The sequence below is a fragment of the Colius striatus genome, chromosome 2 (assembly GCF_028858725.1).
Source record: "Colius striatus isolate bColStr4 chromosome 2, bColStr4.1.hap1, whole genome shotgun sequence".
NCBI classification, from domain to species: Eukaryota; Metazoa; Chordata; class Aves; order Coliiformes; family Coliidae; genus Colius; species Colius striatus.
In genome coordinates this window covers 20,903,326-21,025,221 of record NC_084760.1, presented here as the reverse complement: position 1 = coordinate 21,025,221, position 121,896 = coordinate 20,903,326, and the positions used below count along the sequence as shown (strand labels likewise).

The 121,896-nt window shown below is 37.5% G+C and overlaps 1 protein-coding gene across 1 annotated transcript; it reads left to right on the top strand.

Moving 5' to 3' along the window:
• The first annotated feature begins 530 nt into the window (after positions 1-530).
• Positions 531-106,918, top strand: PRIM2 (DNA primase subunit 2). The gene is made up of 14 exons (XM_061990217.1): positions 531-578; positions 776-946; positions 1,593-1,696; positions 1,993-2,072; positions 7,864-7,984; positions 26,467-26,562; positions 27,364-27,501; positions 63,667-63,734; positions 67,103-67,175; positions 68,614-68,799; positions 90,328-90,454; positions 91,912-91,994; positions 102,592-102,660; positions 106,375-106,918. The coding sequence occupies exons 2-14, from the start codon at positions 793-795 to the stop codon at positions 106,600-106,602; spliced, it is 1,527 nt and encodes a 508-aa protein (XP_061846201.1). The 5' UTR covers positions 531-578; positions 776-792; the 3' UTR covers positions 106,603-106,918.
• Positions 106,919-121,896: the final 14,978 nt, after the last annotated feature.

The following is a 121,896-nucleotide window of genomic DNA, read 5'->3' as shown; positions in this document are numbered from 1 at the left end:
AATTCGGAGTAATTAATACTTTTATTTCTAAGTTACATACACAGCATTTTATGTCCTGGAATCAACATAAACATTAAAACTATTTATTGGATATCATATTTACATGATCATTACACTTGCGTATTTCATCTCCATGGGTGTTTTGTGGGGGTTTCACAGTATTTGAAGTCTGCCTAGAGCACGCACATTGCTTGGAAATATGCGTGGCAAATTACATCTTTCACGGTGGTTTACCCATTAACTACCAGAATCCAGTTCCAACTTGGTTCTACCAAGATCCCACTGTCTAAGACCCCGTTGCTTGCATTTTGGTTTGAATCTTCTATTCATGTGCGGTTACAGTAAGTTTAGGTGTTGCTAGGATACCAACTACTGCTTTCCTTTAAGTACCACACCACAGACACGCCTCAGCGGCCGCCCGGCCGGAGCGGGAGCTGCCATGTTGGTTGGGGGCAGCGCTCCCCGCGGCCGCGCACGCTCCGCTGCTGCCAGCCAATGGCGGCGCGGGAGGCGCGGCGCGGCGGGGTGAGGCGGCAGCGCGCGGGAAGCTGCGGTGCTCGTCCGGCGCGCGGCTCCAGGTGGGGGTTTCCGCGTTACGGCGGCTGGCGCGGGCGCGGTTGCCATGGGAACAGGGGGGTGACCACTGCGGGAGGGGGCCGGGGGCAGCCCTGGGGCGGCTCGGTGGCGGGCGGGCCCTGTCCGACCCGCGGGCTCGGCGGCGGCCGCTTTTCCCGGTACGGCCTCCGTCGTGGTTAAAGGCCTGTGTCTCCCTCAGGACCGGCGGCGGCGAAGATGGAGTTCTCCAGCCGGAATCGAACGAAGCAGGCGCGGCTGGCTGGGGACCGTCGGGATCTGTACCCCCACAGCTTGCAGTTCTACCTGGAGCCTCCCGTGGAAAGTATCTCTCTGGTGGAGTTTGAGAACTTTGCTGTCGACCGCCTGAGGCGTGAGTAGCGTCCCTGGCCTCCCCTCCCTTTCCCCCTGCAAGCTGTCAGGACTGCGTGTGTTTTTGGCGGGCTTAGGTGCTCGCGTTGCCCGTTATTAATGTAAACTGGCTGCCTGCTCATGCTGAAATGAATCCTCTTTAAAGGAAACCGGGTTACTTTATGTACTTCAGAGAGCTGAGGCTGACTTAAGAATATATGTTTACTGTGTAGCAGCCAAAACTGTATAGTTTTGGGTTACACAGGTAGTTTTTATGGGCATATTTCTTTTCTAGATGTTGTGACATATCTGATATCTTGCAGTACAGTGATTCAGATTGTTTTGGCTGGGAGCAAAAGTTTTTCTGAACTAATGGAAAAGAGTTAATCCAAAGTTTCCATCACTACAGTGGAAAACAGTGTTCTTCAACTGATCCATCAATTGTCTGTCTCTCTGTCCTTGTTGACTGTATGGATCCAAAAGTTGGGCAGGCTGGTCAGGACTTATGGGCCACACCTTATCCTCCATGTTTCTTACCCCTTTGCTCCCATACCACTAAAAGCAGTTCCTATGGCCTTTCTCCAGTTGGTGTGTTTCCCAAGACATGATACAGTTAGATTTCTTTTCAATATGTTGTCTCTAATGTGAACTTTTCTTTTTTTTTCCAGTGCTCAAAGTAGTTGAAAGCCTTGGTGTGAGCTGTCTAAGAGGCAGTGAGCCATACAACACTAAGCTGGAGTCTGAGCTCCGGAAGCTTAAATTTCCCTACAGAGTAAGTAAAAAGCAAAAAAGGGAACTTTATTGCACTTTTTTTTCTTTACATCTTTCAAGAATTCTGAATAAAAGTAGAGGTGATGAAGTACCGTTCCTAAAATCTAAATACTGTCCTTTTGTCAGAGGTGTAGTTTTAAGAGTATCTATTTGTTTCCTTAGGATAGCCCCCTTCTCTTGTGTTTATCATCTTACAGATGAATATTAATTCACTGTTGAACAAAAAATATAAATTAATGGTGGATTTTTAGCCTGGGACATATTATTTATATGAAATAATAATAATGTGTTCTGTAGGCTTTGGCTGAGGATGATTATGAGGCAAGAAGAAAAGACCATATCTCTCATTTCATACTACGCCTTGCTTACTGTCAGTCGTAAGTACCTTTTGGATATTGCTCTACTCTTATTAAATGTAAATGTATACAGTTAGTACATTGCTTTATTGTAGACATTACAGGTATTTTAGAGTTGCATGGCTAAATAGAATGTTAGGCTCAGGCAGAGGTGGTTTTTTTTCTGGGAACCTGCTTTCAACTGTGATGAAAAGAGATAATTAGGATCAAAATGAAGGTTCATATTTTGTAATAATGAAAACTAGAAAGTTTATGCTTTTTTAGACATGAAATGTATATTTGAGTCTCTTCCTTTTGACATTTTTGAGATTAAAGTGCACTTGTATTAAGTGTTTGTCAGGCATTCACAGAGATTGATAATTTAATTTTAATGAACTTAACTGCTGCATATGCTTAAACTATTGATTACTGACCAAAACTCTAGGTAAATAGGCTCTATATTGTTGTCTCGAGAGAGAGCCTTGTTTCTGGCAAACTAAAAATACCGTTAGAGTTGGAGGTTTCCTCTACTGACTCTGCTTTCCTTCCAAATTCATTGCCGTGGATAGTTGCACTGCAATGTTTTTGTCACGTTAAATCTCAAGCGTAAAGTTGGTTCTGTCAAGTGCATTCCTTTTACTTCAGATGTAGTTTTTGGATGAAATTAGAGGTTTTCAGTGCTTTGTCTTTTACCAACTTTGTTACGTGTCAGTGTGAACTCCTGAGTCCTTGCCATTCCCGTCCTGTTTTTAGAATGAAAACTGGCAAGTACAAAGTGTGTAGTATTTTGAGTAGTTAAATCAATTGCACTTCAAGTTGTAGTACAGTTTGCTTTAATTAGGTGAGTGTGGTAGAATACATATTATGATACTGTGATAGCTGACGTGACTGAAGTGCTGTGCATGGATATAGATTTGTAAGCAAAAACAGGTCAGGAAGGCGAGTAGGTGGGATTGTTCTCTGAGCCAAGATATTTGATTGATAAACTAGCTATGATGCATGTACAATGAGGAACAGGTTGTGGATGTGAAGATCAATAGCAGCCTTCACTGCAATAACTCTGAGAGTATAAATTCCTGAAAGAAGAGAGCAAATTGAATAGCAGAATTACAACAGAATTTCCTTCTACCTCTCTGTATTCTGAATATATTATTTGTGGTTATGAGTAACAAATGTAATATTAGTTTATTTCTAGTGCTTATGTTTCTTGTATATATTTTTATAAATTCCCTTAGGCATACTGATCCTGCTGATTTTTACAAGACAATATCTTGCTTTAGCTATATTGTAAGTTCCTATCAAAATCTTCCAAAAGGTAGTATATTAAGTAGCCTGGGACTAAAAAGCCCCTGAAAACGTAGTTTTTCTTATTGTGCAGCTACTGCCATTTTGCATAGTCACTTTGGTTTCCATTATCCTCTTACTTTAAGCATTGAGTTATTTAGATGAGACCATTACATTTCTGTGGGAGATGAGGCACTTTGAGAGTGTTGATAGTGACACACTTGAATAAAGTTCTGCTGTTCTGGTAGGCAGAATTATCTGGTGGCAAGAATCTGATCTGAAATTCAGGACACATCTACTTTTGGTTGATCTGTGGCTTCAGGAACAATGGATTTGGGTCAGATGTGCAGAAGGCACTACAAGCCACTTAACCAAATACCTAAATTTCAGGCTTTTGCTCAGAAATGGAGTTCACTAAGCTTTATCCAGTGTGCTGAGAAGGAAGGCAAGCATATGTGAATGATGAGGACTAGCATGCTGAGGGAGAGCCTCCCTCAGTCAGAAATAACCAAATGGAGACTTTTCTAAACATTCGCTTTTGTCACTGATGTCCTATCTTCACCCCCTGCCCTCCATCTCTATAATGGCTCTGGAATCTCCTGGATTTAATGATAGATGCAAATAATTGGATTGCTGTGGGTTTTTTTTTTTCTCTGCAAGCTATCTTTTCAAAAGAGGATTCTTGTCTTTTGTATGAGAGCTCATTTAACTGCAGTGCTTGTGTAGGAAATAAATGTGAGACATGGCTCAGACTTTGTGTTTCAGAGAAGCATCTTAAGAATTAGACTATAATCAGAGCGGGGATAGACAGCTTGTTGAAGGTGGATAAAATAAATATAAGAGCAGAGATAAATATAAGCCATTTTGGGCCATAGGATCAGCAGCAATGAGCCTGACTTTGTAGTCTAGGGATCTTGTTAGGGAGGGAGGGCCTTGAATAGAGCTCCAGGGCACTCTTTAAACTATTTACAGATTTATTTTTGTGTTCCTGTTTACTTACAGATAGTTTGATACATTGTTTCATTAAAGCAGCTTGATAGTCAATTTCCATTTAAACTAGTTTTGTTCATTTCTTTGAAAAAGTGGGCTGGTAAAATGTAAAATAGCATCTTAAGCACTGTGAGATGACCCTATACCCAAGTGCTTTTCATTCTCTCTTGAACAGCAGCTATTTCAGGAATAAATATTTCTGTGCTCTAAAATGAGCATGTGCCCCAAAACATAAAATTGAAAGGCAAACAGAATATACTGTTCTCTTTTTATCATTTTAAGTCAGAAAAATTAGATTGTCACAAATCATTAGGTTAATTGCTGAAAGCTATTCAGCTAAGAGTGTTAGCAAGTGTACTTAAATAGACATAACTGCCAACTAGGTTGAATTCAGTTCCTTGTGGCCTGCCAGGCAGTTGAGCTTTCAGGCTTGTTTTCTAGAGACACAACCTTAAGTTTGCGGTTGTCCAACAGTGCCACCCAGGGGTACAAGTTTACAACAGCTTTTTTTGCATCAATCCCCACTCATTGGCTTGTTTTGTTTGACTTTACAAGATCTGAAGTGTCCAGTTCTATCATTCTTGACTGTTAAACTTTTAGTGTTGTCATCATCTCTTGACTGTCCTGCCTTCTGAGGTCCAAGATGTTAAAGCTTCTTCTCATATTGTGTTGCTAAGATATGGTATATACAGGCTTGAGTGAGCAGTTTCATCCACACCTTTCTTTCACTCCTCTCGTAATGTCACTTATGTAAGACCAGGAAATAAGATAACCTTGTTTTAACCGCTTTCATGGTGAACACAGCTCTGATGAGAATTTTGCATGCATATGGGCCACGACCATGCATTTCTGCTCTGTCACTTTATCATACCAGTTGTGAACAGTCTTGCAAGTCACAGGAGCATAATCTTCACTTACTTAAGATGGCAGAAATAAACTTGCCCCTACTCTGACAGCAAAGCTCTTCTATTTAGGAGGTTTTTGAATATGCTTTTGTGCAGTTTTCTTGGTGGTTGTTGTCTGTGTCACAAAACAAAGACAAAAGTTTTTTTATCAAACTTAGTAAGGCCTTTTTTCTACCTCCTGATGCTTTTGTTCTATGTGATAAATTAAACTTGTGTACTGAAATTGCTGCCTCCTACACCAAGTAGCATTTACTTATATGTGCTTTATATACCCATGTTCCCCTTCCTGTCTACCTTTTGAAATGTAAACTCTGAGGAATCTTCTGGTGTTGGTTGCCTAGTAAATAGAACTCTGGCCCATGCCCAGACTATTTACAAATTAACATGAAGTTGTTGGTAGCTGTATGTAATTGCAGCATGTGAGCTTCGAGTCTTGAGTTCCAGATTTAAGGGCATTTTCTTGTCTAGAATTTCTAAAGTACTTCTATGTTGGTACTTCATAACAAATATGCCAGTCTTTCCTACTGCTACTTTGGGGGCAAAGAGAATTTTATTTTTTCTTTCCCACTGAGTTCTGTTCTCTGATATGAAAGAGCCTCTTCTTTTGTATTATTTTAAGTCAGGAATCTACTGATCTGACTTAAACTGTTGAGTATTCTGCACAGAAAAATATTAAGTGGCAAAAGCACGAGGAGATGTCCCTAACGTCTGTGCTTTGACCACCTGAAACTGTTTCATCTTCAGCAGCAGCTTGGTTAGTTATTTAATGCTAGTGACACTGCTTTTCAGTTAAACTTGTTGTCTTGGTCATAATTATTATTGTTAATATGTGTCTGGAGTAACAGTGGACAACTTAAAAGTATGTTAATAAAGTAGGAAGTGTGGATTTAGAAATGATGTAAAACTTTCTGAAGACATAAGGAAAAAGTGAACACAAATTATGCCCTAAGGATGATATTCTTAGGAAAGTCATTTTTAAAATATACTCTAGATATAAACAGTAATGTAAGTCAGCATATCAGCTGGTTTGCCAGCTTTTGGAAGAATCCAGGTATGTGCATGTATTGTGTAAGAGAGAACATTAATGTTGTCTTGTTTTGGTGACTTTAGTAGCTGGGATTAGAGCCTTTGATCTGCTCTCTTGAAGGAAAGGAAGAGTAAGATACTAGCTGACCTCCAAAGTAACTGTGTATGCTTGAGGTTTTGTTTTGTTTTTTTCTCTTCATGCCCTTAGGAAAACAAGGACAGTGTAAAGTTGAAGAATTAGGAAAAGAGTAAAATTGTCACATCCTAGGATTTAGCTACCCAGAATTACAGAATGGTAGGGATTGGAAGGGACCTTTAGAGATCATCTAGTCCAAACCCTCTGCTCAAGCAGAGGAACACACAGGGATCACACAGGATCATATCCGATCGGGTCACACAGGAACATATCCAGGTGGCTCTTGAAAACCTCCAGAGAACGAGACTCCACACGCTCCCTGAGCAACTGCAGATCAGTCATAAAAGCATGAATTTCTATTTTAAGTTGCATAAATTATTAATACATCCCAAGCACTGAAACTGTCCAAAGGGTTGTACTTTACAAAGCACCTTAACAGGCTCTTTCCGTCTCGAATTATAAGTGGAGTAATAATTACTTATCTTCAAGCCATTTTTCAGGCGGAGTTTTTGTTCACAAAAACACAATCAACTCTCTTGTAATTCGGTGGTTGCCTAAGGGAAAAGCTGCTTAAATAATATAAAGAGACTATGTAATGCCACAGTATTGCTGTACTCTGTAAGTTGTCATGGCAGTGCCCCACAGCATAGTTCTCAGTGGCCAGTTTAAAAGAATGCCTTGTGACAGGAAGATAGTTACCATTTGCAGTTCTTACTTGGACATACAGGGTGGCTTTTGTTACTCCTATGTTAGTACGTACTTGCTATAGCTTTGAGTAACATGTCAATGCCTGGGAATCTGAGTGCTGGGATGAGTACTTAGAGTACTAGAGACAGGCTTTGGTGTTGATTTTTTTTTTATGCTGTCAACTGACTCCTGTCCCTGTGTTTATTCTCCTATTTGCTCTCCTGCAGTTGCTACACCCCTTTTGCTCTTTTGTCAAGTGTTAGATGTTCTATTTGTATTCTTCACAACTTCACTGTATTTTCCTTTTACCTGCTTCCAAGGTATATTTGTTTCCTCAGATAGAGCACTATTTTTATAGTGTCTGAGGTAGGGGTATGTGTGTGCCTTCAGCTGGAGGTACCTCAAAAATAAGAATTAGAAGTAGGCTTCATAATGTATTTGCCTCATTAGATTGTGATATTAACGGTAGAATGAAGAAGTATTAAATACTCAAGGACAATGTTATTTGCAGTAGGTTATTCTTTTCTAAAGCAAGAAAGTACTAGTGAGTACCATTTAAAAGAAACTAACAGTTTCGATACCTACAGAGCAGTTTTAAATTTTGAGATTGACTGTCTCTGTTCGTCCAAATCTTTGTCTCTTCACAATCTGATTGAGTGTTCCTGCCTGAAGGATTCCTGCCTCTCTTCCTTTTGTGAGCCCCATGCCAAAGTCAGCATTACATTTAATACTACATTCACTAGATTTGACATCTAGTTTATAAAAAGAGAATAATCAGAAACGTTTTTTGATTATTTCTTTGCAGTGAGGATCTCAGGCGTTGGTTTCTTCAACAAGAAATGGATCTCTTGCGATACCGCTTCCATCAACTGACTGACAATTTAAGACAGAAGTTCTTGGAACATGTTAACTTATCATTTGAAGCTGTAAGTATGTTACTGTCTGTATTTGTGTTGTGTTGCATCTACTTTTTTAAAAATTCTTGTTAAGATAGTTTTAGTGTTTCTGAATATCCAAACACTTAACTGAAAAAATGTGTGATTACAAAGATAAGTTAATGATGTTTACAAAAGCCGACAGGAAGTATTTTTGTTTCAAGATCCTGCATGGGTTCAATCTAATATATATTCTTCCAATACGATATTTGTGTGTCTAATCTGTCCAACAAAGCAAGTAACGCTCAGGCTGGAATACATTTCTTTTAAATGTGAATGATGAATTAAGTGATAATTCATCTTAAAGTTTTCAGTGCTAAGAAAGCAATGACTGTGTTTGATTCATACCCAAAGTATCTGTGCAATCCATTTGCATCAGATTACTGACTTCAGTTAGAAAATAGTTTTGGTCAGTATGTGTCTCTAGCATAAACTTTGCTCTAGAACCTTTGCAATCTGCTAGTGATGGGATTGTCAGTCTTATCCAATCCAAGCAATTCTATGATACTTTTAAGATGTTGGCTTCTTGCTATAGTATCCAAATCCATGGAGATTTTGTACATTGTACCATTTCAGAAATTGATATCTAAAAAACTATGGTTGTATGTTTGTAATTTGTATTTGTATAAATGTGATCTAAAAGTAATTTACATTTCACTTGCTTGTGCATATTATGTGAGTTACTGGAGCTATAGGCGTGTTATCAGCACTATAATTTAGTTTACAAAACAAAAAGGAAAAGCTGGTAGTAGGTATAGTAGTTTAAAATTGCCTACCATGTTGAAGGATTTATAAATAATTTTTAAAGAAATTATGTGCAATTAAATAACAGTTTTATTGTTATGTAGCCATTATACACACACATAAATCATACTATTTTTATTTAATGGACCATTTGATTTTGGCCCATTAAGTACGTGATATAGCAAATGCAGAATGTAAGTTGTGTCCAAAATTCTGTAAATGCTCTTATTCCACAGCTGTTGCTTTCTAATGAGAACTTAGGTTGAAAACTTTTATCCTTTTTGACTTAAACTCATTATAATTCTTTATCAACTCATGAAAAACCCTGAGAATACCAAGCCACTGTTGTTTTTGAGATACTTGAAGGATATTACAAAAGAGTTCCTGATATTATGTGCTGCTTCATTTGTCTGAGTGGATTGAAGGAAAATGTCTATTGCAGTTTCTATGTTAATGGATTCAATACAATTTTGCATTGTAACTATGAACTATTTGCTAGAAATGTCTAGCTTTGCCTGTAAGTCTCAGTAAACTTAAATTAATAAAGACAAATGTACAGTCATCACCACTGGAAAAAACCTTTCTCTTAAAATACTGCTTAATTAGAGGTACTTAAATATTCTAAAATACATGGCTGACATATATTGTATGTTGCTAGACTCAAAGATCTGGCACAAGTTTGTGTTGATAATGAAAGACTGCTTGTGCAGTGTTGGGAAGGAATTTTTCTAGCTAAACAATAACACATGGGCTTTCCTGGGTCTTTGAGAGACTATTAGAAATGTCATTCTTTGATTCAACAGGCCTTTCAGTGAATGGCACGTTTGTGGAGCTATATTTCCATTGCTTATTCCCCAGTCTCATATTGTGCTGTCACAGTTTCAGCATTCAGGCTTGTGAGAATAAATTAATGTTTGCAGGTTGCTGGAAATAGCTAGAAGTGTGTTTTGGTTCTGTGCTGTTGGATGTGCCTTCAATATGTCAAAATGATTCAGAAGTTATTACTTACGCCTGTTGAGGCACCAAAGCATCATTTCATTGAAAATCTACTTCCCTTCTATTTCCAACCACCCCCCCCCCCCCCGCCTCCAGTTCCAGTGGGAATTCAGGCAAAACCAAGCCCTTTTTTTCACTGTCATGTATGAAACTTTTCAGTAGTACTAAAGAATTCCATATATATCTGAAACAGGTCTAAACGATATGGTGCTATGTATGAACCACTACAAAGCAAGGCCACTCTAAAAGCAGTATTCTTTTTCTCAATGTTACATTTGAAGAATGTAGGAAGTGAATTATTCTCTTAATATTTCTCTGTTAGAAGTTACAATGTTTTAATGCCTTATGGTGCATAAAGAGAAGATGGAAGCGAAACTTTCTCCTCTACATATTAGTAAAGGGAATGGTCTTCAGGAAAAGCAATTAAGTTCTGATACTAGAATTCAGTTAGAATTACAATTAAAGATAGAAATTCTACTGTGGAATTTCAATTGTTTAAGATGTCCTAAGAAAGTTAATTTTTTTTTTAAAGAGAAGACAGGTGCCTTGCATATTTTAGATAATGGTTCTGTTCTTCAGAATTGTAGTCTGAGATAGGCCAGAGCTCCTGAAGTTCAGACCTCAGTGTATACCAGCGTAGGTGTGTCTCTAGCTAACAATTCTAAGAACTGCTGTAAAGAGTGTTTCTTAGTATTTAATAAAAGAACTGGTCTACTTTTTTGTGGGAAGGAGAAATGAGTGGATTATCTTGTACAGTTTTATCATAATTGTCTTCACTTACAGCACCAACAATGTGAACCTAGTATTGAGAATTCAGTAACTGTCGCTTCCTCCCCTTTTCATGTTTACTTACACACATGAGAAAGTAAGACATGTTTTCATACAACTTTTTTTGCAGAGCTTTTGCAGGCTACTTCCTGAGATTTTGTAAACTGTGGATTGAGAGTTTTGTTTTATAAAATCAAGAAGTCTTTAGTCCCACTCTGGGATAATACCTAAGCAACTGTTAGATCTTTCATGACTTTAGTGCCAAAGATCTTATTTAGCAGCTTTTTGGAAAGAATGAAGTTAACAACTAGAAGAAAAAAATACCAGACTTGTGGAATTTTTTATGACAGCCAACTGCACAGGGTTTGAAATGATAGTAGTTCTGATCTCATGATTAAAGAGAATTTTAATCAAAGAGCAAGAGCTTTCTGAAGCTAAAAATAGAAACTTAATGCAAATTAACGCTTTAATTTTATAATAGAATTTCTTATGTTCTGTGACTTATATTGGTGATGGAGCAAAGTACATGTGAAAGAGTGTATTAAAATAAGAAAATACTTTCTCTGGGGAGTTTTACCTGATTATAAAGCTGCCCTTTACTTTCCAAAGGAAGTCTTTTAAAGTGTTTGGATTATAAGTGATGCCTTCAGTATAATGAATTTGTGTTTGAACATGCATAGGATTATGATAACTGAAAATTTTTTACAATATTTTTAAAAATAACCTTCCCTAAATATAGTATATATTATTGAAATTTGAAACTTTTTATAAGCTCTTACTTGAAATTATTTGAAATTTTACTGTTGTGCTTCTGTTTAAAAAATGAAATGGCTTCATCTTCTGAAAGGATATAGTCAACATTTCTGACAATAACTTCAGCTTTTGCTTTTTGGCTGGAGTATGGTACGTCAATGAAACTATTTTCTTTTTGCTTTTAAGGCATTTTTTTGCAGCGTAATGAATGTCAGATTCTTAATCACATAGCGAGGGAGAAGGTGTTTTCATGATATACTGTTTTGCCAGAGATAATACAAGAATAATGAAGACTGGTGTCCGTCATAGTATCTGAGACCAACTGTCTTAACTAGTTCATTTCTATCAGCTATTTTCTAATGTATTTTTCAAACAGCTTTAAAGCTATTGGAATTGCATTAGAAATAATTTCAGCTTTGTGCTGTTCAGACACTTTAAACTTTTTTAGATATCTTTTTGAAACTTAAACCAGATTCAATTATGAAGATAATATCTATCTTAACAGTCATTTATATACACTTTTCATGAATAGCTTCCACCTCAAAACTATTAAATTGAGAACTTAATCAATTGAAACGTTAGGCTTAGTCTAGGAGTAGTGTTTGATACTTAAACTTTTACGATAATAACTTTTAGGAAATAATGTTTTGATAAAATATTGTAGGTATTTACTAGCTCATATAAAATGTAGTTCTCTTAGAGCAGTGTCAACTAATTGATAGCCAGTTGTGAGGTGTTTCTCTTGATGTTACCTGTTCTGTGGGAAAAGGGCTGTTTGAATAGCATTTGCCTTGTGTTAGTTGAAGTCCTGCAGTCTTGTAAAAAGCATCTACTTGTTCAGCTTAGAGCACTAGACTTGAATGAACATTTGCTAAACTTTTCTGTTCAGTAATTCTGCAGTTCTCTTGTTCAGTAAAGCTTTTAATCCTTATTTGACACTTGAATTTCTGAACCTGTCTGTTACCTTGTCTGTCTTGACTTTTTATTTAATACCTCATAGATGGCTTGCTGTCAGGTGTCCATTAATTTTAGGGAGCTGTGTAAAGGAGAAGAGACTGCAAGACTTGTTAATTGTCTTGCCTCAAAACTAAGCTTACTTTAAAAAAAAATAGACCACCAGGCATAGGTCCATGACTTCTTATTTTAGAGTTATGTGGTTTGTTAGCCTCTGAGTACATTCAGATGTAAGAGTTTCCTGCTTTTGATCTTTCATTGCCCTGAAAGTGCGTGCTATGTTGCCTTTCTTGACACTTTAATATGGGATATTCAATATGAGAAGATTCTGCTGTACAATTGTGTGTTTATTTTGTTTGGGTTTCTTTTGTGAACAAGAAATATTTACTAATCTGTCCAGTGTTTCTAGATTTTGCTTATTTTTAATCTATACTTTTAAAGAGTATTTTCCCCTGATAATGTTGAGTGGTTTTCTATCACAATAGGAGAGTCATGGAATGGTTCTCACAGTGTAACAAAGTTTTTGGTCTGTTCTATACTTTATGTACATGTAAAAGCCCCCAGTTTTTAGGGGACAGTGCTGTCATCATCCAGATAAATACTGAAGATTTTTATTTATGGCATGTAATTTTCATCTCTCAAGGCACATTAAATAGTCTGTGAGCAAAATCAGTCACATAGGGAGCACAGGAAATCCTTAAGCAGCACTCAAGAGAAGTAAATGCTGACATTTAAGGTGACAGAGCCCATCAAAGAGAATATGCAAACACAGGTGTGCAGTTGAGATTTACATTAATTTAGGAGATTAAAGCATTAAAATCTTACTATAAATGAGTAATTACAGCAATGATGCCTGACAGTTTCTGGCAGTAAAAGCCACTAATATAGATTTTAAAAGATGTTTAAAGAGAAAGAGAGTGAATAATTTAAATATTGTAGTCATTGGAGAAAAGATTTTGATCTCAAAGTAAGTTTCTTCAGTATGTGAAGGAATTCTATAAAGTAAATGATTTTACAGGTGATACCTGGCTTTAACTAGAAAGTAATTTTTCATTCTTCCCATAGGCTGTGGGAATCTGAGGTTTTCCTCTGTTTATGTTAGCAGTACTTGATTTTACTTCTGCTAGATTATGATACAAGACCTGTTTGAAGTCAGCTGACATTATGCTAAAGCCTCATTATTTTGCTTAACTTCATCAGTGAAATTGGTTGCCTTTGTGGTTTTCCACATGCCCTCAGTGTATGGAACCTCTCCTTCATCCCCTTATTTCTACTCCAACCTTATCACTTACATTTTTTTGTGATAATAATGCCTTTAGACCTTGTGTCCCATGAGATAAATCCTGGTTCATTGATTTGATGTTCTCATAGCCTTTTTGACATAATTAGCATAGTTACAGCTACTACCACAAATTGTTACTGAAAAACTTTAGATGTGTATGTAAATTTGAGGAAAACTGTAAGATATCTGGGTCACTCGTGTTCCTAGAAATTCCTGGATTAAGGTGTTGAGTTGTTCACATACTTGGTCTTACAGAACCTGACACTGAGGAAGTAATTAATCATGATAATGGTGATAACCCTAGTTATAAAAATAGAGCAAATTTATTCTTTCTTTCACTCTCTGTGTTGCTTGTCTTTTTCTTGCCCTTCAAGGCTGTGTGTATGTATGTCACATTGCACAGTAACTCCTGAATCTTAGGTTGGATTTTTGCATGCTTCTAAATTATGAATAGGTACTTCTAATACATTCTGCTTTTTTTAGCAGTTGTTTCATGAGTTGTTGGGAAAAGTGATGAGAATATTCTCGTTAGAGTTTTATTTATGTGTGGTTTTTTTTCTTCTAATATATAACAACTTGTGCTTTGTAGCATTAAAGGATAAATTGGGTCGAAAGTTACCTAGTCATGCTGATAGCTTAGCTTTGCTCAACACTTAGAAGTGGAATTCACTGGACTGGACTGACAACTAAGATGACAGTTACTGTAAATTAGTATTTGTAATAATGCTTCCTTAAAAGGAAACTGTACTAGCAGAGATCTGAATTGTCTTTCTTTTCATTCCTGGTTAATGTAACTTACAGGTTAATTTCTGTAGTTACTAACACTTCCTTGTCGCCATGAATATGTCTTCTTCCTCAGCTGTTGCTCTGTCCTTCTGCTTGCTAAAATGAGAGTTAACAGAACTTTCCTCTTCGTTACCTTTTCATGTAGGAATTGTCACATATCTAATTAAGACAACTGCCTCATATTCTGAGCCCTGTGACTTCTAATTCCTGGAGCAGGTCTGCCTTACTCATTTTGCTCTTCTCTCCTATTTCTTTTATCTGTCTAATCTTTCTTTTGCAAAGTAACCCTCTGTATCTTACCCATCTCATAATCTTCCACTCCTGCTTACTGTATACAATCTTGGCAGAAGCAATGCCTCATTTTAATCTTGAATTCTGGGAGATTTTTCATTAAATGCTTCAGTGAAACTGGTAATACACTCAAGCTAGTCATAATCTTTTTTCAGTATTTTAATTTTGAAGAAAATTTAACAATTCACTACCTGTCTTCAAGTAAAAGCTGTCCTGCCAATATTGTATACTTCATCACCGAATTAACCGCATGCAGCACTTTGAATGTTTGCATTTTCTTTGTCCTAACTTCAACTTCAGGTCCTTCTGGTGTTTCTCAGCCAGACCTTTATCTTCCTTTACAGAAACTACTTTCTAGTCTACTCACTCATGCTTGTCTTCTCTCACTATGTCTGAATGTGGATATTTTGATTATTTTAACTTGCCCTTTCTGTGTTCTGTTTCTGTGGTGAAGGCACTAGGGATTCACTTCAAATTTTCTTCTTTTTTGTGGGTCTGTGTTATTACTGTTACTATCATCTCAACCCTTACCTGACAGTTAAAAATACTTTTTGGCTACTAGCTCTTTGTTTTCAATTAGTTTTGTCTTTCTAATTTTCTTTGTTAGATATTCTCCTAGCTTGTTTGGTGTAGCAAAGCTGTGTGTTTCCTCTAGAATACCATTTACTTCTTGGCAGTGTCAGAAGTGTCTCCTTTGAAGCCCTCAATCTGACTTTCAGCCTTGTGTTTGCTTTGCCTTGCATAATTTTAACTGGTCAAGACCTACCTATTGTTTTTAAACATCAAATGAAAGATTTATCCTTTCAGCATTTGCAGCTGAAGGTGATAGCAGACTTAAGAGTGCTACCTCTCATTTTTAGACCCCAAACCTTTATCCTTATTTACTGTTTCATGAGTGATGAATGATGAGAGAATTGCAAGCAATGGGTTAAAAGTATTTAAAAGTTCCAGTGACTGCTTATCACAGAATGTTAAGGGTTAGAAGGGACCTTGAAAGATCATCTAGTCCAACCCCCCTGCCAGAGCAGGGCCACAAGGTCCTGAGTAGGTCACACAAGAACTCGTCCAGGTGGGTTTTGAATGAGCAGGAGACCTTATGAAATCAGCCTGAGAAGCAGTTGAGGGAGGGAGCCTATGTTTTGGTTATAAATTGTGGACAGAGCAGACAACCAACCAACTTCGAAGTAGATTCAACAAGATGACAATGCCCAAAATGAGATAATTGCTTCATTTCTACCATTCTATGATTTCTCTGTCAGGTATGTAAGGGGTGTTCTTTCATTTTTTTGGTGTGCATCATTCGGAGGAGCGATCCCTCATGCACCCAGCACTGCAATGATGACAGCTTTCTAAACTATAAACCCAGTTTTGGAGAATGCTTTCCTGTTACAGATTTGGGTAACAAAGGCCTCTGTAGGTTGGTGAAACACCACATGTTGACTTGGTTATCCAGTGGTTCCTTTCCACTTGGTTCTTGTGAAAACTTAGTCATCTTAACCAGTCAGACTTTGTTTCTCTCTGCAGAATGTTTAAGGGTCTCGCTTCTGTTTATGTGGACCAAAATCTTCTGTGGTTGCTTTCAAAACGCTGTATATTATATTCATATATTAAAAAAGAAGTGTTTCTTAGCTTCTTTGCCTTTGACTCTTTCAATAGCACTTAGAAGATGGCATTGTTTCATTTAACTTGTGCATGAAACAATCATGGATTTGCTTGCAAAGTTTCCAGCACCTCTATATTTGTGTCTCTCAGTGGTCATCATTCTGCTGCTTTACTTTCTTTAACTTATTTCCTAATGTCAAACCTAACTCCGCCTCCAGTAACATCTTGCACTCAGTTTATAGGAGATTCAGTGGAATTGGTTGGTCACTTGCTCATGAAAGTCTTGATCACTCTTATCAGAGTGACTTTAAGGGCTTTTGTCACAATATGACAATTGCTTTTTTCCCCCTCCCTTTGATACCTGTTGCACTGTCATAAAGGCAGTGAGATTGACTTGAACACAATTTGCTTTTGACAGATCCATGTAGGCTGTTACTTGTTTCCTATGTTTTTTCTTAAGTGCTATCAGGTACTTTGATTCATTGCTGTACTTTTACAGGAATTTGACTTGCTATGCTGGAAAGTGGAGTGGAATAGAATGTGGAGTGTTATCCTAAATTTATTTATTAGGAGTGTTCTTGTCATCATCTTGACTGTTCTGATTTCCTGTGACCCTTGCTTCATCTTACTTTCAACCTGTTTGTTCCTTAAAATAGACATAGTTACTCTTTTGTTACTTCACAAGAAATGAAAGTGAATAGTTACCCTATCTTTAGCTGTAGTATGAAGATGATGTATAATTGAATTTAGATTCCCTGCAATACTTCTGGTCTGTATTTATTTTTTCTGCACGCTGCAGAAAGATAAGCTTCGAAGTGTAGTATATTTCTTCTTGAATACTTTGTTCTGTGTTGCTGTTTCCTCTCCACAGAGCATAAAAAATCCTGTTTCAATTATCTTAGAACTTCTTCACCTCTGAAGGGCCTTTTGACATTTAAAAAAAATATTATGACTTTTTTATAACTAGATGCGCTTTTTTTTTTGGTAACTGTCAGTTGTTGCAAAATTAACCATAGTAATTATTTTAATAAAAGGCTTTGGATCATAGCAATGGGGAAAGAAACAGCAGATGAGAATAGTCAGTTGGGGGAGCTAATGCTCTGTAGTGCATCTGCCAGCATCTGAGAGAAAAGAATAAGCATGGCAAAATAAAAGGGCAAAATCCACTAGTGTTTGAGTTAATTTTTTTTTTTTCCACAGTAGCTCTTTGATGTTGCATCTGAAGTGCTTTTTTTAGTAGCTTTAAGTGTTAGAAATTAAACTTCTTTAATTTCCATTTTTATGATCAGAGCACTCCTATGAGAGACTTTCTGATACTACTATTATGCTTTCTTCAAAGCATTTATCTTAGTAATGGGGCAGTTGTACAAATATTTGTAGTTTAGTATCTTGGAAAAAAGTTTTATGGTTGCCTTTATTGGATATAGAAGATTTTAAAGTCAGATTAGGATTGAGAGTGAGACTAGTTTGTGTCTTTAATTAAGACAAATATAGGTGAAAGAAAGTGTCTACTCACAAAAAGGCTGTAACTGTTGTTATCCATTTTGTTATCAGGTGTATAAACCAAAATGTTCTTTTGATTTGGTTTCTGGCTTTGTGTTGCAGAGGCATCAAATAACATTTCTTCCTTTCCCACATAGGACAAGGGAAAACGCTTAAACATGGACACTGTCTAGAGCTTAATTTTACTGTGTGGAAATGTATGTCGAGCTTAAACAGTAACTTATGTCCAAGTAGGCAGCAGTTTGCATTTATGAAGGAAATAATTCTGAATTTTATCTTGATTTTCTGCTACTTGAGTTGTCCCTTTACTTGAAAACCTATGATACTTGTCTTATAGGTGACAGCAGAGGTGAGAAGTCATGCATCTCTAAGTGTGAAATAGTACCTTACTGCCAAAGTAAGCTAAAAATACATATTCTGTCACTTAGCTCCATGCTTAGAGTTGTAACAGAAATAAAATTGTGTGTGGGAAAGCTTAGGAGGAGTCTTAAGGGGTTTTTTTTAGATGCTAGAATTTGTTAAATAAGACAGCAAAACATTCATACCATTATCCCTTCAAAAGACATATCAAGTTACTAATTCTAAAGTACTTAATTTCAAAGGAAGTAATAAATTTCACAACTGAGTAATTCAAGTTTCATAAAGTACATTTAAGTGAAAGCAAGTGGCAGCTTTGTCACATAATTTATGGTTTCATTTTAAAAAATGGGTTTTTTTTTCTTTATCTGGAAAAAACTACATTGGTATCTAGGTTTATGGCTACCATCATTTACCAGCAGTTCTGGCACACCAAGGGGTCCCAGGAGACTGGAGGATGGCAAATGTGATCCTCATCTACAAGAAGGACTGGAAGGAGAATCCTGTGAACTACAGGCCTGTCAGCATAACCTCAGTGCCAGGAAAATTATGGAACAGATTATCCTGAGTGCCATCCTGAGGCACATACAGGATAGCCAGGGGTTAAGGCCCAATCAACATGGCTTTATGAAGGGCAGTTTTTGTTTGACCAGTCTGATCTTCTGTGACAAGATGACCCGTTGAATGGATGAGGGAAAGGCTGTGGATGTGGTCTTCCTGGACTTTAGTAAGGCCTTTGACACAGTCTCCCACTGCAGCTTCCTGGAGAAACTGCCTGTGCATGGCTTGGATGGAGCTACTTTGCAATGGATGGAAAACTCTGGATGGCCAGGCCCAGAGCAAGTTAAATCCAGTTGGTGGCCAATTATCACCGGTGTTCCCCACAGTTCAGTGTTGGGGCCTGTTTTGCTTAACATAATTATCAATGACCTTGATGAAGGGATTGAATGCACCCTCAGATGACACCAAGCTGGATGGGTGAGTAGACCTGCTTGAGGGCAGGAAGGCTCTTCAGAGGGATCTGAACAGGCTGGATTAATGAGCTTAGTCTGATTGTATGAGGTTTAACAAGGCCAAGTGCCAGGTCCTGCACTTGGACCACAACAACCCCATGCAATGCAACAGGCTTCTGGCAGAATAACTGGAAAGCTGCCAGGCAGAAAAAGACCTGGGGGTGTTAATTGACAGCCACCTGAGGATCAGCCAGCAGTGTGCCCAGGTGGCCAATGGCATCCTGGCTTGTATCAGAAATAATGTGACCAGCAATGCCAGGGAGGTTATCGTCCCCTTGTACTTGGCACTGGTGAAGCCTCACCTTGAATACTGTGTCCAGTTTTGGGCTCCTCACTACAAGAAGGACATTGAGATGCTGGAGTGTGTCCAGAGGTGGGCAAAGGAGCTGATGAAGGGTCTAGAGAACAAGTCTGATGAGGAGTGGCTGAGGGAGCTGGGGATGTTTAGCCTAGACAAGAGGAGAATGAAGGGACATACGATTGCTCTCTGCAACTCCTCTGAAGGGAGGGATATGGTTTAGTTTAGTGATGGGTCTGACACTCTGAGGTTAGTGGTTGGACTTGATCATAAAGATCTTTAACTGTAATGATTCTCTGATTGCATGGGGTCTTTATTTACCCTCCTCCAGTGGATCCTTGAACTATAAGCATGTTATTAGTGATGGAGAAAACTGGCATTTTGCTGCAGTAATTCTAGTTGCATATATTTATTTGCACATATGGTGTTGGTGATGTTCTATAAAATTGTGGAATTAAGTAATAAATGTGATGGAAGAATATATAGCTACTGGGGATGTCCCTTTTCACCTTCATAAACATAATAAACAACAGTTTGTAAATGATGCAAAATGCTAATTAAAACTTTTAATTTGGTAATCATCTCAGTTTGATTAGAAACAGATGCTAATTATTTGCAGAGATCTAAATGGACCACTAGAAGATAGCTTTTATTGCTTAAAATTGACTTGTCAAACTAAAGTCAAACTAAACCCCAAACTCTACAGTTACTTATGCCCCTTTAGTGCCCCACAGCACTATGATTCTTACTAAGTAGTTTTGTACTGTGCAGTTCATCATTTGTGTTAAATAGGACCTTTGGAATCTACTGTAGGGTTGAATCCTTCTGTACCGAATACTATAGGGCCACAAAGATGATTAAGGGAGTGGAGCATCTCCTGTATGATGAAAGGCTGAGGGAGCTGGGGCTCTTGAGCTTGGAGGAGACTTGAGGGATGATCTCATTCATATTTGCAAATATCTAAAGGGTTGGTGTCAGGAGGATGGAGCCAGGCTGTTCTCAGTGATGTCCAATGATAGGACAAGGGGCAACGGGTATAAGCTGGAACATGAGAGGTTCCAAAGAAATACAAGGAATAACTTCTTAAATGTGAGAGTGATGGAGCACTGGGACAGGCTGCCCAGATGGGTTGTGGAGTCTCCTTCACTGGGGAATGTTCAAAACCCACCTGGACGAGTTCCTGTGTGACCTACTCTAGATGGTCCTGCTCTGGCAGGGGGATTGGACTAGATGATCTTTTGAGGTCCCTTCCAGCCCTTGAGATTCTGTGACTATATGTGCTATTTCTAGTTTGAAGTACATTCTCATTCTGCTTTGAAAAAGTTAAGTGCTTTGAAATAAAAATTGCAAAAAAAGGCTGCAGTAAAAATGAGATGATGAATAGAAACATTCTTCCTCCTAATCTATCTGAAAACAACCAGTCAACATTTGGAATGCAGTCTGCATCCTGAGGCAGGTGTCCTTCTGTAACCCTGGATTTCTAAAGTAACAGGAAATGGCAGCTGTACCAGAAACACAGTGGAGAATAGGTATCTTCTACACCATGTTCTTCAGCTTATGATAGAAGAGCTGGGAAGGAATTATCACCCACTGCTTGGGTGATAATGTGCTCTAGCACTCGGGAGCTGACCAGATCACACTTGACTGCCATTTATCGAATGGTTTGGAAATGGTGAAAGAATAGCAAGTCCTAACCTGATCCTTTTAGATCCTCATGTGTTAGCAACTGACAGTTTTGGGTTCTGAGAAGAAACCGTAGTATAGACAAGGGGAATGGTGTCATTGAGCGTCCTCTCTTTTTCTAGAAATACTTTAGAAAATATTTTGGAGCATGTCTTGGGTTTGGCGGGGATAGGGTTAACTCTCCCCAGCCGCCGCCAGGGGGCGGGCCAGCCTAGTCAATCACATGTGACTGCACATCAGGGCAGCAGCCGGGCCCTGGCGGCGCTGCGGCCGGTGCCGGAGCTGAGGCTAAGCACGGTGAGCGGTTACACTGGCCATAACTCGTTTTTCTGTGTCCTTTGGTCATCATTGTAACTGCCTACTCTTTGTAGTATTCCATTAAATTGTCCTTATCTCAGCCCACAAAGTTCTAGAACTCTCTCTTGATTCTGCCCATCCTGCTGAGATGGGGAGGAGTGAGTAACTGGGTGGTTTGGTTATTGTTCAGCTAGGGCTAAACCACCACAGAGCATAAGGAAAGAGAGAAATGGGAAATCAACAGCATATTTCTAAAAATAATATCCATATGTTGTTGAAGAAAATAAGTTTTTTAGATAATTAAGGTATTAATTTATTTTGTAGTGGCTGAGGTTAAGAATGTTTTCGGAGTGAATTTATTCTTGCACAGCAGTGAATGCAGTAAGTTTGGAAATGTATTTTTTATTTTTAGTACAGCAGCATAAAAGCTGATAGTACAGTTTGCACAGGACGTAGTTACACTGCAAACAGAATTTACTAGCTGTTGTTTTGGATGTAAGCTTCATAAAATGGTCTTATAAGACTGTGATTGAATCTAGAGAAACATTTGTTAACAAGTTTCTGTAAAATTGAGTCTGACATTGACATCCTTATTTGTAAATGGAAGAAAATCTGTTGGCCTATTTCTCATAAGGATGTTTCTTAGCTCTTTGCTTCTACAGGTCTAGTATTATGTGTGTGGTGATGTTTCTAGAGTAATCTGCAGTAGTTATTTTGTTTAGCTTTACTGAACAAAATGTTTGTTAGGAATGCTGAAAACTGGACCTGTGGCCAAAATGAAATTGATATCTCTTAAGAAACATCTGTATCAGATTTGTGAACAACAGATCTGCGAGTCTCTGGAATTTTCTATTTAAGGCTTATCATGCTTTTAATTGATAGGACAGCTGGAGATGGTGTCCTTTCACAGTCAGATTGGTCTTCCTTAAGAATATAAATTTAAAGTGTATTTAGACAGTTAAGGATATATAGGTAAATACTTTCATATTCTAGATTTAGCTTAGTTTGTACAGTGATATGTGACAATGGAGAAGATTGACTAGGAAATGATTGTTTTGGCTGTTTCATAGTTAATAGCATGCTATTGAGAGACTGATACCATCCTTTCTTCAGAAGGGTGTTGTGCCATTTGGGCACTGGCTGCTCAGGGACTAAAAGCAAGTTTTCAGATGTTCTTAGGACACGAGTGACATGTACATGCAAATACTTAAAGCTGAGCCTTGGAAAAAGAAGTGACTGGTGGGTTGAATTCTTGTTTGTTACTGGGAGATTTAGAAACAGCAACATTAAGTAGTTGTGCATTTATAATAGTATAATATATGGCTGCACCTTTATCTCTTCATTAAAACGGAGTAGGAATATCAAATTTATTTTGAAGTTTTTGGACTGCCTCACTACTAGTGTTTGTTTAACCAAGCCTTACATATTAAATTATTCATATTTTAATCTAAATTTATGTGTCTTTGTGTTTCCAGGACAACTCTATGATTAAAAATCAATGAATAAACTGCACATAGAAAACAAGAAGTAGTGCAACTTGTCCCAAATCCTTGTTTCCTTCTCCTCTTGTGCCTTTTCTTTTTGTCTTGTTTTTTGGTTTTTTTTTTTCAGATTTTTTAATATCTCAAAAACTTATGGTGAAATGTTGAGTTGTTTGAAGCTATGGTACATGATCCATTGTCACTAGAAAGGGGCAATCATTTTCCTGGTGTTATTGTTCTTTGATTGTGCAAAGCACAGACTGACTTGGTGATAAGCAGTTGCAGGTTACTCAACTACCAACAATCTAATAAAGCCCAATTAATAAACTGTTTTCAGTGGGGTAAGTTGAATCAGTTTAGTTGGGAGAGTCAGATGAGCACCAGATGACACCCTCAGAATAATTCAGTTGATCTGAATCTTTTGATTCACTATTTCATCTGGTGAACATCATTGAGCACCGTCAAAAGTTAAGCAGTCTGTTTATCTTTCCAATCTTGATTAGAATCTTAGAAGCTAAACTTAATTGTGTCTAATTTTTTAATGATTACCGGAATGTGTTCTTGCAGGTGCCATTTTAGATAAGAAATTATTAGATGTGCAAACTACAGTGTTCTTATTAAAATAAAAAGGCAAAAATCTTACCACCTAACCTTTTCCAGCTTCCAGGAAAAATTAAGGTATAGATTTCTTGATGCTCTTTATACAGAGATACAGGCATGACCTAACTGAAACCTGAGTCTGAATTTAGACTTTAAGGAGTTTATTTTCCTTGCATTGGACCTTCAGTCAATTTTACACAATTCTATATGAAAATGGCAAAATCCTCATTGCCAATGCAAGGTTATTTTTAATGTTTTAGTCTTTAGGGATGCAAGTTTTATTTTAAAATGTGTTCTGGAGTCATCCTCCAACCTTAGTTAGGGGCTAAGGGATAACCTTGTTTCTTCTCCATTAGGTAAAAACATGAAGGCAATGTGAATTTGGTGAAAAGGCAAGGAGCAAAGTGTTCACAGGGCTGCTGAACGTTTTCCTAACCTATAAGATTTTGAGGCTGTAAGAAGTAAATTATTTAACAACTTTATAAATGTTATTTATACAATTAATACTGTTATGCAATAATATTTGTGTTGGTTTAAAAAACACAAGTTATTGATATTTTTAGTAACATTGTCCCCAGTCTTATCCAAATCTTTAGTCATGGCTCATTAATCTAATTTTCTGGAGATTTCACCAGGATCACTTTTATCCTAACAGTGTAAAATCAAAAGTCACTGGGACTTTACATCTGTACAAGATTGATCTAGTCAAATTACTAATAAAGAAAGAACTGGACAACTTGTAAATTTTGGAGTCAGTATCCTTATTTTGTATGTGTATTAAAAATAAAACCCCTTTGATATGAAATGTAATACTGAATAAAATGATTTTATTGATGAAAATGAGAATTTCTTTTTCAAAAACCAAGTAAGCAAGGAATTCTTGCCTTTCACTCTTTTCATTCTTCCTCCAGTACTGCAAGCCTGTCTGTGAAACAGTCAGTGAACTGTGTTTTAATGGCTTTCTAAAAAAAAAAAAACCCAAAAAACCACATATATCCTTGGCTTGGTTTGATTTTATTTATTTATTTTTAAATTAAATATGAGATCCTAGAAGAAATAATGCAGTTGTTATCACCACAGCTATATACAACACGCTGTATTGTTTTTATTCAAAGGCAGTTTCACCAGGGGTTTGGAATGACAGGGTGGATTAGGCCCTCTCTTAAGCAATTTCTACTGAGAAAGTGTAAAACTCTTCTATTTGAGAAATGGAAGTCACTATTCTGGAATTAAAGCTTTTCATCTGTACTAGGTGAAAGGCAGGTGAAAGCTTGCAGGCTGATGCTATGACTTGTATTTCTTGTTTAAATAAGTATAAATCTATCACCTGGGAGATCTGGAAGGGTTTTGGTAGCACTATGTGAAATGTGTATATAGTTGCAACGTGTCACTTGTGAAAAGCAGGAATATATCAAGGACTAAGAAGAATAAGGTTGTTACAGAAAGTGTGTTCTTGCAATTTACATAAACACATTTGGTTGTTTTGATACAGCTATTTTGTTAAACTGTTTTTCTTACAAGCTGATTTTCCTTCAGCATTAGATTTTCACATGCGCAGGTACAATGCTACTGTATGTTTTCTCGGTCTTCAAAGTTACATTCTTCTGCCTTGCTGGCAGCTTTATTATTATTTTTTAAACATGATTTTCCTGAGAGAGTACCATGAATTACATTCAGACGTGGACAGGGTAACCATAAGCCTTCTAGACATCTCTGCCTTGGCTATTTCATGTGCATCTGTCAAGTCACTTTCACAGAGGATTTGCTGAGCTTCTCCATGTCTGAAATTAAAGATTCTTTCCTATGACTTCAAGAAAAGTATTTTGGGGTTTTTTTTTTTCTGTTTTTCAACTGAGGGAGCCAAGTTTTGTTCAAATGCTTGTTTAACTGCATAGAAATGTCAGTCAACAAGTTAGATCTTCTGCCCCATTCAGGTAGGAAACTGAATTGCTTACGCACATCATTTCTCATGGGGAGGAAGGACGTGGGAGTGTCGTTATCTCGTGTTTGGAGTCTGGGAATGTGCTATACTTTGGTTATGTCTCTGTCCATCTGTGTTTTAGGAAAGTCTTATATGTTCCTTAAAATGTAATCGCTTTCAGTCAGGAACTAGTTCCATTATACCTTTCAGGAACATATTTTACAAATACTTGAGGCTGCTGTTGCATGTTTTTAAGTTGCTAGGTGTCATCGCTGGATTCCTAGCATGTGGAATCTGTTATATGAGTGGATTTTTAAAAAATTATTACTTTTCAGGGTTTGAGCTCTAAGCTTCATCACGATTTAAAGCAGAGCAAATTGATTTCAAATTTTGTTCTTGTTTTTTTGTTGAATAAAACCCCAAAATGATTTATTGACTAGTAAAATCATTACAATATGCTAATTTTAAATGTGACTTTTCTGCTGTATTTTTGTGCATTGTTAAATATTTTAAAAAAATTATATACACTTATGTATAAATGATATTTAGGTTTTTATATTAGGAAGTATAACATTATCCATGATTTTCCAAGACAGCAATTTTGTCTTATGTACTTGTAAGTTGTTAAATTAGAGCATTGTTGCTTGACTTAGCTATTTCAAGAATTGGAAAAGCAGATAAGATTATTTTTGTTTAGAAGTCTGGTTTTAAAAATTAGTTGAAACTGATGTTTTTAAGTCTGTCAAATTTGTAGAAGTCCTTACTAATAGCCATTGAGACATCATGTTTTGTTTTAATGCATATAATAAACCTAGAGATGAGCAGTGATTGCCATGATTGTTATTTTGAAAAGGCTGACTTTTTAAAAGTGCTTTATAGTTCTTGTGTTGATGTTTGAAATGATTACATCTAAAAATCTGCAGTACTGCTTTAGACAGAAGTTTATTTAGCATTACTGATCACCAGTGTTTTGCTAGTTTCTACTTACTTTTTAGTGATCACTTGCTGAGTATGTAATTATTTTTCTCTTGTCAACTGAAGTTATGATATATTTACAGATTAAGTTATCTATTAGCTCATGTTAATAAAAAAAGCCTTATTCTAAAATGTTTCAGCAGTTTTTAAAACAAGCTCTTAATTTTAGATTAGTGAAGACCTGAAAAATGAATTGGAAAATGAGCTACATACATCAACCCCTGGCTTCACTATGACTAAAGTAAAAGAACAAATGTTCTATAAGGTAAGTGGAAATAGCTAAGTTTCAAGAAATTTGCATTAACTTGCTCTCAGTGAAATGTGGAGTTACTAGTTTGAAGTTTACATAATGCTATTGCTAACACTTCCAAATTAACTAATGATAGTTCCTCTTCTTCATGCCAGTATAAGGGTAAAGGGAGGGACTGTGAGAATGAAGGGAGCTTTAAGGTACTGCTACTGTCTTCTGCTATCCTTTGTCTTTCACCACAAAACCAGACAAATGACTTAACTTGCTTGACTGACAGACTGTTCAGGATGGAGACGTTCTCATCTATTGCTGAAACTGAGTTTGCTGTGATTGTATTAGTCTGAATTTTTTTTTGCAAGAGAGCAAGGAGAGAGAAAAGAAATATCTAATGTAGTCCACTGATTCTTCTTTAAAGCAGGGTTGGTTAGGTTCCAGATCTGTTTCTAAGACATTTATTGTCTAGCTTACTTAAATCGAATATTTCAAGTTATGTGAAACAGAAGTCCATTTTCAAATATCAAATCAGTAACTGACACAAAGCTACATCATTGGGATAATAATCGTAGATGAAAACTTTAGCAGCTTATTCTAGCCTTGCATGACTTTTTTGAAGTAAACAATACTTTTCCACTAAAATAAAAATCAGCTCTTCCAAAGTCAACATTTTATTTAAAAATCTTTGTGTTTTGTGTTGATGGAGTTTCATTAAGACAGAAAATGCCTTAAAGCTTTACCAGTCCATCTTGAATCTTAAGGTTGCAAACATTGTTACTGCGTTATTTTGCTATTCCACAAAATGAGTTTCTTCTTTCTTAGGTTGGACTTGCAGATGCTGTGGATCTATTCAGAGCCAGAAGAGTGTTTATTAAAGATGGTTTTGCATTTGTGCCACTTAAAGACATCGATTCAATTGTTTTAAATAACTACAGAACAAAGTTATCTAAAGCACTGGCAGTAAGTCTGATTTTTACAGCTTTTCTTGCATTGTTTAGTGACATTCTTGAACAGTAGCCTTTTCAATTTTAAAATTTGTCTCCTTTTTTCTGGAGAAAACCTGAAACCCTATCCAAAGTGCTGGCAACACTGAAAGAAATGTTCATTATGAGCTGAGAGTTTATTCATTTGGAATGGAGTTTATGTAATGTGTGTTGTAAAGAAATCTCTACTAGAAGATTTTAAAATTTTCAAAATGTTTTTTTCTCTTCGTCTTAGTATTTTCTCCCCCAACAGTTTTATGTGGAACAAGTAAAATAGTGATTTGTGGGTTGTTTTTTTTGTTATTTCTTTTGTTAGTGAGAACGGAAATGAGGATAAAATGTCAGGCAAAATTAAAGTCTTTGTGATATGTATGTTGGAGGTATCATATCTAGATACAGAATTTACCATAAGTATGTGAATGTTCTTCTGTTAGTAACTCAGTGATAAATTTAGAAATTGCTATTTTTACAATATTAGTCTCTTCATAGGGTTTGGAAGTTGGTAATCACGTATAATGCACAGAATTTTAATCCTAGAAAATACAGCATTGAATATCATGAAAGTAATTTGAATTGTTTTTAAAAACTGTTTTCAAAGCCTTATATTGCTATGTCACATTAATATCAAGGTTGACCATGAGTGTTTAGTAAACAAACAGTGTGAAGTAAAAATGCGTTCCTTTAGTAAACTGACAGTGTGCTAATTATATAATTTGTTAGTTTTGAATAGAACTGTACTCTATACAATTATTTAACGTGCAGTGAAAACACTGATACTCTTATGTCAACATGTCCATTAGAACTGTGTTAATACAACTGCAACTGGAGACATCCTTATTTCAGTTGATGCATAATGTTCGTGGAGAAAGCTGGTAACACGTGTGTGGGATTTAAAAGCAAGGTATTAATTGAATAAGTGCAGTGTTGGCTCATGTGGCTAATTATGCAAGTTGTCTGTATATATTTAAAATAACTTTTGAGAAGCTTCATAGACTTCTAGAATTTGCCTGTTGTGTGAGCAGCAGCATGTTTTACAGAAGTCAATCTAAAGTTATTCTGCCCTACCAAACAGAGGCATAACTGGTCTGTGATACTTGGTGCTGAATAATTAGTGTAGCTTTCAGTGGAACAAAGCTATAATCATTAATTACATTTCAGTGAAATTATAAGAATGCACTTTTAAATAATGGATTGTACATAAGGAACCTTTAAAATCTGAAGATAACAACGATTAGGAGGATAATCGTTAATGGTTTTCCTCAGCCTTATCTGAAGAAGCACATTCCAATAGAAGTTATGATGCAGTAGTACACTTCAGTGTTGTTTGTGAGAAGTAGCTGTTTAAATACTATTTGATCTAGGCCTCAGTTATGCAAGTACAGCTGGTTTAGTAGTGCTTGATAATACTTTTGTAGCACATGAATGTTTGCATGTGTCTGCTATAAAGGAAAAATCAATTGAGAAATGTGCTGAATTTCAGGCCCTATGATAGTATAGTGGTCTTCATGACTTTGCACAGGAGTTATGCATCATGGCCAGACTTAATTAAGAAGTAATAGAGCCTTAAACAGCATCATTGATTTGTTATTTAATTTGTCTCTTAATGAATGTCTCATAACATTGCCACTTCGGTAAGCATTACTTAGGTGCAGTTTTGGGAGTATGTTTCAATGTTTTTGCAGTATCTGGATATTTATTCTTTGTTCTCAGCAGTTTCTAATGAGAAGTCTTTTTATTAGTGGTGCGATAATACAAGTTAGGCTTGAATGCTATTTTTAAAGGAAGGATTTCTATCTTCACAGAGTCATAAAATCAAGGCTAAATACTTGTATCTTTTATGGGGTAGTTTGACTTGAGCCAATACTTCTGGCTTCTACAATCTGCTATAAGCTTCTAGGGGACAAAATACCCTAAATACAGATAGTGGAAAGACAGTCTTTCAGGCTTGTAGTTTTGAGGAATCTTTCTTACAGCTTTCATTAGTGGTTCAATTCTTCAGTGCTGAAGTGGCATAGTTTTTCTGTGTGGGTACTTTGTGTGGTGCTGCTTGATTATTATGTTGCATGTTTCGCCTCTTGGAGGTTGGTTGGTGCTACTCCAAGCAGTCAGATGCCCAGGGTTTTGGAAATGATCCCTACACAGGAATTATTCTGATGAAGGCTTGCCCTGTTTTTTCCACGATGCTCTGAAGCTGTTACACTGTATGGGAATGTGTGTGCACTAAAGCTACTCTTTCTAGGTGTCCAAAGCATTGAATAACTTGGGTGATTGTCTAGCTTTATTACATCACAGGCTTATGTGCCCACTGTCCTGCATGTTACAGGCTGATTGTAGCTAGCGTTGGAGGAATATAACGAGACTGAATTCATGTGTTAGTACTGAGCTTTGGGAGAACTATAAATAATTAATAACACTGACTTTTAAAAGAAGTTTTATATTGACACTGGCACAAATTCAGTTTAGTTAGAGTTATGCTTTAATCACTTCCTAGTCAAGCCCACAAAGCAGTCAAATGTTTTGTTTTATCCTTTAAAAATAAATTTGACATCTTGACTATGTGGCTATTTCTTGAGGCTCAATAATGGGAATTAAAACTATTCAGGCCTTCTTGACAATTGCAAATGCAACTGAAGAAGTTCATTTCATGTGCAAAATCAATACTGCAAGGACCTTCTTTCTGTATTCTCTGACTCGTTCAATAGTAAATAATTTCCTTTGTACCATTAATGATGATTAAACTGTAGAAAAGCTAAACATTTTCTGTAGTTCATATAAGGTGTAATATTAGCTCTGCAATTGTTTTATAACTTAAAGCAAACTTTTATTAATATAAATTGCATTATGTTTTATTTATGAGATTTTCACTGTGTTTGCTCAAATACACAAACATTTCTGCAGTAATGCTATGCTGCATTTTGGGAGTTTATGGCCATGTATTAAGCTTAGGTTTTGAAATATTTGGCAGTGTTGGATCTCCTTTACTGAGGGTAGTTGATTTAATTTTTGGTTTCTTGAAATCAGAAGATTTGGCTTAGTGTTGCTTTTCAGACCTACAGACCTATGTCAGAACTAGGTTATAATTGCTGCTGCACGAAGGAGGATTGCTTCAGAGAAATCTGAAATGGGGCAAAAGGGGGAAAGGACAGAAGAGTCTACCAAATCATGAGCTAGGACTTTATCAGCAGTATCCTCAAATAATTGAGAAAATGACTTAATATTATATTAATCTGACTTGTTTGCATGGAGTTGCATTGAACAGGAGTTTGCCTCCACAATTCCTGCTTTGTGTGGTGAAGTGTAACAAGTGTAGGGGTGGGAAACATTTTCCACCTGCTAAAAGTGTTGCAGCATTCAGTGTGAGCTTCCCTGGAGCATGTGATCACCAGAAATGGTGTAATTTCAGAAGATAACATTTAGATGTTTTGAACTCCTTTTAGAACTCCATTTAGAACTTAAGAGTATGATACAAATACTCTTCCTATGTGATTGATCAATACATCCTTTATACAGACATTATGATTTTAGGTTGAGTTTGTAAAATGTTATTTTTGTATTAAAATAGCACTGGTGGTCTTGACTAAATCTATGTAGTGGGGTACATGTACCCCTGCACTGTCAGTGGGGACTGCAGGAGCTGTGTGAGGAGAGGCTGGGGCTGCCCTGAGCCAGACACAACCGGTCTGAGCTCCAGCCCACCCGCCATAGGGAACCTCTCAGCCCCGCAGCTGGAAGCAGGGAGGCACCTCTGTTGAAAAGTATTTAGGGGAGATCAAAACACCCAATAGAAAGAGGAGGAGGGAACACCAAGGTAAGAGGAATAGCTCTGTGATGCTGGAGCAGGTCTTCATAGCATCCATGAAGGCCCCACACTGGAGCAGGTGGAGAGTTCCTGAACGAACCACAGCCCAGAGAGAGCCCATGCTGAAGCTTTTATTTCTTTTTTTTTTTTCCTTCTGAGGGCCTGCAGCCCATGGGAGAGAGCCCATGCCAGAGCAGGGGGGGGAGTATGTGAGCAGTCAGGAGCTGCGGAGAGGAGGCGTAGTTACAGACTGACCATAACTACCTACTGAAGGAGTACAGCTTGGCTTGTGAAAGGGCTTGTTCTAATGTTTTTCTGTTTCTCATTGCCTGAATCTGTTGTAGTTGACAGTAAATTACATTAATTTTCTCCAAGTCGAGTCTGTTTTGCCTGCAGTAGTAATTGGTAAGCAATCTCCCTGTCTTTGTTGCAACATGTGAGCTTCCTCATCCTGTTTCCTCCCTATTCCATTGAGGAGTTGGGAGTGAGTGAGCAGCTGGGTGGGAATTTGGACCTTAGCTTGTAGGGAGTTAACCATGGCTGTTATTCTCATTTTCCAGTCTTCAGGCTTATAGGTCTGGATACTGACAGAAAGGTGGATTGGCACTCTGGTTACAGCTGATGCAGTCAAATTAGCTTCCTGAGCTACTCCTCTGAAGCAGATAAACTCCAGAGGTGTGGATAATAGATACTGAAAATCTTGACTCTGGGATGCCTCCATTAATGTCAGGTGTTTGCATCAACTTGATTGAATAGTTAGGTCATCTTAATCTTAACAAAGATTACAGTTCGTAAAATATTTTACCTTAAAGTTCTTGTACTTGCTGAACATGAAATTTTAAGGCTCTAAGCAAATGCTTGAGAATGTGTAAAGAATCCTGTGTACCATAAATGCTTTTATTGTGGGTTTGAAGAGTTTATTTTACAAAGACTTGTAATTATCAATGATAGCATAACTGAACTTTCCATTCGTATTCTAGTGGTATTTTTTCAGTAGATTTGTCATACTGGGATTTAAATCCAGCCTCTTTTTTTGCCATCTTGAACCTAGTGCTTGAAATAATAACTTGACTGGTCCTTGCATTATACCTCTACTGGAAAAGGTTGCTTTGTGAAAGTACTTTGTTAGAACATTGTCTGTCTAACTGTATGCATATTAAAGTATTTACTGAAATAAATCCACAAACTAGTACCATAAGAAATTGGGATTCCAGTGTTAATGTGTTCAGTCTTGATAGTGTGTATTTCTTCTTAACCCAATACCTACCCTATTTTACTTGGCAGTGTGATCTCGGTTAATGTGGTAAAACCAAATTGTTAAGTTTTAAGCACTTAGCAGAAAAGGAACACTTTGCTGCTGTTCTTGAATTCTTGGGTATTTTTTGTTTATTCCTTCCCCTATTTGGGATATAATCTTCAAAATTGTTAGAAATGTGGATAAAATAAGTTGCTTCTAGTTTTACTAGTGTTTTTAATGATTTGTCTTTATTACTTAAATATGTTATTTTGATTTATGCCGTATTTTCAAAGAACTTGCTAATTTGGGAAAAGTATCAGTATACGTGACACCACCTGAAAAACATTTTCTTGTAAAACACCTACATTTTCAAGCAGTGAAGCAGAAGGCTTTATGTAGTGACATTAATGTTGAGAAAGTATGATTGATGATGGTCTTGTCACTTGAAATTCATTTCAGGTGTTGTGTTCCTAGTGTTAACTTGAAGTAATTCACTGTAACATAAATGGATGATTTTTATAATATGCACATACAAAGTTAGTAAGGTAATAACTTTGACAGTGCAGGTTAAATGTGATTACAATGACTTTGTCCTCTGATTCGCTCAGATGAAAGTTTGCTGTGACAGTTTTTCAGAAAAGCAACTGGTCTTAATTTTTGAATAGTGTTACATTGAAAAGTCATTGTCCAAGACAGAGGTCTACTGAGTAAAATGGTGATATTTTGGGTGGGAGAAGTGAAATCAAGGGAAGTGACTGTGAGTGTATTTGTGTGTCAGAGAGGACTCAAGCCTGTATATGGAATGGTTACCTGCAAAACAGAGAAACTCATTGGACTTTTTTTATGGACCTTTTTGCCAAGGCCCGTTATTTGTCAGACTGTTGGCTATTTTCTGAAGTCCATCCTTCAGTGTCTTTTCTACCAACTGAAATACAAGTGTTCTTTTAGAGACTACATAGACTCTTAGCATTAGGTAATTATAAATAATACTAGAAGACTAAATGAAATTTGACTCTTCAGTATTTTATCTTTCTATTCTATCTACTTCTTGCATCTACTACAAAATATAGTATTTTGTGAAGTTTGCAGCATAAACAATTGCTGTGGTCTCTGCATGATCCTTTGATTGATACAGAAATACTTCCATCTTCAAATCAATGTAGTTGTTTCATGATAGTAAAATGTATGGGATTGGAAGCATGTGGAAGGCTTGTTTACCTTTTGAAATGTTCCCCAAATTTCAGAAAAAAGTAAATGGACTAGAATATACAATTTTATTTCTCTGTTCTGTGATAAATGCAATAAAGGGTGGTGGTGAGTGTAGTACCTGTTTCATATCATGTAACAAGAATTTTTTAACATGCTGGTAACAGTAATTTGGGAAGGATGCCTTGTAGTCAGTAAGAAAGAACTGTAATGGCATATGAGGTTGGTAAGTAAACAAAAGTCTATTTTGAGATGACACTGGTAGAAATTTGAGTTTTCTCCTGCTAATTTTCTTCTTTGACCTATAGACAGTTGCAAAGTGATAGCTGTTGTAGTATCTATCTGGAATTGGTTTACACTGGAGTAAATGACATACATGTTTAGTCAACTGTGTTCTGTCTTTGTCTTGGAGAAAACTGTTAAAGTTTCTGAAAGTTAACTGATAAGTGATCTACCTGAAGTTTGCTGTGGACCACCCATGGAACAGGACTCAAGTGACACAGTGAGACATCCAAACTGCCAGGAAAGATGGACCTAGTGTGTTTTGCAGCTTTCCAGTGTTTTGTTGTGAAATGAGAGTGATTTGTATGTCCAATTGTTTCCTGGGGAAACTTGATTCATATATCTCAGTAATGCCAGCTGAATCTCTTTTGTGGTAGTGGAGACTTTGATTTTCTACCCATCTGTACGTAAACAGAGGTTCATTATTGAGATCCAAGTTTCAACTACTAGTTTTATATGTGGTTCAAGAGACACAATATATCTTCCACAGGTATGTACAGTAAATCATAAACTTCCCTTGAAAGAATGTATTGAATCTTGCCTACAACATTGCAGGATTCTGTAAAGGAGCATAGATCTTAGATATGATTTGTCTAAACCAGTTCTTTCAAGTGATATAGTAGCTTTTAGAACAGAATAGTTATTCACTGAGCTTCAGAAATGGGCTCTTAAATTCATGGTCATTGAAAAGCGACACTGCTGCCTCACAGTTGAACAAAGATGGTCAAATACTGACAATTATAGCTTTTCTAAAGAACATGACACTGTTGTTCTAACTTTCAAATTGTTTGTGACTTAAACTTTGCAAGTTGTCCTGGTTTTATCTGTGTTAATTTTCTTCCTAGTAGCTGATACAGTACTGCATTTTGGATTTATGTTGAGAATAACATTGATAACATGCTGATGTTTTAGTTGTTGCCAAGTAGCACTTATCCTAAGTCAAGGACTTTTCAGTGTCTCATCTCTGCCAACAAGGAGATGTAGAAGAAGCTGGGAGGGAGCATGGCCAGGACAGGTGAGCTGAACTAGCCTCAAGGCTATTCCATACCATAGGATGTGGCACCTAGTGTATAAACTGTGAGAAGTTGACAGGGAGGGTCAGACGGCTGCTGGGGCGTTGCTCAGCGGGTGGTGAGCACCTGCACTGGGCATCACATTTTGGTGGTATTTGGTTTCTTTCCCCTTTTTTGTTGTATTTATGTTTTTGTTATTTTCCTTTTCATGACAATTATTATTGTATATTCTTATTACTCTTTTTATTATGTTTGATTTATCTCAACGCACAGGTTTTACTACTTTTTTCCCCTGATTCTCCTCCTCATTGCACCGAGAGGGCAGGAAGCAAGGGAGTGACTGCCTGGTGCTTAGCTGCTGGCTGAGGTTAAACGACAACAGTAGTGTTTATGCTAAATTTGCAGTTCTTGTAAAAAATAAATAATTTGCTTATTCTTGCATGCCTCTCTGTCTAATAACTCTGATAGCTCACTTCATTGCTTCTGGTAGACAAATTTTCTTCTATCTGAAATGTCTGGGGTACGTGTTCTTAGCTGGTTCTTTAAATTGGGCTCTTTCCCCAACTTACCCTTTCTGCTAGTCTCAAGTCTTGTGTTGAGAGAAATGTGGGGGTTTTGGATGTTTCCCCTGCCAGTTTCTTTATTACACTTTAGTGTATCTGCCTTCCTTTTGTTTTTTTCCAAATGACTTTTTTCTTGCTTTATTCCTCTTTGCTTCCAAAACAGTTTTTAGCAAGGGAGAGAAACTTTTTGAAAACTTTGCAATGTGATTCTAAAAAGTCCTTTAAGGTAAAACATACCAAATACAGATGGTCATAGGACTTCCTATGTGAGCAGTCACAAAGAAATCAGTAGGTCATGTAGCTGCTGAAAGCAATGTGTACAGTAATATCAGATGAAGCATTTAAGAAAGAACTAGTCATACAAGTTACTGAATTTACTTTGCAAATTACTTTTGAGACCTAAATTAAGCTGTAATATATTCAGTTATGGTTAGAGTTTGAATTAACGATTTCATTTAATAACAAAAAAGCCTGCATCAAATATGGAATATAGAAGGATTGAAAGAGGATGTGTTTTAATGTGTTAAATTCCAGTTTGTGGAGCAGGCAAAAAGAAATAGATTGAGTCACTAAAAGCTATGATGGCTTCCTTTCCAATTACATTAGACTTTTTTTAGGCATACATTTCTCTGTAAAATATGGAGAATAGCTCTTCTCCTAAGTAAAGCTTCACAATATCCTAGGCCAGTGAATGTACGTTGTATATATGATGTTAACACATATTTGCTGTTCTTACTAATGATAATGATCGTTTGACTACAGGGGAAGGACTAAATCCTTTTTCCAATCAGAAGGAAAAAGGGGAAACTGCTGTCAGTAGCTTAAAGTAAAAATTGAACAGCTGATAATCATGCCAGATGACACTTGATTAATGTATAGAATCTTTGTAGGGGTTGGAACACTTCTTAAAGCAAGCATAAGAACAAGGTATGTGCATATATGCATCTCAAATGCTGTTGCTAAGGCACGTTAGAAGAAATTCTACTGTAAGACTCATTTAAAAAAACCCACTGATTTTACTGATTACACAACTCAAGTGTTTTGAAGTCTTTTAAGAAAAACTGTAGCAATATGCTTTTTAAAATTGAATATTTATTTTAAAACTGATTTAAATATAGATGAAGTGAATATTTTTGGAAATGCTAGTCACTATCACTATAACTGCAGCTGATTTCTGGGTGGTCTTGTTGTATGACTTTCCATTTTACTGCACTGTCCCAAAGGGAATTTCAGCTGTTAATGTATTTCTTCCACAATTAATTGCTAACCTGCAATCTGGACGGTTTTTTGTAGTTCTTGTTAATGAAGATTGTTTGTCAGAATATTTTTTCCTGGTAATAGGAAAGCAGAGTATGTTTCAGAGGCAGTATATAGCTGAGCAGAATTTTACAATAAAAACACCCCCTTCATGTCTTATGGGCAGTCTGTACAGGCTGTCACTGAAATCACTGGAGGGCTGTCTTCCTGAAGTATTAGAAACATGATTTAATTAGTCTGCTGTCACAGTTTAGGCTCAGCCAGCAACAAAGCACCACGCAGCTGCTCTCTCATTCCTCACTCTGTCCGCTGCAGTGGGAAAGAGGAGGAAAATTGGAAGACAAAGATCTTGTGGGTTGAGATAAGGACGATGTAATAGGACAGCATAAGGATAGAAAGAATAGCAACAATAATACTAATCAAAGAGTATATGAAGTGAATGATGTGCAATGTTCACCACTTGGAACCCATGCTCAGCCCATCTCCAAGCTGCAATTCCTCCTCCCCATGGCCAGCTTCTGCAGTTAAATACAGAGCATGGCATTGTATGGTATGGAGTATCTGCATCAGCTGAAATGGCTGTGCACTCTCCCACCTTGTCAGAAATAGCTCTCTCCTAGCCATAGGTAGGAGAGCTGCAATTATAGAGCTAGGATAGTTAAACTTGGCTGAAGTAGTTTTGGGCCTATTGGTGTACTCTGCCTGGCCCACTTCCTTCTCAGTTGTGACTTCATTTTGCAGCTCTGGCTTGTGGAGAAGCAGACCTTTATTCAAACTATCACTTGTCTCCAGGAGACCATCTGGTGCCTCTGCATTGCCTGTAATCTGCTGCCAGACTCTTGCTGGTGCATCACTTTCTTTCCTACTAGTGGCCAGCAACTAACCTGCCTGAGGGAGGGTATTATTTGTTCTTGAATACTGGGATATGTTTTAAAGTTGGATAATCACAAAAATACAAAAAGTTCCACTTAAATATAAGAAAAACCTATTTCACAGTGACGGTGATGGAGCAGTGGCACAGGCTACCCAGATCCTTCCTTGGAGGTCTTCAAGACCTGCCTGGACATGTTCCTATGCGACCTGATCTAGGTTGACCTGCTTCTGCAGGGGCGTTGGACTAGATGATCTGTAAAGGTCCCTTCCAACCCCTACCATTCTATGAGTCAGTGTCTTATGCTCAACTGATTTCCACTCCCAAAACTGACTTCTTGTTAAGTTTCTCTTGGGTACTTGGCACAGATTGTGAAAGGCTTTTTTTGGTGGTTTTTTGTTTTTGTGGTTATACTTCCTGCTGGATTGTTTCTGATGATTTTATAGTTCTCTCCTAATGGTTTTTTTTCTATTAGATTGTTGAATTAGTGACCTAGGAAAAGTACTGACCTACTGATGTAAGCTAGGGAGCATACTTTCTAGTTAATTTTCCATTCCTTATTGAGGAGCAGCCTTGCATGTTCATGAGGGCTGTTCTCTATAGTATCTGCATATCCAGTCATATTGTGTGATCTATTCAGCCTGAAGAAAGGTATGAATCAAAAGTTAGATGTGCAAACATGACTTGAATTATTTTTTCTTGAGAGGTCTGGTGCTGCTGTGTTTCACCTTTACAGGTCTGCCTTAATCTGTCAGTGGTTCAAGCCTGGCTGGATTTATAAGCGCTGGAGTCCTGACAGATGACAGTAGGTTCATGTGGAGCACTTGACATTGTTATGAATGGAAATTTCTTTGTCTGAAGTGGCTTTCTTTTCTCTTGAGGTCTATAAGGAGAAGGTGGTCTTGTAGCGATCATCTGCATTATTAGGCCTTACCTGAACTGCTTTGTGTCATTCTTTGGATCTTCTGTTACTGTAAAGGAAAACCATGAGTTTTTCTCTAAATTCCACATGAGGTGTGTGTATTTGGTCATGTGTCAAGTCTGGGGATATATGTAAGTGTTTTGTATCAACTCATCTGTCTGATGATGCCTCACCTATCTGAGGGAGGAGGCACAAAAATGCTGTAATGTAGATGTTTTATGGGAAAAATGGACTTTGAAAGGCAATGATGGATGTATTCAGCATACAAGGTCAAAGGAGAGTCTCCAGCTAGAAGTGAAATTTTCAAAATCTATGGATTTGGAAAGGGCACTGAATTAGCTGTTCAGGGTCTGAGTTGCAGAAAGGCAGAAAATAAGATGAAGTATCAGGGAAAACCAGACCAATGAAGATTTAAAGGTTTAATTTACATGTAGCTTGTGAAAGATCCTTTTAGCTATACTTTTTTTTACTGTATTTATGTAAACAAATTCCTTTTTATTTAAATACAAGTATTTTTCTGTTTGCCAGGATTGATGTTTGATTTAAATAATCTGTAATCTTGAACAAATATGAGGAAGCTAAATTTTTTTTAACGTTGTCATGAGTTAAGCAAAATGACATGGTTTATTAATGACTACAGCCTTTGTTTATGTATGTACATATGAAAGAAATGGATTAAATTTGGATGTAGTGCTTAGAGCTTCTTAAGTAACAGAAAAACATCATGTTTTTTCCTGTAGTGTTCCTAGTTATATTGCCAAAATAAAGTGAAGGTTCTTGTGTTACCAGCTGCATTAGTCTCAAAATATTTGTGTTCCTTTTGATATGTAGACAGAAAAAATAAATGAAAAATTTTGCAATTTCAACATTCTCATTTGGAGTACATGAAAAAGTTGAATTGCTTCATTGAAAAGTGGGGAATAATCCCACTGATTGTCAAAGTGAATGAATGAAACTACGAATCTGTTATTCCAAATTACAAGCTTTAAAAGTAATTTTTGGAAGAGCCGAGTCTCCCAGGCACTACTGCAGAACACTAGCCATGTACACTCTTTGGTGACAGAAACCAAATATTGGTTTCTCCATAAAAATTGACGATATCTCATTGCATGAACAAGTAGATGAAGGAAATGTCATAGAAATGTAGACTGAAGAGTAAGAGCTATAAATTGTTTAGAATATATTAAATTTAAAATAAGTCTCATGTCACATACAATAAACTTTTGCCTTGCTAGATATTTTAATAAATGGAATTTCAAAGATAAATCACACTGTTTCTTTTGCAATATGTTTGTAGACTTTGCCAAGATTGTTTTTACTGAACAAATGAAAATCTTGGGGTTAATCTACTTTTAAATACTGTGTTTTCTGATGCCTTTGTATAAGAAACAAATGACATTGAAGAGGAGACATTTTGATGCAGACAGTTACTTTCTCTTTTCATCCTTACAATACTTCATCACTCATATTATAACTAGCCATTTTTAGAGTAATCAGCTCTAAATAGTGAGTCTACTTGGAATTTTAGTCCAAGCTCAATCCTCCACCCTGTTTAGATCCCGCTGAAGGGTAGCACTGAAGGTCAGTGCATTGACTGCTTTCTCCAAACATGAACCTAGTAATGACGCATTTTGTTTCCTCTAGGTAATTGGTAAAGATAATAAACAGCATAGCTCTCAGGTTAGGCACTTGAGGAGCTCCACTTGCAACTGGCCTCCAAGTAGCATGTAGGACATTAACTGCTACCCATTCAGTCTGATGACTATTCTTCAGGAGCTGCTGGTTTACTTTGTTCTTAGTAAGAAAGGCAGTCAGACTCAGTAAAGTCTTACTTAAAATGCCATTTATTGGAGGTAATATGATAAAGAGAAGATAGTACTGATAATCTTATTACATTCAGGTTCTGGTAACTTGAATTGTGGCACATTGAATGAGCCACCAACCAGGGCTCTGTAGATTCTGTCTGTGAAGGGTTACCTCATTTTGATCTTTTGAGCTCTTTATGGGATTTTCTGTTCATGGTTTCTGCATGTTTACATGAGAATTCGTTGCCACACACTAAAATCAAGATAAGGGCATGCAGGTGGTGCTGTTGCTGGTCTGAGTTGCCCACTGTTTGCTTCATTACAATTAGCCACTCATTTGTCCCGCAGCCAAGGGGATACATATAGCATAAAACCAGCCAGAAGGTCACAATCCATGCACAACATAGCACAGCCCAGTCTTGTGCTGACTCAGATTTCATGTAAAGGGAACACCTACTCCTTTGCTGTAAAATGGTCTTCTGGTTAGGAGTGCTATGGTGATCCACAAGCTTCTTACCCAGCAAGTAGTCAGCTTACTTGGACTACAGAGTTGCAGATTAGGTAAGGGGATACTGTAGATGCAGTATCAAAGTCTTGTTAAAGCCAAGGCAGATGACATCCACTGCTCTTTAGTCACAGATCTACTCATTTTGTGTCAGAAGACAGATAAGTTGGTAAAAGATAAATTAATAATAAAAAAATGATTTACCTGTGGTAAAACAATACTAACTGTTCCTGATGACCTTCTCCTTTGTGTGCCCACAAGTGCACTCCCAAGAGTACTTGCTCTGTGACTTCCTCAGGGTCTGAAGTGATGACAACCGATCTGTTGTTCCCCAGTCATCCTTGTCACTCTTGCAGATCATGGCTGCAAGACTTGCCTTCAAGTCAAGAACCTCTCCTGACTGCAGTGGCCTTTGAGCAACGACGGAGACCACATCATAATGCCACCTTGACACCCTCAGTTTCACCATCAGGTTCTATGGACTTGCATGAGAAGCGATTTCTTGGTAGATCCCTTGCTCAAAACTTTTTGACTACTTGGTAGTTCACTTCCTTGAATAATCTTTATAAGACATAGATGTCCGGAAACTGTTAATAAAGAGAAGGAAAAAATGTAGAGGGTAGACTTACTCTCTAACCTGTGTTTCTCTAATTTATAGCAGTACTCTTTGGAGCTAAAATACTTAAGATCTAATTTATTTCTGTTTACTTTTGGAAATTTGAAAAGGCAATATGTAATAATCCTTGTTTTGTTTAATGTGTCCTCTCATTGAGCAAACATAATTAAACTATGCGCTTTTAGTGTTACTTAGAAATGGCACAGCAATTATACTTCATTGACGACATAATTGGACTCAAAAGTTTTCTATATTTGCAGGATTGAAAATGTAAAGTGTTGGAAATTGCAAAATATTTTTGGGTAATTCTGCCAATTTTTTATGCTAACTTTTTACTTTTTTTTCTTTGAAGTCTTTATTCAGCTCTTCAGAGCGAGCCCTATGAAAGCATTATTTTCTTAGTTAAAGGTACTCCTTTTCTGAAAAGCAAACTCAGACAAAATACTAAAAGATAAACACTATGTATGATCCTTCTTTCTAGGTTACTACAGCTCTACATCTTATATCATACAGTTTAATTGGACATTTTGCTGACTGGAATTTGGAGTAACTTTTGTCAGTTTTGTATTTTATAAGCAGAGTCTTTGTAAGCTGTGGTGATGTTTTGAGTTCTGGTCAGCACACAGGTAATAGGGTGAGATTTGGGAGAAAATTCTGGCTTGCTGTTACATCTAGTCTCACAATCAAACTGGTAGTGTGTTTTTCTTACGGTTCTTCAGTGATAACGTGATGCTTGCTTACAATGTCCAGTTTTAACTGTCCTGAGAGTTAACAGCTGCACCTTCAGGCCTTGGCCATCAGAGGGCAGCGCCAGAGTGGTGAACGCGGTAGCCAGGAAAATTGCGCCTGAAATACAGCCTTTCTGGCTCAGTCCCATAAAGACATGGGATTGACTTCTTAATTCTGAAGAAAAATGTGTTGCGTTTGGTCTAATGCATATTGTATGTAAATTAGGTTGATTTTGTTCTCTTGGTATACACCAAATGCAAATAAGCATTTTGCTAAATGTCATTAATTGTGAGATTAATTCCTCTCTTCCTGTCAGTATGAACTGATAAGCAAAACTTAAGAAATGATAAATGTTTAAACAATCTGGTGATATCTTCACAGTAGCCTCATGAATCTGTTTGCATATGTCCTTCACACTTACCAGGCCTTTATGTATTTGCAATGTGCAGCTCATTTTGGTTTTTAATCTGGTGTAGCAGATATTACCTGATGCATTTCAAATTTTCAGTGTTCAAGGTGATGTATTGTCCATGATGTTATGGCTATGTGGTTCAATACTTGAATCACTAGACTTCATTCCCTAATGTTTAGCATCAACTAAACTGAGTATGTGACCATAAATTTCTCTTAATTATTGTTGAGACTACTTAGCACTGCATTATATTTTTTTAAGGGACAATTCCTGTTCTTGTTTTCTCTTCTTAGTGTTTTAGTTCCTAAATTAAATATAGTTCCTAAATATCATTCCTAATATAATGGTGGTGTTGTCATAGAATCATAGAATGTTAGGTGGACACTTCTTGTTCCTTTTTTTTTTTTGTAATCTGTGTTTAAAAACTTTGTGTCACCTGTAGAAGATCAATGATTCCTCCTTTCTTTCTTTCAGAATATTTATTTTTACCAAGTGATGCTGATCTCAAACAATGCTATTTGAACATTTCCATAAACCAGAGAACAGTAATATTAATCAACTGTCTACTCCTCTCTTTTAAAAACTCTGCTTCTGTTTTCATGTCTTTACAGCTTTCTAAAATTTATTATTTGGGCATTTTCTTTCATCATCCTTTCAGGCTCCCTCAAGTTTTCTGTATCCTGAAATACTACAAATGTATCACCATCAATGCACATTTGTCTGTAAGAGTCATCCTGTGTGTAGAGCGTTATTCTTGGCCTTGACCTGGTTGTATTCATCACCCCATACCTTAGCCTTACCAGTATTCTGACATTCTTGGAATGATTTGAGATCTGTGTTTGATTTTTTTTCCTGCAAGTGTAGCTTATTGGATCTCTGCAGATTCTATCTATCAGTTGGATATTTAGAGGAATGTCATGCATTCAATGGTGTATGAAGAGCACAGACTATTCCTGATGCTCTGGAGTGTCATGGTGGTACTGTTTCCAGTTGCACATTTTTATTCTTGTCAGCACAGCTATGAAATTGCATGTCAGGTTTTTTAGAAAAGATGTATTTCAGGTCGTAGCTAATACTGTAATGTTATCTCTCAATCTTTTCAAGGAGAGGATGTAACACTCATAACCCTAGTTCTGACTTGTTCATTCTTTTTTCACTGACTTGACCTCTACAGACCTCTGTCTTCAGCCCATCATGGGGGAAGGAGGAAAGGATTTTACATGTAGAGTTTGCAAAAGGTCTCTAATTTTAACTGTGTTTAACTATACTGGATCGTGTTGGGTTTTATGGGAGCTTGGGATAGCCTCGAGCTCTGTGATTTGAAAAAAATGGAGAAAGAAATTTACAAGTATTTGTCATCATCTAGTTCTCTGAAGACTAGATAATCTTTGGAGATGTTTTACTTTCTAACAGTGGTTTTGGTATTTTGATGGAGTAGAGTCTTTGTTACTTAAGTATGAATCCATCTGTATCTTTCAGAATCAACAACTGGGAGGTATTCATTATGGAGTCCAACTGGTAACCCAGTACTGCTACATCCACTGCTAAACTGTGTGCCTAAGTGCCATGTATATATGTCTTTTAAATACCTTCAGGGATGATGACTGCACCATTTCCTGAGCAGCCTGTTCCAATGCTTGACAACCTTTTTCAGTGAAAAATTAGTTTCCTAGTATCCAATCCGAACCTCCCCTGGCACAACTTGAGACCATTTTGTCTTGTCTGGTCACTTATTACTTGGGAGAAATTACTTGGGAGAAGAGACTGACCCCACCTCACTACAACCTCCTTTCAGGTAGTGGTAGGGAAGGAATCATATCTCCTTAAAGCTTTCTCTTCTCCAGACTAAACCACCTCAGTTCCCTCAGCTGTTCCTCGTCAGACTTTTTCTCCAGACCCTTCACCTTCACCAGCTTCATTGGCCATCTCTGGACACACTCTAGGACCTCAATGTCCTTGTAGTGAGAGGCCCAAAATGGAACACAGTACTCGTGGTGTGGCTACGTGTGCCGAGAACAGGGGGACATCCTTTTCCTGGCTTTGCTGACCACACTATTTCTGATACAGGCCAGGATGCCATTGACCTTCTTGGTGACCTGGGCATACTGCTGGCTCAGGTTCAGCTGACTGTATTCCATGTGAATATACATACCTGTATGTAAACATATGTTTAAATGTTCAATGTGATTGCACACTGATCACCATTGCTTGCTCTGATGCCTGGACACATATGTGAGAATAGGACATAACTATCTCCATGTAATACTCAAGATCAATATTACAAGTTTTACTTGAATTCATTTAATTTTTGTTTATTTGTCTTGTCGAAGACAATCACTGGTTCAAACACTTCACGTAGCTTCAGTCTCCTTAGCAACAGACAGAGGAGAAAACATGAGGTGCCAGGCAAACTTAAAAAAACTACAATTCTACTACAAATGTCTACAATAAGAATAAATGGACAGAATGACCTACACTGCTTATTCTTAGTAGAGCCACAGGCTTAAAAAGAAGAGTTTTGCCTAAGTGGTAACTGTGTAACTTACTGCAGAGATAACTATTAGCTACATGTGGGTCTATTACCTTCAGCTCCAAATCTGTGTTGTGTCGTGCTGTGATATTACTCTGGGAAGGGGACAAAAGTAGTCACAGATGCAATTCCAAGCTAACATAATGATTTTAACCTTAGGATTTGTGATGGTATCTCCAGTGAAGGCTGTGCATGTCTAGCACACGTGGAGATAAGCATTTTCTGCATAGTTTTTCTGTAAGCAACATTTCTTATATGGCTCAATTTTGCTGGTTTTCTTCTAAGACAAAATTCCCTCCTGCAGTTTGCAACAGTCAAGTAATAAAAGTAATACAAGAAGTACTTCCTCACTAGCAGAGATCTAGCTTTACAGATCCTAACCACGAGATGTTAGTGATACTTAGTGATAAAAGTTGTCTTTCCTGTGTTTTTCAGTTAGCTGCTTGGATTTATAAGCCTTGTTTGTGAAGTGAGTCAGAATAGCAGTGTGCTGAATATACATGCATTGTATTGAAAATACAGTTCAATTAAATCTCTTACGATGTTATGCAGCATTAGATTAGAAGACCCCACAGCAGACATCTGTTCGGAAACAGGCATCTGTTTCTGAAAAACAGGTATCTTAAGGTATTTTGAGCACCTGAGAGGATTTTTTCATGCTGCTTTTTGAGCATAGAGCTCAAAAATTTTATTTATCTGCAAGATGAAGAGAAAGATCTTTGGCATGCAAAGTGATTCTAAACCAATCCTAGAACTGCGTTGTTTAAGTTAAAGCAAAGGTACTTGGTTTTTATTCAATATATTATTAAAATATTTATTAAAAAAAATGTTAATCTAGTAAAATGAAGTAAATCTGTCAGGGCAGTCACCGAATTGACTATTAATTTAATTAAAATTGAAGATATGTGTGCATGCTGTGGTCAGACAGTCATTGTGGAGGAGACAGATTCAGTGTTCGAGTGGTGAAGTTCTGAATATGTCATTCCTAAAAGAAGATTTACCTCACTGATGAACAAAGTGAATGGTGAAAATAATTTCGACTTCTGTTTGCTTATTATACCTTTTCAAATTACCTGTCAGCCTTGGGTACTTTTTTCAAAAAGATAAGGTCTTACCTAGTGTTCTTTGTATCTGGAGCACGTGAGGAAGATTGAAAACACAAACGAAATGTCTCAAACTTAAACTGCATGGTTTTTTAATGAAGATTCCAATTTCTTTTGAGCATAATAGACTGTAATGTTAAGCTATTTTGTTGGTTTTTGTTGCTTTTATTGTTTTCCTTTTAGGTGGGGTTTTTTGTTTCTGTTTTTTGGGGGGCATTTCTTGGTTAACCATTGAGACTGTGTGAAAAACAGTTGCATTTGTATTGAAAACAGATATGAGAATTAGCAGATTCTCATTTCTGAGTATCAGATAACCTTCAAAAATTAAACACGTTATTTTAAATATCTTTTCTGTATTTTAATTCAAAAGGATCCTGAGATGACTTACCTGTTCACTTACTAGGTTTTTGAAGTGTATTGTTTGAGCTAAGCAGTGCTGTCTTATGAAGAATACCTTCCTCGTTTTTCTTATCTCTAGACTTGACTGATTAGCTTGTGTAACTTGGGTTTTATGCCCTATCTGTTTCTACCCAGAAGCTGTGACGGAATCCCATGACTTTCCTTAGATGTTCTGTTGCTTTTGATCTCTGTTGTTTGGTGCAAGATTGGCATGTCTTATTATCCAGTTGTATTACCACAGTGACACTACTCTTGAAAGATCTTGATCCAGCGGGAGGCTTGTTCACTGTTGAAAAGTGTTTCAGAGATTACCAGTTCAAAAGCCAGACATGTTCCTACAACTTCACTTAGTACTAAAAATAAAGGCTGACTGGTTTCTATCCCTGGACTTGAAGAAATGGAACTTAAATGTCACAATCACAAACTTGAACCATCACAACTTAAGTTTATGACGATGACCTGATCTATGTTTCTGCCAGTTTCAGGAAAGAAGACGCATTTATATCACTTGCAGGAGGCATAGTTTCCTGTTGCTTGTTCCGCCATGGTCTCCTAAAGGTGGTTCATGAAGACTGTTATCCTTCGTCTGATATATTTTGAAACTTGAACAAACACACTGGTACTGTGTTTGTTCAGGTATACAGTCCATGTGTACATTATCTTCTTCATCTGGAGTACTTCAGAGATGTGACATTTAGTGAAGAACAACTGCAATGGCAGTGGATGGCAGGAACAGAGCTGGAATGATTCTTTCTGAAAAGATACTGGGCCTTACATGACAGGAAACTATCTCTTGTTAAATGATACAAAATAGCTGCCCATCTTTAGTACTGCTTCACTGCTGTTAAGATTTGTGTACTTTGTGTTTATATAGAGATTATTTAGAGATTACTTAATTGACTAAGATAGTAAAAGATAATTTGATTGGTAAAATAGTAAAAAAAACACCTGGTTTAGGTTTCTATCTTATGACCTGCTCACACATCTGGGAAGAATACAGAGTCTCATCAAACAAATAATCTTTTCTTGTCAAACTGACTGGTGCCATGGACTCTCAACAGGGTACTCTAACTCATCAAGATATTTAAGTCTTGGACGGTGACCTGGCTTCTATGCACAGTGCTTCCCCCTTGGCTCAGCCTTTTGTAGTGCTGGATGTTCATGGATGTGTCACCTTCTTGTACCCAGGGCTGCTATTTTTCACTTATTTATTGTTTTCTAATTTAGATACATGGCTTAAGCTGGCAGTGGCCTTATTGGTGACGATGTCTCTTTGACCTCCGTAGCTAAAGGCCACTTGGTGTTGTTACCTTAGGTGCTATTGTCATTTGACTTTCCAGTCGACCTGTTGTAAGAATATAAAGCTGTTACGAGTTCATCTGTGCTTCTTTGTTTTTGTCCTGTGCATGCCTAAACCAGTAGAGTAAGGCAAATGTGGTCTTTTGAGCATGCTTACCCCCGTAACACTTATCTGTGTTTTCTTCATTTTCCCAGTGTGTACTGGAATAATCAAAAGAATTAGAGCTGGACAGATGTAGTCAAAGTAATATTTTCTGAGTGATACTTTCAAGCAGTCTTGGACAATATACACTTGTTTTTATCTGTCACTTATTAAAGGCAGCAGGTGCAGAAAGTTTGAAATTATCCTTCTTTTTGAGAAGAGGTTAGCATTTTGTTGTATGTATCCTCGTATTTTCACTGATTGAGTTGACCTTAGAGAGCAGGGATAATCTTTTAGACAAATGATTTCCTGTTAAACTTTGCTTTCTAAAACAATATTGTATATGGACTGTGGTGTGACTCTGATTACCCTGACATTTTATCTCTTTTGTTGTATCTTTGTACATATCTGAAAACAATTTCATTTTCTCAACCTCAGTAAGCTTATTATCCTTGTTGAGTACTCCCTACAGGCTTAGTCTCGGTGAGGTTACAAGTTAGTGTGAAAATAAACTGGTTTTCTAATCAGAATGGAGACTCGTGTTTCACTTGATTTTCACTAACCATTAGAGAAAATATTGTAAAGAGCAAAGTTGAAGTTTAAGAACTGTACTGATTTGGAGTCTGGGTTTTTATGATAGATGATGGAATATGTTGAGGGCTGTAGAAGATATGCTTAGTAAGACTTGTCATCATTGTGTTTTGGGAAATAAGAATTTAATGGATATTTTAAAAGTCACGTCTGGTTACGGTTTACTGAGAAGGTCACTGTAGCCTCTTGGATATCCAAGTATTACGCCAAACCAATCTGCAAAAGAATTAGTAAGATGACTTTCATTGATAAGTGATTATCATTATTTGGGATAGCATTTGCTATTTTTGCTATTTTTTTTGGACTATATTTAGCAATGACTTTGTTTGACCTATGTAGAAAGTTGCTTTTTATTTACTCTTATGTAGTCTTCCTCCACGGGTTGTTTTCTGTCATTAGAGCTTGCTACAACTAGTTGTGAGCAGCTTAGGTCCTTTAGGACTTTAGAATTACTCAACTGCCACGACAAAACAGATTTGATGCTAGCAGCAGGAGTTCCTTGGGTAATATAAATACTTGAACTAGTTATTACAGCCTCTGATTTTCTGTCAGTGGTAATTACATCCCCTTTTTCTCTGCTCCAGGGGTGATGATCTTCTGTACTTCAGGAGGAACCAATCTTCTGCTGTCTGTTGCCGTCAGATATTTGGCCAATAACCATTGTGCGTTTTTGTGGCTCACAATTGATTATAAACTGTGGTTTGAAGAATACTAAAGGATGTTTACTCACAAGTTTTGCCTAACAATATGTTGATCTCACTTTAGAAAACGAATACTGGATCTCTTCAAAGATTAATGCTTGGGGAGTGCCTCCCCGTAAAAACTTAGTAGTATTCATCTTTAGGAATGGGATGAATTGCCTGTATTCCTAGCTCTAGTTAGGAATGGATTTGCTAGCCTGTGTACAAGATTCTGTAAGGAAGATCGTTCTGTATACTTCTCTGTGCAATTGCCTGTTTTCTTGAAGAGTTGTTGGCTTTCAGGTCCAGGATTGAGTAGGAGACTTATTAAGAAGAGTTCATGTAGGATGAGGAGAGTTTGTGGAAGCTGAGGATATCATGTTGGAAAACAAAAATAGTTGAAAATTATATTTGTCCTATGTCCTAAAGCTCTCTCTAGGCAAAACTGAATATTAGCAATGTGTCCTTGTGGTAAAGAGTTCTCATGGGACTGTATTAGGACGAGTGTTGCTGACATGTTAACGGAGGTGATCCTTCCCTTGTGCTTGGCACTGGTGAGGCCATATCTGAAGTACTATATCCAGTTCTGCTCCACTTGAGTTCGAGAGATAGATGTACTAGAGAAGGTGCAGCAATCGACCACTAAGATGAGGAAAGAACTGGAGCATCTCTCCTGTGAGGAAAGGTTGAGTGAGCTAGGGACTGTTGAGCATGGAGAAGGTACAGGTCAGAGGGATCTGATCAATATAGATAAATATGTGAAGGTGACTGAGCACTGACATGAGATAGCCAGAGATTGTGGAGTTTTCTGCCTTGGAGCTACTCATAAACGAGCTAGATACAGTCCCCTGCTTGAGCATGGAGATTGAACCAGATGACTACTGGAAAAGGTTTCTTCCATCACCCCTAGCCCAATAGTTTTGTGGTTCTGTGATTAGGTAGAAAAGTAGTAGGAAGAGTTGTCAGAGCCATTCTATTTGAATGAGGGACTAAATCTGCTAATACTATTATACCTCGTAACTTAATGGTGATTTTTACTTTCTCAGCTTCTGTGTCATGACTCTAGTGGTTCAGACGGTCTTTGGCAGATGTGTACAGAGTTCAGCATTTGTCATTTCACAGCATCCTTGTTTGTATACAAAGTCTCTCATCTCTACCAGATGTGTTGAGGAAAGACATCTTGGTGGGATAGCCATTTTTTTTCATTAGCATGATCCATGTCTTACGTTTTATTACAATACCATTGCATGCAGGCCTAATTTAAACATGCCAGGAGAAATTTTTGTCCACAAGTTGTGCTTTTCCAACATTCAGCTCTTACTTTCTATGTGCTTTAAGATCCAAGATCTTGCCAAACTGATGAAGCAAGTTGTATCCTAATGCTTCAAGAGCTGTAACTGAGATTTTGTGTCAATCTGGACTGAGCTGTGCTGTGGTTTCTTTCTGTTGTGTTCTCTCTTCTCATCTGTGAGTGTTCATCTTTCTTACTGGTTCTGTAAAATGCAGTGCTGTTGTGGTTAACATCAGGAGTAAACTACATCTAATTGTCGAACATGGGAATTAGCCTTACATTCCACATATCCTATACAAGCATATCGGGTTAATGGCTATTCAACATTAAAAACTAGAACAAAAGACAGGACAAGTAATAAATTAAACACACAGATACGGAGACTCTGAAGAGTGGGATAATTAAGAAGATGCTGCGGACCAAAACTACCAGATAATTGGTTGATGGACCATTGAAGGAGCAGCTCAAAGCCTTGAGGGAAACAAAACTGTCATATGTCTTGTGGAAAAGAGCAAACTTATTGTAGGATATTTGAGGGGGCTTGTTGGATTGCATAAAACTTATTATGGGTCATCTAGGAGAAGAGCCAAAGGCTGGAAAAGAGAGTGTAAGAAATCTACTAATAGACTTGTGCACAAGTGCTTTATCACTGCAGTGATAAGAAAATCAATCTAACTAAACACTATTCCTAATTATTTTTCTAGGTGAGGATTTGTCTCTGTTCGCCATATGTCTGTGGTTCTAGTGAACTGCAGAGTAGCTGGTGAGTAGTCTCAGACATCGGAGAGCTAGAGGTCATAGGTCTAAAGGCAGGGTGCTGGAGAGAGCAGAGGGTTTGGGAATCAGTGACTGAGGCCTGAGCCAGCTTCCACGGGGAGAGTCAGGCCTTGAAGAGGCAGCCTCTGAGGAGGCCAGTTTGTGGGCTCATGCACACAAGATCAGCTGACACATATAAATGGGTCAGACTGTTTGTATAGGGTTCTTTATGCATATGCCATTTGTGTGTGTATGGTGTTTCTGTGTTGGTGGGCTTCTAGTGGCTAGCAGTGTGTGTATATGTGAAGGGGTAAAATGATCAGCCTTGCTGCTGGCTAGGGCTACAGCTAGGGGATGGCAGCAACCTGGCTGAGAGGAGTTGGGAAGGAGAACACCTCTGAGCCTTGAAGCCCACCAGTTTCAGCTTCACTTTATCAGCTTGCTGTGTGCATTTCTGCTTTTACTTAAAAGCACCAAGCCACAGGCCTTAACAGGAGCTCAAATGGAGGCCCCTCTGTCTAAGGCAACAACATTATGGTTTTTTAAAGGCTTGGTTTTCTGCCTCATGAACTTGAAGCTGGTGGTAAGTGTTGTAATGTCAGAGTGTACTTGTGTTCAGAAGTAAAATGTTTTTAACAGTTTCAAATGTAGATAATCAACAGTTAAAAAAAGAGAATAAGGAAAAATTGCATGTTGTTGGAGTTGGTAGTTATTTTCCTTAATGCAAATGTCCTTTCCTGCTTTGGAAAGGAAACATTTAAACATTGACCCTTACTTGTATTGGAGAAATGCTGTTCCTGCGCTGGCAAGTGTGAGTTAGGTTTCAGTAAAATATTTGAAAATTCTGGTAAGTAGGTTCAGCTTAATGCTGGTTTTTAGCAGCATGAAATTTGAGCATCTGTCATGTTTTAGCTCTATTCACTAGAGATAAGAATGTAATCACTGGTACTTGAACAAGTGTGGAGCTAGGGCTTAATACTGTTTCAAAGACTGGCAAGTTTTGATTTACTCTTAAACCCACAGAAAAGCAATATTGTAAAATACACATAACTGCATTCCAAATACCTTTATAATTTTGGAAGATGGATATTTTCTAAGTCTTAGCAACAAAACAGTTATTTCCAAACAGTACCACATGTTGAGGATAAAACACTGAAATTCAAATGTTCCCTTCTGAAGTTTAAGAGCCTGGCATCACCCAGAGACTGCTGTAATAGAGTCTTCGCCGTGTTTGTTGTTGCTAAACATGAAGTTTGGAATTCTTAAGAATTACCTAAATTTATTTGAAGTTGTATAGTAACCTTGTCAAGGAAAAAGAAAACTGAATGTGTGTAAATCTGAGAACCACATTAAACAGAGAAAATGCTTTGCAGTAGGACCCTTTTTGCTTAGATGTTAATGCCTTTACCATAACGTTTAAAGATTGACTGGAAACAGCCTTGGCAGTGTAACAACGTAACAGCTTTCTGACTCAAGATTTTTATGATACTCTACATTGTTGAATAATAGGTGAAGCCCTATAGTAGTAATTATGACTATGGAAAAAGACACTTTAATTGAGTGGATTGGATAGATATATTGACACTTGTTTGTTCTCTTTTTTGACTGCATATAGTTTTCAGCCTTGGAGAAGTTTTGCTAGTGTGGTTGTGGTTGGTTTTTAAAGCCATTTTGGAACATAGTGCTAGGCTGAAGCTTTTGATGGGAAAAACCTAGCATGGTTTCTGACAATGGCTTTGAGGGTGCTTAATGAAGCAATAATGAATCCTTCATGCTTTCTAGGTGATTGCTTCATGTGTGGTATTGGCTAGTAACTTCCACCAAATTGTGCAGAGATGTTGGTTTTCTTAATTTCCTTCTCATGAATCAAGAGGCAAGGGAGGAAAAAACTTAAAAATCAAAACATTAAAACCTTGGGGAAATCACTGCTGTCTGAGTGACCTTCTCCCCCTCCAATAATGCTGTTGATGCAAGTAAATTAAAGCAGCAACATACAGTTTAACCGAAGAACAGATTCCAGGTTACCTTGGAGTGCTGGAATCAATATTGAGACTGAGAATCTGGGAGAAAGACAGCAAAATGGAGAGGCTTCTATTCGTAAAGAATACAAAAAAAGAAACAAAAGCTCTGCATGTAGCTAACAAACAGAAAGCAGTAGAAATATCTGAAATATCTGCATAGTGAAATAGATAATTTAATTTTCCAGGTTGGCTGTGAAGACAAGTGTTTCAGCACACTAATAGTTTTAAAAATTACTAGGCATTTGGAACTAGGTAAAAAACACTGAGGACTGAATGAACGTTGAGAAAGCTGTCGGTAAAGGACAAGTCAGTGATGGAACAACTGATAAAATCATTATAGAACCTTCACTATTATGGAAAGCAGTGTTATTTAAGAGAAGATTTGGATTTTGCTGACAAGATAGTTTTCAAGTGGCTACTTCAATCTACATATAATTAGGGCCTGCATGACACTATACACTATTGAAAGAACGATGGAATTAATAATCTGTTTTGGGGGAAAAATATCTAATGAGCATCTTAGTAACTGTTGACTTCAGCTTTATGTTAGAATGCAAAAAAGTATAAGAGATGAGTTCATTTGCATACTTTCACCCTAACATGCAAGTCAAATGAGTACACATGCAAGTAATAATGATGCAAAACCTGGCAACAGTTCACTTACCAATTAAAAAAGGTTTAATTATTGAAAAATGTTGCTTTAAAAACTGAATATTAATCTTCAACACAGATGTTATTTATACCTCAATGTGAATGTGAAAGCTAGAGATTTCTAAATGGAAAAAAGAAATCAATCCCTTTCAGAAGCAAATGCCTCAGGAAAAGTCGAATTATTATTCTGAATCCATTTGACAAATGCTGAACTGAAATTAGTGGTGCTCAGTTCCTTCAAATTTCTTTAAGTTTTAGGTAAATATGTAGAATATGCTAACAAGGAAGTTCTTCACAACTGTTAATTTGTTTCTTTTGCCATGGAAGATTTGCCCTTTGGCAGCTTGAAGTAACTGACTAAATATAAAAAGACATTTTTTAATACATATAAAAATATGTGTAATTCAGAATATATTTTACAATATAATATATATTTACTTATAGCTTTTAAATTACTAGAGATAGCAGTTAAGCAACGTTGATAATAAATGCCGTTCCTACCAAACTCTTGTTTGTAGCATCCAAAAAAGTTGCAGTGCTAAGAATATAACTTGAATTTTTTTTTTTTAAAAGGTAAGTTAGCTGTTGCTTTTGATTTGCTTCCCTTAAAATACAAAAGGCCACTTTGCATTCTCTGTCTTTCTTGGGGCTGGTTTGCGTTATTGTGAAAGGCAATGTGTGTGAGAGAAGAGAGTGGTGAGGAGTTTTATTTAATTAAAAAAAAGACAAAACAAAACAAAAAACTAAACCCACAAAGCCAACTTCAACCATAATTGTATTGACACCTGTATCAACCACTAGAGATTCATGAGGGAAATATTTTCTTGTCCTTTGGAAATGTCAAACTGTTAGATTCGTACAGAGAGCCCAGCAATGCCCATCTGCATTATTTGTTTCCTTTTTTCCATACGTTTGATGGTGCAATATGAAAATAATATAAATGTTTTGTGTATTAAATTATATTTCCCCATTGGGTTGGTAATGTCAAAAACATTTTTTGTTTAAATAGTTTTGAAAAATGTTACCTTCTGTCATGTAGATTGTGTGCAAACAATGCACGTGGAATAAATGTACTATTGTTTGCTTTAGTTTTTATTGAACATTTTTAAGTGTAAGTGCTGTTGAAAGAACTTTTAGTAGCTGAAAGAGCCTTGGCAAAAATTACTTATTAATTTTGTACAACACTTGAGATTTGTAACATGCTGTGAAAGGTTAAACCCCAACTTTTTTCAAAAGAAAATTGATCAGCACTAAAATGTCAACTGTCTAGGTACAGCAGCTTACTGGTGTGCAAACACCATTCTCTTATTTCAGGTTCCCCAGCTGCATAGCATTTGCATTGTGACATTTTGTTACAACATTAGCAAGATAGCTGATGTTTCAAAATCAATCAGTTTTTGTTGATATGAGACAGCCCGCAACTTAGTTGGATGTTGAAGATGTAATTAAATTGAATTCTTGGGTTCTGGCAAGATCTATATCTTATGACTTAGTGGTGGCTGTAAAATTAGAGTTTTGAAACCCGTGGAAGGTTATCATTCTGAAACATCTTTTTAAAGAGGGGCAGATGAAAGCAATGCAAAGACTTTCTCAAAGTACAAAACCTTTCTAGACATATTTTAAGACAGATTTGTTCGTGCCTGATGCATTAAAATGCAAAATAGAAAAATAGACTTCCTTACTAGAGTGTTCACTTACTTTAGAACTGCTTTTTAGGGAATTACTAGTTGAAATTCAAGCTTTAAACTAAACAAAGTTATTTAAAGTTTTAGAATTCCTATTAATCAGCAATACTTCTATTCAGAGACAAATATATTAAGAAGCCTTTTCTGACTATTAGTTCCCCCATTTAGTCTGTTTTCTGTAACACAAGATACATTGTGACTGGTGTTCATCTCTGAGGACAATCATATTGCAATGGGAAAAAGATTATACCTGAGCAATTTATCTTTGAAGTAAGATTTTGATATATAGTAGTGTCTTCCTTTTTAGAAAATAGTATAGTCTTGATTATATGCATTAAGAAACTTGTAGTTGGACTCAGTATCATAAGAGCTGAGACTTAAAGGCCTGTTATTTACTTTAATCATGCTGGGTATATATGTGGTCATGCTGATCCTAAACACTATAAATATGTGAACAGTACTTTGTAGTGTGCCTATAATATAGTGAATATTATGACACAGTACTTAAATAGAACTAAGATGTTAACCTGTTCTGCATCTTAAAACAGAGAGAAATGTCTTTCAAATGCTTTTGTAGCATCTCCTGGATTTGTAGCATCTCTCTTGATTAAGCAGAGACTCCAAGAATAGCTAATCTAGATAGACTCTGGTGCCAATAAAAAAATGTGCATGTCTGATTTTCTTTCAAGAAAGCTGATACTCTGTAAGAGTGGTTACCTCTCGAAAACAACTTAAAATGTTGTCAGTCAAACACGTCTTTCAATAAAGTTTGTCCAATATTAAGGAGTTAGTTGGAACATAGTGCCTGGTAATATTGAATAGGTATCATAGTATCATAGAATGGTAGGAGTTGGAAGGGACCTTTAGAGATCATCTAGTCCAACCCCCCTGCAGAAGCAGGTTCACCTAGATAAGGTCGCATAGGAACATGTTCAGGCGGGTCTTGAAGACCTCCAAGGAAGGAGACTCCACAACCCCTCTGGGCAGCCTGTGCCACTGCTCCCTCACCCTCACAGTGAAATAGTTTTTTCTTATGTTTAAGTGGAACTTTTTGTGTTCCAGCTTCATCCCATTACCCCTTGTCCTGTTGCTAGCTACAATGGAAAAAAGGGATGTCCCAAGCTCCTGACACTCATTATTTAGATATTTGTAAATGTTAATAAGATCCCCTCTCATTCTTCTCTTTTCTACACTAAACAGCCCCAGTTCCTGCAGCCTTTCCTTGTTTTAAGAGAAAGATGTGAGTATGTAAAATAGTGTTCTGTTATGAGCCTAAAATGTAGTATAATTTAATTCCACAAAAGATAGTTTCCAGTTGCATACAGTTACTTCGGATATGTAACTGCTGCAGGTACTACTACAATGTTAGATTTACTCACACCTTTGTTTCCATGTGTCTTTTCCCTTTTCTCCCTCTTGCACTTGACCACTGTGCAGGCTCATACTGAGCTGAGTGATGCATTTAACGGGAGCAAATAGACTGTAGTCAGAGATATAAGTCTTCTTGTTTCAAATAGATGTACAGCATAATGACTTTTGACCATCATCTAAGGATGTAATTGTTTGAGGAGCAATGCAGTTAATATCACCTCTGTTTCCTGCCAAAGTTTGTTTGTTAGATAAGTAAGTTTTAAACTCCTCAAAACAGGCTTATTATTTAGTCTTTGATGGAGATGAATTGTTCATCTCAGGACCTGTAACAACAGATTTGAAGACTTTCAGGAGAAGCTGTGGCTTGTCTGTGTACCACAAGTGAAAGGAGTTTCCCCTTCCTCTGTCTTACTGGTGACCAGGTCAGATTCTGCTGTAGCTCAAGTCTAGCTAAGCTAAGTTTGTTTCTGGCTGATTACAGAAACATTCTTGCAAAAAGTCACTATTTTATTAAAACTTCAATCAGGATGCAGTATTAGCGGCTTTCACTGTTAAAATTAGGATAATCTTAATGCGACATTACAGAAGCATGGTGGCACAACATCACTTTGAGAAGATTCCTGTGAAGTCTGATCCATAGAACCATGTCACAAGTTAATTATTTTTTCCCTATCTGCTCCAACTTCAGTTAAAAAAATCTATCTTGTGTAAGTTTGTCAGTAAGTGTGTAATAGTGCTGTTCATACTAATCAAAAGCAGTTCTAGCAAACCATCTAGACTTTCATGCCTTTACTTTCCTCTTAGACAGCATGCCAGGGCACTGTAACCCATTGTGTTGATAACTAGTGCTTTTATGAACCATCGGATATGTATTATGTCCTTTTCTGAGCAGATAGGATCTAAGTAAATGTTTTGGAGCACCAGTGGGTAGGAAACTCCTTTTTAAGGTTTTTAAGATTAGCTAACAAAAAGCAAAGGTCAAAATTTAAGATATTTTAACAAGAAGGGCACATTCTGCAAGTGTCATATTACAAATGGAAAACATAAAAGTTACAGCTTATTCCTTAGACAGCAGTGGAGACTGAAAGAGAATCTTTCCTTAAACTTTTGAAGTCCTAACCATGATAACTTAATGTCTGACCTAAGTTGTGGGTTTTTAATCCACAGAGCATTATTAAGGAAGCTTTTTAGTGATGTGTTCAATCTGAGTGTGTTGAATTCTTGGTATTATTCATTGTTTCCTCTTCATAAAAATATTTGTTCAATTGCATTAAAGCAGTAAAGAACCATCTAAAGCTTTCACCTGGAAGGCTAAAATTGACATTCTGATATCCAATCTAATTTTGTTTTTCTTTATGTTCTCTCCTTGCTTATCAGAAGTGGGAAACAGAAGCAGAGGAAGGAACTGCCTGTAGCACTAAAGGCACTGAAGTGTATCATAGAAGCAAGTAGCTGATGGTGGGCGAACGAACTAAAGAGTACAGAGTATAGTAAAAGAGTATACTAATCCATGATTTATTCCTTTGCTTCTAAATAGAATTTTTCTATCTATACTTAATCTTTTAGCTACCAAATCCTTCATTTTTCTTTGATCAATAAATAAAATGGGAAGACACAAGAACCTGCTCAATGTAAATTTAGTCCTCATAGAAATGTCTGTAACCTGTGATGTAAGATTCAAAACATGAAAGTATTCAAAGAGAAACAAAACCTTTTATTTCTAATATCTGTGTGCATAATACTTTCTAAAATGTGCTTGCTAGTTACCTAATTGAAATCTAACCAAAGCCTGGCAACTTCAGTTATTCTATGCTGCATCAAAATCACTGTTAAAATTTGCTGTAACTGTTTTCACTAGTGCATTAATGACATTTAAATGAAGAGTTAGAGCGTGGAATGTAGGAGGGTTATTTCTAAATTCTTTAAATCAGCATATAATATAGTTGTAGAGGTATTTGATTAATCTAATGCAGCAAAGATAGAAAGATTTGGAATCAAGCAATGAAATTTTTTAAGATAAACACTTTCAATACTCTTCTGCTTATTTCATAGAATTCATAGTCATCGAATTGTTTTGGTTGGAAGAGACCTTAAGATCATTGAGTCCAACCACTAACCTCACACTGCCAAACTCACCACTAAACCATGTCCCTCAGTGCCTCATCTTCATATCTTTTAAATATCTTCAAGGGTAGTGGCTCAGCCACTTGCTGAACTTTATTGTCACAGTGTCACCTTATTTCTTGCTACAATTACGAGTGCAATTGCTTCAAGTCTACTTTTTTCTTTTTCTATGAATTTCTCTGGATAGAGAAGAGATCTTATGAACCTTTGTTGACTGATTCTCACCAAGACTTCGAAACTGTTATGCTAATGGTATAAAACATCAAGGGATAGCATTATAGAACATATAATTATCCTGTCAATGTTGTTCCCAGTAGCATTTAAAACTAGTTTTGGTACTAATTTGTTTTATTTTTAATTGCTCTAATTAAATGGAAAAGCAACTAATGTGGATGTGGTCTCTCCATTTTAAAAGCTGAAGCCCAGTAATGAAGTAGTGAAGTGTTAAAATGCCTGTCCTGGTTTCAGCTGGTGTAGAGTTCATGTTCTTCCTACTAGCTGCTACAGGACTGTGTTAGAGATTTATGCTCAGAATGTTGATAATAGAGGAATGTTTTGGTTGCTGCTGAGCAGTGCTTACACATCATCAAGGCCATTTCTTCTTCCCCTGCTCTGCCAGTGAGTAGGCTGGGGTGGTACAAGAGCAGGGAGGGAGCAGGGCCAGGAAAGCCGACCCAAACTAGCCACAGGGTTAATCGATACCACAGAGTGTCCTACCCAGTACAGAAACTGGGGGCAGTTGGTGAGGAGGGGCAGATTGCTGCTTGGGCATCGATCAGTGCATGATGAGCAACTGCCCTGAGCATCATTTGTTTTTGGTGAGGTTTTTTCTTCTTTTATTTCTGTCCTTTTTTTGGTTATATTAATTTTCATTCTTAATATATATTTTATCATTAATATTATTATATTTTGTTTCATTTTAGTTATTAAACTGTACTTATCCCAAACCACGAGTTTTACTTTATTTTCTCTCCAATTCTCCCCCATGCCACTGGCAGTGAGGCAGTGAGTTGAGTGGCTATGTGATGCTTATTTGCTGGCTGGCATTAAACCATGGCAGTGCCAACACACAGTCCTAGGATATTAAAAAGGAAAAAAAAAAGTTGAGCTTGTCAAATAATGGAGAAACAAATCACAGGCTGTGAGTGTGCCTGTGGCCAGCATGTCTTCAAACACTCCTTGGTTGTTCTAGGAGTACTGAGCAGTTGATAAGGAATTGCTCTTGGTAAAAATGTGCATTTTAGGTTCTCTAATGCATGCCCCTAAAAGGAACTTAGGTGTTTTTCCTGGTAAATTGTAGAAGGAGCCTGGAATAATTCAGTAGCCTGCCTCTGCTAAAAGTGATCTTTGCCACAGATCCCTGCATTCAGTGCTTTTCTCCTAGGCCTTCTGTGTCACTTTTCTCAATGACATCCAACTTAATACGATTTCTTTAGAAAAATGTATTAATCAAGTGGTTTGACAGGATATTGAAATTAAGACATCAACATCTAGAAAGTAAACTCTTTGTGGAAATAAAAATTATCTTTTATGTGCAGAAAACTACTGAGGGAGCAAATAGCTCACATATGATAACCTCAAGATCAAAAAATACATGCATTCCTAAAAAATTGAGACAAGTTGAGCTATGATAATGTTGCTCATAGTAGCCATGGATAAAAATGTCATTGCTTTACTGATAGCACATGGAAGTCCTTAACTTTAGACTCTGTGTCAAATGAAGCTTCTAAAGTTCATAGTATATCTTCAGTAACTTGCAGTCTCATGTACTGTCTTTGTGTTTGAATGAGGGGAAGAAAAATAAGACCAGCTCTTAGACATTAATCTGTAAGTTTTTACCCTTTTACCTATGTTACAACTTGAGGTACTGCCAAATCTTAAATAATTCTAATGAGTTGTGTAGTTTTCCAATCATAGTGTGCTTTCTCAAGTTGTTACAGTCTTCATGCCATATGCAAGTGTCCTGTTTTCCAATGTATTACCTGCCACAAATGCAGCATAATGACACTAGAGATGTGATCATTGTGTAGAGTTCAGCAGAAAAGAACGCAGCTTCTTGCTCTGCTTCTACAAGGCTGAATAAAAATATTACTAGGTTTTGTCAAAACTTCAGAATTTCCTAAAGTAGACTTTCTAGTTACTTCAAGTACATGAAGATTTTAGTCTGATTTTTTTGTTCTTGCAATGCATGTGCCTGGTGACTCTGGTACTAAAGCTAGTATGAAGTTGGACTGACATTGTCATCTCAATTTTCAGTTTATTCATTCCGTATCCTCATATTGCTAAGTATTCTTGCTCTTTTCTCAATTTTAAATGTTGTATGATTTTAATAATATAGTACTTAAGTTGCCTTAATTATCTACATCCCTCACTCCAGCTTTCATGGCCTCAGCTCAACAATGAGATGTCCACATGGTCTGCCTGTGGCTCGCTCTGTCCACACCTCTGATCATCCAGACCCTGGGACTGGACATGTCTCAAGTCTACAGTGTTTTATAGTCTCTATAAATTAAACTGGTTCTGCTCAATTGGAGTTTGGAGCTATATTCTTTAGTTTACAATATTTTGATGTCTTTAATGAATCTAAAAAATCAAATAACATATTTTTCATAGAATCATAGAATGGTAGAGGTTGGAAGGGATCTTTAGAGAATACATAGTCCCAAGACCCGTATGGAAGCAGGTCCACCTGTACAAGGATATTTTTGCTTTTTTCTAGTAATATGATCTTTGTATGGAGCACCATATAGAGGTGACGGCAAGGAATTTGCTTAATTTTTGGTTTAGAGTGATTGGAAGAAGTCTTCTGAACCTCAATTTGAATTGTCTTTGAGACTGAGAAGAGCCATATTTTGAAGCAGTGATGGTTGCAGGCCAGGACTAGCTTAACAGCTGAAATGACCCGTTCCCCTGTGCCCACTGTCCTTCTGTTCAGTAGCTGCAACTTTCACTTGACAGACTAGCTGCTTTGAACCTCTCCTCATTTAGCTGATGGTTGATATTGCTAGCTTTCGGCACAAGCTCAAAATTGGGCAACAGTCTGACTTCTGCCTAGCGGTAAAGGTTGTGAAACAGATGTGATTATCTTATAGGAAAGTATTAAAGTCCTCCATATTCACATGGTCTTCCTGTGTGCTGATGGAGTTTCGCATGGGGATTTCTTAGGGTTACAAAAAAACTCCTTGTACCCAAGCACTGAGCGCAGCTTTTCCTGGGATGTATTTGTTTGTGGGTTGTAAATAGAAACTGCAGCCTGCTAGTCAGTCCACCTTCAGTTCTTGCCTTTACTTGTGTGTTGGATTCCACAAAGGGTAACTGTACTGTTGATGCTAAAAAGTTTTCTTTAGTAATATTTTTAAAGAGTGTGTATAATTGTATGCATGATGTTTTAAGTAACTTGTAAAATACTTATGGACTTGATGGTAATTTATACAATGTGAAATATATTGAAATTTTAAAGATGTAAGAGGTAATTTTCAAAATGCAGCCTAATATGGCTGCAATAGGATCCTGAAATGCATGTTATGTTAAATGTATGGCAGCAATATCAGAACTATTATGCCTGTAACTTTGTAAGTGATTGTCAACACTTATATACTGATATGAAACAAGTTTAATACGTGTTTTTCCAGTTGTTGTCATTAGTACACCAATTAGCTAGTATTCTGCAGCACTGTGACATGTACTTGTTGATTTGTAGATTACTAAGTTTTCAGAAAAAGTTCAACCTTTGAACTAGTCATATGGAAGTTACAAGAAAAAAAAGTATGTATGTATTTAGTTCAGAACAGTAAAATTACAAAATGAAAGTTATATCCGTTTGAAAAAGTTGTGTATGCAGAAACATGCTTATGTAAAAGTCATTTAGTACTAAATATTAGGTAAATTTTTCCATACAAATGTGGCTTGTATAACATGACTTAATGGACTATATTTACATATGTTATTACTAGAAGGTCATTTAGGTAAAATATGACTTCTAGTTCAAATAAGTTGGGAAAAAAGTATACCACTTGCAACAATGTCTTGCTATTTAATTCAAATAGCATAGTAATTTTAGAAAAAATATTTTTCACTATTTAACTTTGTTAACTTGTAAATATTTCTTCTATCTTCATGTTCTGGAATGTTGTGCTTTTAGTTACTTTTAATAGGAGAAATTCTATCTTAGCCAGTGTTGTGTGAAGTTGTAGCACTGCAGAGTGATTTCTTAAATCATTCCTTGTGCTACCAATGTTTTTGAAGATAACATTTTATTAATTGGGCTTCTGTTTTCTTCTAGCTGACAGCACGATCACTGCCTTCCATACAGTCTGACGAGAGACTACAACCTCTGCTTAATCATCTCAGGTAGCATAAAGTGGAATCATAGGTGGATTAAATTAGTTGTATTAGAGTGTTTCAGCTACATATTTTTTTACAGATAAAGAAACCTTGAAAGTATCCCTTCAACTTAACAAAAGCTTTATAAATGATGTGAAACATAATTTACAGAGTTACTGTTGCTTCTAAGTAACAAGAAAATATAGCTTTTATAAAAACTTTTTTTTTAGTAAGGGCAAAATTGTTAAAGCTTCTTTATGAACCTCTGGAGATCATTTAATCTAGCCCTTGCTCAATGTACATTCAGTTAGATCAGGTTGTTTAGGTATTTATTAATTCAGTTGAATTTTTAATATCTTTAAGGACAGAAGTTTACTTAAGTATTGAAGGTCAGTGATGAAAGCTCTGTTTTTGAAGACATACAGCTTTGTGTTAAAATATTGGAAATTGTTGGATTAATTGGAAATGTAAGTGGTGAGGGCTCCATCATGACAGCACTGCACTGGAATTAGCATGTTCTTTATTTTCTGTGGTGCTCCACTGCTCAAAGTCGCTGTACACAGCACCTGATGTTTTACTTAGATTTAAAAAGAAAAAAATATTTTGACATTTTTATTACACAGAACCACAGGAATAGTAGGGGTTGGAAGGGACCTTCAGAGATCATCCAGTCCAAACCCCTGCTAAAGCAAGTTCACCTCCATCAGGTTGCATAGGAACGTATGCAGGTGGGTTTGGAAAACCTCCAGAGAAGGAGACTCCGTACCCTCCCTGGGCAACCTGTGCCAGGGCTCCCTCACCTGAACAGGAATGAATTTTTTCCTTGTATTTAAATGGAGCTTGTGCCTGTTGCCTCTTGTCCTGTCACTGGACACTATAGAAAAAAGACCTGCCTCATCCTCTTGACACCCTTCAGGTCCTTCTGAGCATTGATAAAGTCCCCCCTCAGTCTTTTCCAGGCTAAACAGCCCCAGGTCTTGCAGCCTTTCCTTGTGAGAGAGATGTTCCAGTCCCCTGATCATCTTGGTAGCCCTACATAGGAACAGTTTCATGTTTTGTTGCTTTAGTGTAAATGAGAACAGGAAAAACTAGCTTTTGTTGTGTCTCTACTTATTTACATCTGATAGGTCTTTGTTTAAGAGCAATTAATGAAAAAAAAGCAGTGCAACTGTTACATAGCTGGTTAAGGGATACTTCTGAATGCCAAAAACCTTCAGGATTTTTATTACCATACTTCTTACTGGGATTTAAAAAAAATACTCCTCAGTGGCATACCTTCCCCATTTAAAGCTAAAGTGCAATTAGGTTAGCTTTTTGTAAATTATGCGCTCTACAAGTAATTACTGAGATATATGAAATTTCTTTTGATATATGCCATCAATATTCCAGCAATCACCATCTTCTCTGTGTTGTGGTTTTTTAAAATATGGGAAAAGGAAAGGTTGCAATAACCCCCTAGTTTAACGTCAACTACTTGAAAAAGGATACTATATCCTACACTTCTGCAAAAAGGTATTTTTTTATGCATTCTTATGTTAATTCGGGTCTGTATGTTTAATGACTGGTAAGTTACTTCCATTTTGCTTATGTGAACATGGAGGGCCTACTTCCAGTGCATTTTTTCACCAAGTGAAAAAATGACACAAAGACTTCTGAGTTGCCTTTATGGAAGTTCCTTTAAAATAGACAAAATACATCAAACCTTACAACTTGAAAAAACAACTCTGTCAGTGAACAGACAGATGACCAAGCAGATCTCTGTTATTTCTTTCTGTGAGTCTGTGATTCGTTTTTGCTTCATCTTGTTGATAAGAAAGGAAAATGTTAGTTTTAGACTTTCCTCTACATTTGTTGTGTGAATTCTTACAGCAGTATTTTGTTCCTGGCATATGTCAATAGAGCTTTATCAGGGGAGCAAAAGCTTAGATAGAAACATATGAAAAGAGCATACAATTGATTGCATTGGTGCTTTTATAATATTAATTTTTCTAGACCAAAAAAAAGAGAATATTTTTAGTTAAAATGTTAAACATTTGATAAGATTGTTCTTGTGGATTTCACCTGCTCACAATAGGCTACAAGGAAATTTAAATTGCTAAAATGTTGGCAATTTAATGAATATGGAGACTTCATATCTAAATGCATGAGAAGAACACTTCTGCAATTCCTGCTTTCAAAGGAGTTTATATGGGTTTTGTGATGAAGTTACAGGATTTTAACACTGCTTAAAATCTTCACTGAGGATAATTTCAAAGGTAGACAAAAACCACTGTACAGAATTGCATCAGAGTACTATATGACTGTGCCTGTACATTAGTTGTAAGGATTTTACTTTCAGACTGGAGAAGAGGAGACTTGGGGATGATCAAATAGCAGTCTACAGCTGTTTTAAGGGCAAACATGACAGTATTGGAATTCTTGATGGAGCCAGAATATAACAGATGACACTGGTCACGTATGACAGCTTGGGATGTTCAAATTGGACATTAGGCAAAATGCCCCTGCTAAAACGAAAGGTACAGCAGGTTGCCCACAAATGTAGAATCCTGGTTCATGGAGATTTTTAAGATGTAGATGATTTTTTACTTTTCCCTACTGGTAGATGTTCATAGTGATTACTGGAAGAAAGCAGAAGTGAAGGCTACCTTCACAAAAAGTAAGGAGAAGCATTCATGGAACTGATCAGTCTCATCTAAGTTCCAGACATCTGAAGAACTTCTGGAGTGCTGTGTCCAATCCTGGGCTCTTCAATGTATATCAAGTGAGGCTGAGAGAGATGAGGTTGTTCAGCCTGGAGGACAGCATGTGTGTGAATATCATCAGCATGTATTTGTAGGTGTCTGATAAGGCAACATAAAGAAGACAGCAAGACTCTTCTCGGTGTTATCTAGTTATAGACCAAGAAGGCAATGGGCACAAACTGATATAAAGGAAATTCCACTTCAACGTAAGAAAACAATTTCTTACTGCCGGAGTGGTCAAACACTCTTAACAGATTGCTCGAAAGTTTTTAAGGAGCCTCTCTCCTTGCAGATGCTGCAAAACAAACTTGTTTAGATGCTAGGCAACCCACTGTAGTTGTTTTGAGCAAGGCTATGAACTAGACGGTCTTTAGTAGTCTCTCAACCTCTACAGTAGCATGATCCTGGGACCCAAGTTCTGAATGACCTTTCACCACTCCTTTCAGTAAAGGGAGGATGGGTTTCTTGACCATGTTCACTCTAATGTACATTTTGTAAATCTTAGTTTGTTACGTAACTGTCAAATACAGTTTTCTTGGTTCTACCTCGTAAAATAGATACAGTCCTGAATTAGTAAAACGAATTCCTACTAAATTGATAAAAATGTTTTTCAGCAGTTTCAAGTTATGCTGTACCGTTTGCTTTGTTTTTCAGCCATTCTTATGTTGGCCCAGATTACAGTGTGCAGAAGAACACTGGAAAAATTTCTCTAGAACAGATAGATGCTGTAAGTCCTCTGTGTTTGTTGAGTTTTATTCTATGTTGATAAGTAAGTTTTAAAATTAAAACAAGTACTCTACGTATAGACAATATATAAAGCCTTTATTTTTATTTTGATTTATATTTGCTTTGTGACTATTGAGAACTGCTTGAACGAAATGGCAATAAAGTTTAAAATGGAACAGAATTAACTGAAAATACATCTAATTAGGATTTAGACTGCTGCTATAATGAATTGCTTATTTTGCTGCTTGATTTTGTATACTTTCACGAATACCTAACATAATCATAAACAGAGTTTAACAAAATTTTCTTACTTAATAATTTTACAACCTATAATGTTTCATAGAATCGTAAAATGGTAGGATTTGGAAGGGACCTTTAGAGATCATCTAGTCCAACCCCCCTGCAGAAGCAGGTTCACCTAGATAAGGTCGCATAGGAACATGTTCAGGCGGGTCTTGAAGACCTCCAAGGAAGGAGACTCCACAACCCCTCTGGGCAGCCTGTGCCACTGCTCCATCACCCTCAGAGTGAAATAGCTTTTTCTTATATTTAAGTGGAACTTTTTGTGTTCCAGCTTCATCCCATTACCCTTTGTCCTGTTGCTAGCTGCTATAGAAAAAAGGGATGTCCCAACCTCCCGACATGTTTAGTTTATGATTACTACATTGCAATATTAGTCTTTACATAAAAATGTAGAAAATAGCATGGAAGAGTTTTTCAAAACAAGGAAGTAAATAAAATGGTTTGTAAAACCCCATCAGTGGTGCAGAGACAATTAAAAACACATTTCAACCCCTTTATCTGAACTTCAGAAATTGTTTGTATTTTCAATGTCCATTTTAACCATGACAGTGTTCCTTTGTTAGTAAATTCAAAGGCATGACTGATGTTGAAAAAGCAAAGCCCAAGTAAACTTGAATGGTACATTTTTTTAATCTCTGAGATCTTGCTTTATAAGGAACAGTATTCTGCAGGGGAAAAAAACCCTGCAAATCAGTTGCAATGGATTTTGCTCCTCTTTGTAGTTTCTCGAAGATGTTTAAAAAAATCCATGCCCTTGCACGACTCCCAAAACCTCTTTTAAAACAGGTCACTTTACCATTCCAGAAGCTAAAATAAGGAAGGAGCCAGAAACATTTTAACAGAAGCATGGATCTGTTTTTCCTGACAGCAATTAAGTCCATATTACTGCATAGCTGAAGGTGCTCTGGTGCTGCTGCCTTTATTACTGTGTGATTTGGATTTTGTTCTTGAAGTGGTTATTGGATTTGATGGCTTAGGGACACGCTTGTGCTATCATCAATCCCAAGGTGCTCTGCGCATGCATTTTTCTTCCAGCCATTGGCATTTTCAAGTGGAGTTAATTAATAATCACAATAAATGATTATTAACAAATTAAGTTATTAGTATGCCTTAAACACAGTTTTTTCTCATGGCAGCTTTCTGTGAAGTCATTCCCGCTGTGCATGCGCCAGCTGCACAAAGCCTTGCGTGACAGCCATCATCTCCGTCATGGAGGCCGTATGCAGTACGGGCTGTTCCTAAAAGGTATCGGGCTCACTCTGGAACAGGCACTGGAATTTTGGAAGAAAGAGTTTATCAGAGGAAAAGTGGATGCAGACAAGGTAATTCAACAAGTGAAAAATATGTAAATATGTGAATGTGAGGAAGGCACAGTAGTGTCTTTCAAATTGGAGGTATATATCTCTTTGCTTTTGATTTTATTCATTTTATTGATCATTCTCCTGAAGGGTGGGTATAAAAGGCAAGCCCCAAAGGGACTTTTTATAGATTACTAGAAAAATCTCACTTTATTATTAAATCACTAGGATACCAGTGTCCTTTATGAAATACAGGTACTATGGTACTATATGAGTAATTCACCAAGCAGGTAAGTGACCACAGCACTATCTGAAAGGCAAGGTAAGGCTTTTTTCTTGGTTAATGAAAATAAATAAATTATTGAACAGCTCTTTGTGAGATGAGCTTGCCTGAGCGAATTTTCAGCCTAAGAATAAACGAGAAAACTGAAGGTGAATGAAGTCAGAAGAATATGTTCAAGGAAATGATAAGAAAATCCCGTTGAGTACAGTGGGCAGTATTATTGGCATATTAGTCGAGACCTAACACTTGCTAATATTTTTGAGAGCATTGTGAGTGAGGAAAGTGTAACACACATGTCTTGTCCCTCTGAGGCTTGTGAGAAGATTTATGACCTGCTCCTTACTGTGAACAGCCTAGGTAGAATCAAGCAGGCTTCCTTTCTCATCCACCTCTGCCTGGCCTGTGGTATGTGTTAGAACAAAAGTTTCAGACCTTACATCAGTTTTGTTTGCACTGTGATATTTTGCATTTAATATTGTGAGATCTCGGTTTTGTAGAATACTGTGAATTCTTTTGGAGAGTTTGATAGACAGTCTTTTGTTAGCTTCTCTGGGACATGCCTATTTATACAAGATACAGGGCAAAAAGTAATGTGGGCTACAATGAATTATGTTGTGTACGTCACCTTCAAATCCCAGAAGACGGATAACCAGTCTGCAGAAATTTTGGGAAGTGGAAAGGGATTTGAAGGTATGTATAAATGAGTAACGAAACCTGTGTGAATCTAGTTCCTTATATGATTTAATGTTTTGCTAAAAAAGGAAATCCCAAATGCATTCTCTTACAAAGGTTTCAAGAAAGAATTTGAAGAGAAGTAATAAATGAAATTTTGCAGTTGAATGCTAATTGAATGTCAATTAATTAATTAGTAGCTGTATTGTACCTAATTATTCCACTTACTTGTGTTTTGACCCTAGATGTATACACATGTTTGCAACTTGGGTCCTGTTTTCAGTCACAGGGTTGTGATTTTTCTACTATATCGTCTCTCTTTATAGGTTCTACAATTAAATGGAGTTCTGTCATCCTGTGTTTAGCTTTGAAAGTTAGAAAGCATATTGTGAAGCAAGGGGTTGGGTTGTAGCTACTGCATTTTCCACAACTAGACTGTTTTTTCTATGTAATTTTCATCTTCTCAAGTTCTAGACAACCAGCTTCAAACTGGGATAATAATAAAGCTGGTTTTCATACCTATCACTGAAGTCAGTGGCCTGTGGTTTTTCACAGTTAAATGTCAGACAGTGCTTAATGTCCTGAAAACATGAAGATTAACACAACTCTTGTTGGTACTTTCTTCTTTTGACAATTTTATTTTCTGACACTTGTGCCATTGTTTTTTTTCCCTGTAGAGTGGAGATAATTACACTGTTTTGTCTTACCAGTGCAATGTTTATGCCAGTTCTCAATCCTAAGAATTCTTGGCACACAACTTCTGTCTTTAGCGGGAAAGAAATTAGGGGGAGCGTGTCAGAGGTGCACTGGAATGCCCACTGACCGGCTTAGCAAAGGCAAGTGGAAATTTCCACTAAAAAAGAACTCTTCCTGTGCTGTGAACCACTGGTGTGGACACATACCCCAAAATCATTGAAAAAAACAATAGAAATGTTTATAAGAAATGGTATTTTACCTTTAGAGGGGAATCTGTAAAGTGTATTGCAAAAGGAATGTGAAACCACACATTCAGTGGAAAAAAAATAAAATCAAGTAGTGTCTACAAAGAAAACTGATAGAGATGCTCTACTGGGGAGCAAACAATCATGTACTGGCACGTTGACAACAGAGACAAATGCAGTACACAAGATAAAACCTTTTTTTTCCTTTTGGCACTATGAAAATATTTCTGCGAACTGCTAGGCTAAGAGTGCTTAAATGGTAAATTACTGTTGTTCAGATGATAGGATCAACCGTCAAATGACAGTGGTTGTGTTACTTCTGATTGAATGGTTATGCCAGTTGGCTCCATAACCTCAGTGTTATTTTAAGGCTGATTGCTTTTTCTAGGAAATGTAATCTTACTTTCAATAGATATTAATTCTTACATATCGTCACATCCTGCTCTTGTTGCTTAAAAAAAATAACTCCCCATGCCCCTGCCTCAAATAAAGGAAACAAGAAGGTAATAACATGAAACAAGACAAATAATTACAGTACAGTTGTAAAAATGCTCTGATAGTAGAAAATAAAATCCTCTTACACCACAGATTGTTATTTGGCAGTTGTTGTTCTCAGATCTGTTTATAAGATCAGTCTGCAAATGTGAAATCGGAGACATGAAAGATCATGTGGTATTTGGAACAAAGGAAAATGTTAAATCTGGATTGTTTTGTTTAAGGCATTACTCAGTTACCTATGTAGCTAACAGTCTGGATTCAAGTTCTTTATACAGATGGATGGCTTTAAGGCAATCCATCACTTTCTGCTTGCTTTCACTACGTACGTATTTAGTATGTACGTGCTTTAGAAAGAATAGTATATATTCTTAGTGATATCTAGTGCATGGTGGTATGAAATACTCTCTTAAAGTACTCTGATTATTTACCACTTTTTAAAGAAGAAAAAGATGCTAGTTGTGCACTTTTGTGTTGAAAACTAATTCCTCTGATACTGCAGTTTGATATTGCACTGATTTTTATTATTTTTCCAGATGGTACTGAAGTGCCTCTGAAAATTATGCAAGAGTTTGGGGATTGAAAAATTTTATTTAATAAATCCTAAAAGATTATTTACAAAATTGTCCTGATGACAGAACATCTTTCTTGTCCTTGTGACCTCTTACTGAGAACGAGAGATGTCTCTGTAACCACTGCGTTCTAGGTCTCTTTCCTGGGGGATTTGGTGACATTCAGGCTATAGTGAAGTTTCACATTCTTCTTGACTTAATTTTCCAGATCATCTTAGTGCAGTTTCATACAGCTTATTGTTTTCTGTAGCAGTTGATCACAAGTGACAATCAGCAGGTAGTTAAAAAATGATTGTTCAAAAATGATGGAGAGAGGCTTAGCAATCACATCAGCCAGCTCTCTCAGCACTCTAGGATGCATCCCATCAGGACCCATGGACTTATGAGCCTTAAGCTTGGCCAACAAGTCTTTAACCTCTTCCACCCAGGGCAAATCCTCTGCTGTCCTGGCCATCCTGTTATCCTTGCCAGAATGGGCTTCCTGAGGGTCAGCCGTGGCCGTAAAGACTGAAGCAAAGAAGGCATTCAGTACTTCGGCCTTCTCTATTCTCTACATCCTCAGTCACCAGGGCACCCTCAGCATTTAGCAGCGGGCCCACATTCCCCCTGGCCATCCTTCTGCTGCTGATGTACTTGAAAAATGCCTTATTGCTGTCCTTAACATCCTTGGCTAAATGTAATTCTAGAACAGCTCTAGCCTTCCTAGCTGCACCCCTGCATGCCCTGGCAATGTTCCTATACTCTTCCCAAGAAGCCAGCCCCTGTTTCCACCTCTCATAGGTGGCTGCTTTCTGCCTGAGTTGTCCCAGCAGATCCTTGCTCATCCAGGGAGGCCTCCTACCTCATTTTCCTCCTTTCTCGCACATTGGGACACACTGATCCTGGGTTTGGAGGAAGTGGTGCTTGAAGATTGATCAGCTCTCATTGGCACTTCTGTCTTCTAGAATCATATCCCATGAGTTCTGTCCAAGCAGATCTTTGAAGAGACCAAAGTTGGCTCACCCGAAATCCAGGGTCATGGACCTGCTTTGTGTTCTGCCTCTTCCACACAGAATCTTGAACTTTGCCATCTCATGGTTGCTGCAGTTGAGATTGCCTCCAACCTTCACATCCCCTACCAGGCCCTCTCTATTCGTCAGTACCAGGTCCAGCAGCACACCCCTCCTTGGTGTTTCCTCGATAATCTGCTACAGGAAGTTGTCGTCAACAATCTGTAAGATATAAAGATAGCTGAAATTCCTCTATAAAAATTAAAATTTTATCTTTTAAAATTGTACATTAGTGGCACTGTAATGAAAATAGAGGGACAGGCTTGACTTTCCTGAGATGTACAAAGGTTACTTTAAGAAAATGTTTACTTTCTTCTAGGATACCATATATTAGCATATATTACTTATAAGATCTTTTGCCCTGAATTTGGTGGAAGTGGAAGAATATTCTATGTTAACAAAGCATTAATACAGTTAAGTATATTGCCCTTGCTTTCATTGGCTATCAGGGGGCTAGACAGTTAAGTTCTTGATCAAATTGTACTTTTTAGTTAAAATTACCATAAAATGAGATAGAATAATTTTTTTCCTTCCACCAGTGACTGTAAAAATTAGCTTCCGTAGAACCACTTACTATCTGTATTTTTTTTTTAATTGTTTGGAAATTATCATTTCATATTCCAGTTCTAGTGAGATAGAGCAAATGAATTTTAAAGATTTTGAGTGAATCATTTGCAACAAAATGACATTCTATTCACAACGTTATATATTGAATGGCCTTGCTTAATATAACTGAGCATGAAGAAAGTAAAAATATTTTCATGGTGCATTTCTAAATGTTTTTTGTATTCTACAGACACAGTTAGCTCTTGAAATTGCTTTAATATCTGGTTAAAAGTGATTTAATTGCCAGAAGAAACATGAAAATGCATTACCATTTACATGATTCATTTTGATTGTCAAACATACTATTGAATTTACATTAAACCTTTAAATGCAAGTTTGAATTAAACAGTAATGCAATTGTTACAGGGGTTTCAAGACAGCAAGTGGTCTGAGTGTATCCTAGACATGTAGGCTTAAAGTAAAAATTAATGTTTAATTTGAATTTAAACCCTAAAGGCTAAGGAGAAGGACTTTCAGATTTCACTATTCTTGAGTTCTTTTGTGTGGGTTTGGTTTGAGGTCTTATTTTTTTGGTGGATTTTGATTTTTTTTTTTTAATGTTTTATTAATATAATACTGTGTGTAATTTCTGTGAACAACCAGATTTATGCAACTGGAGTGTTTTTATGGAGCTCTGAAGTGTCTCAACCAAGATACTGGTTGTTAGTAGCTGAGTGGTCTGAACACAAAGTTAAAAATGTCCCATCTAAACTCATGTTACTTTTCAGAAATCAGCTTTATGACACTAAATCAATCATCAAGAGATCCCCTTCTTTTGTACAGTTTCCTAGAAGTTTTGTTTGTTTGTAAATTGAAGCCTGGAGGTTTAGAGATGTGCTGTTTACGTGGGACATAACTGTTTTTGAAAGTGGTATTTGTGTGAAGAGAGATGGCTGGTGAGATCAATTGCTGGCATGATCTCGGCTAAATGAGAGGATAGTCTGGAGTTCCTTTTATATTTTAATAAACGGTATGCAGAAGAGGTGTTGAGAGGGAATTTAATAACCAAAATTTATACAAGTAGACATGAGAATTAAAAGCATGACTTGAAGCTGTAAATGCATGGTTTGCAGTTGTTCCATCTGAATCACACTGAGTTAATACAGATTTCTTGTTGGTTGTAGCTGGAATAAGATTTTCTTTTCTTTCCTTTGGCTATGGTTATTAAGAAGCAGTGAGGAGTTGGACTCAAAGAACTGAAAATCCTGAGGACTTACTTTGTGGATAGCTATTACCCTGTTTGATTCCTTATGAATGGTTAGAGCCTGAAATCTTGGAATTTTTTGCGAAACTTCTGTGGTCTGGCCATGGAGTTTAGTCCAAGTAATCATAATAGCCTTCTTTAGCTGAATGGAAGTAAGCTTCGATTGCCATTAAAATTGGGTTATTTTTGACATGAACTATACTGCAGCATATATGTTAAGTCTATGCAAGGTTTGTGCTGTCATATATTATAATTCTTATTTAAAGTTGTGTTTTATAGATGGAAATTTGTGTTATGTGTTCTTCCTGTCTCATCTACATTCATTAATGCTTGCTAGCTTTCAGTTCCCTTCTCTTGTGATGCACTTGAGAATGTTCAAGTACTCAGATGACTACTGCTGGCATATTGCAGACATACTGGTCTGGATGATTTAGTTTCTTCAGTTTGTTTTGTATACCTATTGATCAAAGCCATAGGAAAGAGGTCTGTAATGGATTCTGGAAGTGAGAGGACTGAGAAAGGGGTTTACATTCCAAGAAGTGCGGTGTCTAAGGAGATGGTTTGTTGGCGGATCTGGCTGTGTTAGGTTTACAGTTGGACTCAAAGGATCTTAAAGATCTTTTCCAACCTAAATGATTCTGCGATTCTAGGATCAAAGGTTGGCAACTTCTTCGAGAATGCTGTTAAATTTTGCTAACTCATAGGCAAGAGCTGGAATAAGATTTCTCACTGACTGTATCAAATGTAGAGAATATTAGCAATGCTTGTAAACAGGTAACCCTGGCCTGTGGCTAGAGGGAAGTCACTGTCAGTGTTGTCAGTATTACTTCTGTTTAGTGTTGTGGACACAGTCATTATGGAAAGACTGCAGAAAATTAGCTCGTCTCTTTAGTGGTAGGGATAGCAGTTTCTTTGCTGATTAATTAAGCATGGTGAGATCAAACAGAACTAGTTTAAAGTTATTTACATTGGATGGTGTTTTTAATTAGGACTTAAATAGTAGTATGGAATTGCTGTCATTAAAATAACATGCTTGTGGTAGTTCTGAATGTTACTGTATGACATGATTAATAATGCTTAAGTTTTGCAAAGCAATTGATAACTATTTCTACTTTCGTGACAGACAGGAAATCCTAACTTTGCTGCAGAGCCATTTACCAGTAACATCTCCATTTTTCACAATACTCACACAAATGTGCGCAAGTTTGTGGCTATTGCTTCTCTTATTTCTTAAATAAAGAATAAAGAGATGTGCTCTGACTCTCAATGTCCATTTTACTTTTTTTGTTTTTCAAATTGGGCAACTAAGTGAAGCACATCGTAGTCTTGGTTGACATATAAGAGGTCAAATGATGAGAAATCAGATGTGGTTATAAGATTAGATTCTTTTTTTGATACATGGTAGAAATGTCTTTCTTACTTCAGCAAAATAAGATGAAAGTAATATTTTTTTTCACCATTTCTGTCCATATACAATGTATGGAATCATCATAAGGTACAGTTAACTCGTAACTTTATATAAAAATAAATGAAGTGTGTGTGTATATGCATTCACGTGTGATTTAACTCTATTCAGAGTTTTAAAAATTATGGTAAGAATAGTAATACATGGTAAATGGTAAGAATAGTAATACATGGTAAATGATGCATAATACTGTGCTACTGAAGTGAACTAACTTGGGTGGTATTTAAGTTGACAGGTAGAAAATGCACTGGCAAAGGGATGCCCCCTTCTCCACCTCAAAAATTAATGATGCTTTTTACTATCAATTAGTGGAGTTACTGGTATTTCCCAAATTAGCCAAATTCACTTTTTCCCTCGCAGTGGCAGATCCTGCATCAATTCCCTGTATCTTTTGGTAGGTGGATAATCTACAACTTCACTGTTTTCTTTCATTGTGGAGTTCTGAGCACTAGGAGGAGTAAAACCAAACTAAAACTTAACTTTTTTTTCCCTTCTACTTGTAAGGATGTGTATTACTTTGAAACAACGTTCTCTGATCTTTAAACCCAAGGTCCCTACTAGCTTATTGGTTAAGGATAGTGAAGAAAAAGTGTATTTGGGACACAATTTTGTGGATTTGAGAGAGTGATGTAGTTTTAATATGCCTTGTAGCTGATGTAGTGCATTTTAAAGTCAATCATACTTCTGTATAATTCCCTCTGAAACTTTATTTTCTCACTTTAAAGTACTTCCATTTGTTTAGCCTTTTATTTTAACTTGTTAAAAATGTGTCTGCTTTTACTTTTGATTTTCAATTTTCATCATCCAACTTAGAATGTAAGGAAAAAAATTGGATGGTCTTTCAGCCTGTGGCATGTCTTAGGCACAGAGAACTCTAGGTACATAATCTCTCTTCTGAGACATTAATTGCAGTGCTGCCATAATTTTAATGATGTTAATTGTACTAGCTACCATAAAGAGAAATAGAATTAGTTGCCATAGTTGTTACATGTTAGGCAATGAAATCTGTATTTAGTAATTTAGTAATGTATGAGTAGATTAGTGAGAAGATTCTTGCACTGACAAGAGTGAAAGAAATAAATACCTTTCCTGTATTAAAAGTAATTTAGATCAGAATCTGCTCTCCTGTGACTTGTTTTATTCCCAGCAACACACATTTTCTTTCCATACTGTAGAATTGTTATGTATAAAAATGGATGGTAAAGCCAGACCTTTAATTTTCTAAGATTCCTTTTTAAGTCTTGAACCACTTGCCAGACTTGAACTTTTCTTGTTGCTTTAGAAAGACTGTGTACTTGTCAGAAGAGGTTTTTGTTTTATTAGCCATCACAGCAGCAGTAAGTCAGTCCATGACATTTTAAGAAAAGGAATAGATCTATTTGTCTATCTGGTTGCCAGATTTCTAAGTGCAGCAATTGTGAAATATCTGAGTCTTTAGCAGGCTCTGTCGAATATCTTCTTAACTGTGTAACTCTCCCTTTGCAGCCATGTGCTGAAAAATGCTCTTTGACTGTTTACCCAAGTTTCAGACACCGGGGTTAACTGGTTTTGATATGCAAATCTGTTAATCCCTATCCTTTTATTATGTCCTGGGACAAACTGAATGATATAGCAGGTCTCTTTCAGTTGTGTTCCTGTCCTTTTTGAAAAGTTTTGATAGAATAGTTTATCAGTCTTGATACATTTGTTTTAAAGATATTTTAAAATAATTTTATATTCAGATTTCCTGTAACCATACAAATTGACTTCCGAAACAAAACGCAGAATCCTCTATACTTTGCCTTCTCTTTTCATCATGTCCGTGTAATTGTTATAGCATCATATAGCTGTCATATTCCATCTGTCTATATTCAGCCAGCAAATCATATCTAATGTTTTAGTCATGTTGAAACACAGCACGTTGTCTCAAATGTGTACTCTGCTCGTATACCACACAAGCATGATGTAAATAGAAAAATGTATTTTTGCTTTCAGAATTGTTTTAAAATTCTGCCACATGTCTTTGAAATCCATTGAATCTCCTGGTTAAAGACAGGACAGATCTTTTACACGTTATTTGTGCTACACTCATTTTATGTGTCAGAAATTTAGTATATTGATTTAGTCAATTTACTACTGGAGTATTTCAACATTATAGAGTTTACTACTTCCTTAAAAGTTAGGTTGTGATTTTTATGGAAGCATACAATGGTATTTAGCTGTGAAACTGAATTTTTCATAATGTGGTGAACTTTTCCTGTTCTCTGTGTCCCAACTTATGTCCTACTCAAGAGAAAAAACATGTCCCTCAAATACAACCCCCACCCCCTCTGTTCCCCACATCCAACTAAACTCCAATATTTTTTTCCCCTAATTTATTTACTTCATAGAGTTGGGCCTGGAGCATGAGAACTGGGGCAATACCAGTGAAACTCTGGGGAAATTTTTTTTTTAAAACGAAGTGTCATGGTTTGACATGACAGCCGTTTCTGGTGATGGGGAAGGGGCTGTAAACATGACTCCTGTAAGAAGTTGCTTGAAATTCTACCCAGCTCTGAGCCAGACCCACTTGTGGGACTGATCCAAGTAGGTGTCTCCATGATCAATTTTTAAGAAGAAGCTGGAAGAGGAGATTTCTTCCTGTTCCTTCTTGTTCTGCCCTTCTTTCTTTTCCATCTGGTGGAGGTGCAAGGAGTTGGAAGAGAGAGAGAAGCAACCATGAGGACCTCAAGGTCAGTGAGGGAAGAGAGGAGATGTGCTGGAGCAGACTCTCCTGCATTCTACAGAGAAGACTGGTGAAGCTGAGATTTGTTTGCACTTCATAAAAGAACCTGCACCAGGGGCAGTGACTATGCTCAGAGGAGACCCTGTCCTGTATGAGGGACCCTATATTCACACAATTTGTAGCTGTTGGGAAGAGCCCACGCCAGAGAAGTTTAAGGACTGTGTCCAGTGAGAGGGACCCCATATTGGAGCTTCATTGCTGACCGGGCAAAACCACTACACCGAAAAAGTTTGGGATTTTTATATTCATTACTGTAGTTAGGATTTTTCTTGTATTTTGTTATCAAAGTTATTTCCCTATTTTTTAGAAGCTTACAGCAGGCACCAAAAAACTGAGTGTATATTCTTCTGAGACAGTTCAGAGCATTCTGATAGTAGAGCTTCTTTTGTTTTTCTGTTTGTGTTTTCCTTGCACTCATCTTATAACTAAAGAGAAGCTAACAAAAGTAGAAATAAATAGTCAAAGATGGGAAAACAGTCTTGTGTACTTTAAAACAAGCTTTCTTCTATTGGTTGAATGCAGACAGACTCTTTCATACTTGCAGTCTAGAGTTCAAATATGTCTTGATTACAGTGCACTCTGTGCATAGAATAGAATATGAAAAGGTCTTTATATGTAAGCAGTTCCCCTTATTATGACAGCAATTCCTAGTACCTGATTTTCTACATTTCTGTTTTCTTTGATCATCGTCTTAAAATGTGATTTTTGTCTATTATACTGCTGATAAAGAAAAATATGTGTTTTTGCAGCAGAGTTTTTATGGAGAGAATGCCAGTGTTCTTGAGCCAAATGAAACTGTCTGGAGAGCTCCAATATCTAATTTAATCTATGTTCTAAAGGGTTGACAAACATCAAATCTCTGTGTGTGATTTTGTGTTTCAGTGCCTTGCTTTTGGTGTTCTTCTGTAACACCACCATAGAAGTTAAGTTTCAAGAGTAGAAATAAGGAATATTTATCAGTCTGAGGAAATGTATTTATTACTCAGCCTCCTTGTAGTTTTGTTTTCAGAATTGCTTGATCTTTTTCCAATGATCAATTTATCCAGACATTTTGTGCTTTTTTAAAAAATCTCTTATACTGGGGATTTGCTGGTGTCTTGAGACATTATGTGATTGAGCGTTTAATATCCTCTTCTGACACTCATCCTTGTCTAAGAGGTTTAACCACATATCAGTAAAAGGCAAGTTTATTTTTTGCCACAGCTATATCACATATCGATAACTTTGTCATTTAGATTGGTTGAAGGGATATTCTGCAGACCAGGTCACGGGATCTCTGAGTGTTGCTGCCTCTTCTGCAAATCTGAGGCTTAGGGTAAAATTTAATCTCTTGGATTTTGCTGTATCTCGTTACAGACTAGATTGGATCAGTCATAGATGTCTAATGAATGGCTGCTTTGCTGGCAGGCTGTTACTACTTGATGGTAATGGTGCCTTACCACTCGGTCTCATCAGTGAAGAAAGCCTGCCTTTGTTTTTTTAACTCACTGTGCCTCTTGCATACCTTTTGTCATCTAATGCTGAACTTGGCTTCAGATGTCATTCTGGTCAGTGCATAAATTAAGGAATAATAATCTGTAAAGGATTCCTAATATTGCTGCACTGCAGGGGGACAAGCAAGGGGGGATGCCTTAATAAATTAACAAAGTAATTCAATAGTATTGTCATGGTTTGACATGACAGCTGTTTCTGGTAAGGGGGAAGGGGCTGTAAAGATGGCTCCTGTAAGAAGTTAATCGCAACTCTCCCCAGCTCTGAGCCAGACCCACTTCTGGGGCTGAACCAATTAGACACCTCCACGATCACTTTTTAAGGAGAAGCCGAAAGAGGAGGTTCCTTCCTCCATTTTCTTTCCTTCTGCCCCTTCGTTTTCTTCTGGCTGGTGGTGGTGCAAGGAGTAGGAACAGTGAGAGAAACAACCATGCAGACTCCAAGGTCAGTGATGAAAGAGAGGAGGAGGTGTGCTGGAGCAGAGACTCCCCTGCATCCTATGGAGAGAACTGGTGAAGCTGAGATTTATTTTCATTTCTTTAAAGACCCCGCATCAGCGATAGAGACTCATTTTGCTAAAGCTGGCCCCAGTCCAGGGGCAGCGATTCACTTCATTAAAGGCCCCGAGCCAGAGACAGTGACTATGGCCGGAGGAGGCCTTGTCCCGTGTGGGGGACCCTTTATCATTATGCCCAGGAGAGACCGTGTCCCGACAGAGGGACCCTGTAACTGCAGAAACTGCAACCGTGGCAAAGAAGCCATGCCAGAGATATTCACCAAGGGCTGCGTCCTGTGTGAGGGACCCTGTATCGGCAGAAGCTGCAGTTGTTGGGAGCAACTCACACCAGAGACTGTGTTCTGGGGGAGGATCCCCATGTTAGAGCAGAGGAAGAATGCCAGGAGTCATCCTCATCTGAGCAGACAGAAGCGGCAGAGCCCATCTGTGAGAGACTGACCACATCCCCCACTCCCTGCCCCCCTGAGCTATTGAAGGGGGAGGAGGTAGAGACATCGGGAGCAGTGAGCTGGGCCTGGGAAGAAAGGAGGGATGGGGGAGGGAGATCTTAAAGCGCTGCTTGTAATTTTCTCATCATCCTACTCCCTTTTTGCTTTTATTCCATTCTGTTTCTTGTAGAATAAACTTTCCTCCTTTCTTCTCTAAGTCGAGTACTGGAGTCTGTTTTGCCTGGAACCGTAATTGGCAGCGAGCCCTCCCTACCCTTGTCTCAATCCACAACAACCTTGCTTATCTTTTTAGTCCCATTTCACTGGGGCCTCTGCCATCCTAACGAGGGTGGGCGTGAATGGGGGCACCGAGAGACTGTTGTGGTGCTGCTGTGCTAGCTGGGCCAAACCGCGACAAGTATCTAATGAGTCAAGATGAGGATCTTACTCAGGTGAACTTAGGGAATGGTATTGAAAGGGAAGAAAAATTCTGTGGTCTAAGTAGTGTAAAAAGGTGTGCAAAACCTTCCAGTCCCTGCTTCAAAGACTGCATATTTAGGAAATGTTGTGTACTTCAACCAGGTCGGAAAATATAATTCAGTGAGCACATGATGTGTTCTGCTGTGTCAGGAGATGATTGCTCTTCAGAGACAGTTCTAGACTGAGAACTTCAACTGTTGTGGTGAAATTCTGCTCAGATCTTTTGACCCTCCAGCAAATGTACCAAGTAGAACTGGAATATTGGATAATGAGCCAAGCTTTGTTGGATTAATTCCAGTGTCCTCTAGGAGTCTTTGAAATTGGGAACACCCTAGCATAGGTGAATTGCATGCTGTGCCAGCAGCAGTGCTCTTTTAAGAGCAGATCAATATGCACTGTTCCTTTGGATGCATTTGTGATGCTGTGGTTGAACACATGCCTGTTGTTTTGGTTGAACACACGCCACAGCTTTAAGATGTTGTCATGGCCTAGTAAGAATAAACCCTCTGTCAGCATGCAGTCTAACCGTTCATTTTATTACTGGTTGGTCTTAAAACCAGAGTCCATTTGGGTACATTTCAGGGTTCTTCACAAAGTGACAACATAGCTCCATGCTGACATCAGTTTTCTTTCCTATTTTTTTCCCTATCTGTTTAGGTTATTATTGCACTTGCTCTTCTAGGTTACAGTATGTACTACACTACATAGATTGTGAGCCATATGAGACTTTGCAGGGGTCCCTGGCTAGTTTTCATCCATCTTTTCTGATAATCTGCAGCATATGCTGCAGTGGTGTGCACGTAACTATGGATTTCTCCCAAGTCTGATATAGACTTCCTGAATTTCTTTTTTCCTTTGTATACATATTATTTACACTGGAATCCTAAGCTACTATGACGATCAATAGAGGTCTAGCCTATACAGTCAAAGGTGTCTAGAGAGTGATATATTTGACAAGCCTCTAAATGCCTAAGTTAGGATAAATTGAATTGCTCCCCAGGCTCTTCTGATTGAATTGACCTCCATTGACAATAATGGGAGATGTCTGGAACTGAATCTTATTCCTATACATGAACACATTTAGCTACTATTCTACTTCTGTTTAACTTTCTTAGTCTTAGTACTTTTATTGTACTGTATGCTAAATTTCTATCTACTTTGCAATCTGTTGACATTCTTGCATCTCTCAGTGATAATGCTGTGTTCTTCTTTGCCATTGAATGCTTTGGAGACTTTGTCTGCAATGTCTCATGAAATTAATAGCTCCATTAATTTACTGCTTACCTTCTGCTGAAAAATACGCTTCCAAGTTTCATCAATTAACTTCTCTGAATATTAGAAAGCGAGGAACACTGATTGAAAAACATTGGCAGAAAAATCTGAAAGGTGTTGATATGTTTTTTTTTCTAACTGAATGAGATTCCTTGTTTTAGAAATTGATTATTGGATTTTTTTTTCCCATCTTGTATTAAAATTTAAAAGACAGTTTGCTATGGTTTTTTAATATTTGTCTTGGTCCATGTACCTGTGTGAACAAATAGTGTACATAAATTGCATATTTAGCTAAGTTATTTTAAGGTAATCTTAGACTAGTGTAAATGAAAGCCTACATTGTCATGTTTTTGCCTGATTTGTCTGGGGTAGCCCAAAAACTAGCTCATCAACCCCTCAGTTTACACTCATGTGAGTATTATAGAACAAATTTGACTGATCAAAACTTTTCTAATTTTCTTGTGGTGTATGAAGCTTTCTCCAGACTAAAGCAGTTCTTGCCTCATGTGGTTTGGAAAACCTGAAATTGGAGAGGCAGAGGGGTTTTTTTGTACTTGATGTGAATCTGTCTGTAATGACTGACATACAACATATTAGAATTTTCCATCTCAATTTTAGCTGATGTCTCAGATCTGTACCTTAAGGTAGAAATCATGCTGCAGGCTGAGAATTTAGAATAAATTGAAACTTTTTGTTGTTGGCAGATAGGAAAGCATTTATTTGTGCTTCTAAATAACAGCCGTGCTTGGAAAAAGATAACCTCAAGATGAGGTTATTTTAAAGAGTGAGCTTAAAAAAAAGCCGTTGCTTGGAACAAGATAGGCCAGCTAAGCAGTGCCAACAGTAATAATTTGAGCAACTTGCCTGGGAAATGGATGACAACGTGAACCAATTATTTCAAAAGATGTGTGATAAATTTTTGAATTTGAAGCAGTTATCCAAACAGGCTCAACAATTTTAGACAGGAAATTACCCAAAGACTGTTTTTTTTTAAAAAAAAAAGATGTTAAACCATTACTTTTTTGAATTTTGCAGAGTTGGAACTAATATGGTGGTCAGCCAAGAAACTGGATGAAATGACTCCAATTTTAGTTGTTAGACTTTAAATAAATCTCCCAGTACTGTAAGGAATAGATGCATAAAAACTTGCACAAGTACGTAAAAGTAGTTAAACTGAAATATGAAGGTTTTGTGGAAGTATGAACCCGAGCATACAGGGCTTGGAAAACCTGTCAGTAAGTTGTTTTCAGTCCTAATACACATGATGAATATCAGAAATGGTAACAAAGTTTATGGAGGACTTGGTTCTTTTTCTAGATACTGATGTGAAAAGTGACATAAGGAGAGTAGCTCTTAGTGATGACAAGATACTTACTCTGCAGCGGCTGGAATGCCTTGGAAATGTCATTTGTTACTGTTCTGTTTTGAAAGTGTGTTCAGCTGTATCAAATTGATAATTGAGACATTCATGACCCATCCTTCTCTGCTTTGTTTGATGAAAGCTTTACTTCAAAGGAGAGCATATGCCTGCTAGGTAGTCTATTTGATATATAGATCCTTATTCCATATCCAAAGACCTTGTGTACATTTATATGATCAGAATTTATTCGAGATAGAGTTTCCTTAATTTCGGATCTGGACCATAGTAATCTGGTATTGGACTTCAGTTGCAAATTTATAGGTTATGCATATATTTTTTTTTATGCATTTTTCATTTATATCTTGCATAGTCCTTAATTTATTACTTGTATGTCTTTTAGTGAAGTCTGTCTGATACAGTATGTGTGTCTTAACTAACAGCTCTAAGTCAAATTCATCTGCATTAGTCTGATACTCGGATGAATATACTCCATAAAATCTTAAGTTCTTTGCTACACTCATCTATGTTCAGTGGCCTCCAGCCTCCTTGATGCTGGCTTTGGACTATTGGTTTAGTTACAATATATCAGTGCTAAGAACTTAGCTTCCTAGTAGAATTTGGTGTAAGAAAGCCACAGTGTCACCTGTTCTGAGATACCTAGAGTCATCATTAGAATTACAGGTTGGAAAAGACTTTTCAGGTCATCAAATCAAAAAGTTAACCCAGGACTGCCACATCCACCACTCAACCATGTCCCGAGTCCATTCAGTACCGCACACTGGACATGTTGGTTCGTTACAGCAAATACTGATGCATAAAATCACAAAACTGCCTACCTTTCATCAGCAGTACATTTCAGATCAGGCATAATGTCCTCCATGTCTGGAGGAAAGAAAAGTCCTCAAAAAACTTTATATCTTGGGTTATGGAGTCTCCTTTTCTGGAGACATTCAAAACCCACCTGGGTAAGTTCCTGTGTGACCTATTCTAGGTGGTCCCACTCTGGCAGAGAGGTTGGACTAGATGATCTTTTGAGGTTCCTTCCAGCCCTTGAGATTCTGTGATACTGGGAATGAAGTTAAAGCTCATCAATGACTTGCAGTCTTCTAAAACAAAATTTCACACTGCAGTAAATCCCAAGGTTTGCACATTACAACAGTGAAGTGACAAATTTGGTAGAGATGATGCTACTACTCAACAGTGTTATGATATTGCTTTGACATTGCTGTTTTATTGTGACTTTTGCAGTAAGGTTTGTTGATATTTAGCACCGGTTGTGGTGGGATGTATATGCATACCTGTTCTTTTTTTCTGTGATAATAGAACAATTTTTTGCCTTTGTGTTCTTTTCTTTCATCTCAGAGTACAAGGGAAATGTACACACTCCTTCAGCATCATTATTGTTGAGCAAATTCATATCAGACTTCCATAAAACCCTCAAAAGTTCTTAGAGGACCATCACCAAAACCATGATTTTTTTTGTAATCACTTAATTCAACTTTTGACCATTTACATTTTTTTTCCCCATAATGACCTTTTAGTAGCTTGCAGTTAAAATATACTGTAATGGTAATTTTACAGGTTTTTTAACTGTTTTTCTGGAGCGGTTTGCAACACAGCAATTTATAGGCAGTTTGAATGACCCTGTCAACACCTACGTGCATGATGTGGGCTGCATATGATTTGTTTATTTTGTTCAAGGAACTGTGAAAATCCTACCACTTACAGTTTGAGGTGATAGAAAAAATAGGGACAGTTCCCTATCTCTGCTTTCTTATTTCTGCACATTTCAAACATGTCTAACTGTACCTTGGTGCTTTCGTTGGCAAAAGGGGTTACTCTTGAGGGGGATTTTTCTTTGTGCACATCCTAGAGTAATGGTATTAGGAGAGAGTGAGTCTGATAGCCTCTTAGCCTAGAGAAGAGGAGGCTGAGAGGAAATATGATCACTCTCTACAACTACCTGAAGGGGAATTGTAGTAAGGTGGGAGTTGGTCTCTTTTCTTCAGTAACGAATGATAGAACACAAGGAAATGGATTTAAGTTGTGCCAAGGGAGTTTTAGATTGGAGCTTAGGAAGAACTTTTTCACTGAGAAGGTTATTAAGCATTGGAAAGGGCTGCCCAGGGAGGTGGTGGAGTCCCTGTCCCTAGAGATAATCAAAAGATGCACAGATGATCTACTGAAGGATATGGTTCAGTGATGGGCTTGGCAGTGTGAGGTTAGTGGTTGGACTTGATGATCTTAAAGGTCTCTTCCAACTGTAACGATGCTATAATCATTGAATTCATCCCTCAATCTACAGAGCACTGTTCTGCAGGATGTGTTTCCTGAAATGAAGTGCCACAATTCATGGTTTCTTCCCATGGAGGGTGACCACACAGCCTGTCGGATGTTGGTGCTGCTGAAATGCTGTTTCCTTGATCAATGAGAAGAAACACTCAATCGCAAGGATGAGAGAGCCCTTAATGAAGCATGTAACTGCCTGTGTGCAAACTTGTACCATGTAGCTGTGCTGCTGTGCCATCTGCCACTGTGAAAGCTACTAAGATCCAAACAGGATTCTGAGAAAGCAGTGAGAATGTATCCAACCCTTCCCAAGGCCATGTTGCATTACTATGTAGCTGTTATTTCTATTTACTGCAAGAGCTACTTCTCAGCATAAAATAATGAGTTAGGTAGTAAAAGTAATTTCTCTGGGCATTAAAGCAAGTGATGTGATAAATACAGCTCAAGATTTTCGTGTACAGAACTGTTGAAGATGGGTCTTAATTTCTGGCAAACTGAAGTAATGCCTCCTGAAGCATTCATGATTTGCTTTTCCCTTAAAAAAAAAAATCTAATGTAACTACTTGCTCAAATATCCTTTGTTAAACAAATGAGATAAAATTTCATTCATATTTTGCAAAGAAAGAGGAAGGGTTCCAGGGCTTCTGAGTGGAAGAATAGGTGGCTATAGGATCACAGACTCCGGCTTCAGTTTAACAGGCTCACTCAGAGGTTGGCAATTAAGATAAAAATATCTTTGTATTTGATGTTTACTGTTTTTGAGGAGTGTACCTGTTGCCCCATTCCTTTCGAAGTCCATGCTTACACCTCTAGCAGGTCCTCATACAATCTTACTTTTCTTTCTAATGGAGTGCTGGTAACCCCAATTCTGTTACTAGCTAGCAAAAGTAGTGCTCATTTACTGTTCAACCCACCAGTTCTTTTCTTAGCAAAGGGTTAACTAGATAAGATTCCTACATCATGGAACCTGCCCACGGCTCTGTCTCTTTTATCCCACTCTGCTCCCCACAGTCTCATCCCTAATCTTTTAAAATAAAGTCACTTTGTCATAAGCACAGTAAGGATTAATTAGTCAATGTTTGTTCAGAGCTTTGAATGTCTTAAGCTTTATTTGGAATGAGTGCTGAATATTTCTCTTCTTGATACATTGACTTGATTATGACCAGCATTTTGATAGAGAAGTTTGTCTTTTACCCTTTAAATCAGGTGCTGTTTAGGATTTTGTTTTCAGAGGCTGTGTATGTTTTTATGCACATTTATTACATTGATTTCAGCATTTGACCCTGTCTCCCACAGCATCCTGGCAGCAAAACTGAGAAAGTGTGGGCTGGATGATCAGGTAGTGAGGTGGATTGTTAACTGGTTGAAGGGAAGAAGGCAGAGAGTTGGGATCAAAAGGGCGGGGTCTAGTGGAGTCCCTCAGGGGTTTGGTGCTAGGTCCAGTATTGTTCAATACATTCATTAATGACCTTGATGAGGGAACAGATGGCACTGTCAGCAAATTTGCTGATGATACTAAACTGAAGGGAGTGGCTGACACACCAGAAGCTGTGCTGCCATTCAACGAGACCTGGAGAGGCTGGGGAGTTGAGTGGGGAGAAATCTGATGAAATTCAACAAGGGTGAGTGTAGTCTTGCATCTGGGAAAGAAGAACCCCAGGTACCAGTAGAGGTTGGGGAATGAACTGTTAAGAGAGTAGCGCAGGGGAAAGAGACCTGGGGGTCCTGGTGTGCAGCAGGATGAGCACGAGCCATCAATGTGCCCACGGTGGCCAAGAAGGCCAATGGCATCCTGGGGTGGATTAGAAGGGCTGTGGGCAGTAGATCGAGAGAGGTTCTCCTCCCCCTCTACTCTGCCCTTGTGAGACTGCATCTGGAATATTGTGTCCAGCTCTGGGCCACTCAGTTCAGGAAGGACAGGATACTGCTGGAGAGAGTTCAGTGCAGGGCCACCAAGATGATGGAATGCAGCATCTCGCTGATGATGAAGGACTGAGGGAGCTGGGGCTCTTCAGCTTGGAGGAGACTGATGGGTGATCTCATTAATGTTTACAAGTACATAAAAGGTGGGTGTCAGGAGGATGGAGCCAGGCTCTTCTCAATTATGTCCAATGATAGGACAAGGGGCAACAGGTATAAGCTGGAACACAAGAGGTTCCAGAAGAAATACAAGGAAGAATTTCTTCAGTGTAAGGGTGAGGGAACACTGGCACAGGCTGCCCAGATGGGTTGTTGAGTCTCTTTCTATGGCGGCATTCAAAACCCACCTGGATGAGTTCCTGTGTGACCTACTCTAGGAGGTCATACTCTGACAGAGGGATTGGACTAGTTGATGGTTTGAGGTCCCTTCTAGCCCTTCAGATTTTGTGTGTCTGTGATATGTGTATTTTGTTACAGATTTTTAATTATCTGCATTTTTCAAAACCATAGTATTTTACATGAAGAGAAATACACATACTTTTGTATCTTATTTTAGACATGTTTTAGCAAGTCAAGGTATTTCATAGGTATATGAGTATACCACAGACCAAACAGACAATTACTTGTAGAAATTATATTCTTGAAGTAGAAGTGTTACCAGTTGTATGCTTGAATGATTTTTCTCTGTACATTATACTTCTTTGTCTTTTATTAGTAAAGTACCAGAGTAAAAAATAATTTTGAAGTGTTTTTGAGAAGAACACATGAATTCTTTTGGGACTTGTTTATATTCAGGTACAGAACTTAAGGTTAATGCTAGAATTTTGAATTGAGCAAGAGCAGTATTGGTCTGTCATGTATTGTTGTGGTTTGAAGATGTGTAATTCTAAATATGATGCTTAATTATTTTATCTCATTTGAGTTTTTTGCTATTAGAAGTATGGTATTTGAACAAACGATCCTTGATGTGTTATAGTAGCTAGTGCAACTTAATGGAATTCTTACATTAGATTATCTGATTCTACTATGGATTTTGTGTCACCGGTTGCCACGTACAAAATGATATGAACTTATGTCATTGAATGTTCTTTGCAGGACTTACCAAAAATGATATATTGATACCACTGTTCTCCGCCAAGATAAATGTTTGTTTACATCTGTATTACTTCAGATGTCATTTTATTAGAGGAGTTGGTAGTCTTATCAGTCGACAAGAGAGCTTTGCTAAAATCTTTCTCTTTTATACAAGTAAGGTAAAATCCATCTTAGAATCTGATGAATTGAACTTTCGTGCTGAAACAAAGTATAGGTGAAGCATTATGCTTTGGGAGAACAAGAATGTGAATCTGAGTAAAGAAATCAATGTTTCTATTTTTTTCCCTGAGAAAGCAATCAGTTTATGGATATTTATGTAGATTTTAAATTACTGGTTTTTCTCTGTCTACTAACATCATGGGGTTCAAAAATTTGATCTTTATCTTTAAAGCAATTAACACATCAGCTGAAAAGACCTTAAATTAGTACAGTGGCACACTTCTGTGATGTGTCTGCAAAACACATATTTGTGCACATACAGATCTATGTGAGATAAAAATCAAAGTTAGCAGCAAGCAGCTCAATTTTCAGTTTTCACAGTTTGAGTATATTTGGAAGATTTATTATGTTACCCAGTATTTCTATTTGCAGAGCAAATAGAATCATTGGCACAATATCTTAAGCATTTATTATTATTTTTTAAATGTAGTTTGACAAAGGATATGCTTACAGTATCCGCCACAACTATGGAAAGGAAGGAAAGCGAGTTGATTATACCCCATACAGCTGCATGAAGATCATCATGTCCAATCCACCAAGTCAAGGGGATTATCATGGTGAGTTAAAAAAGTTTAAATACAGTGACAACCCTTGGCTAGGGTTATTGCCTCCTGTAGTCTATTGAATAATATATTTAATTTCAAGGCTAGAGTGGTCTTGCACTGTTTTGTTTTGATTGCTCTTGATACGGTTTTACATACGTCGTGTCACGTAGTGCAAGGAGAATTTAAATGTACAGATGCTTAAAAAAATTACCAATTAGTGGTGTTTTGAGATATGAATTCAATTGTACAGGAATTCTGTTGTTTGCTAGGGTACTTCAGAACCTTCAAAGACTATATGACTAAGCATGGAAAACCTGCACTGACCTCACTGTTGTTATTCTAGTACCAGATTGTTACCTCAGTTGTGTTTCAAAACTAATTCTGGGTCAAAAAAATCCTAACTCTTAAGGTGGTGGAACTGTTGTCTGAAAGATGGAGTCATTACCAGGTGTACAACTTGCCAGTAATTACACACACAAGCGAGTCTCCTCCTCTGGAGACATTCAAAACCCACCTGGATGAGTTCCTGTGTGACCTACTCTAGGTGGTCCTGCTCTGGCAGTGGGCTTGGACTGGATGATATTTTGAGGTCCCTTCCAACCCTTTTTGCTGACTTATTTCAGGTTTGTGCAAGCCCAAGTGCTTTGTGGTAATTCCACAAATCAAGCACAGCAACGGGACTTTCTGTGCAGCACTTATACACGAAGCCATTAACATACACGTGTACTGTAAATCTATTACATAAGTGGTCCAAGTTTTACGTGTGATGTTAAGTTTGCTATGTCATTCTAAGAAGTCTACTGTGCATGCTCTGAGAGGGTCTTCAGTGGTCTCTGTCGGTTGTTCCTGAGTGCTGTCCCCAAAAAGAGCTCTAAAAGTTCATTCTTTGGTCAGTTTTATCTAGTTCTGTCCAAACTCTTCCTCTGATTTTTCATCTTTATTTTGCACACATTGGCAGTTGGATATGTAGCCAGGTTAATGTTTACCTAGCTCCTGAACTATCATAAAAAAAATTCCCTTTATATTTTGCAGCTTGTGTAATGGAACTTTCTAAGGTGTTTATGAAGTGATATTTTTACAAAGGACTATGCTTTAAAGACCAATTGGTTCTCATTACATATCTTTTCCTGGTTTTTTATTTATGTCACAGCTGTTAAATGTACCAGCATTATCCTTGTTAGTAGAGAACTAACTAAAACCATTTTCCTGTCAGTGAAAGAGAATTGTGGCCTGCTTTTATTGGGGTATTTTATGGAACTCTTGAGCCTGTGGTGCCCTGGTAATCATGCAGTGGAGTAATTATTAAAAAAAAAGAAAAAAGTAAGCAATTATACACATAGACAATTAACTTCCTTATTAATAAACTGTTCGACAATTAGGAACAACTTAGCTGGTCTCTTGAGTGCCTTACTGCACTAACTCCTGGGTAAACAGCCTTGTTTACGAGCTTGCTTGTTTTTTACTGTCAGGGTGCCCATTCCGCCACAGTGATCCTGAGCTATTGAAGCAGAAGCTGCAGTCATCCAAGATCCCTCCCAGTGGAATAACTCAGGTAAGGCATGTTTTGTTTGGCACTTTCATTATTAAGCCACTGTTTTTCAATTTTACTTTCTGTTTCTGTGGGAATGCTATATGGAATTTGTCGGCATAAAAGATTCTTATCTTATTATCTTTTTATAAAAGATTTAAACCAGAATCTTGGCATTCTGGCTCCAGTGCTGCCACTGATGTGTTGATTGTTGTAATCTCCTTTTATTGTTTAATATTATAGATTGGTTTATTCCTGTAGTGGATACAATAGAGAATTTTGTTTTAATTCTTTTTACTGCACTGTGATTTGGAAAAAAAAGAGTTTAAATGAATCTGGCAATGCTTTAGAGAATTTATTTTCATTCTTGTAGTGACTCGTGGAAGACTCTACTGTGTAGTCAGTAGACTTAAGTAATTGTTTTCTGTAATAAACTTCTAAACCCCATACATTTTTAATCATCCGTTGCACTAACTTCCCCTAAACAAGAAAAGCACATGGAATGATGATTCTATAAATGCCTAGTGAAATTAAGCAGAGATTTTTAGCTGCTTTTTAAAAGGTAAAATTAATTTGAAAACATCTTACACAGCAAGGACAATGCAAGAATTGGAACTTTTTCGAAATGCTTGCTGAAGGACTGCGACTCCCATTGCTTGTTCTAGCAAGAGGTTAAAGCTATAAAAGAATGCCATCATCTTCACTGGGGGCAGATGTACAGGTTAAACTGGGTGTATTAGCTGCTTGAAACCCACTTTAGGTCCATAGGAAAAACCTGCTTTATTGTACATTGGCTTATTTATCTCTTCTGTGAAGACTCTCCAATCCCCCAAGACATTAAATTTGTTAGAGAACATTAGCCAAAGTTCAATGACTCAATCAAAACCTTTCATTTAATCCAATTATGGAAAGCAGCAATTTTTTAAATTAAGAGAAAAATTCTAGTAGAAAGAGGATAGTTTCTTCTGAAGTTATCTACTGTTCATTTATATAAGCATGTTCCCCAAAGAAAAAACAGTAATTGGAGCAAAACCAAGAAGGATGAGTCTAGATCCTCTATTTCCCTTGATCGTAGAACTGGAAATTTTTACTACCTTTCTTTTTGCTGTTCTCATAGAAATGAATTGGGAAAAGGGTAATTTCTGTAAGAAACCTTTCAAAACCAAATAACTATTTCAGAGCCTATCATATATATTTTTCTATTTTAGATTTGTAGGCAACACATTACATGGCATTAAGTACGGTACCACAACAGATATGTTTATCTTAATATATGCTTCAATCTTTATATTCTTCAAATTGATTCACTACTGTCAAACCTGGCTTCATAAAGATTTTACCTGATCAGCACTACACTGAAGACATAAATGAAATGTGATCCTAAATATACTATAAATTCCAATCCTATATCATTGCACATTCCCACATTGGATGCTCAGCTAACAAAATTACTTCTCTGAGAAGCATTTTTAAAATGAAGAAAGCAAGCTACTGCCACAAAGAAATAGCCTAACCTAAGGAAAATGTAAAACAAACTCAAGTTAAATATTTCAGTTCTTGGAATGAACATCAGGATGAACTCTCTCTGCTCCAGGCTACATAACAATTAGACAAGACCCGGAAGTCATCTGCTATATTACCTCAGGAAGATGACTTCAACAGAGAGACAAGACAGAGCCTTAGAAAACCTGTACTGTGACAGCAGGCTGGATCTAGACTCTTCACAGAAAGCAGATTCACATATTCAAACGTTTTGATCACTTTTTCATTACTAACTGTACTGCAAAATGACTGCAATGAAAGCAGTCCAATGCTCAGACTGATTACTGAAGTCATGTGAGGTCTGGCAGTATTTCCTCTGCACCATCATCCTAAGGTCCAGCTTTGCATTTTCACACCTGGCCCATGCATAGAAAGCCCTTTAGAAAAGCACTGTGAGGATGCAGTTTGTTTTGACTACAGATCTGACAAATGCTTTATCTGTATGAGGAAAAAACCCCCAACAAACCAAACCACAAAATTTCTGGTCTTATGAACCCGTAAGTATAATGTGTGCTCCTTGTCTCAAGAGTGTGAAGGACAGCCGTAGAAACAAAAGGCTGAGAACAGCACTGGGAAACCAACTATCTTTAGTAAAACTACAACCATAGGTGGCTGGACACTAGCTCACATTTTGGCTTATGTACTAACAATGAGCTTCATACACAAGAAAAGGTCTTGTCCATGGGCTTGAAGAGAATGTGAGTGCTCTAAAAGAACAGATGAAAATTCTGAACAAGTATTACTCATGCAAATGTTATGTATGGACCAGGCAAATGTAGCAAGGAGGACTGGTAGCGATAAGATGTTTGAAACAGATGTGAACCATTCTCCTACTACTACTGAATATCTCAAAGACTGCCTGATGTAAAAAGTGAATTTCTGAAAACCCAGATGCAGACAACTTTTTTTCTTTTTTTAAAATTTTATTATTCTTTGGTTTTGGGTAGAGAGTGTTTTGGTTTGGATTTGTTTTGGTTTCACAGTAGGAGTTGCCACTGAAGAGCCCTCTACTCCAGATGCATTTTAACTAATATCACAAAATTTGTGGACAGGTCAGCAGCCTTTTACGGGCAAAGATAATGCTGATGATAAAATTTAAGTCTCCTAGTGAACCTCAATTCTGTTTTACAAGGGGAAAAAAACCCTGAAACACACACACACACACACACAAACTGAAACCCAATTTATATCAAGGAACTATGTTATATGTAAAGATACTGCCCTTCTGTGCAAATTGACTGAAGACATAACCTCTACTAAATCCTAGCCACACATAGCAAGGCAGCTAAAACAGTAAATCCTCATTAATCTTTCCAGTGATCATCAGGATAAAAAACTCAGGGCAACATCAATTTTTGATGCATATAAAACCTGAAAAAAGTCAAAGGAAAGTATCCCTAGTGCCTGTCAGATTTATGGAAGACAGCCAAGTGCTTATTTATACGAACCAGGAGAAATGAAGGAAAAACAAAAGAAAAAACATTCCTAGGACAAAGTCTGTCTGTTTCAAGATTTTGTCAAGAATGACTATGAGTGAACAATAAACAATTTTAAACTATTCCATTTCTATTATAATGATTCATTTCAAGGGAGACTACTTTTACTTGGAACTTCCACATTGTGTTCTATCTAGTTCAAACATTGTTGATGCCTGGCAAGCATTAGTGATATTCCACACAAAGTACAATTGACAACTTAGAGTAGGGCGCATGATGGAAGTGCAACCAGCTCTCTAAGATCACCTTTCCCCCACCCCTTCTCTCTTCCCTGGGCTCACAGCTCTGAGCCCAGTGTCATTACCTCCATGTGGTCCATGTGGTCACCTCCGTCTTGCCCTTCCCTTCTACCTGCCTCCACACACTTCAGATTTCTGTCCTTAAATAGTGATATTAGAGGCGCCAGATTGGCCCAACCAGGCTGGAGTTGGGTCCAAATCCCAGAGCTGGGGGAAGGTCTGAGAACTCTTTGCTGGGCCTGCACCGCACTTTTATTAAGCCAGTATTTATTGTGGAAATATATAAAATGGAAACAAATATACAGAAAGAACTGATATTCATGACAGAGATAAAACTTATATGATACCTATTTTATTACTACAGCGCAATTTCTGTCAGCAATTCCAGTTTGAAGTCTTGGCTTTTTTTACCTTGTGGCTGTAATAAATATTTAATTGGAGTAGATATCATATAGCGCTTTGTACTTATTAATTTCCCTTTGTCCATCAAGTTTATCTTTTTAACTTAGAACACAGATTTTTGTGAGCTTTTACTGGGGAAAGAATACTACCAAAAAATAACTAGTTAAAACTGAAATAATTAAACAGAGTACCCTTGCACATTTACTACCAGAATGTTTTTAGGAACATGAGGTTTTGAATCAAAAAGTTGTATGTAATTCAGATTTCTGAACTAGTGGGTAAGATCCCTTGTTCACTGTCCAAGATCTCTCAGACAGTAACTGTCTTTAATACATCAAAACCTACAAGTGCTTTAAAATGATTAAGTCTTTTAAAGTGGATAGTGTGTAAGTCGCAAAAGTAATATTATTTATGAAAACTTGATAGTGAAAATAATCTTTGTGGCACTTTAGTGTAGATTTGTGTGCTGAAAGTTTCCATGTATTTTGTACAGATGAGGAACTTTCATCGATAGGAGACAGCATTCAGCCTTTCCACTATTTTGAGTATAGTCATTGTGTGTTAGGAGTTACATCTTCCCCTTTTTATCTGAGACTATACTTTCTCTGACTTATGCTGTAGACTCTATATTTTGACACTATACTTCTAATGTTTCTCTGCTAAAATCTGTGCCTTGTTTAATTGTGTTGTATTTTTAAAGCCTAAATGTGCTTACTGATTTATCTAGGACTGCCTTAGCATGTAAGCTGAATGACTATGATTACAGCAGCCAATATTAAGCCTTCTTTTCTGATATTAAAACTCCCACCTGACCTTATTTGAGTGTGTGTTTATTGCTGCTGTGGTGTTACTATAACTGATGCCAACAATGGGCAGAAAGAATACTGAAGACTATTAACATGATCTGGCTTAACATCTTGAGATGGCTTCTGACATCTTAACCTGATGTGGCTTAAAACTAATTGTTTTTAAAATTTGAGTTACAATATTTCTGACTTACTAAATTTTCCCAATCTTCAGATTATTGCTCGTAAGTGGAAAAAAGTATTAGAAATAAGAAGTTTTATTGTCAGGTGAGATTATAACGTTTAAAAGGCTGTGTGTGTTTAAATAAGAGGGCACTGTTCAAAAAATATTGTTTAAGTACTGATAAGAAAAAAAAGTGGAAATGTTGATTAGTGAAGAGCTTGTGACAGTATAACGAGAGAAAAACAGCGTCAGAAAAGAAAGTTTGAGAAAATGCAAGACAAGTGCAGAAGCATAGTGAGAAGCACAGCTAGCCTTTTACTAGAAAAGCCTGTAAGAATACAGAGGACTTTTGGAGAATCTGCACAGATTTTATTACACCCAAGAATGTGGTCAAAAATACATAAAGTAGATAGTGGAACTAGAAACTATACTTCTTAAAGTTTGGATTTTATATTCTGCTACCAAAAGGATGTAATAAAAATGTGTGGTCAGGTGCTGTTGAGACTGTTTATTATTGAATCACAGTATGGCTGAGTTTAGAGGGTGCCTCTTGGAAGTTACCTTGTCCAACCCCCTGCTTGAGAAGGGTTGTCTAGAGCTGATTTCCCAAGTCCCATGTCCAGGTGAGGTTTGGCTGTCTCCAAGAATGGAGACTCCACAACCTCTCTGGGCAACCTCTGCCAGTGCCCAGTCAAATGTGCCTCTTTCATAAAAAATAATATGAGAAGTAGAATAAAAATATGGGGTTTTTTTTTCCCCTGTTGTTAGAGGTGAATACCATTATTTTCTATGTGTCCAATTTAGAAGTGCTTAAATTCATGAATCAAATCTTAGACTTCAGTTCCATGATCAGTTAATTAGCCTAAATGCCTATGTGGAAGGCAGTTCTAATCTATTCATCTCTGCCTGTTGGGTTTTCATTTGTTTCCTTACGCTGGTCTTACGACTATATGGTAAAAAAAAGAATCCAACTATAGGCTTACTTGGGGATGGTGAAGAAGAATGAGGTTCATTTTCAGATGGCAGGAATGGATGGACAGAATTAGAGGCTGTGTCTTCACACTTCAGCGGCTTCAATTTATGATGTATTAACTCATGAAATTTTTACTTAGAAGAGAAGATAGGAAAAAAGGAGACACTAAAAAGTCAAAGGTATACACACAAATTGAGGATGACAAAACAGGGAAACAATGTATGAAATAAAAGTTTCAGCTCACTGTCCTTGAAACTGTTTTGTTGCAAAATTAAAATGTACACGAAGCAACTACTTAAATTTTAAGTTGTATTGTAACTTTCTTTATTTTAAAGTATTTCAAATGCTTGCTTTCATACTTAATAACAGTCCAGCATTGCAACACAGGAATGTATGTTATCATATCTAAAACCAGGCACAACTGTCTTTTAAAACAGGTGACTGTCAACTCATGCAGGTTTTGTGAGTTAAATGGAAATGTGTCACTGAAGAACAGCAAAAAATAAAATCTACTAATAAAATGTACATTTTGATAGTTTTTTTTAAACTATATGAAGGCAGAGAGGTGGAGTACTCAGGGGCATAATGTTTGCGCTGTTGACTTTCAACTGATGACTGTATTAAACTTTGACAAATAGCCCAGAACCGAGTAAACAAAACCAACTAGCCATTAGGGCTCTTTCCTTTTAAAATTATTAACTTAGTTTCAGTTCATGTCTATCCTCATTTAAGAAGCTGCCCAAGTGTTGCTGCAGCAAATGCAGGCACATATTGACATATTCTTTTAATTCAGATATCTACTTACTCTTCTGTTAAGTGTTTGGTGAATTCCTTACTGACATACATTAAATAAGAACTTCAGGCTAGAAGATCTGGACATTAAAAATGGAGGGAAAAATGCAGGGGTTTTTAAGAGACATTAATAAAATACCATCTTCTGGATCATGACTGCCTCTTTCATGTGTAAAGTGTGCTAGAATACAGTTAGGCTTTGTTGTTTCACCATTGTGATAAAAATTGCAGGGCACAAATCAATCTGTTGTGGTGCCCTAAGTATTACCATGAACAGTCCTGAACAGTGTGTGATCTTTGGTTTGTCTTCACTACCAAGGACAAGTCAAAGAGTGTAAAAGGGAAGGACACTCTGGTGAAGCTGCATCATGCAGTGATTTTTCTGCCTGTGAGTCCTTGAAGGCAAACTGTTTAAATCTGAGAAATAAGTGCAGTACATGCATACATTACAAACATACAACCTTTTAAAAACCAGTTTAAACTATAAAGGAAAGATCTGAAAGCAGTAAAAAGCACAGATGGCTGTACTCACCAGGAGACAAAGGTCACTGGGGAGTCCTGAGGCAGGACATGGTGCTGAAATGGTCACAACTGGCTTGAAAGAGAACTGGAATGTGTTGAGACATGCTCCAGGAGTTGCACCCAGTTGTATCTTCAGTCACTTAAAAAAGTTACAAATGAGTCATACTTAACTGAATTTATAGCAGAAACGTTTTAATCTTGAAATATAAGTTAATTCTGCAATTTTCAAATAAACTAACTTTGAGGAAGTGAAAGTAACAATGGATAATTGCAAACTGTCCTGCTGTGCAACATCTTAGCTTTGAATGCCAAGGATCTCTAAAGCAGGTGGCTGCATGCAACTGCCAAACATCATCTTAACCTCATTAGTAGTCAGTAAAGCAACATCAGAAAAGCAAGTCGCAGATGGCAGTTAAAGAAAAGGCACATAAGAACTAGCAAAGAGTCCTTGAGTATGTACCTTTACTTGTGAAATAAAGCAGTGTAGTGCAAATGTCTTAATAGATGTAGAGGCAAAAGATTAGTGCCATGGATTGAGGTAGTTTTCTGGGTAACGGTACTGAAAAACATCAGCAAGCTTGCTTTCATTATGTGCACAAATGTAGTAGGAAAGAGAATCTTTTTTACGCATGGTAATTCTGTGTTATTTAAATAGAGGATTGTTAGTTTCTGTCACACAGAATTTGTCACAATTTTTATTCTGTTGCAATTTTAAATCTTTTTGTTTGTTTGTTTGTTTTTTTCTGTTAGCAACTTGTACCTAGTTAAAGCCAGTAAATCTACTAAACCTGTTCTTCTTTGGATATGTTTAATACGGCCTGCATTCCTCAACCCTCTCATATATACAGAAGGTGAACTTGAAGACTGGAGGTTTAACCCTGACTGGGTGCCAAGTGCCCACTATGTTGTTCTGTCATACTCCCTCCTAAACTGGACAGGTTATGAGTAAAGATGAGGACAAGGAGATCACTCAGCAATTAGTGTCACGCGCAAAACAGACTCAAACAAACAATGAAAACAGAGCAGAGAAAATGAGAAATAAAACCAAATTATAAAACAAATGGATTTTGTCACTGCTTCTCTACTGACATGGGTGTCTGCAGAGATGTTGTCCTCACCTTCTCACTCCCTGTTGTTGCTCCAGTTTAGCAACTGCACAGCAACTTCTTCCCTTTCTCGAACATGTTTATTCCAGAGGCGTTACCTCAGTCATTAATTGGCCAGGCCTGGGTCAGCAGCGGGTTAATCTAACAAACTATGTGAAAGTCTCTGGCCTGCTCTGGTGGGCGTCTGTTCCATAGAGCACTCTGCTATATTGGGAAAAGAAGTGGCATGAAAACCTGGTTACAAAACTAGATTGGACCATGCTGGTAGAGGTTCCTCTAACAGCTGTTCTCCAAGATACACATCTTTATAGTAGTGCAGCAGAAAAATCCATGCAATGACCTAATAGCAGCCTCTGAGAGATGCTCTTAGAAGGATCATCAAGGGAGAGGGACAGTAGCTGGTGAAGTGGCAGTGTAGCTGAGCAATGGAGGTTGAGCTGCTGCAAGATAACATGGTGGCTCTTTAGGAATTTAAAATCCTTTGAGGCCAGCTCTGAACACATGACCATTATAGCTTTTATATGTGAGTAGCATTGATTCAGTGAAGTCCTCTTCTCCACCTTAAAGGTGAGTCAAGATTTTCCCAAGGAGAACTCAAAGGTTTAAATGTGCCTCGTTTCAGGATAATCAGACACAAACTGAAATTTAAGTATCACTTTGTTTTATTGTAATCTGTGCTATGGTGGTCAGCTGATATCTGTCACTCGAAGTTACTGTTTTTACACAGAACTGTCCAAAAAGATAACAGCATCTCGATCTCACATCCCATAACTTACTGTAAATTAGTAAATAAAAAACTAGCTTTGATAATATTTTCTGCTTTTTAGGATAGTTTTATAACAATGTCATTGATTAAAAATAGTTATAACTCTTGCTCACTTAAGGTCCTGAGACTTAAAATATATTTACTCCTGAATTTGAAGTTTTTTTTTTTATAATTTATATTAGGTGTAATCTAAATGAAGAATAATTTAGAAAGAACCTAAAGTACTTTTGAGCTAGATTACATTAGTTGGCATATTTAAACTGTGAAATTCATGTAAGAAAAGTGTGAATGCTGCAGAGCATTATGAATGTTTCTTTCAGGTAAGGCAACAGACATATAGGTTTTCTGATCATTACTCCAAATTACATGAAAAATCCTTTTATAAAAAAATGCATACATACAATATGGTTAGCATTTACTTAAAAACAGAGATAGCTCTGTGATGTAGATTTTATTATAAAGAACAAATGGAGAAACATAAGGCAACATGCAATCAAAGTGTTCAGAATAGATGAGTTTTCTCCAGTCCTTAACTACTCAGTGTGATACTAATTTTATCAGTCAATTTCAAAAGAGGGAGGAGGAGGGGAAATAAAGTACATATATATATATATATATATATATATGTGCAGATATTGTCAGATTTCAGGCTTGATTGCCTAGTTGGCCTTGGTCTTGATGTTTTACAGAAGATTTAATGGGACATGGCAAGGCGGGTAGAAGTGTAATCATTTGGGTTATTACAGAGAAATACTGTGGCTAAGTACTTTCTTGGCAGTGTGTTGCTGTTTTTATCCATTCAGCAAATGTAATTTATTTATACATCTGTCAATAGATACAAGGTGACATCCAATAATGAGTACAACAGGGATTTAAGCTGGAGTGTATTGCTGTGTTTGACACAAAGGTCAACCTCGGGAACGGGGCTTGAAATTAACATTTCTTGAAAACTCTTTTTCCTTCCACTGAGGCTATCTCTTAATTCTAGCAATTTTCTGTGTTTGATAAGCAGAGAGAGCATACATTGTGATTGTATGAAAGGAGGGAGGAGGTGATGAAAGTTTAAAAAATTTCAACCGACATTGCATTCTGGTGATAAGAATGAGACTTTGTGCAGCACAGAAGAGATTACCTGAAGTGGAATTGGGAAGCAAATTGTATTTACAAAAGATGGCATGATTTTCTTAATAGGTGTTCAAAACAGACTGTTCGCTCACATATTCCACTGAGCTTGACTAAAAATAACTTCATTTCAAAAAAGATAAATCTGATTGAAGGTAAAAGCATTCCTCTTGCATAGATACTTGTCTAAAGGATTTGCATTAAATTTTCTTGATGGTAGCAGTCGTATTTTATTCTGCATCTGCATGAAATGGTAATGTGGGAAATAAAAATACAAGTTGTGTCCTTGATCGCTTCGTGCTTCAACCACTTGAATTACTAGATTTATGTCTGCAATTACGGAAGAGATGTTGCAATATGATAGTTTGACAATAACTGTCACAATTATATTACCAAAATATAGATTCAACTTATTCTTGAAGTTATGAGTATTGAAATTATGTTTTAAAGACCAGGAATATCTTCCTGGGGTTTTATCTCATTTTTAACAGAGCTAGGATATTTTTAAAGAACTACAGCATGTCTAAATGTTGTCAGTTATTAGTAGCATACACAGATGTGAAAGATATCTTGTCCACAAAGTGCCGTGAGGTATTACATAAAGCTGTTGTGGAATACCTTTTTGTGGAAAGTATAAGCAAGATGTACATGTGCTACTTCTGAATCTTTTCTGTTTTTCTCCCTCTGTATAGATCTTAGAATTGGTAAAGGGTATGCATTACCAGCTGGCCTGTCAGAAGTACTTTGAGTTGACACATGATGTAAGTAGCTACTAATTTTTGTTGTACTATAATCACTGTCTTTGTCTTGAGGAAGGCCTTAGAAATCATGAAACTGCAGTTTTTAAATCCACCATTAGCTCTCTTGCCTTGTTAGTTCTGATTTCAGTAATTTAATTATTTTTTGCATTTGTATATTGATGCTGTTAATACCCTGAACATTGCAAGATGTAATAAAAAACTATGCTGTCTTCCTGAATATGTTGATATTGTCAAATATTATCTATTTCAAACCATTTAACTTAACAGTATCCTGTTTTTAATAACATTTCTGATTTTTTAACCCATTATGCAATTTTGATATTCTGAGATACACTTTAAAAAGAACTCTAACCTCCTAGTACGTGCATAGTTAATGTTCACTCAGAATTTTTTCACATTTTTGGCTATGTGTGATTAGTTTTTAAATCAAGATGAACATTCTCAGAGCTTTCCCATTAGCCTAGTCATAGGCAAAGTTAAAGCAAGATCCTCCACAAAACTGTAAGATAGCCACTGGCTATCCATCTCATATGTGATGCCTTGATTCAAAGATCCACCTTTTGCATTGGTTTAAAATTTCTTGTCATCAAGAAAAATGGTGAAGCACAGCCTTCTTTATACATTTGTTCTCACCACAACTCAAAAAACAGGAACAGCAAGCTGTGGAACACCCTTGCTAAACATCTGGGTGAGGATTAGATCACCCACTCAGAGACATTTACCATTAATTTTTTGGCACTTAATGGATTTCCACTGTGGTTAAAATGGAAGTGTTAGTCTCCCCAAATTTCCAGCAATCATATGTGTGAATGTATAGCAAAGCTATACTCTGAACCTGTATCCAGTGCTGTTTTGACAGCTCTAGTTTGAGAGGAACATTTCATCATAAAATCTTAGAAAACTATAAAACAAGTCTAATAATCTTTGAGGAAATTCAAAACTATGTACAGTTTGAAAGTCAGGTAACACTCTCCCTGTGTAAGGCTAAGTCAGTAGAAATAGTATTTTCCCAGATGACTATGAACCCAACATTCCACGTTCAGCAAAGGATAAATTAGCACAGTATTGAAGATCTGTTGCATTTTAGGAAAGCTTTTCAGTCTTCTATGGCAAATTCCAGAAAAGCATAATTTTTTTTCAATCTTGTGGTAATGGTGCATGTGGGTTAGGTCTAATGAATGACTTTGTGGTGGAGACTTGTTTGAGATTATGATGTTTTCCTAAGTTCAGAGTCAGTTGCACACTGTATCTACTCTTTGCATTTCCTCCCCATCCCCCTCTCTCAATGTTCTCCTGCATCTTTTGCCGTCAGCAGCTTTGCTGTTGGCTTCAGTAGTCTAATGCTTGGCACTAAGACTATGCTAGTAAATTCAGCTGGACTAGGGTGAGACTGTTTAGATCTGTTTTTTGGAAGGTGTGGAGTATGTCTTTGCACCTCAGTGTTACTGGTTCAAACAGCGTAGGTTACCTAAAAGCTGCTTCTCTGCATATTCCATGTAAACTGAGCTTACTAACTTTAATCCTACATCCACCCTGAGCTTCTGTTTCACCAAAGCAACCATAATTCAGTGATTCTGTGTGTTTCCAAACAGAGCAGAATGTTTTTATCAGAAAAATGCTCATTGATCTTTGTTGAAAATTACACATAACAGAATTGTTATGTATCACTATGTCACAAATGAAGATGATGTTTATGAACAGAACTTCCTTTTTGTCTCTTTAGGCTCTCAAACAAAAGATGATAGTGGGAATGGGCAGAGTTCTTTTAATTAAAATAGAGTTCATCCAGTCAGGCTTTATTTTAGTAGCATTCAGATTTGAAAAGGATAAATGTTACATGGATCTATACTACAATTTTAACTAACAACCTGTGAGTAGCTTTTAGCCAAATGATGCCAGTCAATCTGGAAACAAGACAGTAGGCTCCGTTAGTGCAGTGAGCAGCTTCTAGAGCTTATTGCAATTTGTTAGGGAGGGAATAGTTTAGAATGAAATCGTGAATTACAGAATGAATCTTAAATTGGCCTGAAGAAAACAGATTTTAAGGTTAAACCCCCCAGAACTAATTAAGAACTTATTTTAGAAAAGCCAGCTTTTCCCTGTATCGCTTCTTTTTAAGCATTTTTGGTTCAAAGAAGTAATACCCTCATAATGGAAATGGATGAAAGCTGTCTGGATGAAGCTCATCCAGATAAATCTGAAATGAAATTCAGTAGTGACTTTGAATTTCTTTTTTTTTTTTCTTTTTTTCTTTTTATGCTTTTTATTTTGAGTTCCATATTAGCAGGATAGTCTGTGTGGTCACTTCTTTTGCAGGTTTTTTTTTTTTCAAGCAAGGTCACTTACTACAGTTGCTAATAGTTTCTTCATCTCTGAATTAGTTATTATTATATGTGTTGCTGTTTTGTGGTCGAACTAAGCTGGGCAGTGGTAATGCATTTAATCAGGGTTCCATTTAAAGCACACATTGACCCTGTGTTTTATGATTTTTCACAATTGGCTGAAATTTAAACTGGTGTTTTTTTGGCATATTATATCAGCCATGTGGTATGTCCTCAGGGGATGCTCTGTGTGTGTGTGCTAAGTTGATTGCTATGCTTGAATTGTCCCCACCCTTCTGGGAAAAAGGGGAGATAATGGGAGCAGAAAATGACCAGCGTATGGCTCTTAAGTTTTCCTTGGTTTCTCACGTCCCAGGTTTGGGAAGTTTCAAATGTATTTTAAGAGCAGTATTGATTTCAAAATATTCTTAGTATTCTGACAAACAGATAAAAGGTGCAGATTGCCTGAATTCCTATTCAGGTATGGAAGCACCTTTTAAAATAAGCATTTCCAGCTTCTGAACCCCTTAGAAGAGATACAAAGGGTATAACTAAGATTTGTGGTGAATATGTCAGAATAGCTTACTTATAAAACTGAGAGCTTTGCTGATTTGAAATATTCAACAAGCACTAATCGAGTGTTCATTTGTCAAGTAATTATGGAGCTGACAGAATGTGTCTGCGAAGTAGAAAGGAGCAACAAAAATATGCTGCACCTTATGTTAGTTTTCTGTATTCTTTTCTACTGAAGACTAAGCATTCTTTGGTGTTGGCTGTGCATCAAGTTTCAGGATGCTGATGTTGACACTGATGGAGTAGAGATAGCTGTTGGGCTTCTGCCCATATGGCATTTGCAGCTCCTGGAGAAAACAGGCAGCGAGGTGAAGCTACCCATTTCCCTTCAGAGTTTCACATAGATACTTCAAATGTAGACTTATGTTGTGCAGTTGTTACAACTTTCAGTAGTATTCCATACTGCCATTTGCATTCTGGACTTCTCAGTCCCTCTTTTGGGTAGGGAAATGCCATTTTAATGCATTGGTTCGATTGTTCAGCATCTGTTAAGGTATGACACTTCACTTTTTTTTAAATACATGTTTTGAGATGGGGTTTTTTTCTTTATTTCAACAAAGACAATGAGAAATACTGTTTGAATATGGCAAAGCAAGTATTTTGTTTCTAACATGAAAGAGATTTTGTGATGAAAGTCACAAATCTGTGATTAAATCTGTGTCATGCTAGTGTTTATTGTGGTAGTATTTACAAACCAATGCCTTTTTCTTCAACAAAATGAAAACTGATTAAATTGCTAATTAATTTGTTCTTGAATGTGAAAAAGATGACTTTTTGAAATAAACAGAATAACTCGGTGTTCCTTTCCTTTCATGTGCAGGTTGATGACATTGGATTTTCTTTGAATCATCCTAATCAGTATTTTACAGAAAGTCAAAAGCTATTAAATGGTGGTAGAGAACTGAAGAAGGAACTAAGTAATTCATCAAACTCTCAACAAAGAAGTAATAGTCAGGAAAGCATGAATCCAAATTCTGCTCCCTCCTCTTCAAATACAACAGCTGATGCAGAACTGGAAGAACTGGAGGCATACTTCACTGAAGACTAAGCAGCTGTGTTATTCAGTTTTGATTATTTGAGGTTTTTTCTTTTTTTCATTTTTTTTTCCTTTCTCTAGCTGAATTTGTCCCTCTGCTAAGGAATATGCACTTCACTACCTGGAAGACACAGGCATTTAGTGCTTTGAAAAGGCTGAAGAAAAGCTAGAAGCTGCATCCCATACTTACTCATGCTGCTTTATAATACTGTTTTCTATGGCATGCTGAAGGGTGGGAGATTGAAGTTCCTTCCCAATTCTTAGGTGATTTTTGTCTGACTTGGTTTTTTGCTTTTCTTCAAAATGTTTAACTATTTTAATCTTACTTTGTGGGGACTTTAATTTCTTTTCTCTTAATAAATAAATCACAAAACAAAAGTTTGTAGTATTTTCTTTTTAGCTGTGTTTGGATGGCAAGTAGTACTTCTCATGATCAAAATAACCCTCTGGAGGAGTCCATCTTTTTTCTACATGAGGAGATGAGGGAAACGAGCTTCTGAATTCCCATACCTTGGCACTAAATTTATAGAGCTGTTTTTTGTGCTTGGAATAGGTCATAAGCAGAGTTTAGACACCTGTATATAAGAAGATAATCCAAAAAGCTACCAACCATCTACCAACCAATTAATCTTGAAGGTACATTTTAGCCATTTTTTAGGTACATGCCAGAGCATGGCTGGAGCCTCCTGTGTCCTGCTAAGCTCAACAGCCATCTGAATGCAGCTTTGGGTCACCTCAGTTCCAGCTGTTTTCCCCAAAGCCGAACACACGAGCGGCATTCAGTCGAGCAGTACCCACTGTGTGATGGCTGGAAGCTCTAAGGAGCGCTGGTATTTTATATCATGCTGTTAAGTGTGTTCTCCCAAGAATTTAAAAGGCCTGGGTTTTATTTGATCTGATGCCTAAGGAGTTTCAAGACATTACCCTTCCTTAGAGAGAGGCCTAGCTACCGATAACCACATAAACACAGTACTGTCGTTGCTAGAAGCTTGTATTAGCCCTGCAAGGCGTTAGCATGAAGTCTCACTGGACTTGATTTCTTTTGGTCTTATCTTGCCCTACCTGAAGACTTTCTTTTAGCCATAACAACAGCTGTCAAAGGATAGCCTGGCTTTGAACAACTGTGTACTGTCTATGTTTATAATGATTTTGATGTACTTCTGTAGCTAATGGCTAGTAAGAAGTAGTTATTTTATGTAGACTGAGTTAATTTGTGATCTTGGGTGCCAGAAGTCCTGTGGATAGAAGCAAATCATCTATGGACAAATGCTGGTCCTTCAAGAAACACCTAAAGAACCTAAAGAGTTCTGTAAAACAAGTTTTTAGGTCTGAGATGTGAAAAAAAAATGAAATGTGAGTAAACCATACAACATATATATGTAATTATTTGAATGTAATATGGAATTGCTAGACCAGGGAAGAAAGAACAGTGAGTAAAATGTTTTCAGAAATGTGTAATACTGTGCCAGATGGACTCTAGGGAAAAGAAAGATCAGTCCCCACCGTTGGCATCCTTCTACTCCTGATGAACAACATGGGACCCTGATGGTGTACAGTTGGTGTCAAAACTCAAAGCAGCAGTGGGAAGGCGTGTGCATCGCAAGAGAAAAGATTACGTACAAGGGACTGTGTAAGTGTGTAACATTTGCTAGTTGTATTGTGTTGGATGTTTTATTTTCTGTACAGTAATTGATGGACTGAGCCAGTCTTGTGACTGGACTAAAAAGTATATGATACTAATTTTGGGCTAGCTGTACATCTTTGACTTCTCATATGCAAACTATTCCTTTAAGGGCACTCTCACAGAGCTAGTGCAGCACTAGGCTTTAAAAATCCAACATGTCCTTTGCTTTTAGGAGAGGATCTGCCAGGATTCACTGTTCCTTTTTCCTTCCTTGAATTATCTGTTAATTCATTTGCTTTGTGTAAACTACCAAACCTCATATCATAGAATCATAGAATGATAGGCGTTGGAAGAGACCTCCAGAGATCATCCAGCGCAACCCCTGCTAAAACAAGTTCATCTCCATCAGGTTGCACAGGAACATGTCCAGGCAGGTTTGGAAAACCTCCAGAGAAGGTGACTCCAAAACCTCCCTGGACAGCCTGTGCCAGGGCTCCCTCACCTGAACAGGAAAGAAGTTTTTCCTTGTGTTTACATGTAACTTTATGTGTTCCAGCTTGTGCCTGTTGCCTCTTGTCCTGTCACTAGATACAATAGAAAAAAGGCATGCCTCAACCTCCTGACACACACTGTTTAGATATTTGTGAATATTAATGAGAACCCCCCTCAGTCTCCTCCAGACTAAACAGCCCCAGTTCCTGCAGCCTTTCCTCAGAAGGAAGATGCTCCAGTCCCCTGATCATCTTGGTGGCCCTGCTCTGGACTCTCTCCAGCACTTCCCTGTTCCTCTTGAGCTGAAAAGCCCAGAACTGGACACAGGACTCCAGATGAGGCCTCACGAGGGCAGAGTAGAGGGGAAGAAGAACCTCCGTCAACTTGCTGACCACACTCTTCTTGATGCATCTCAGGATACCTTTGGCCACCTTGGCCACGAGGGCACATTGCTGGCTCATGGGTAGTTTATTGTCAGCCAGGACTCCCAGGTCTCTCTCTGCACTTGTCCTTGTTGAACCTCATGAGGTTCCTCTCTGCCCAACTCTCAAGCTGGTCGAGATCCCACTGAATGGCAGCACAGCCTTCTGGGGAATCAGCCAGTCCTCCCAGTTTGGTGTCATTGGCCAACTTGCTAGGAGTACCCTCAGTCCCCCCGTCCAGGTCATTGATGATGTTGAATAAGACTGGACCCAGAACTGATCTTTATGGAACTCTACTGGCCACAGGCCTCCAACTTGATTCAGAGTAAGGTTGTTGTCAATGGATGTAATTCAATCCCTCAAGGAACCTGAAATGTTTATGTAGGTAAATGGATTGGAAAATAGGTATAAAAATGGTTGGAATAATATCAAGAGTTGATTGTAGCTGGGAAATATGTAGCAATAGATATCTTGATGCTATCTTCTTGACAGAGGAAGAACTGGAAGAACTAGAAGTGGGTTAGGATATGTGAAAAGTAGATCAATAACTGGAAACAGGAAAGTGATACTGACATACATCTTTCAAGAGTTCAAGACTTGGAGATTAGTCTGCAAAAAACAGGAAGTTATGTGAAATTTCAATCTCTTAAAAATGATTACCACAACGAAAAACATCACAAGATTTTGTGTTTCTAGCTGAAAGTTCTTAGCCAAGTGGAAGACATTTTGTCCTATAATCATTCATTAAGATGATTCAGGAACATGGCATAGTGGAAAGGACATTAGTATATCAGAGGCAGATATGGCACAACTTTAATATTTATGTTTTAGAAGAACATTACAGTTTGTTCAGGATCAGAGTTATATCATGGGAGGTGTTAAGCAAACAGAAACTCTCTGCCATGCTTAACAGCAGCACTTACAAAGTGAACTTTAGAAGAAATATCTTTGTTTAAACTGAACTAGTCAAATTGATACATGAACTACTGGATGGAATGTAAAGATCTGTGTTGTACTGTTCAAAGTAGATGATCCAAGTGGCCTTTTTGGCCATTTCAGTCTGTAACAATTTGGTATTTTTTTTTCTTTAATAAGAATTTAATCTTCCAAGCTGGGGAGTGTCCTTGGTTCAGACAGCTGCTGCAGTGCTTTTGGGTAGAATATAGAGGCAATCTAAGCAGAGAGACCTAAGAGTTGGAAACGTGTGATTCAGCAGCTCATTGTTCAGGTCTTTGGAGTGTCAGTGGCTTGGCCAACTACAGTTTTCAAATGGTTGACTGTAGGAAAATCCTGGGAAACCTGCTGAATGTCGTTAATTCTGCTCTGAACTCTGGTATTAGAGCATAATTAAAAATATGTAAAGTTCTTAACATGCTGTAGGTAAACAAATTAGTTACAATTGCTTTTGATGTATGATTTTGAATGAAAATAGAATCCTTATCAACTTTGACTTAGTAAGGAGGCTAGGAATTTCTTAACTGTCTCTCTGTTAAGCGTGGAGTCACTGCTGAAGATAATAGTTTTATTACAATGTTCTAAAGAGTGATTGTAAAACTGTGTTTTTCAGGATCTAATATTAATAGAAATGTAATCTTTGACAGTTGGGAAAACTTTTCACTGGGATTTAAGTATTCACCTGAGAACTTTGTCTCACGGTTTCATCTCTATTACAGCTTGTCAGGAATAACACAAATACTGATTCATGCTACAAACAGTGAAAGTACATTCTATTATTTAAATATATGTTTCAAATCAGTTGAAGGGTGTGTAATGAGAGGTTAAATAGTTGCATATGTTGGTAGTGCAGCTACAGTAATCTGCGAAGTGCAAGTGCATGTGAAAGAAGTGCAGTACTGGGCTCCCTGCCTGTTTCTACTCAGTGACTTTGGAAATGAACCTTGAAAAAAAAATTTCTCCCCCTTTTAACATTCATGTAAAGAATATTATAATTTTGTTTTGTAAAGATTTTAAATGTATTATGCAGTGGAAAAATCATGGAATGGTTTAGGTTGGAAGGGACCTAGTTCCAAGCCTCTGCCATGGGCAGGGACACTTTCTGTTAGACCAGGTTGCTCAAAGCCCTGTCCAACCTGGCTTTGAACATTTCCAGTGATGGGGCATCTCACAGGCTCTCTGGGCAACCTGTTCCAGTCCTTCACTACCCTCACAGTAAAGAACTTCTTCCTTATATCTTATCTAAATCTGCCCTTTTTCAGTTTAAAGCCTTTACTTCTTGTATCACTACCTGCCCTTGTAAAAAGTCCCTCTCCAGCTTTTTTGTAGGCACCTTTAGCTACTGGAAGGCTGCTATAAGGTATCCCCAGAGCCTGTGCTTCTCCAGGCTGAACAACCCTAAGTCTCTCAGCCTGTCTTCACAGGAGAGGTGCTTCAGCCCTCTGATCATCTTTGTGGTCCTCTTCTGAGCTGGCTCCAACAAGTTTTATGTCCTTCCTGTGCTGAGGGCTCCGGGCTTATAGATAAAAAAACCCCTTATTTTCTTCTATGCGCAGTTGACCAACTTTCTGTAGAAGTTTCCCTATTACATCCAAGAAGGCTCATGACAATGTATTCATGCCAGTTCTAGACACACTGTTTGGATCTCCAGATTCTTTTGGAGCATATGTAAATAGGACTTCACTTCTGAAGGAAAACCAAACCCACCTCATTATCCATATCAGAAATAAAAATGGTAGAGTATTCAGTCTGCTTAATTGCTTCCAGCCTGAATGCCAAAATGATCTGAAGCACAGCCACCAAGCTGCCATATCCAAATTAATTATCAAGCAGATTTGATGGGATATTCACTCTTTTTAACTGCAATGTGGGCCCCCAGTACATATCAAGTTAGATGTCAGAGATAAGAGCCACTTGTTTCCTGTAGATAGCTGATAACTTTTAAAGCAGTTCACCTGTGCAACACTTACTTAAGGAACTTAAATGCAGATCACAGAATCACAGGGTGATGGGGGTTGGAAAATAGCTCCAGAGATCAGATCTGTGAGGGGAAAATCCTGTCTCTCGATGCCATATAGCTGTGTAACTGGTTCTGATAAAGTGTTCTCACTAAATGTTTTTATGTCTGAAAAAACAATAGTTGTGGTAACAGACCTTCCATATTTTTGCAAGCAATGTTCTTCTTGCCAGATGATGATTATTATATTCCATGATAGATTCAATATAATTGAAAAATATCTGCTGTGCAGAATTCAAAACACAGCCCAGTTCTCCAGGAGCGCTGCTCAAATCTCTACAGTAACCCCAGGCACCACCATTCTCAGCTCACATCCAGTTTCTCAGAAGGCTAGTTAGCACTTGATCTTATTTTTGAACATGTAGCAAAAAGTCAATTGGAGCTTATTGCCAGTCACAAAATTTGTTCCCAATAACTTGCTTTTCCCCCCCCTTCATGTTAGTAAACCTAAACTTGTCCAAGTCACTTGTCTTCCTCATTAAGAATGGCTGCAGGAATGATTTTCTCTAACAAAAAATTACTCGATGAGTATTTCTGTAGCCTGCAAGAACAATATCTTAAAGCAGAAAAGAAAGTAGTATTCCTATGTATAGTGTTACTAGTTCAGTTGTTACATTCTTTATCATCATAGCTATAGAGAATGTTTCATTACCAAGACCTGATGTCCATAAGGCTGCAAGAAATGTTTAAATGAGTGCATCCCAAGCTTTAGTAAAGACCATTTTTTACCAGACATTGTTAAACTTACATTATAAAGAGGTGAATAGAGCCTTTCAACTTCACGGAGAAAGATTTATACTGCAACTGGTATCCACTGGTGAGAGCTGCAATTCATAGTATCAAATTAAAATGTTTGTTCTTCATTACTTTATTTCATCTGAGGATTATGAACACACGTCTGCCAGACAAGTGGACTGTGCACCTTACCTTGACCGGTTGCTTAGAAAACTCAGAGGTCTTACATGGAGTTGAATGCCCAGTGTATAGCTACACAAGGAGATCATCAAGTTGAATGGGACTAATGGTTTTAATTGTATGAACTAAACTTAAGTGGTAGCAATACATTAGCAGTGTTTTATTTCCCCTCTCTAGCAAGAAGCTGAAGGATATTGACATTCCCTTCATTTCCAGGTGTCTAAATATTTTAGTTAAAACCAAACATCACCACCACGTGAAGAATTTTAATTTTCACCTGTCACTAAATGATTGTTTCAGGAATGAAAAGTTGTCTCTTCTCTGTACTCTAAATAAATAAATGCATTAGGCCTATCTTTTCAATGTATCATGGTCTTAATGTCATCATGGTTCACTGTGGTGAGAGTCTTGCATGCAAATTCTGGAATGATGCTTAGCCTAAATTTGCTCCCTGGAAGTGGCTTCTTGCTTGTGTGGATAATTTGCAGTGCTTCACTGAGCAGAATCTACAGCATGAATTAGCTTTATGGCCGAATCGTTCCTGTGGAGGGAAAATGATTAAAGCCATGGGTTGCTCTGTGTCTGTTTGTTCTGCCAGGTGGAAGGCTGAAGGCTAATCAATGTATACTTCTAAACTAGTCTCTGTGGGACGTTTGTAAGTGACTGCTCAAATCTTAACTTCCTACGGATGAAGAAAGGAGTGTAAAGTTTCTGTTGGCAATCACTCCTGCTGTCACTCGTGATTCAGAGCAGTTGTTAGCACTTAAAGGAATCTGGCTCAATCCTTGGGGTCACTGGGTGGCTTTGGAATAGACAATGGAGGGATAAAAGCATCATTATGTTAATTTTCTGCGTGGATAAACTGGTTGTGGAACATTCAGCTAAGAGGGACGTGGGCTGTTGGCTGCACACGTCAAAAAGAGCTGTCAGATCCCCAGAAAAGCAGAAGGTTACGTGGGTGATGCCTGAAGGACTTTGTAAGTCGTGGTTATGAGAAGACAGCTAACTCAAAGAAATTTTCTTGTATAGGTTTTAATTTCTGTGAATGTGCAGAATCACACTATAAAAAAATTTGTGATGTTAATCCTGGTTGTTTAGTGTAAAGGAAAAGAAAAAATAGTAAGAACACCATTGCCCATAAGCAAAATGGTATAAAGTAACCATTTCAGGGCATGGTAGTCATGATTACAGGCTGCTGTAATTAGAGCTACAAATGGATAGGCAATCCAGCCCCAGGAGACTTTTTTTCCCTCTGGTAAGCAGCAGGTCTCTCCATTTGTACATGCTCTCTGTTCAGGATTTCAGTGGCAAACACTCCCTAGATGGGTTTTTTATGTCAGGTTTGCGCTTTGAAATACATTTGGCTGAATGGAAACGTTCAGATGAACTTCATGCTGTCATTTTTTCATTCTGTGTGTTCTGTGTTCAGGGAAGAGGGAAAATATGCACTAGGAATGTGTGAAGACCTGTCTGCTTCCTGCTTAGGTCTGTGGGAAGCTGGAGGTTACTTAAATGATAACTGCTCACAAGCATTGCAGCCTTTTGGTCTATAGATGTTGTGTGAAAGATTGTTTTGTACCAAAGGAGAACACTATTTCCATTTCTCATCTGCAGCACAAGACTGAGATGCAGTGTACTGCACATTGCTGTCCTGTGTCTTTAGAGCATCCACAGGCTAGAGTGTGACAAAATGCAGGCATCCTTCCCTGAAGGACAAAAACTGCTTGGATTCATTTAATCTGCTGCTGCTACAACACTGTTTTCTCTATGGGAGATGTGTGCTGTAAAGAGCACATGGTGCAAAGAGGTGCAGCACTTGGCATCTTATTCAGGTTTGAATGCAAATCAGCACTTGCATTGCTCTGCTTAAAAAACACAGGAAAAAATAGACTTTGAAATGATAAGGAAATGGTTGGAAGGTTATGATAATATTATTATGTGTATTATTTTCCTGAGGAGCTGTTGTGGTGGGGTCTCATTGTTTGTGGTCTCATCTCACAAGAATGTGCAAGACAATATTTTTTGTCCTCTACAGCTTACAATATAAATTATGAGATGTTGTGATGAGAGAACGTAAAAAATGCGGGTCAGATGATTAAAAAAAAGGAAAGGTTTGCCTCCAGATATTTTGACATTGATGCATTCAAGGTTTGAGGTGGGTTGTTAAAATAGACATATTGATTACATCCATAGTCTCAGCTGTCCACTTGCCTATCCAATATGAGCTAGCAATTTACCATAGCTTTTGTGGCAGAAACGAGTACCGAGGAAAGATTTAAATCAATGAATATAAAGCAGAAAAACACATGAAATCAAGTTACATGCTAAATAACCCTTAGCTGAAGTCTGTGCCTTTCTTTGCTGTCCACAAACTTTTCAGGATCTTTGACAATGCAGAAGCTCGTGTAAAAAAAATAGAGGCCCTCGCTTTCTGACTCTTGGCTTTGTGTTACTGTTGTGACATTGTAGTGATAATGAAAGGCACAAGCAATTGCCTGTTTCATGTGTATGTCCATGAGAAGCACGCTTTGGTGTTTGACAAGACCTCCGTTCATGATGCTTTTCGCAGAGTCCAAAAAGCTTTACCTGTTCCCTTGCCTCGGACTTCTGGAGAAAGAACAGCCCAGGTCTTTCTTTTATTGTTGCCTCAGTGTCCTTGGACATAATTTGTGTTATCTTTTCAGATTATAGAAGACCTTTATGTTAACCTTTATAGTTTGTTTTCCAAGGAAATGCTTCTGTGATGTGAGCGTCTTGACACACAGCAGCCCTACTCCCATGTCTGACATTAGTGACACATGGAGATGGTTTATGGATTGCTCCAAAAGAAAAGCTTTAGAGTCAGGTTTCTCCTTGCAGATCTTTCAGCTGTACCTTGTTCAAGGAAAAAAAATCCACGGTAGTTGGCAATTCTAATTTGATATGAGTAAAAAGACATTGGCTTTGAGGGACACTGGTGTAACGCACATCATGAGATGACATTTCCAGTTTGTCATTTCAGCTATGTTAGCTCTTAAGGTGTCAGTTCATAATTATTTATAAAGATTATTTTAATACATTGGGTTTTGGTGCACTAAACTGTGTTTATGAATGATTGTAAGGACCCCCTCCAGTGTGGGCTTCCCACAGGGTCACAGCTTGCTTTGGAATCTACCTGCTCTGATGTGGAGTCCTTCCTGGGCTGAGGGTGGATCTCTGCTCCCCCATGGCCTCCATGGCTGCAGGGACAGGGCCTCACCATGGGCTGCAACATGGGTTGCAGGGGAATCTCTGCTCTGGGCCTGCAGCACCTTCTGCCCCTCCTTCTTCACTGACCTCGATATCTGCAGAGATGTAGTTCTCAGATATTCTCACTCCTCTCTCTGTCTGCCATTGCCCAGGGATTTTTTTCCTTCTTTCTCAATGTGTTTTCTTTACCACCATCACTGATGGGCTCAGCCTTGGCCAGTGGTGGGTCCATCTTGGAGCCATCTGGCATTAACTCTGTTAGACAAAGGGGAAGCTTCTAGCAGCTTCTTGCAGAAGCCACCCCTGTGGCCCCCTTGCCATGCAAAACCTTGCCATGCAAACCCAAAACAGCAATTTATAATTATTTAAAACTGTAAAGTAGTTTGTATTTTTTACCTTCACAGGTTTGTGTAACAACAGTCCTTACGATGCAATTATGTATTACGTGAAAAAAATGCTTCCTTTTTATTTTATTAAGCTTGGTGCCTGATGTCATCATTGTGTTGTATGAGAAACAACAACTAACTGTTCTCTTCAGCTTCTCAATAATGCATGTCCAAGCTGCCTTTCTTCAGTTTTTGCTTCCCTAAACTGAAGAATCCTCCTCATTTAATATTTCTACGCATGGGTATTCTTCTGTGCCTCTGAAACCCTATGCTTCAGGTTGTGTTTTCAGTCCTAGTGCCCCAGAAACTCGCTCAGTCACTGTTACAGTGTGGCTGCTGAGTCCTGCTACACACTCAGAGGCACAAGTTCACATCTCACATCCAGCCTGCATGAGGGCTGCTGCCATCTAATTCAGCAGTAATGTGATCCCTGGTAGTTTCAGCTGGGGGTAACCAGAGGTGGTGGGACATGAGATGGAGAAAATGGCATGTGTTTTCTTGGTTCCAGAAACAGATGCCTCAAACACATCTGTTTGATAAGTATGTGTGCTTGAGATTGACCTGCATGAATATTTATGAGAGTATATAGATCAGTGAATTATCTAGACAATTCAGTGGAAGCAAGTAATTCCATAACTAAGAGTTTGCAACAGCACATTTTTCCTAATTTAATCTCTCATATTGTTCTCATATTTACCAATAAAGAAAACAAACATGTCTTCTGACTGGAATATCTATGTAGAGGGAGGTAGTAAATTAAACAGATATAATAAGGGGATTTTTCATAATATTGTTTTCATAACAGATCTAAGGCATTTTAAACTTTGTCATACTTCATGATGAATGTTGAGATTAATATAACAGCTTCATTTATATGAAGCATGATCTAGGCCACTCTCTGAGACCCAGAGGGCTCTGTTTCAAATACTTCAAACATCATCCGCCCCCAGCAAAGGCTTCAGCTGTAGTAAGAAATCTACCACTAAAAAAAGAGGATCTATTAAAACAGATGCTTCTTAAAAAAAACAACAAAAAGGTGGATTCTGCCTCCACTTCTAGCTCTCAGAGAAAGGATAAATATGGGACATCTTGGGTTCTGTGAATTGTTTCATCTTTAGTTTTCAGAAAATTGATCGTAGGTGTGACAAACACAATTTGCCTTTGAGCCATGTACAGATACTCGATTGACTGCAGTGCTGCAAAAGCCAAAGCCAGCCCCATGTTTTATCACCATTCTCCTCTGTGAGAGATCTTGGAGATGTAATACCGCAAATATAAACTATTTTAATAATTAATGATATACCAAAGAATAGGATTGTGTGTACTTTGTAAACCCTTTCTCTTGTTCTGAGCATCACAGATCTCAGTTTCTGAACACAGGTATTTAAGGTTCACCGATGTCCTTGTATTTGAACGCTGTTTTGTATTCCAGTCCTGTGATTTTTACAGCTGGAATGAAACTCTGACTTTGGCAAATTTTGTACACTAGCTTATGTGCTGCAGCAAATGAGTTTGGATTGGTGCCATAAAAGTGGTCTATTCTATATTTTATTAATTATTTTATAATCCCAACTATGAACAATTTGTAATACGCAATTATTACACATCCATGAAAAGCAAGAAAAATATCTTTTGCTTGTCAGATTTGGTGGACTGAAATGAACTCCTGTGTCTGTTAACTTATCTGTTTAAATGCAACCTAACCATCTATGAAAAACAATTTTTGGATACTAGGATATCCAAAATGGATACTTGGGCATCCCTTTTTTTGCAGTCTCAAATGACAAGGCAAGGGGTAATGGAAAAAAAATGGAACACAAAAAGTTCCACTTAAACATAAGGAAAAAGCACTGTAAGGGTGAGAGAGCCCTGGCACAGGCTGCCCAGGGAGGGTGTGGAGTCTCCTCTGGAGGTCTTCCAAACCTACCTGAACGTGTGTCTGTGTGACTTGATCTAGGTAGACCTACTTGAGCAGTGGATTGGACTAGATGATCTTTAGAGCTCTCTTCCAACCCCTATCGTTCTGTGATTCTGCGATACTTTGTTGATCCTTGACATGTTGACTGAGCTACCTTTCCCACTCCAGCTATGTTTCCCTAATGTGTTAGATTTAAAAAGATATGTCTGGATCTAAGCAAGAAACATGTTCTATCTCCTGTTCAGCTCTTCATACTCGTAGCAGCTTTTATTTTTAGGGCTGTCAGTTGAATATGTTCATCATATTTCATGAGCACTGGAAACATTCAAAACAGTACTCTGTTCACTTAATTTCTTCCTGTCATTCCAGAATTGCTTTAAAGGACAGTTTTCTTTTCTTTTTTTTCTAATAGTACTTTCAGGAACAGAAAGAATTGTTAGAGAAATGGAGTTGCATAGGGAAATTTATGATCCTTGAGCAGGCTTCCAGTAGTTTGGCTTTTACCTTGTGTTTCTGATTAGAAATAGGTGTTTGAAGTGTTGCTTTGTGTTTCTCCACAGGTAGTTCAGTAACCAAATTCTTTTGTTCCTAACAAAAGACTGGAGAAGAATAAAAATTCAGTTTCCTGGAGTTGCTTTTTAGCTTTCAGTTCCCAGGGCACATTATCTAAGAGCCTAAAAAGATTCAAACAAAAAAAGGCAAAATATTTTTTTGACTTTACTCTCTTAAATAAGCCTGAAGTCCACACTTAAAGAAAGGCATTTCCTTCATCCAGAAATCTTAGCCTTCCTCTGCCTGCTGAGCAGTGTTCAGGCTGGGCAGCTCCCTTGCCTTTGGTTGGGGATGCTCTTCTAAGTGGAGTCAGTCACGTGCTTTTCCTTTTCAAAATATGCATAGATTCTTATAATCAATCCTGCTTTGAGTAAGTCAATTTTCTGTTTCCAGAACACATTTTATCTGGTCTCCACTGATGATTAGCATACAAAATATACAATTTTCCTGCCAGATATTCTGCCTTTTGCCCCACCCCTTGAATTTTAGCTGTAGGGAGAAGTGCACATTTGGGAGCTGTTCAATAGTTGTTTCCTTTTCTTAAGTGATAGGTAAGAATGATAGGTAGAGGAGGAGTGCTCATGAGGTCACACCACTTGTGGCAGCTGTCAGGTTGCACGGTGAGACACAGATGGTGGCTGAGTACAGTCAGGAGTAAATGCTTTGTCACAACAGACTGCTGGCAACATCTTTGTTCTGACATATGTACTTCTTATTAATGCACCTCAAAAAGGCATATCTTGGCCACAACTGTAAGTAAAAGCAGTCAATAAAGATGATTTTTTAATTAGTTTTACTCAATATTTTAAAAAGGAAGATACTCTAGAGCCTGGAGAGGGAAAACTTTTATTTACGTCTATTGCAGAAGGATACAGAATGGTTTGCAAAAACAATACTGAAAATCGTCAGAGTCACATCTTCAGGCCGTGTAAGCAGGTACAGTATTCAGATTGCATGATGAAGTGTGGTAAATGAGGGCTAGGTATGTAATTCTGCCACGGAAAGAAGGTTCACATCTCATTAGAGGCAAGGGTTTTGCCTTGGTAAACTGAGAGATGATGGCAAGACCATTAAGATGTGATGAGAAAAATGTCTGGCCTGCTTACCAAAACCTGACAGTTTAGTGCCAGGTGTGAGTCCAAAGCCAAATATTTCCAGAATTTTGATCTGATTGCAAACCCCTTTATCTATTTACAGTGTAGTTCTGGCAGGGCTGAGCCTATATCTAGACTTCTCTGGTCACACCTCTAAAATAGTATGCTCCTCTCAAGAAGTCGTGGGGACGGGTGCAAATACACTATTTCCTGTCTACATCTCTGAAGTGGTGCAGTGATTTTTGCGATTGACACCAGCTTTTCCTGCTCCATTAATGTCTTCATCTCTCTGTGATACTTTGAGAACACATGCAGCTCTCTTCTCGATGAGCTTGACCGTGGAGGCAGGACTGCACAACTGCCCACGTCGCACTGGTGGTGGACAGGGGACAGCTTCTGACACAAGCAGTCATGTTTCATTTCCTCCAAAACTTGAATTACATGATATTTTCCACATAACAGGAGCAAGTGAAAAATGAAGCCCCTTGATTGCTGGAGCCCAGCGGCAAGGCTGAAAATCTTGTGTCTGTGGTTGTGTATGGAAAGCTGCTCATGTTTTTGCATATGCTTGTTTTTCATCCAAAGTGACAAATTTGAGGAAGAGCTTGATTATTCGAAATGAAGGAGAGTTACGTGCAGGGTCATTCAAAGGGAGAGGAAAATGACTTCCTACAACGTGAGGGAGTGGGAAGTGACTAATGGAGCTGCAAGCTCTGGTGTGCCAGCAGCAGACAGGAAGCCCTTGTGTAGGCATACACTGGAAATGTTGGGACAAGAGTGAGCAAAATGCATTCATTTTCCCTTCTTAATAAATGTACCAGAGCCATGTTGGCTTAGCAGGCACAACCCCATTGCTGCTGTTAGCACGAACCCTCTGAAGGTCACCTTTCTTGCCACTCAAAGCAATTGTAGCAGAGCCTAGGAGTGTTTGTGTTGAATTTGAGATGTGGCCATGGATTTTCCTGGTGATCCATGGCAAAATGCTCTCACCTGCAAGGTGGAGGGAGCCATCCCCCCTCACTGCAGCACTGGCACATTTACTGCAGTCTGTACCATGTATATTGTGTCTCGTACTCCGTGTAGCTTATTGCCTGTTTTGTTAGGAAATGTCAAGGCCAGTTGTCATCTTGCAGATCACATGGTGCACCCAAACTCTGCTTTGGTCAGCCTTGCTTTCCCCTGCCCAATGAGCACTCATATGAGGTTTAATTGGGTTTGCATTTCTCTTTGGTGGTTCTTGAGCCCTGCAGAAACAGCATCAATTTGTCTGTTTTCTCCAGTCCTCCTCAGCATCTGTTCTGCTCAGTGGAACAACAGGAGGATTAAAATGGATTAAAGTTGGGTAAAGTGCCAAAGTGCCAGTAATAACTACAGGAAAGAACAAAACTTTCAGATATGATTCCTGAAAATGTGGGGTAGTAAGGAAGGAAACAGCTGTATTTTTGCATGGAAATCCTGACAGGTCTATCAGTCAAGATGAAATCTCACATTACCCAGTGTTCCTAGTCCAGAAGTTCCACTAATTGCTTTGCTGAAATCCTTACAAATTGGTTTGCAGATTACATTGAAATTCTTTCTCTCCCTACCGAAATGGCATTTTTACTAATAATGGACATTTTGAAACAGGAAATGAACAATGTACAATCCATTTGAAATTTTCAAGGTGAGTTCATGGAGGCAGAATGTAATCTGCCAAGCAGAAGT

Bases quoted from the DNA above. Each gene is read 5' to 3' on its own strand.
- PRIM2 (XM_061990217.1), top strand. From the start codon at position 793: ATGGAGTTCTCCAGCCGGAATCGAACGAAGCAGGCGCGGCTGGCTGGG. The intron at 2,073-7,863 runs GTAAGTACCTTT...ATTTCTTTGCAG, and splicing joins CGCCTTGCTTACTGTCAGTC to TGAGGATCTCAGGCGTTGGT. The intron at 63,735-67,102 runs GTAGCATAAAGT...TTTGTTTTTCAG, and splicing joins CCTCTGCTTAATCATCTCAG to CCATTCTTATGTTGGCCCAG.